Source organism: Rhinoraja longicauda, chromosome 1, assembly GCF_053455715.1.
Source record: "Rhinoraja longicauda isolate Sanriku21f chromosome 1, sRhiLon1.1, whole genome shotgun sequence".
NCBI lineage: Eukaryota > Metazoa > Chordata > Chondrichthyes > Rajiformes > Arhynchobatidae > Rhinoraja > Rhinoraja longicauda.
The window spans coordinates 54719914-54864092 of NC_135953.1; the positions used below are offsets into that span (position 1 = coordinate 54719914).

Genomic DNA, 144179 nt, shown 5'->3' on the forward strand with positions numbered 1-144179 from the left:
AGTTGGAAATGTTTGCAATTTTTTTTGCTGTTTGAAGTCACAAGCAAAAATTCTGTTAGTCATGCCAACAGCATTGATGCTTTTACCCTGTCACAGCGGCAATGCCCATTCCACTGCACTCAGAGAATCATTTTGTAGATTGGTCACTTATAGAGCCAAGCTACTGGTATCCTGAAGCAATGATGCAGCTCTGTGAACTGCTAGAGAAGAGACCTACAGTACAGCCCAGAGCAAGAGTCATAGACTATTATCTTTGGATGCACATGCTGCAATCTTATTGCACAAAGGAGAGCTGTGTTGGAGATTAATGAGGGGTGAAAGTGAGCATTGGTATAGAATGGTGTGGTGGTGCAGTGGGAGAGTTGCTGCCTTACACAGCAGAGACCCGTGTTCAGTCCTGACTGCAGGTGCTTGTCTGTATGGAGTTTTCCTCCGAGATCTTCGGTTTCCTCCCACACTCCAAAGGCGTACATGTAGGTTATGTAGGTTAATTGGTTTGGTATAAGTGTAAAAATTGTCCCTAGTGTAATTAGGTAGGGACGAAACTAATTGTAGTGTTAGTCTTGTCTAGTGTAGGATAGTTTTAATGTGCGGGGATCGCTGGTCACTGCACTGTATCTCTAAATTAAACTAAACCAAATGGCAATGAGCAGCTGCATGATGAAAAGGAAGAGACCAGCTCAGCAGGGTGATTAGGTGGCAGATCGTGTTGGGTGCAAATGAGAGAGAAGGTTGTTGTCCTGATCCTGGAGCATTGCAATCCGAATTTCCACATGAACCATGCAGGAATCCATGGGTGCTAGATTGTTTTGTGCACTACAAGCTGATGGAAGCTGATGAGATCATGAGAAGCAGCTGGGAAGAGGTTAAGCTCTGAAGCTCTTTGCCTTCAATGCTGCGGACAATGCAGTTCTTGCTATGAATGGTTTCCAATTCTCACTACAGCAGGCGGCATGGATAATTGACAATGCAATGGCCACTTGAAATCCAATGACCTTTCTCACCATTTGCCTTGAATGTTCAATGATTCAATGATTCCATTCAATCATACTTTGTCATGCATACCTAGGTGCAGTGAAATGCATTATTTTGCACACAACCCGGTAAAATCATCTACCAGACTCGCCTGGGCAGTACACAAGTGTCACCACGTTTCTGGAGACTCTTTTAAATAATCTTGTTCCCTTATCAAATGGTTCCCTCGTGGCAAAAGCTCAGCTGGTGAAATGTTTTTCAACTTCTATAGAGGACTGATTCAAATGTTCAATTTTATGTTTCATTTTCATCCAGTATTACTTGAAATCTAGAAAAGCTTGAAATCTTGTAACGAATCTAAGACCAACGGGAAGAACATTACAATATTGCCTCACATTACTTTTAGCCCATTTCTCTTAACACCCAATAAAAAGGCACAGCCATTAAAAGCTTTGCACTTTCCTGAACTTCACATGTGCAAGTAAGTCAGTATTAGTCATGCAATATTTAAAGCATTCCGGGTGATATTTTTAAGATGCACAATATGTACAAGACAAGGCGTAAAGAATGCTCAGTCATGAAAGGTCAGAGCCGTCACATTACATACAACATAAGCCTGGTGAAGACATCAGAAAATTATTAGTATTGGCTCATGTGTCCACGTATTTCCTACTGGGGTCCAGCAACAATCAAATGGGAAAGGATGTAGAAAATGGGATTAAAATCAATAACCATTAAAAGACTCAGCAACAGAAATGGAATGTAGTAGAAAAATACAACTTTGTTGCAGTTTTATGAAGAGTAACTTTTTGGATGAAAACCTAAATGCTGTTGAACCCAACATGAAGCAAAACAATGATCAACTGGCCTGAATATTCTGTATGGAACTGCTGGCATTTATCAGCATAAATGCCAACAGGTTTTGAGATACTGGTGCAAATGCAAAATCACAAACTCCAAACTATCAATCTCCAATTTTCCAGTTGCACTCTGTGGTTGGATTATGGAATAAGTCCCTGGGTGAACAGGAATTCCTTAGCACATAGACTAAAGAATCTGCTTTTAGATCCTGCAGTAGGTTAGATATTAAAGGCATTGATTTAAGTGGGAATTGCAGGCTGCAGAGAAATATAAATAATTAAATAAAAGATAACCTATATTTTTAATTTGGTTTCATACTTCTAATAATTTAGAATTTTAAAGCGCTTTAGTTCATATTGGATTTCATAACTTTTGGAAAATTGAATTATTTAATGAGGTTTTGAAACGTTTCTGATTGTGAAAGATCGAGAAACATTGAAATCACTTAACAATTTGGGCAGCCGTCAAAGTTTAGGGTGGATATTTACCAAAGACTTTTATCAGCTATTGTGGACAAGGCTAGGCATTGCCCATCCATTTAAGCTGAACACATCACATCATAGGGGATATGCTGCTAATCAATATTATGTTAATTCAGCTCAAAGACCATCTCCATCTGCAAGAACAGCCTTACTGAACCGGAGAAGGTGAATTTAGAGGGATGACAAACTACAAGTTGCAGGTTCGCTCTCGTTCATGACTGCAAACTATAGGGTTATTTTTTAATTACATGAGTTTTGTTCAGTTTAGATATGCAGTATGGAAAAAAAGCCCTTTGGCCCCCCTGGGTCCACACCAACCATCGATCGGCAGGTTATATTAGTTCTACATTATCCTACTTTCTCATCAACTCCCTAATACTAGGGGCAATTTACAGAGGCCAATGAACCTACAAACCTGCCGTCTTTGGTATGTGGGAGGAAATTGAAGCACCCAAAGGAATCCCATACGGTCACAGAGTGAACGTGTAAATGGACAGCTCTGGTGGTCAGGATTGAACTCGTCTTTCTGCCGCTGTGAGGCAGTAGTTTTACCAGCTGCACCTCTGAGCTGCTTTGAGCTGTCCACTGTGAGCTGGTAGTTTGGCAGTTTTAACGCTGACCCATTTCCAACCTGGAAGTCAGCCAGGACAGCTGTCAATTTAATCAGCCACTGCCTTTCTATGAGGGATTGCCTTCAGAGAACTAAATGTGAGAAATCTATTTCTCACACTAAATCAAACATTACTGTCGTAGGTGTCAGAGATGTGAAAATAAATTACTATTACCTGCTCACATTTGTAATATGTGGATTTGTTCCCTATTGATACATCAGTTCTCTTCGGATTTTTGTTATCCATCTGTTCCTATTTTTTCTTTCAGTCTCACATGCTTTATGTGAAAGTGACAGAAGGGATGCTGGATCTTCTGGAATTAGAAATTCTGAGCTTGAATTTCTATCAGGAATATATATCAGAGCTTAAAGTAAAAATCCCCGCCAGGTCAATTAGCTAAACAATGCAGAATCACGGCACTAAACAAATATTTTCTTCAAAATGTTTTCCTGTTGTGCTGTGCTTATGTGCATAAAACAAGGAACATAGAACAGTATAGAACAAGAACAGGCCCTTCAGCCCACAATGTCTGTGCTGAACATGATGCCAAGAGCAACTCTTATATCTTTATATCCTTTATATACTTTATATCTTTCTACTTCAACCACAAACCCTAGCAATGCATACCAGGCACTCACCACCCTTTGCATAAAACATTTGCTCCTTTAAAATTTGCCACTCTCACCTTGAGAAATAAATTCTGTGCCTATCCACTCCAGTACCTGATTTTTCCACCCTGGGAGAAAAATTCTGACTGTCTACCCCATCTATGCCTCTCATAATTTTATATACTTTAATCAAGTGTCCCTGTAATATCCAATTTTCCGGAGAAAGAAATTCCAGTCTGTCCAACCTCTCCCTGTAGTTAATGCCCCTTAATCCAGACATCATTCTAGTAAACCTCCCTTGCACCCTTTCGAAATCCTTCCCAATGTGGGGTGACCAGAACTGCACAGAATACTCCAAATGTCACCTAAACAAAGTCCTATAAAGCTGTATCATGATCTCTTGACTTTGCTACTTAATGCCCTGACCTATGAAGGCAAGCATACCATGTGCCTTTTTACCACTCTATTTACTTGTGTTGCCACATTCAGGGAGTTATGGACTTGGACCCCAAAATCTCTCTGTACATCGATGCTGTTAAGAGTAATTCTATTAATTGTACACTTTCCTCTTATATTTGACCTTCCAAAGTGCAACACCTCACACTAGCTCGGATTAAACTCCATCGGCCATTTCTCTGTCCATTTTTGTAGGTGATCTATTTGCCGATGGCTGTGTACTTTAACAGCCTTCCTTACAGTCTGCAACCCCAGAAAAATTGGTGGCATCTGCAATCTTACTACGAACCCATTTGCAGTACATTTACAGCCAAGTTATTTATATATATACAGCAGTCCCAGCACAGGTCCTTGTGGAATTCCACTAGTCACAGACCTCCAGCCTGAATATTATCCTTCCACCACAAATCTCTGCCTTCTATTAGTAAACCATAGACCGTCACTATTAATCCCCTACATTTTAATCATCTGGATGAGCCTACATGTAGATAACATCCACCAACCCACCTTCATCAATCACCTTCCTCACCTCCTCAAAAAAACTCAATCAAGTTAGTAAAACACAACCTGCTGTGTACAAAGCCATGCTATCTGTTCTAAATTAAGGCATTCTCTGCCAAATGGGGATAAATAATATTACAAAGAACCCTCTCCAACAGTTTTCCTACCACCGGCATGAGGCTCACTGGCCTATAATTCCCTCAATTCTTTCTACTTCCCTAGCGTCTCCAGTCCTTCAGGACCTCGCCTGTGGTTATAGAAGATACAAACATCTTTGTCAAGGCCCCGCAATCTTCTCTCTTGCCTCTCTCAATAACCAGGAATAAATCTCATCAGGTCCTGGGGATTTATCCACCTTAATGTTCTTCAAGAATTCCAACACCTTTTCCTTCTTAACCTCAAACTACCCTTGCATATTAGCATTCTTACTTTGATCTCACTGTCCTCCATTTCCCTGTCCTTGGTGAAAACAGATGCAAAGTTTCTAGAAATTTCATCTTTATAAGTTGGGACCTGAGATGACTTCCAGTTTATCTTCCTGCAATAGTTGACTGAGGCTGCCCATTTGCCAGCACATTAATATAATTCAAAGAGAGCATCTGGTGTACTCTGAGGAACAGCAGCATCCATTTTGTCTGATGCCACCCAGGTGATTCGCATGGAATCAGATTTCTGTATAGGCGCAATGTACGGCCTCGGATTTCTTGACCTTCAATACTCCAGCATGTGGAAATCAGGCGTGGAAGTCATTTGAAAATAAAAATGATAAGTCTTCATGCAATCAAAATAATTGGTTCCACTATTATTGCAAATATCTATAGTTACTAAGCATCCCCTGATTTTCTGGCATTAAAGTAAGTGTTTGTGTACACTGGGAACAGGCCCTTTGCCCCACTGAATCCATGCTGACCATTGATCACCCGTTCAAGATTCAAGATTCAAGATATCTTTATTTGTCATCCAAAAAACAAGTTTTGTGGACGAAATTCAGTCACCCACAGTCCAACAATAAAAGCATTAAAATAGGCAAATTACACAATAAAAGCATTAAAATAGGCAAATTACACAACCCCAAAACACACAAAAAAAGAAACATCCATCACAGTGAGTCTCCTCCAGTCCTCTCCTCACTGTGATGGAAGGCCACAATGTCTTTTCCCTTCCCCTGCCGTCTTCTCCCGCGTTCAGGTTGTTGTGGTTGCAGGCCGCGCCGGACGGTCCGCAGCGGGCCGACACAAGCCCCGCGATCCGGGGCGGGCGAACACGCTGCCGCTGTTGCTGCACGTCGGGGCGGTCGTGGCTCCCGACATTGAAGCCCCCGCCCAGCAGAGAAAAATCCCTGGGGAAGATGCTGGAGTCAATTATAAAAGATGAAATAGCGGCACATTTGGATCGCAGTAACAGGATCGGTCCGAGTCAGCATGGATTTACGAAGGGGAAATCATGCTTGACCAATCTTCTGGAATATTTTGAGGATGTAACTAGGAAAATGGACAAGGGAGAGCCAGTGGATGTAGTGTACCTGGACTTTCAGAAAGCCTTTAATAAGGTCCCACATAGGAGATTAGTGGGCAAAATCAGACCACATGGTATTGGGGGTAAGGAGCTGACATGGATAGAAAATCGGTTGGCAGACAGGAAACAAAGAGTTGGGATTAATGGGTCCCTTTCAGAATGGCAGGCAGTGACTAGTGGGGTACTGCAAGGCTTGGTGCTGGGACCGCAGCTATTTACAATATACATTAATGATTTAGATGAAGGGATTAAAAGTAACATTAGCAAATTTTCAGATGACACAAAGCTGGGTGGCAGTGTGAACTGTGAGGAGGATGCATTGAGTATGCAGGGTGACTTGGACAGGTTGGGTGAGTGGGCAGATGCGTGGCAGATGCACTTTAATGTGGGTAAATGTGAGGTTATCCACTTTGGTGGCAAGAACAGGAAGGCAGATTATTATCTGAATGGTGCTAAGTTAGGAAAAGGGGTCTGGCTGTCCTTGTACATCAGTCACTGAAAGTAAGCATGCAAGTCCAGCAGGCAGTGAAGAAAGCTAATGGTATGTTGGCCTTCATAACAAGAGGAGTTGAGTATAGGAGCAATGAGGTCCTTCTGCAGTTGTACAGGGCCCTGGTGAGACCACACTTGGATTATTGTGTGCAGTTTTGGTCTCCAACTTTGAGGAAGGTCATTCTTGCTATTGCGGGAGTGTAACGTAGGTTCATGAGGTTAAACCCCGGGATGGGTGGACTGTCATATGTTGAAAGAATGGAGCGACTGGGCTTGCATACTCTGGAATTTAGGATGAGAGGGGATCTTATTGAAACATATCTTTATTAACGGATTGAACACGCTAGAGGCAGGAAACGTTCCCGATGTTGGGGGAGTGCAGAACGAGGAGCCACTGTTGAAGAATAAGGGGAGGGCCATTTAGAACGGAGATGAGGAAAAACTTTTTCACCCAGAGAGATGTGAACCTGTGGAATTCTCTGCCTCAGACGGCAGTGGAGGCCGATTCTCTGGATGCTTTCAAGAGAGAGTTAGATAGAGCTCTTAATGATAGCGGAGTAATGAATCAGCCATGATCACAGTGAATGGCGGTGCTGGCTCGAAGGGCTGAATGGCCTACTCCTACACCTACCCCTATTGTCAGTTGCCTATTGTCTATTATTGTTTATACCAGTTCTATGTTATCCCACTTTCTCGTCCACTCCCAACACACTAAGGGCAATTTACAGAGGCCAATTACCTACAAACCTGCTGAATTGTTGGAGTGAGAAATGACGTCCTTGTCGGTATTACAGAGCTCTCTTGCACTCACTCATATGTGAATGAATAAAATGTTCATATACAAATAGCAGCTTGCCTTGCCATGCCAGCTTCTGCAAAGCTGGCTCTGCAAAGATAAGAGGGCATGACCTGAGCCTTTAGACAGTAAATCTAGCTCCAATTTTGATTCCAGTTTTCTGAAACTTACAGTCTAAATCTCCCATTATAAATATATACATGCTGCTGGTTGACGTGAATAACAAATGGAGGCATTGAAGGAATGTGAGCTAACATGAATCAGCATGGACACAAATCAAAAGTGAGCAGGACTAGTATGGGTTATGGTTTTTTTAGTGTCACATGTACAGGAGATACAGCGGAAAACTGTATGCTATCCAGTCAAAACATATGCATAAGTACAATCAAACCATACGCAAGTACGACAGAGAGTGCAAAGAGAAAAAATAATCAAAGTGCAGAATTTACAGTAGTTTTACAGCATTTTGGTGTTACAACTACAGAGAAAGTACAAATTAAAAAAAGTATGAAGGTCACAATGAGGTTTGGGAGATTGGGACCACACCCTCAACCTATGAGAGCTCCGTTCTGCAGTCTGATGTCAGTATGGAAGAACTTCTTCCTGAACGTACTAGTATGTGCTTTCAAGCTTTTGTATCTTCTGCCCACAAGGAGAGAGGAGAAGAGCGTTAGGCCAGCTTTGAAATAGAGTTATGCAGCATGGAAACAGGCCCTTCAGCACAACTTGTCCATGCTGACCAAGATGCCCCATCTACACTAGTCTGATCTGCTTGCCTTTGGCCCATGTCCCTCTGAACCTTTCCTATCCATGTACCTGTCCAAATAGCCTCTGGGAAATCATTCTGTATACCCACCACCCTTTGTGTGAAAAAGTTCCTGCTCAGATTTGTGCGATGGACTGGGCTACATTCACAACTCTGCTATTTCTTGCAGTCTTGGGCAGAGCATTTGCCAACCAAGTTGTGAAGCATTACCGATAAGATGCTTTCCATAGTGCACCTGTAGAAATGGGTATCAGAGTCCAGAATATTTACAGATTGTGTAGCAAGGGAGGCTGATCAGGAGAGGATTGTAAGCCATGAAAGTGGAGGTGACAACAGTGAAGCGCAGGGACTCGCTTTTCAGGTTTCATACAAATGTTGGTGTAGATGCAATACTTGAATACTGACCTCAAGTATTAGAAAAGTATAAGAAAATAACAGCAGATGCTGGTACAAATCGAAGGTATTTATTCACAAATTGCTAGAGTAACTCAGCAGGTCAGGCAGCATCTCAGGAGAGAAGGAATGGGCGACGTTTCGGGTCGAGACCCTTCTCCAAGTATTAGATCTCATTTAGCGAGCCTGTTGTAATTCAGAAATGACGATGAACATCAATGAAATTAAGATTTGAAGGGAGAGTTTATTGAAAATATTTGGAGGGATTGGGATGTACAACTGGAGCTGGCCCATATGTGCATTTCAACACATGACAACTCTATTCTCGTGCTTTCAGCATGCACCCAGCACTGGCTGACTGCATGGCAAAGCTCAGTAAGGTTACATGTCAACTTTACTTAAAACTAGTCTGCAGCTCTTAAAAGGGAGACGGATTGTGGCTACAGAAGATACTGATATCATTTCATTGAGCAACAAAGAACAATGGGAACAATGCTGCTCCAAAGACTTCCATCATCATATTGAGGGCGTGGTGCAGATAATGGTAAAAAAAAAAGAGGGATGGCCTGATTAGAAATAGTTTTGTAACATTTGAATGACATTGAAACAGTATCTCAAAGGCTAAGAAAACTTTGAGATCCTCATTGACAGTGTTCCAGAATAAAGTTGTTGGGCTTCTCTATGTTACTTTGCATTGTACCAGCTTCCATATAATACTAACATTTGAATCAATTGCAGTTCTTGCACTTGCCACGATAAATGTTGGCAACCAATTCTTAAAGGAACCAATCAGAAACCAAGAAGTAGTCTTTCAGTCTCTGAATAAATGAGAGCTATCGTTTTCAGGCAGGTGAAGTGGAAGATCTCAATACATTTGAATCGTGTGTGTTTCACTATTGTTGACATTATTTGGGGTGATTTTATACCAGAACAAAGGTAATAAGGCAAAAAAAAAAACTACGGCAAAACTTGGGGTCATTTATCCTGATGGTATTAACACACCTAAAAATGGATGCAATATTGTTCTACTCCACGTTAACTTTGCTTTCAACTACATGCCGCCATTCTTCTTAAAGTTGAGGAGATAAATTTAGGGAGGATGAATGTCCTCTCAAGTCTGTTCCCTCATGTTTCTTTTGACTGTGGTTTGCATTGCGGGTAAGCAATGGTTAGCATTGTGGGTGGCACTGTGGCGCAGCGATAGAGTTGCTGCCTTACAGCGCAAGAGACGACAGGTGCTTCTGAACGGGATTTGCACGTTCTCCCCGTGGGTTTTCTTCGGGTGCTCCAGTTTCCTCCCACATCCCAAAAACTTGCAGGTTTATAAGTAAATTTGCTTCTGTAAATTCTCCCTAGTGTGTAGGATAGAACTGGTGCACAGGCGATCGATAGGTGGTCAAAGTGCTTGTTTCCACGTTGTATCTGTGAAACTAAAAAACTAAGCTGCAGGAACTACAAACCAAGGTGATGAACTGCATCCCATCATCCAATAGCTAATCTTTAGTTTGCTGTGGTGGTTGAGTTATAGGCAACCAAGCAGATTGCAGTGGACTGAAGCCAAAATGGCCAACGTTAATACATACCAGGCTCTCTGCTGGACCAGTTATTAACTTTCATGCTAGACCTTTCTTATCTTTTTGATATCATGATTGGATTCTCTTAAATTCACTTTTCCTCCAGGACCCAGAATTTGTTCCATTCTTCTTCCTAACAATCTTAATATTGCCAGTTTTACTTAACCTACAATTTCATTTACCTTTGCAAGAACTAGCATGATCACTGGTCTAATGACCTGAACTAGATCCATTTCTTCACTTTTTTATTCACGGATGGTGCCTCAGTTTGCTGGACAGATCAAAAAACTAATCAATCTTCCTACCAATGGGTCGATATGTCCAAAAGGTACAAACATAAATTGGTTGTTAGGAAGAGAATGAGAGATAACTATTCATTAGACATTGAGCTCTTGTAATGTAATATTTGAAAGCATCATGGAAATGAATTTAATTGTAACTTTCAAATAAGAATTGAAGATAAATTGTTACAGAGCTCTGACCAAGGGAGTACGGTAAACAGAGTTACAGACCAGGGAGTAGGGTAAATTGGATAATACTACACAAGTGCTGGCATAGTCAGGCTTAATGACCTGTCATTCATAACTCTATGATTCTATGAAATGCTTAATTTGTCCAGCTAAAATTGCTGTTATTGTGGGGCAAATTATGTAAAGAGTTCAGTGCTTTTGGGTCCAGAATAGATCAGTCGTCACTCTTCATTAAAATAAAGACATTATTGTAAGAGCAATGGTGTTGACTGTTTGATTGCTTGAGGCATGAGGTGTCAACAAGATTGCTCCTGCATTTCGCAGTGTTTCTTAAAATCTCAACACCAGCAATTTGTTCAATGACATGGAAATTGTACTCTCTTTTAAAAAGAAACATTTGGATTGCTGTTCTCTTTTGTGTTCTGATCCCGAGGATCTTGCTTCCTCGGTAAAATAATCATTAAGAACTATTTAGTTTTTGGTCTTTGCATGAGGCCCAAAAAATCGATGCTTTCTCCTTGAAGTTTTCTGGCAATATTATTTGTACATTGGTATGGAATTTCATGATACTGAACTGGTGGTGATGAAGGTACATGTTGAATAACGGGTGAATTGGAAATAACAGCATTTCAAAGACATTTCTGTTCTTGAATTTGGCACTGGAGATCACAGGGAAGGAATGTTCATAGAAATAACTAAAGGGCCTGTTCCACAGGCAATTTTAAGGCGACTGCCGGTGACTAGGCTGTCGCCGACAGTTTGCCGGGGTGTCGCAGGCATGATCGTGAGCAGTCTTCAAGGAATTGTAGGGGATCTCGGCGCGTTGCTGAGAAATCAACCGGTATGAAATTTCTCGGCGACAGCTGGCTTGTCGCCAGGTATCGTTGCTTATTGCGGGCGCTGTCGCATGCTGTCCCCAGGTTTGCTAGGTGCTCTTAGATGCATTTAGAAGCACATAATATTAAATTAAGTAAAATCATTTGAAGATACCATAAAATACTTGTGTTTATCCAATTTATTTATCGTCAGGACATTTGACAGGTAGATTGGAGGCGACAGTTTGACGGTCAGGTAAGCGTGGGAATTTTTGCGATGTTTATGGCCATCAGCAATTACATTTAAAGTAGGCTCCCAACCGAGATATGCACCCCAGAAACCAAATATGCATCTCCCGTACATTTTCAAAGATTGCCCACGCTCCGCACAAAAATCCATTTAACCACTTTTTAAATTAAATTTCTTAATACTGCTATTAGTAAACTGGAAATCAATTCAGTTTATGCCTTGCTACCGTGAAGCTTGGTTTTCAAGTAATCCAGGCAAGATGTTATATTTCAAAACTCTCAAGTACTTACCGACTTGCCAGTAATTTCAGCGAAAATTAGTAAGCCGGAGAAACATTGACAGCGTGGGAATTTTGCGATGTTTCCGAAGACAGTGTAACCTCGACCTGACTTGGCATTGTCTTGGTCATTGTCGTAGGGTAAAAGAAAATTTTGGCGATCTGCTACGACTTTGACAGTCACCGGCAGTCGCCTAAAAAATCGCCTAAGTGGGACAGCCCTTTAGTGTGTTTCTGCAGCCACAAACATTGTGGGATCGACATTGAGTCCCATAGTTCAGGAGGGTTGGACACATTGGGGAGGGGAGTGGATGGAGAAAGGCAATTTCTATAGAGTTAAGCAATTGTATCTCACATGGGCAGACACTTTGGCCTTCTATAACTCTCCTAAACTGACCTTTCTAGGATGCCTGTGTATCACCACCCACAGACATATGGAATTACCAATGAGACCAATCTTCAACATATACATAATAATCAACAATGCATCAGGTATCTGGTAAATTCTGTCTGTTTTCGACCATGAAAATATATGATCCTCAACCCCAATGTATTACTCTCAACCTTTGAGAGTTTTGACCTGTATGTAGGACGCATGCGCAGCCTCACTGAAAGATGACTTTGGACTCAATGCTGATAGCGTGGAGTCTTATGACACAGAAACAGGATATTCAGCCCAACTTATCTAAATCCAACAAAGCTCAATGTGCTGGATGAGCCCAATGCATGAAGCAGCATCTGTGATGCAAATGGGCAGGCGATGTTTCAGATCAGACTGATTGTAGAAGGGGGAAAGCTGAAAAGCTGGGGGCAGGACAAGAGCTGGGAAGAGATACAAGGGGACAGGAATGTCTAGAATTGGGGTGGCACAGCAATTCTTTTGCTGCCTTCCAGCACCAGACTGGGTTCGACCCTGACTATGAATGCTATCTGTATGGAATGTGTATGTTCTCCTTGTGGCCATGTGGGTTTTCTCCGAGTCCTCTGGTTTCCTCACACTCCAAAGATGTGCAGGGATGTATGTAAATTTGTTTCTGTAAATTATAAATTATCCCGTGTGTAGGATAGTGCTAATGTATGGGGTAATCGCCTATCGGCGCAGACTTGGTGGGCCACAGGGCCTGTTTCCACGCTGTATCTCTAAAGTCAAGTCCAATTGGAGTTGGGTCTAGAAGATCAAAACAGGCCCAGCCAGGTTTCTGGGTCTCTTGCCCAAGGCTCAGTCTGGTCCATGGCCCTTGCTTTTGGCACACATTGGGTAGGGTCCTTGGGCTTCTGCTTTGAGACTCAGACAGAGGGTGCAGGAGTAGAGTCCTGCCTTGAAAACATTGACACAGTTTCCACTAATGCTCCCCCACTCACTAGGTGCTTCCATTTTCACAATAATATCATCCTTTTAAGGAGTTGGAGAATTCAATGTTCAGCCTAAAACTCCCTCCCCTGTGCCCCACATGAATTCCCACCTATTTCTCCCCTCCACAACTTGATGGACGGACATGTGAAGTGGAGAATCTGGCAAACTTTCTCACTCAGGTTGCAGTGCAGAGAGTTTAGCAGCTTTTATAAAGAAGTGTAAAATCAAAGTGTCAGTTTAAAAAAAAAGGTAACTATTTTCAATGTTTGTGAGCTCTTTCAGATTCCACTCGTGGGCGTTGCTTATGGATATTACAACTCGTGCTGTTAATTCCAGTGATGAGTGTGGCAAATTCTGAGTATGTTAAAGCTGGTATTAACAGATTAATATGTACGTCAGCTTCATTTGTGGGGGGGTTTTCTTTAACATGACAAGAAAGAGCCCATGTTTTGATAAACTTCGTCTGAGCGAGTTGCCAAATATACAAAGAGAGAGAAGAGGATTTAACTTTCCTCATATATTTTGCAAACCTCTAGACCTGGTCTCGACCGCTAGCTGTTAAAGATGTTACATAAATGGAGATTCTTGTAGCAGCGGGAATTATTGGATCAAATCGAGCTTAAGGAATGCCAGAGTAACCCAAAGACACATCCCCAATCATGGAAAGTTAGCCTGTCTTAAAATCTCAATCTTCCCTAATCATATGTTCATAAGTTCATAAGATATAGGAGCAGACTTAGGTCATAAGGCCCAACACATCTTCTCCACCATTCAATCATGTCTGATCTATCTTTCCCTCTCAACCCCATTCTCCTGATTTCTCCCCATAACCCCCGATACTCTTACTAATCAATGTGGTAGGATGGCATTAGTGCAGTGCAATAACAATCATTTTTTGTTGTTGTCCTAGCATAAAAAAATTAATCTGTGACTGTCGTATCCATTGGTTATTTAGTATTGGCACTTATATAGAATATAGAATAATACAGAACAAGGCTCTTCAGCCCACAATGTATGTGCTGAACATGATGCTAAGACCATCACTTATCTACCTGCACATAACCCATATTCCCTGTATATCGAGATGCTTCTCTAAAAGTCTGTCAAATGCTACTAACGTATCCGCTTAAGCCAGGCATACACCACCCTCTGTGTTCCAGGCATACACCACCCTCTGCGTAAAACAATTGCTCTTTTAAACTTTGCCCCTCTCGCCTTAAAGCTACTTAACTGGGCAAATGACAGAAGTTGGCAGTGGTGCAGCAGTAGAGTTGCTGCCTTACAGTGCTTGTAACGCCAGAGACCTGGGTTTGATCCTGACTACGCGTGCTGTCTGTATGGAGATTGTACGTTCTCCCCGTGACCACGTGGATTTTCTCAGAGATCTTCGGTTTCCTTCCACACTCCAAAGACATACAGGTATGTAGGTTAATTGGCTTGGTGCAGGAGTAAAATTGTCCCTAGTGTGTGCAGGATAGTGTTAATGTGTGGGGATCGCTGGTTGGTGCGGACTCGGTGGGCCGAAGGGCCTGTTTCTGTGCTGTATCTCTAAACTAAACTAAGTGGAACAAGCAAATGAATATCCTTTATTGAAGGCAGTCCACTCCCAACTTAAATTTGACGTCCATACAACAATATACCAACAATTATATTACAAAGTATATTTGGATATTGAAGACACACTAACCCTTTAAATCATTTTTGCAACCTGGGCATCATTGGCAAGGCCATCACATTGCCCATCCCTAATAACCCTGGAGAGGTGATGATGTGCCACCATCTTGTACTCTACAGTCCTTCTGAGCAATGTGTGCCAGCAGTGTTGTTGCGGTTGGAGACCACAGTGATATTTCCAGGTCAGGTTGGTGTGTGACTTGAAATTGCTTGAAATTGGAGAATTCAATGTCCATGGCCATCGAGTTGTAGGCTGCCCAAGTGGAATATGAGGTGTTGTTCTACCATGACTACATTCCTGACACCACAATCCTTTTAACTATCCAGTCCCTTCAGTATCTACATACATGTCATGAGCCATAACATCAGGAGGCAAGCAGATGCATCTGCATCTGTCTCCACTGATAGCCCAATAGTTAATATCTCCCATAACTCAAAGAGATCCTCCTGCATAGTTACCCAACATCAGTTTGCTTTACCTCACCGGAAAATGGATCAGGTATTTCCAATGTACGGCCGAGCCTATGACAGAATGGACTTGATTCAATACAAATGCCAATGCTTATCCTTACCTTTTCAATTGACAAGTTCATTTTAAATGTAGTACAGTATATTTGTCATCACTTTTGGTTGTACAGTAACTGTCATTCAACACTTCTTTCCTCATCTCCTCATTCTCTGATTCTAAGTTGTGTATTAGACATCAGCTAATCTGGTTCATACCGGTTCAGTTCAGAGCTACTTTGTATTCAAAACAAATAGAGACGACCACTTTTCCAACAGTTATTTTCTTTAAGTTCACATCCTCATGGAAAATGCCGCCCAGCGGCATTTACAGCATTGAACTACCTGAAATGGGCATTCGGAGGATGTGGGGCTCCCATACTATTCATGGTAAGGCGCCTGAATTTTGGATTAAAGTAACTTCAGCCTATCCAACTTCAACATTCAAGTGATTTAATTATTTCCCAATGAAGCCATTTGTAGCATTCACAAGGTTGCATGAAGTAAGGAATAGTGGGGTACTTTCCAGACTGGAGGCCTGTAAGGAAGGGTGTACCATTGGAATGGGTGCTGTTAGAACAATATGTTGGATGGGAATGTAGGTTTCAAAGGTTTCAAAGGTACAGTGATATGCCATACATGCCCTTCCTTACACCATACAAAAAAAAAGCAACAAGACACACAACTACATAAAAGTTTACATAAACATCCACCACAGCAGATTCCCCACATTTCTCACTGTGATGGAAGGCCAAAAGGTCCAATCTATTTCCTCTTTATTCTGCTGCGGTCGGGGCAGTCGAACATCTATCGAGGCGATTGAAGCCTTCACTTCGGAACGATCGAAACTCCCGCGTCGGGGCAGTCGAAGCTCTTGCGGCTTGGAGTTCCCGAAGTCGGCCTCTGACCAAAGGCCGTGAGCTCCATGATGTTAAGTCTGCAGGCACGCACGGTTGGAGCTCCGCGGTCGATCCCTGGCAAAGGGATCGCAAGCTCCGTGATGTTAAAGTTCTGTAGGCTTCCCGTGGTGTTCTCAAAAGTCAGTCTCCAGCAAAGGCCGCCAACTCCTCGATGTTAGTACCGCACTGCGAACGGAGATACAATATTTTTTTAAATCGCATCTCCGTCGAGGTAAGAGATTAGAAAAAGTTTCTCCCACCCCCCCCCCCCCTACATAAAACAAGCTAAAGAACACTAAAAACATACATATAACACATATTATTAAAACACAAAGAGGGAAGGGGTAAGCAGACTGATGGAGAGACAGCCATTGCTGGCGCCACCAGGTGTTTTTTTTTAGGCAAATGTAAGTTTGCGGATGACACTAAAATTGATGGTGTAGTGGACAGTGAAGATAGTTGTCTCCAGTTACAACAGGGACATGATCTATTGGTCCAATGTACCGAGGAGTACCAGCATGTCTACCTTGCTGCCTTCATCAGCTTTCTTAGCTAACTCCTCAAAAGACAGACATGTGAGGCAGAAACCCATGTGGACTCCTCCCCTAATCAGTGCCCCCCTAGTCAAGAACAGGGATGTCATGCTAGAACTGCATCAAAGATTAATTAAGCCGCAGCTAGAGCACTGAAAGTTGATGTGAAACTGAAAATGCTTCAGAGATTTAACATAGAAACATAGAAAATAAGTGCAGCAGGAAGCTATTCGGCCCTTCAAGCCAGCACCACCATTCATGTGATCATAGCTGATCATCCACAACCAGTAACCTGTGCCCAACGTCTCCTCATATCCCTTGATTCCACTAGCCCCCAGAGTTCTATCTAACTCTCTCTTAAATTGATCCAGTGATTTGGCCTCCACTGCCATCTGTGGCAGAGAATTTCACAAATTCACAACTCTCTGGGTGAAAAAGTTCCTTCTCACCTCAGTTTTAAATGGTCTCCCCTTTATTCTTACTGTAAAGGTGTCTCTCCCGAACGGAGACCCGACCTTTGTTTCTCCGTTCCCGCTGCGGCCTACCGTCGGCCATGCACCTGGAGCTGGCGACCTCCGGCTGGGACCACCTGGGCTCTGGTTCGCAGAGCCCGCGGCCCGGACTCACCATCTGCGGCGCTGGCTGCCTTCGGATGCTGCGGGAGCGGCTGCGACTCGTCTCCGGAGGCTTCGGCGTGGGCCGCCTGGACGTCGGAAGCCCGCAGGCCCCTGGATGGGGGCCGACATCGAGAACTCCGGCAGCGGCAGCGACAACGTCTTCGCCCGCCCCAAATCGCGGGGCTTGGGTCGGCCCGCTGCGGACCTTTCACCGTCCGGTGCGGCGTTTCAATGTCGGGAGCCTGACCGTGGGAGAAGACGGCAGGGGAAGAGAAAAATACATTCTGGCCTTCCATCACAGTGAGGAGGTGACTGGAGGAGACTCACTGTGATGGATGTTTCTTTTGTTTGGTGTTGGTTTATGATTGTATGTGTTATTGCATATTTTTATTGCTTATTTTTATTTGTCTTATTGTTGAACTGTGGGTAATTTTTAATTTCACTGCAGATTTATGTGTATGTGAATTGGGGTGGCACAGCAATTCTTTTGCTGCCTTCCAGCACCAGACTGGGTTCGACCCTGACTATGAATGCTATCTGTATGGAGTGTGTATGTTCTCCTTGTGGCCATGTGGGTTTTCTCCGAGTCCTCTGGTTTCCTCACACTCCAAAGATGTGCAGGGATGTATGTAAATTTGTTTCTGTAAATTATAAATTATCCCGTGTGTAGGATAATGCTAATGTATGGGGTAATCGCCTATCGGCGCAGACTTGGTGGGCCACAGGGCCTGTTTCCACGCTGTATCTCTAAAGTCAAGTCCAATTGGAGTTGGGTCTAGAAGATCAAAACAGGCCCAGCCAGGTTTCTGGGTCTCTTGCCCAAGGCTCTGTCTGGTCCATGGCCCTTGCTTTTGGCACACATTGGGTAGGGTCCTTGGGCTTCTGCTTTGAGACTCAGACAAATAAATTGACTATGGACTATTGACCCATTTACTCCTGCTCTTTGCTTCCTGTCTGCCAACCAATTCTCTATCCATGTCAACACCCTACCCCCAATACCATGTGCTCTAATTTTGCTCACCAGTATCCTGTGTGGGACCTTATCAAATACTTTCTGAAAGTCCAGATACACTACATCCACTGGCTCCCCATCATCCATTTTACTTGTCACATCCTCAAAATTTCTAGAAGATTAGTCAAGCATGATTTCCCTTTCATAAATCCATGCTGACTTGGACTTATCCTTTTACTGCTATCCAAATGCACCGTTATTACCTCTTTAATAATTGACTCCAGCATCATCCCCACCATCGATGTCAGGCTGACTGGTCTGTAATTCCCCGTTTTCTCTCTCGATCCTTTCTTGAAAAGTGAGATAACATTAGCTATCCTCCAATCCACAGGAACTGATCCTGAATCTATTGAACATTGGAAAATGATCACCAATGCGTCCACTATTTCTAGAGCCACCTCCCTGAGTACCCTGGGATGCAGACCATCAGGCCCTGAGGATTTATCAACCTTCACTCCCATCAGTCTACCCAATACTATTTCTCACCTAATGCAAATTTCTTTCAGTTCCTCTACCCCCCTAGATCCTCTGTCCTCTAGTACATTTGGGAGATTGTTTGTGTCTTCCTTAGTGAAGACAGATCCGAAGTACCTGTTCAACTCTTCCGCCATTTCCTAGTTACCCATAATAATTTCACCCGTTTCTGCCTTCAAGGGACCCACGTTTATCTTTGCTAATTTTTTTCTTTTAACATATCTAAAGAAGCTTTTACTGGTCTTTATATTTTTGGCCAGTTTCCCCTCATACTTCATCTTTTCAGACCATATTGCCCGTTTTGTTACCTTCTGTTGTCCTTTGAAAGTTTCCCAATCCTCTGGCTTCCTGCTACCCTTTGCTGTGTTATACATCTTTTCTTTTAGTATTATTCCATCCCTAACTTTCCTTGTCAGCCACGGTTGCCTCCTGCTCCCCTTAGAATCTTTCTTCCTTTTTGCAATGAAATGATCCTGCATTTTCCAGATTATGCCCAGAAATTCCTGCCATTGCTGTTCCACTGTCATTCCTGCTAGGATCCCTTTCCAGTCGACCTTGGCCAGCTCCTCTCTCATGCCTTCATAGTCCCCTTTGTTCAACTGCAACACTGACACTTCCGATTTAACCTTCTCCTTCTCAAATTGCAGATTAAAACTATCATATTATGATCACTACCTCCAAGCAGTTCCTTTACCTCGAGTTCTCTTATCAAATCTGGTTCATTAGACAACACTAAATCCAGAATTGGCCTTTCTCTGGTAGGCTCCATTACAAGCTGCTCTAAGAATCCATCTCGGAGGCACTCTACAAACTCTCTTTCTTGGGGTCCAGAACCAACATGATTTTCCCAGTCTACCTGCATATTGAAATCCCCCATCACCACAGTGGCATTACCTTTGTTACATGCCAGCTTCAACTCCTGCTGCAACTTACACCCTACATCCGGGCTACTATTTGGGGGTATGTAGACAACTCCAATTAGTGTCTTCTTACCTTTATAATTCCTCAATTTTACAATGATTGTGAGAGAGCTGAAGATTTGTGAGACTTATGAGGCTTAGTTCAGAGCAGGTGAGGAGAGAATCTCACCGTGCTTGTAAAATTATGAAAGATTTGGCATGTTGAATAGGAAGGATTCATTTACCTTGGCAGGAAGGTCAATTCCTTGGGAAAACAGAATTAAATTATTGCATGGAAACATTAGAGGTAATTTGAGTGTCTGTTGTAGCCAAAGAACGTCAGGAGTTCATTGTTTGAAAGGAGGTTAGCTGCTGAATCCATTATATCTCAAAAGTACCTGGGTAGCCAATTAATGTGTAGGAAGGAACTGCTGGTTTACACTGAAGATAGACACACAAATCTGGAGTAACTCAGTGGGTTAGGCAGCATCCCAGGAGAAAAGGAATAGTTGACATTTCGGGTCGAGACCCTTCTTCAGACCGAGAGTCAGGGGAAAGGGAAATGAGAGATATAGCAGGTAAATAGAACAAATGAATGAAAGATATGGCAAAAAACAATGAAGATCAAGGAAAAGTGGAGCCTATAATGCTTCATTCTAGGCTGTGGGATAGGTGATAACAAGTTATATATGTGTTTTATTATATAGGGTTACAGATAAAGGAAGGGATATGGGGTTAACTTGTATTGCCCATTTCTAGTAGATATGTGCATAATGGCCAAAATGACCTCCTTATTTCTCATTCTCTGATTCCATTCACAATTCACTCTGGTTAAACAATTGCAGTAGTTAACACATTGTGACTCACTCCAAAACTCCACCCTCACCCCTTCATTCTGATGGTTAGTAACAAAAATCTTTTGCAGATTAACAAGAGGAGGAGTGGGAGGAATGCAAAACACTTTGCCAGAAACGGAGATCTGAAACTGGAGCAAGCAGGAACCAGAAAGTTAAAGCAGAATCAGTACATTTACATTTCTGTTATACTCTATAATCAATTGGGCTTCCTTAATGGAATTGACTTGTTGACTTTCAAGATGACTTCAACTGCCAGAGCAGCACGGTGGCACATTGTTAGAGTTGCTGCCTTACAGCGCCAGAAACCCGGGTTCAATTCTGACTACAGGTGCCATCTGTATGAAGTTTGTACGTTCTCCCCGTGAGCGTGTGGGTTTTTCTTGGGTCCTCCCATTTTCTCCCACATTCCATAGACCTACAGGTTTGTTGTTAATTGGCTTCGGTAAAAAATTGTAAATTGTCCCTAGTGTGTCGGATAGTGTATGGGGAACGTTGGTTGATGTGGACTCGGTGGGCCGAAGGGCCTGTTTCCGTACTGTATCTCTAAACTAAACTAAACTAAACTAAAATGACATGGTGGTTCATGCAGGCAAAGTACTCTGGGTAATTTGTGAGCCAGATATTTTTTTTTACCTGTTTGCATTGACATTGCTGTGTGGAGAAACATCTATTGACCATTCAGATTATCGACCTGGGATCTTAGCTCAATTTTCTCTCCAGTGTTGTTAACTGACCTGCAGATTGTTTCCAGTATATCCTACATTTATATCAAGGGACCTCTGCAATTTACCAGATATCTTGTAATTTTCTTTGGAAGCAAACATTTAAATATCTTTTGTGATGTTGTGCTTCTATGAATTTGTAATATCCTGAACATTTTGATTGATAAAAGATAGAAGAACAGGTGGATGGAAGACATAATTTAAAAAATATAAAAAATAAAAAATGTAAAAAATGTAATGCATTATTATTATTATTATTATTATAATTTGAATCATAAAATGCAAAGAGAAGTACTTGCAATGTTGAATCATTTTTCTATGTGTGAGTAGAATTAATGTAAATTACCCTAATAAATTTAAAATATTGTGACTTGTGTATTAAATGTATTAACATTTTATTGTAATGTTACCAATACATTCAAAAAGTGACATGTTTTTAACCTGATATGTACATTATTTACAGATTTTGAGATTAATTCCCAAGCATCCTATAACTAGACAATTTGTTCCATAGGTTCTATTTGTAGTACACAGTGGATCTTTTGACAATATCAGACTGACAGATAGGTCTCATTGCTGAAAAAGCTTTTCCTCAATTAAATAACATCAAATATATCTTACAGTAAAACTGTGCAGCCATTGCGAAAGAGATAGCTAATATTCTCTGGGGGTTGGTGATTTTAATGATTAAGAAAAACTAAGTTTAATCCTTGCTTTAAACAAACTATATTCACCATAGGAAGAAATCAAGAAAAATAGATCAATCCTACTTTCCTGTTACTCTGCTTTATTTTCACAGTCAAACAAGTGCAAGCATATATTCTTGAAAATGTATAATACATTCAGTTAAAACTTTATTTCTTCAAAAAAACAATCAACAGCATGAGGTTGAACAGGTCATAAAGTAAATAATAGCAGAACGGGCATAAAATATTACTCAGGACCTTTGATTGCTGACAATCTTTCATTAATTTGAAATATTAACTGCTGCTAATCTTGAAAATTTCTAACGCATTTTATTTATTTCAACATTTCCAGCATCCTTAGTGCATTTCAATGAGCCATTGATTCCCCACCAGCTCTTTTAAGATATAATCAAAACTGAATTTTACTCCCACAGATATCTGCTTTTAGCTACTAAATTGTATGGTTGTTCACATGTTAACTTGAGGAGCTAAGACTCTGCAGGGAAGAAAACATTATGTGTTGACATTATATATTTGATTATGAAGTGAAATATTTAACATTCTGATCAATGTTTGCCCTGAAAGCCCGTCATCCACATTTCAGCATGGAAAACAGCTTCAGGACCCCACAATGATGAAGAACAAATTTGAACTTCAAAAATTGAAAGCTTCCCTATTGAAACTCATGTCACCTGCTCTGCTTCATATTCCATTCTCCCGGGTTTAAAGTTGTTTTACAATGTGAAGCTTATCTGGGTTATGAGGCAAATAAAAGCAAATCAATTGAAATTTATTGACGGTAGAGCCAAGAACATTCTTTTTGTAAGCTAAGATAAATTCTTGTTTCAAAATACTATATGACTTGAATTTATCAGTCCCATTCCGCCGAACTGTATAAATAATATTGTTTTTATGAAGACTTGATATTTTATGCCACGACAATGTTTTGGAATAAGCCACTTTAGACTAGAACTGTTCATTTTAAACAAATTCTGGAGTACGTATTGGTTTCGGGGCAAGATGTGCTTCTTTACCATCCTGACATTTAAGCGCTGCAAGACTTTAACATCTGGTGCCTCTGCATAGTGCCACGGCACCAATGTAAGCCTGCCAGAGGGAATGAAGACAACACATTGAGACTTTTGCAAAAACGTCTTTATGGGACATGATTTGTAACAAAATGGCCACAAGCATTCTTCTTTGAGAAATGCCACCAATCCAGGTGTTCCAGAGATGCTGTCTGACCCGCCAAGTTACTCCAGCAGCTTGTGTTTTCAAGATTCCAGCATCTGCAGTTCCTTGTATCAACATTGAGGTTTATGTTGAACTTTCCTGAAAATGACTGGTCCCACCTACTGCAACATTATCATCTAAGTGGATTGAAATGGTCTGGCTACAACAACCCGTGCAATCGTCTCCTGAAGAAGGGTCTCGGCCTGAACCCCTACCTATCCATGTTCTCCAGAGATGTTGCCTGATGTTGAGGGAGTATTGTGTTGGTGTGTGGCGACAAATTATAAATACTCAAAATAGTATGGAATGGCATGCCCTCAGGCCTGTATTAGAAACATAGAAACATAGATAATAGGTGCAGGAATAGGCCATTCGGCCCTTCAAGCCAGCACCGCCATTCAATGTGATCATGGCTGATCATCTAAAATCAGTACCCTGTTCTGGCTATTTCCCCATATCCCTTGATTCCTTTAGTCTTAAGAGCTAAATCGAACTCTCTTGAAAACATCCAGTGAATTGGCCTCCACTGCCATCTGTGGCAGAGAATTCCACAGATTCACAACCCTCTGGGTGAAAAAGTGTTTCCTCAACTCAGTCCTAAATGGCCTGCCCCTTATTCTTAAACTGTGACCCCTTGGTTCTGGATTCCCCAATATTGGGAACATTTTTCCTGCATCTAGCCAGTCCAATCCTATAAGAATTTTATATGTTTCTATAAAATCCCCTCTCATCCATCTAAATTCCAGTGAATACAAGCCCAGTGGTCCCATTATTTCATCATATGTTAGTCCCACCATCCCGGGAATTATCCTGGTGAACCTACGCTGCACTCCCTCAGTAGCAATAATGTCCTTTTCAAATCAGGAGACCAAAATTGCACACAATACTCCAGGTGCAGTCTCACCAGGGCCCTGAACAACTGCAGTAGGACCTCTGCTCTGAAACTCAAATCCTCTTGCAATGAAGGCCAACATGCCATTCACTGTCTTCACTGCCTGTTTTACCTCCCCTTGTCCTAATCTGACACCATTCAGATAATAATCTGCCTTCCTGTTCTTGCCACCAAAGTGGATAACCTCACATTTATCCACATTATACTGCATCTGCCATGCATCTGCCCACTCACCCAACCTACACAAGTCACCTGCAGCCTCATATCCTCCATCTCGCAGCTCACAGTGCCACTCAACTTTGTGTCATCCGCAAACTTGGAAATGTTGCATTTGTTTCCTTCATCTAAATCGTTAATATATATTGTAAATAACTGGGGTCCCAGCACCGAGCCTTGCGGCACCCCACTAGTCACTGCCTGCCATTCTGAAAAGGACCCGTTAATTCCTACTCTTTGCTTCCTGTCTGCCAACCAGTTCTTTATCCATGTCAGCACCCTATCCCCAATACCATGTGCTCTAATTTTGCACACTATCTCTTGTGTGGGAACTTGTCAAAGGCTTTTTGAAAGTCCAGATACACCACATCCACTGGCTCTCCCTTATCCATTCTACTTGTTACAGCCTCAAAAAATTCCAAATTAGTCAAGCATGATTTCCCCTTCATAAATCCATGCTGACTTTGACAGATCCTCTCACTGCTTTCCAAATGCGCCGCTAGAACATCTTTAATAATCGACTCCAGCATCTTCCACACTACGGATGTAAGGCTAACTGGTCTATAATTCCCCGTTTCCTCTCTCCCTTCTTTCTTAAAAAGTGGAGTTAAGATTGGCTACCCTCCAGTTCACAGGAACTGATCCAGAGTCGAGAGAAGATTGGAAATGACCAATGCATCTGCGATTTCTAGGGCCACCTCCTTGAGTACTCTGGGATGCAGACCATCAGGCCCTGGGGATTTATCTGCCATTATTATTGATGTTGCTTCAGATTACCGCCAATGTCTGGCAAGGGAAGCTGAGAGCCACAGTGGTTGAGTTGCAAGGACTGGAAATCATCCGGAGAGGGTGGGTCAGATGTGAGGACATGATAACTATGCGAGGGTCAACAGATAAAAGGAAAGGTCCAATGTGCTTGAAGGCCAAAGAATCATTATGTGAGGCAGACCATGACATGATGGCAAGATAATGAAAGCTATTTTTAAAAAAATAATTGGATAATTGTTATTATTGTGTTTGCAAGGCTTGGAAATGCTTTCCAAAAACAATCTATAATTATAACTGTAGGTAGATTGGTCTATGTTAACTTTGGGGGTTACACTTGGACCATCTCCTACATCTCCCTACCATCTCTAGGTCTCACCGTCTCCATCACAGGAAACAGACTATTTACCGACATCTGCTACAAATCTACTGACTCCCATAACTATCTTGACTACATTTCTTCCCACCCAGCTTCTTGTAAAGACTCTATCTCCTACTCCCAATTCCTCCGTCTACATCAAATCTGCGCCCAGGATGAGGTGTTCCATACCAGGGCATCAGAGATGTCCTCATTCTTTAGGAAATGGGGATTCCCCTCTTCCATTAAAGATAAGGCTCTCACTAGGGTCTCCTCGATACCCCACAGCTCCGTTCTTGCTCACCCTCTCCCCATTCATAACAAGGACAGACTCCTCCTTGTGCTCACCTTCCACCCTATCAGCCTCCGCATACAGCATATAATCCTCCAACATTTTCGCCACCTCCAACGGGATCCCACTACTGGCCACATCTTCCCATCTCCACCCCTTTCTGCTTTCTGCAGAGACTGTTCCCTCCGAAGCTCCGTAGTCAACTCATCCCTTCCCACCCAAACCACCCCCTCCCCAGGTACTTTCCCCAGCAACCGCAGGAGATGCAACTCCTGTCCCTTTACCTCCTGCCTCGACTCCATCCAAGGACCCAAACAGTCTTTCCAGGTGAGGCAGAGGTTCACTTTCACCTCCTCCAACTTCATCTACTGTATCCGCTGTTCCAGGTGTCAAATTCTCTACATCGGCGAGACCAAGTGCAGGCTCAGCGATCGTTTCGCTGAACACCTCCGCTCAGTCCATCTTAACCTATCTGATCGCTTGGTGGCTCAGCACTTCAACTCCCCTTCCCATTTTCCAATCTGACCTTTCTATCCATTGTCAGAGTGGTGCCCAGCGCAAATTGGAGGAACAGCCCCTCATATTTTGCTTGGGTAGTTTACACCCCAACGGAATGAACATTGACCTCTAACTTCAGATAGCCCCTGCTTTCCCCCTCTATCCCCTCCCCTTCCCAGTGCTCCCACTAGTCTTACTATCTCCGACTACATTCTAACTTTGTCCCAGCCCCTCCCCTGACATCAGTCTTGAGACAGGTCTTGACCCGAAACGTCACCCATTCATTCTCTCCGGAGATGCTGCCTGACCCGCTGAGTTGCTCCAGCATTTTATGTCTACCTGGGGGTTACAATTGATATTTGGACAAGTACTTATTGTTATATTATATTTCTCGTTATGTTTAGTCAAGATAATATTTTGTACAGGAGGTCAAATTTGATGCCAATTAGAAAGGTCATCCATTTGGGTAAACAACATCAGTAGTTTGGTTTGCTTTGCAGTGGTGTGGTTGAGAGGATTGGAAAATGAATAGGTATGTTGAATTAAAATAAGCGATATTGAGAGTGAAGCATATAAAATTAGCAAATAATTATATTTATAGTGTCACAGAGTAGTACAGTGCGGTAACAGGCCATTTGATCCAATGTGCCCATTTCAACCAAGACTCCCCATCTACGCTTGTCCATATGTTTGGTCCATATCCCCCTAAACCTTTCTTATCCACGTAATTGTCCAAATATCTTTTAAATATTGTTATTGTACATGCCTCAACTACTTCTTCTGGCAGTTTGTTCCATATACCCCACCATTCCAAAGTTTTCTCCCAGATGGCAAGGAGTCCGGCCCTGTTGCTCAGAAGGGTAGGGAAAGGAAGAGGAGAGCGATAGTAATAGGGGACTCTATAGTGAGGGGGCCAGATAGGCGTTTCTGTGGACGCAGTCGGGAGACCCGGATGGTGGTTTGCCTCCCTGGTGCCGGTGTCCGGGATGTGTCTGAGGGTGTCCAGGATATCCTGAAAGGGGAGGGAGAGGAGCCAGAGGTCGTGGTACATATAGGTACCAACAATATAGGTAGGATAAGGGAAGAGGTCCTGAAAGGAGAATTTAGGGGGCTAGGAAGAGAGTTAAAAAAAAGGACTTCCAAAGCAATAATCTCAGGCTTACTGCCTGTGCCACGTGATAGTGTGAATAGGAATGGAGTGAGGTGGAGGATAAATACGTGGCTGAGGAACTGGTGCAGGGAGCAGGGTTTCAAGTTTCTGGATCATTGGGACCTCTTCTGGGGGAAGTATGACCTGTACAAAAAGGATGGGTTGCATCTGAACCTGAGGGGAACCAATATCCTGGCGGGGAGATTTGCTAAAATAATTGCGGACACTTTAAACTAGTACGGTTGGGGGGAGGGACTCAAACACAGATAGCTAACAGGCAGTGTGTGAGGCAGGAGGCAGAAAAGGGAAACACTCAGACCCAATATGTAGGAGAGAAAGAAGGGAAAAGAAATAAACTGAGAATAAGAAATGATGGGTCCCTTAAATGTGTATATTTTAATGCTAGGAGCATTGTAAGAAAGGTGGATGAGCTTAGAGCCTGGATTGACATCTGGAAGTATGATGTTGTGGCGATCAGTGAAACATGGTTGCAGGAGGGTTGCGATTGGCAATTAAATATTCCAGGATTTCATTGTTTCAGATGTGATAGAATCGGAGGGGCAAGAGGTGGGGGTGTTGCATTGCTTGTCAGGGAGGATATCACAGCAGTGCTTTGGCAGGACAGACTAGAAGGCTCAATTAGGGAGGCTGTTTGGGTGGAACTCAGAAATGAGAAAGGTTTAGCAACACTTATAGGGGTGTATTATAGACCGCCAAATAGGGAACGAGAATTGGAAGAGCAAATATGTAAGGAGATAGCAGATATTAGTAGTAAGCACAGAGTAGTGATTGTGGGTGATTTCAATTTTCCGTATATAGACTGGGAATCACATTCTGTTAAAGGGCTGGATGGTTTGGAGTTTGTAAAATGTGTGCAGGATAGTTTTTTGCAGCAATACGTTGAGGTGCCTACCAGAGAAGGGGCAGTGTTGGACCTCCTGTTAGGAAATGAGATGGGTCAGGTGACGAGGAGCACTTTGGGTCTAGTGATCACAATGCCATTAGTTTCAATATCATTATGGAGAAGGTCAAATCTGGACCAAGGGTTGAGATTTTGGATTGGAGAAAGGCTAATTTTGAGGAGATGAGAAAGGATTTAAAAGGAGTGAAATGGAAATTTTTGTTTTATGAAAAGGATATAATAGAGAAATGGAGGATATTTAAAGGTGAAATTTTGAGAGTACAGAGTCTTTATGTCCCTGTTCGGTGGAAAGGAAAGAATAATAATTTGAAAGAGCCGTGGTTTTCCAGGGAAATTGGACACTTGGTTCGGAAAAAGAGGGAGATATACAATAAATATAAGCGGCAGGGAGTAAATGAGGTTCTTGAGGAATATAAAGAATGTAAAAGGAATCTTAAGAAGGAAATTAGAAAAGCGAAAAAAAGATATGAGGCTGCTTTGGCAAGTAATGTAAAAGTAAACCCCAAGGGGTTCTACAGATATGTCAATAGCAAAAGGATAGTGAGGGATAAAATTGGTCCATTAGAGAGTCAGAGTGGACAGCTATGTGCTGAGCCGGAAGAAATGGGGGAGATATTAAACAATTTCTTTTCTTCGGTATTTACCGAGGAGAAGGATATTGAATTATGTGAGGTAAGCGAAACAAGTAGAGTAGTGATGGAAATTAGGAGGATTAAAGAAGAGGAGGTACGGACACTTTTGAAAAATATAAAAGTGGATAAGTCTCCAGTCCTGATAGGATATTCCCTAGGACATTGAGGGAAGTTAGTGCAGAAATAGCAGGGGCTATGACGGAAATATTTCAAACGTCATTAGAAACGGGGATGGTGCCGGAAGATTGGCGCATTGTGCATGTTGTGCCTTTGTTTAAAAAAGGTTCTAAAAGTAAACCTAGCAATTATAGACCTATTAGTTTGACGTCTGTGGTGGGAAAATTAATGGAAAAGATACTTAGGGACAATATATATAATTATTTGGATAATCAAGGCCTGATTAGAAACAGTCAACATGGATTTGTGCCTGGACTAATGTTTGACTAATCTTCTTGAATTTTTTGAAGAGGTTACCAGGGAAATTGATAAGGGCAAGGCTGTGGATGTTGTCTATATGGACTTCAGTAAGGCATTTGACAAGGTTCCACATGGAAGGTTGATTAAGAAGGTTAAATCGTTGGGTATTAATAGTGAGGTTGCAAGATGGATTCAACAATGGCTGAATGGGAGATACCAGAGGGTAACGGTTGACAATTGTATGTCAGGTTGGAGGCCAGTGTCTAGTGGAGTACCCCAAGGATCTGTGTTGGGTCCACTGTTGTTTGTCATTTACATTAATGATCTGGATGATGGTGTGGCATTTTTCCAATAGATGGATGACCAAAAGTGGACACAATACTTCAAGTGCATCCATTCCAACGACTTGGACAACTTTAACTTAATGTTCCAACTTCTATACTGAGTTCCCTGACTGATGAAGACCAAAATGTTAAAAGTTTTCTTCACCCCCCTATCTATCTGCAACACCACTTTCGGGGAACTATGTACTTCTATTCCTATTTATTCACAAAATGCTGGAGTAACTCAGCAGGTCAGGCAGCATCTCGGGAGAGAAGGAATGGGTGACGTTTCGGGTCAAAACCCTTCTTCAGACTTCTATTCCGAGATCCCTCTGTTCTACAGCACTACCTTGAGGCCCTACTGTTCACAGTGAAGGCCTTGCCCTGGTTTGATTTCCCAAAATGGAAATGCTTGCACATCTGAATTAAACTCCATCAGCCATTCTTCAGCCCACTTGCCCAGTTGATCAAAATTCTACTTTCTATAAGGCTTTGTTGAAGTCCATACAGATCATGTTGTTAACCTTCTGAGTTACTTCTTCAAAAGACAATCAATTTTGTGAGGCTGAGTTACTCCAGCTTTCTGTGCCTACCTTCAGGTTTAAACCAGCATCTGCAGTTCCTTCCTACAGATTAAGAATAAGGGGTAGACCATTTAGAACGGAGATGAGGAAAAACTTTTTCACCCAGAGAGTTGTGAATCTGTGGAATTCTCTGCATCAGAAGGTGGTGGAGGCCGATTCTCTGGATGCTTTCAAGAGTTAGATACTCTTGAAGATAGCGGAGTCAAGGGATATAGGGAGAAGGCAGGGACGGGATACTGACTGTGGATGATCAGCCATGATCACAGTGATGGCTCGAAGGGCCGAATGGCCTCCTCCTGCACCTATTGTCTATTGTCTATGGTTTATTGTCTACACATTATTCTATTAAAGCTCTGCACATCTTTATGATCATGGTTGATTTTTATATTGTATATGGTTAACTAATAGCATTTTTATTTCTGTATTTAAACATTTTAATGTATTTATAATGCACAGTAATGCTTTCTGAACAAGTATAGGACACATTTTTTTTAAACAATATTCTCAACATTTGTCAAACAAACCCATCATCAGATAGACACGAAATGCTGGAGTAACTCAGCGAGACAAGCAACATCTCTGGAGAGAAGGGATGGGTGACGTCTCGACCCGAAACGTCACCCAATCCTTCTCTCCGGAGATGCTGCCTGTCCCGCTGAGTTACTCCAGCATTTTTTTGCTATCTTCGGTGTAAACCAGCAGTAAACCAGAACAAGGGGCCACAGTTTAAGAATAAGGGGTAGGCCATTTAGAACGGAGATGAGGAAGAACTTTTTCAGTCAGAGAGTGGTGAAGGTGTGGAATTCTCTGCCTCAGAAGGCAGTGGAGGCCAGTTCGTTGGATGCTTTCAAGAGAGAGCTGGATAGAGCTCTTAAGGATAGCGGAGTGAGGGGGTATGGGGAGAAGGCAGGAACGGGGTACTGATTGAGAGTGATCAGCCATGATCGCATTGAATGGCGGTGCTGGCTCGAAGGGCTGAATGGCCTACTCCTGCACCTATTGTCTATTGTCTATTGTCTATCTGCAGTTCCTTCCTTCACATAGGTTGGGCCTAATGGCATCACTTGTCATCTACCAGCCTCCATTGTTGCTGCTCGATCGGCTGAGTTCTTGCAGCATGCTATTTGTTGGCCTAACGGTATTAGTGTTTTTATTTTGTTATTGGTAGGAAGTCCATGCATCTATTCATCATAGAGGATCAGGCTTGAGTCCATATATTGAGTGAGTGTTCACCTGTAAGGGGTACTACCTTGAATAAATTTGATTAAAAAAATGACACAAAGTGCTGGAATAACTCAGTGGATCAGGCAGCATCTCTGGAGTAGGTGGATTGGTGACAATTTGGGTCGGGACTCATTGTTTGTTTTATCAGCTCTGCTGTTATTCGAGTATATTTCACCTTCAATGAAGCACTTTGCATTGGAATCACTATTCTTGGTACTCGTATTTCCCTACAGTGAAGTAGCAGTGGAAATGGATGCCACACTTCCTCTGTCTTCTTTCAGGTGAATGAAGAAGATGGTTGACATGATTTGGGTGTGGATTGAATGGGATGGTGGAGTGCTCTTGGGCATTGCTGCCAACCTCAGGGTGAACCAAAGTCACATCAGCAATGAGGAGCAGGTGGTGGCCACATTCTGCCAGTGGATTAACATCTTCTCACATGAGGGTAGAGGGCACTCCACCGAAATGGTTTAGGGTGTGATTCACAGCACATGTGTGTGCATACCCACCAGGCATTCTCTTCATTTCCAAATGGCTGCTTTAGTTTTAGTTTAAGAGATTTAGCATGAAAACAGACCCTTCGCTTCCAGAGTACTGAAGGAGGTGACCCTAGAAATCGTGGATGCATTGGTGATCATTTTCCAATGTTCTATGGACTCTGGATCAGTTCCTGTGGACTGGAGGGAAGCTAATGTAACCCCACTTTTTAAGAAAGGAGGGAGAGAAAACAGAATTATAGACCAATTAGCCTGACATCGGTCATGGGGAAGATGCTTGAGTCGATTATTAATAATATAATAGCACATTTGGAAAGCAGTGACAGGAGCGGTCAAAGTCAGCATGGATAAATGAAGGGGAAATCATGCTTGACTATTCTTCTGGGATTTTTTGACAATGTAACAAGTAGAATGGATAAGGGAAAGCCAGTGGATGTGGTGTATCTGGACTTTCAAAAAGCCTTTGACAAAGTCCCACACACGAGATTAGTGTGCAAAATTAGAGCATATGGTATTGGGGCTAATGTATTGACATGGATAGAGAACTGGTTGGCAGACAGGAAGCAAAGAATAAGAATTAACGTCCTTTTCAGAATGACAAGCAGTGACTAGTGGGGTGCCGCAAGGCTCGGTGCTGGAACCCCAGTTATTTGTTGAATACATTTTATTAGCCAAGTATGTATACATAATATATATTAACGATTTAGATGAGGGAATTGAATAACATCTCCAAATTTGCAGATGACACAAAGCTGGGTGGCAGTGTGAGCTACGAGGAGGATGCTATGAGGCTGCAGGGTGACTTGGATAGTTTGCATGAGTGGGCAGATGCATGATAGATGCAGTACAATGTGGATAAATGTGAGGTTATCCACATTGGTGGAAAGAACATGAAGGCAGATTATTATCTGAATGGTGTCAGATTAGGTAAAGGGGAGGTGCAATGAGACCTGGGTGTCCTTGTACATCAGTCACTGAAAGTAAGCATGCAGGTACAGCAGGCAGTGAATTGAATTGAATTGAATTGAATTGAATTGAATTGAATTGAATTGAATTGAATTGAATTGAATTGAATTGAATTGAATTGAATTGAATTGAATTGAATTGAACTGAACTAAATAATAGAATTGAATTGAATAAATTTTATTGGCTAAGTTTGTATACATACAAGAAATTTGCCTTGGTGCTTTGCTCGCAAGTAACAACACGATATAAAGTAAACAATTAAGAATAAAACATAAAACAATAAAACATTAAGAATAAAACATTATAGTTGAAACATGTGAAGAATGAAATAAAATACCAGAGCAAAAGGAGGCTCCAGACTTTTGATTGTTGAGTAGAACTACTGCTCGCGGAAAAAAGCTGTTTTTATGTCTGGCTATGGCGGCCTTGACAGTCCGGAGTTGCCTTCCAGAGGGAAGTGCTTCAAAGAGTTTGTGGCCAGGATGAGAGGGTCAGAGTTGATCTTACCCACTCGCTTCCTGGCCCGTGCAGTGTACAGTTCATCAATGGGGGGAAGGTTGCAGCCAACAACCTTTTCGGCTGATCGAACGATGCGCTGCAGCCTCCGGATGTCATGCTTGGTGGCTGAGCCAAACTAGACCATAATGGAGAAGATGAGGACTGACTCTATGATGGCAGTATAATACTGGACCTTCAATGCCTGTGGCAGATTGTGTTTCCTCAGCTGCCGCAGGAAGTACATCCTCTGTTGGGCCTTTTTGGCTGTGGAGTCGATGTTGGCCTCCCATTTAAGGTCCCTGGAGATGATGGTTCCAAGAAACTTAAATGACTCCACAGATGTCACTGTGGTGTTGTTGATGGTGAGTGGGGGGAGGGCAGATGTAGGCAGATTCCTCCCCATCCTGGAGCAGTCCAATCAGTGAAGAAAGCAAATGGCATGTTGGCCTTCATAGCGAGAGGGCTTGAGTATAGGAGCAAGGAGGTCCTACTGCAGATATGCAGGCCCCTGTTGAGACTGCACCTAGAGTATTGTGCGCAGTTTTGGTATCCTAATTTGAGGAAGGACATTTTTGCTATTGAGGGAGTGCATCGTAGGTTAATTCCTGGGGTGCCAGGACTGACATATGATGAAAGAATCGATCGACTGGGCTTGTATTTACTGGAATTCAGAAGGATGAGATGGGATCTTAGAGAAACAAATAAAATGCTATGCCAGGATTCTGTTTGTGGACTTTAGCTCTGCTTTTAACACCATTGTGCCAGAGCTACTACACACCAAATGCTCCCAGTTGACTGCGCCTGAACCCCACGGTCAATGGATCATCAACTTCCTGACGGACAGGAAGCAGCATGTGAGGCTGGGAAAGCACATCTCGGCCCCGCAGAGCCTCAGCATAGGAGCTCCGCAAGGCTGCGTACTCTCCCCTCTCCTTTACTCTCTCTACACCAACGACTGCACCTCCACAGACTCCTCTGTCAAGCTCCTCAAGTTTGCGGACGACACTACCCTGATTGGACTGATCCAGGATGGGGAGAAATCTGCCTACGGAGGGGAAGTGACACGGCTGGCATCCTGGTGCCATCGCAACAACCTGGAGCTCAATGCTCTTAAGACAGTGGAACTAATTGTAGACTTTCAAAGAGATCCTCCTCCCCTCCCCCCACTCACCATCAACAACACCATAGTCACATCTGAGGAGTCATTTAAGTTCCTTGGAACCATCATCTCCAGGGACCTTAAATGGGGGCCACCATCGACTCCACCGTCAAAAAGGCCCAACAGAGGATGTACTTCCTGCGGCAACTGAAGAAACACAATCTGCCACAGGCACTGATGGTCCAATTCTATACTGCTATCATTGAGTCCGTCCTCACCTTCTTCATCATGGTCTGGTTTAGCTCAGCCACCAAGCACAACATCCGGAGGCTGCAACGGATCGTTCGCACAGCTGAGAATGTTGTTGGCTGCAACCCTCTCCCCATTGACGAACTGTACACTGCAAGGGCCAGGAAGAGAGCGGGCAAGATCATCTCTGACCCCTCTCACCCTGGCCACAAACTCTTCGAAGCACTTCCCTCTGGAAGGCGATTCCGGACTGTCAAAGCAGCCACAGCCAGACATAAAAACAGCTTTTTTCCCATTAGTGATAGTTCTACTCAATAACCAAAGTCTGTAGTCTCTTTTTTTGTTCTGGTTTATTTTTACCCACATGTTTAAACCGTAATGTTGTATCCTTATTGTTTTGATGCGATTTTACTTAATTGTTAACTGTATGTTTGTGCTGTCATTTGTGAGCGGAGCACCAAGGCACATTCCTTGTACATGCATACTTGGCCAATAAACTTATTCATTCATTCATTCATTCAAAATTCTTAAGGGATTAGACAGGTTAGATGCAGGAAAAAATGTTCCCGATGTTGGGGGAGACTAGAACCAGGGGTCACATAAGGGGTGGCCATTTGGGACTGAGATGAGGAAAATCTTTTTCACCCAGACAGTTGTGAATCTGTAGAATTCTCTGCCACAGAAGGCAGTGGAGGCCAATTCACTGGATGTTTTCAAGAGAGAGTTAGATATAGCTCGTAGGGCTAACGGAATCAAGGGTTATGGGGAGAAAGCAGGAATGGAGTACTGATTTTGGATGATCAGCCATGATCATATTGAATGGTGGTGCTGGCTCGAAGGGGCGAATGGCCTACTCCTGCACCTATTTTCTATGTATCTATGAGCCCATACCAACCATCAATCACCCATTCATGCTAGTTCTATGATATCCCATTTTCACATCCAGTCCCTACACATTAAAGGTATTTTAATTTACAGAGGCCAATTAACTTACAAACCCGTGCATCTTTGAGATGTGGGAGGAAACCAGAGCACCCAGAGGGTCAGAGGGAGAATGTGCAAGCTCCACACAGGCAGGCAGGCAGGCACCTGAGGTCAGGATCAAACCCTGGTCTCTGGCACCGTGAGGCAGCAGCTCTACCAGCTGCACCTCTGTGCCGCCCCAAATAATGGCTGAACAATAGGCGTCTCCAATATTGAGCCATCATTTTTAGGTTCTTAATTAAGAGAATGCTTTACAAAAAGAACATCTTGTACAATATCATTTTTCTTATAAAGAATAATAACTAAAGCAACATTTCTTCGACCGTATAATTAAAAGCCAGGATCCATTCAAGGACTCAGCAACCTGTTTCTTTAAGGAAATAAAACACAATTCTATTTTCATGGCCATTCTCAAATTCAATTCTTTATTCATAGAATAAACTCATTTGTGAAGTGTTCTGAAGCGCGTGCCATAATGCTGTAAAGAGGTCAAGTTAGTGTGTATACCTGGAGGACAGCATCAGCATTCCTTCATCAGCATTCTCTTCATGTGGCATCAGCTCCAAGGATGCACTGTTCACAAACACCAAAGGTACTTCCATCTGTTTTCAGACTCATTTTGCACCAATGTGTTGCCATTTCAATAGACAATAGACAATAGACAATAGGTGCAGGAGTAGGCCATTCAGCCCTTCGAGCCAGCACCGCCATTCAATGCGATCATGGCTGATCACTCTCAATCAGTACCCCGTTCCTGCCTTCTCCCCATACCCCCTCACTCCGCTATCCTTAAGAGCTCTATCCAGCTCTCTCTTGAAAGCATCCAACGAACTGGCCTCCACTGCCTTCTGAGGCAGAGAATTCCACACCTTCACCACTCTCTGACTGAAAAAGTTCTTCCTCATCTCCGTTCTAAATGGCCTACCCCTTATTCTTAAACTGTGGCCCCTTGTTCTGGACTCCCCCAACATTGGGAACATGTTTCCTGCCTCTAATGTGTCCAATCCCCTAATTATCTTATATGTTTCAATAAGATCCCCCCTCATCCTTCTATATTCCAGTGTATACAAGCCTAATTGCTCCAGCCTTTCAACATACGACAGTCCCGCCATTCCGGGAATTAACCTAGTGAACCTAGGCTGCACGCCCTCAATAGCAAGAATATCCTTCCTCAAATTTGGAGATCAAAACTGCACACAGTACTCCAGGTGCGGTCTCACCAGGGCCCGGTACAACTGTAGAAGGACCTCTTTGCTCCTATACTCAACTCCTCTTGTTATGAAGGCCAACATTCCATTGGCTTTCTTCACTTCATTGGGACAACAAACTAAAAATGGTCCTTCAGGATTGAAAAGCATATAAATTCAAATCTATATCAAAAAAGATTATGTACAAAGACTCCCTAAACATATGTAATGGAGGTCTTACTACAAGGGCAATGCACTTTTTCTGAGTGTTTAAGGATAGGAAGACCCAACAGCATCAGGGGCTGGTGTCGAGTCAGTGAGAAAGTAATTGAAGGGGTGAGTGATTTCTGAATGGGAAATGAGAGAAGGGCCTATCGCACATTATAGCCAAGCAGATTATAAACAGAGAACAAATTAAAAAATGCAGATGTATGAAATCTGAGGCAAAATCAAACAAAAATGTTGGAAATATGCCACAGATCAGTCAGCAGCTGCAGAGAGAAAAACAAAGGTACCATTTCATCTGATGAAAAATGGCACACAGTGCTAGAGTAACTCAGCGGGTCAGGCGGCATCCCTAAAGAACATGGATAAACATGGATAGGTGGCATTTTAGGTCAGGTCCCTTCTTCAGACTGATTGCGGGTGGAGGGGGGATGGGGGGGAGTAAGAAAGCTGGCAAGAAGAGGGGCAGGACAAAGTGTGGCAGGTAATAACCTCATTATTATCTGCCACACTTTGTTTTGCCTCAGTTTTCTACCCTCTCCTCCCCCACAATCAACCCAAAGAAGGGAATCAACCCGAAATTCACTTATCCATGGTCTCCAATGATGTTGCCTGACCTGCTGAGCTATTCCAGCATTCTGTGCTCTTTTTGTAAACCAGCATCTGCAGTTTCTTGTTTCTACATTTCACCTGATGACCTGTCAGTAGAGCTTTCATCAGTGTGGACTCGGTGGACTGAAGGGCCTGTTTCCATGCTGTGTCTCTAAAACTAAAACAAGTAGGCAGTACAAATACACCATTTTCCTCATGGCAGGTCAGATTGTAAGTAATTGAACCTTACAAGGATTCATGTTTAGGCCTTCGCTATTTACAGTCAATATGCTGGCTTCGTTGAGGGAGAGGCATGCAATATATATTCATGTTTGATCATGATACGAAGCTGACAGGAAAAATAAACTGTCAATTGAATGCAAAGAAGCTGCAAAGGAATTGAGACTGGTTAAATGGTCAATAATGAAGGTGGCAGATGGGATACAAGGTAAAAAATATGGAATTATCCACTTTAGTACAAGGAGGCATAAAGCAGGATCTTTTGGAAAGATGAAGGTTTAGTTATTGTTAGTACTTAAAGGATTTGTATATTTTACAAATAACAGAATATGTACATATTATTGCTGAAAGCAATTAGAAGTTAAACAAGATGCTAGTCGTTTACTGCAAGGAAGTTGAAGTAAAAAAATACTGCGATTATCTGGTGACCTCACACCTGGAGTAGTGTATCATTTTGGTCTTAGCTAATAAAGCATATACTCAAAGAAGGTGCAGCAAAGGATCATCAGATTAATTCCTGGTCTGAAAGGAAATCTTGAGAGAACGTGGTCTATATGCTCAGGGGACCAGAAGAACAAGGAGTGTTGTTATCACAACAATTACAATTCTTAAGAGGACAATATGGATACATGATAAGACACATTCCCTGACTGGAGCATCTAAAAGGAGGGGACATAATCTCAAGATAATGCTCTGACAGCACACATGAAATTGGGAGGAAATTCATCATTTAGAAATATGTGAATCATTGATATTTCTTATCTGCTCACTGAGTTTATTTAATATTGGGAGTGATACATTTTTAGGTACTAATGGAACTAAGGAATGTCGGGTGGGTCAGAGAATGGAACCCACCCATGACCCGACAGAATGGCAGAAAAGGCTGGAGGGATGGTTTGGCCTACACCTGCTTCTGTTTCACATGTATTGCCTTATGTACAGGCTGATTAGAATGGCAGTGCCAGTGGCTAAAGAGATTATTCCTCCTAACTAGATAAAGCCAAATGCCAAGATGTTGCAGGAACAGCTTTGGAATTTAACAGATGGGGATTAAAAAAAAAACAACTTTTAAACATCAAGGTTGTATTTATAAACATTGCAACAGAAAGGACACTGAAATTGAAATAGATTTTGGGGCTGATATTCCTTGAGGCATTTATACATTTCGGCACACCATGCATAGAATATGTTAGACATTCATGTTCATGAACTTGACTTTCAGAATAAATTGCACTATGCAAATAATGCAGAACTTTGCTTATCATTGTATAAAAGCCAAACCCATCATGTCAAACATTGGATCATTTAGATTAAATACATCTTTGTATAAAAAGAAAGCAAGCAACCTATACGTGTCGAATTCACATTTTTTACATTTGTGCATTTTAATTTTCAATGTTTCTTTAAATATGATAATTTAATTCTAACACAGTTTCAACATCCATTTATCAAACTAAAGGAAATTAAGGCAAATAACAAAGATTGGAGTAAATGGAGTCAAGGGCTGAAACCTCTTGAGATATACTTTCATTTCTCTGGGCATTTAATAAAGATGAAAGACATGTCACTTCCCTTGCTGAGAGCAAATACCTATTGAACTCAGACTTGCAGTGATCTAACACCTTGTTGTTCATTTTGATTATTATCCACATGGCTCTTGACCTGAAGTAAGGTTATGGCATTCAACTCATTAGAAGCATCAGGGGCATACTGATCTCATTCCCATGCCAGCACCTTTCAGTGACAAGTGGAAAAAGTACGTGGACACGTTCTGAGTGTTTGAAAATGGAGTTCATTTGTGAAATAATCAACAAATACTCAAAACAAAGAAAAAAGATTGGCTGATCACTTAGTTTATTATGGCTTTAATTCAACCTAACTTCATATTCCGTGATCAAAATAAATGATCATATCTCCCTTATCATAAATGCATGGATAAAAAGGCACAACCCCGTGTACTGAGCCTCTTATTATAGAAATGCAGATGTATTTTCTACATACTAAATATAAATCTAATGGTGTCACTGGCTATTTGTCAAACCACTGGAAGTTAAAGCAGGCGACCTGTACAATGGGTACACACAATACCAAAGGGAGCATCTGCAATGTTAGCCACAGTACACTTGGATGAAAATCCCAATTCAAGATCATCTGCCCTGCAGTGAAGGACTATCTTTTCCCCAGAGAAGGGAATTGGTCAGTGCTGCCTATCCTATGGTGGATGATGAGAAGGACTTAAACAAAAAAAGCCAGCATTAAGGCAATGGAGTACTACATATAGAGATAAAGTACAGGGGACAGGATAACTCTTTTAAATTTGAACCACTAAATTATTTTATCCTCAGACACATGCTTATCACAATTTAAAGCATCATTATTTGATGCTTTAAGTTGACTATAGTATATGCCTGAGATTCCTTCTATATTTCAAGAATATTCCTACTATATTTCAAGATATATTCCTACTACATATCTGATTGTAAAATGGACCATGCATATTATGCATTAGTTCCTCAGCACACAGATATTCCAATATTCAGTTCCACCAGTTTCAGAGGATTGCGTGAGATTTTTATAAGCAAAGAAAAGCATTTCATGAGTACCAGGAGTACATTGCGGTCAAGGTCTAACTTCAGCACCGAATCTTTGTTTGAATTAATTCCTTATAAAATACTGTGAACATATTACTGATATAAATACTATTATCCATTTTCAATGGGTAATCAATTTGAAAAAATGTGAATAATCTGTACAATTTTATCTCACTGGGGATGCTGGAATTTTGATATAAAATCACAAAAGACTGGTCACACCGAGGTGGATAATCTTTTCTGGTCAAAATCCTTTCATCTGATGAAATGACACTTCATTGACTTAAAGGCCGAAACTCTGCTTCTCTTTTCAAAGATGCTGCTTATTGTGTAGAGTATTTTCAGCTCCGATTTTATTACAATGCAATCTCATATTTTCTGTAACAGCAGAACAAGCATTATTTCTGTTGATCATTTGAAATAAAGAACATTGGTGTTGTAAAAATAAGACATAATTAATAACCCCTAATTCATTCTGTGGATGCATAATACTGATTGAAAAGTATGGGGCTTTCAGTCCTAAGCATGACTGAATCAATGTTTTAGCTCATAATTGCCATTTAAAAAACAGGCCGCTTGCAGATCTGAGTTTGACTGGGTGACGTAGGAGCACCAAAACTATTTGCAACCAGTTTGAAATTTTATTCTGCTCTTTGATTTTAATTTGGCCATTGACAAACACTAAAGGAAACTGCCTAGAAGACATGCTATTTCATAGTGGAATTTGCCCATTAGAAACCATTACTAGAGCTCTAGCCTAGGAAATGTCCCTGACCATGACAATGTGTTTCAAATCCAACAGGGAGTGGATTACTTTGCACTGCGAGAGCTTTAGTTCCCATTGGAGCTGAAGATCTACAAGTCATTGAATCTCTTCTGAACAGAAGATAATTTGGGACAGCTAACAATGCTAACTTACTCTTACGTGGTTACAGATATTTTTCTGTTGGAGAAACCTCAGATGTATCTTCAAGGACCTTGTTATCATTTCACACCCACTGACAAACTAACTCCTGCAATGTAGAATAGGTTGGACTGGCACTGTTCAAAGTGGTGCACTTCAGAGAGAGCTCCATTAAATTTTCCCCTGCATGTTTTCATTCAATGGAGAACATGGAATTTTCTAAAAGCAAATTGGTTTGGTAAATTATGTGAAATAACTATTTGCAAGACAGATACCATGACGATTGGTAAAATATTATTGTACAATGTTATATTGAAATGACATCTTCAGGATGCTTGGCAAAGTTCCAATCTGGCACAACATAGTTACTATCCTGCCAACCACAAAGTTATCTAAATAATTAAACTCTGAAATAAATGTTTTACCTCAATTACTATATATGTAGGATTAATTTCTCTGTCAACCATTCACATTCATAGACTCTTGATTGTCAAAAATCAATTGCACTGTGCAAACTGTAGGACTTCACGTCATTATACAGGAACCAGAAACTATCATACCAAACACTATAAAAGCACTGTTGGTAAAATTATATTCATCTTTGTATATAAGGAGAGCATGCATCCTATACGAGATAATGTATAGTTAACAATTTAACTTTGGAAAGGCTAAACAATTTACCTTTTCACATTTCTTTAAAGATAGGGAATATTTTGCCAATGAAATATTTTCCTTTTTCTCAGCTCAGGAGACGTTAAAATTTAAAGCATTTAAAATATTCTCTGCTGCCTCTTTGTGAATTAATTTCAAAATAAAGATCTAAATTTGACTGTTTTTGTGGTTGCACTTTAAGCTCTGTATCATTTACACCAATTTAAGTATTCGCGTTTTGAGCCTCTGCTGCAAATTTTAATTTTATAAAACTATCGAACACATAATAGCCAAAATCCAATTTTCTGCTCGCCATATTTGTTTTCAATTTCACAAACCCCGTAAGGCAAATTGGACTTACAGATGATTAAGGATTAAGTTAAGCATAGTTTGCTTAAAATATTAACATTTAACTATCAAATTTTCACTACAATTATATGTAAGTCAAAAGCTTTAAGAATCTATCAATTGTCAAAAATAAACTTTTCACCTTATATAATTCTGCATGAATATAATTATAATCACATGTTTTCTGTTCTTGAGTACTATTTATCAGTATAAATGAATGATGTTATTGTTATACTTTAAAGTAACATGTTTAATAAATGCAAACATAAGTTTAACAACTTTGAATATATATTTTGGATGTTCCATCGATTCTATATAATGTGCTTTTCTCTTTAGCTTCATTGACTGGCACATAGAGTGAATGCAAATAAACATTCAGACTGAATCTACCTTGACTTGATTATTGTTTGTCATTAAAGGAGAAGGTTTACTTTTCATTCTGTCAGGAGCATCATTAGAACTGTCAAGGAAGAAAATCCTTGCGGTGCACACCGAGATAATAATTCTCTTGTACTCTCTCCTGAAATTCTGGTTCAAAAGTCCATAGATGATAGCGTTAAGGCAGCTGTTGAAATATGCCATGAAGTAACTGGCTACAAATAGCCAATCTGGAATTCTCGGGCCAATTGTGTCTGGATTCACAGCGACGGCAAGACCAATAATATTAAGGGGTGCCCAACAGACAGCAAAGAGCACAAAGACCACAAACATTGTCACAAAGTTTCTCAAGTCATGAGGCTTCAGCTTGGGTCTCATGTCTGGCTTGACCCGCCTTCTAACCTGGATGACGAGGGCCCATATTCTCAGGTAGCAGAAGGTGACGATGGAGATGGGAAGAATGAAGTGAAAAAACACCACTGACACCGTGTAGGCAGAGCTCACGGATTGCACAAAGGTGCAGGAGTAGACCCTCGGGTCGTATTGTAATGATTCCACGAACAGGTTTGGAACGATTGCTATGAATGTCAGCGCCCAGATGAGGATAACAATGCACAGAGAATTCTTATCACTGTAGAACTTGTCATACTTCAGACTGTGACAGATGTAGCAGTATCGATTGATGGCAATGCCGGTGATGTTAAAAATCGATCCAATCACACTAAAACCCATCAGGAAACCACTGATTTGGCAATGCAGGTAGCCCAGGTTCCAGCCATTATGAAATATTGATGTCAAGACCAGAGGGTATGGATAGATTGCCACCACAAGATCTGCTATGGCCAGGCTGACAACAAATATATTCCCTGTTTAAACAAAGAGAGAGATTTATGTAAATGTATACATATTTATATGTTTAACAAACAATTATAAATATAGCTAGACTTCACAAATCAATCAATTAAATAAAATACAAAATTATTTTGGAAATTTGCAGCATGTCAGATAACATCTGTGGAGTGAGAGGTTTAGTTTAGTTTAGAGATACAGCACGAAATCAGGCCCTTCGGCCAACCGAGTCCGCTCCGACCAGCGATCCCCACACACTTGCCCTATCCTTCACACTAGGGACAGTTTACAATTCTTACCAAAACCAATTAACCTACACACCTGTACATCTTTGGAATGTGGGAGGAAACCGGAGCATGCAGGAACCGGAAACCCCATGCAGTCACAGGGAGAAAGTACAAACTCCTTACAGACATGAGGATCAAACCCATGCATCTGGCACTGTACGGCAGCAAATCTACTGCTGCACCTCTTAATGGGGCAGCTAATCAGTTAACCAGCTTTGTGGGAAGTCATCATTCTGAAACTTTGCCCCTCTCCACAGATGCTGAGAATTTTCACTGATCTGTGTGTTATTTCAGACTACTGGCATTCAATCTATTTTGCTTTGATATCAAATGAATGTTATCTTGATGAAAAAATCTTCTTATAAATATTCTTTGATTGATTTTACAACATAAAACCGAATGGGAAAATTATTTTTTTCATACATCCCGGTCACGTATCAGCCAGTGAAGTACATTTTTGAACTGTGAATGCAGTTGTATTCTTGAAAACACAGCAGGCAGTTTGCAAACATAAGGTGCCACAAATAGCACAGTGATAATGCCCAGTTAATCTGTTTTATTGATAGCAATTCAGGGTTAAATACTGACAGATGCCAGAGAGAATAAAATCTTTGAATCGAGTTCTGGTGGAGATTTTAAGCCAAACATCAATAATTTTTCTCTTTTAGTTGCTGATCAATATTCTGTGCATTTCAAATATTAAATTGTTAGAAATTACAATTGACAATAACAAGAGATGAAAGCTTAATGGGCTGAAATTCCAGTTAGTGCTTTTGTTTTATGTGCTAAACAATTGAAAACCTCTGTATTAGGGCATGCATCGTGTGAACCCAGTGAAACAGCAACCTTGGACAGTTTCCCAGAATCACACTGGCACTTACCTGTATAAAGTGTCTACAATTGGTATGAATTTCCATGGCAATGCTTCTTTTGCAACCTCCCAGAGGAAATTGCTGTAGCTACTCACAGGTCTTTAAATTGCGGTGGAATCTGAGCCATCCAAATTTGCCATCAAGCACTAAAAAAGGTATGAGTCATGCAGTGCCGAAACAAGCCCTTCAACCCAAGTCATCCATCCCACTTAGGCGATTTTAAGGCGACTGCCGGCGACTAGGCTGTCGCCGACTGTTCGCCGGGGTGTCGCAGGCATGATCGTGAGGAGTCTTCCAAAGATCGTAGTGATTCGTAGCGGATCAGCGCGTCGTCGAGAAATCAAACGGTTTGAAATCGCTCAGTGACAGCTGGCTTGTCGCCAGGTATCGTAGCTTATTGCGGTCGCTGTCGCATGCTGTTCCCAGGTTTGATAGATTCTCTTAAGATGCATTTAAAAGCACATAATATTAAAATAAGTAAAGTTATTTCAAAATACCATAAAATGCTTGTGTTTAACGAATTTATTTACCGTCAGGACATTTGACAGGTAGATTGGAGGCGACAGTTTGACGGTCAGGTAAGCATGGGAAATTTTGTGATGTTTTTGGCCTCAGCCATTACAATTAAAGTGGGCTCCAAACCCAGATATTCAACCCAGAAATCAGATATGCATCTCCCGTACATTTTCAAAGAATGCCCACACACTTTTCACAAAAATCCACTGAACCACTTTAAAAAAAAAATTTGTTTAATACAGCTATTAGTAAACTGGAAGTAAATCCAGTTTTTTTAAGTAACTCATACAAGGTGTTATAGTTCAAAACTCTCAAGTACTTGCCGACTTGTCAGTGATTTCAGCGAAAACTAGGACGCCGGAGAAGCATTGACAGCGTGGGAATTTTCGTGATGTTTCAGAAGACGGTGTAATCTCGACCTGACTCGGCATTGTCGTGGTCATTGTCGTCGGGTAAAAGAAAAGTTTGGCGATCTGCTACGACTTTGACAGTCGCCAGCAGTCACCAAAAAGATCACCTAAGTGGGACAGGCCCTTTACTGAGCTGGTCCCAGACACTTGCATTTTGGCCTATGTTCCTCCAATTCTTTCCTATCCATGGAAATGTCCAACTGCTTTTTTGAACATTGTAATTGTACCTACCTCTACCGCTTCCTCTGGCAGCTCATTCAATATACCATAGGAGAATAAGACATATGAGCAGAATTAGACCATTGAGGCTGATACAATAACCATTATATGCTCACGATCATACAATAACCATTATAAGCGTGGAGGAGTCACATTCAATCATGGCTGATCTATTTTTCCCTCTCAACCCCATTCTCCTGCCTTCTCCTCATAACCTTTGACACCCTTAATAATCAAGAACCTAGGAATCTCTGTTTTAAAAATACCCAATGACTTGGCCTCCACTGCCATCTGTGGCAATGAATTCCACAGATTCACCACCTTCTGGCTAAACAAATCCTCCTCATCTTCATTCTAAAGGTACGTACTTTTATTCTGAGGCTGTGCCCTCTGGTCCTAGACTATCCGACTACTGGAAATATTCTCTTCACATCAACTCTATCTAGGCCTTGCATTCTATCCACCCCCCTCTATATTAAAAAGCTGCTCCTTACGTTCCTTTCAAATTATGCCCCTCTCATCTTAAATCTATGCCCTTAAGTTGTAGACTCCCCTCCCCTGGGAAAAATACAATGACTAACTACCTTATCTATGGTCCTCATATTTTATATACCTCTATCAGGAAAATGTCCCAGCCTAGCCAGTGTCTTCTTATAACTCAAATCCTGAATCCTGGTAACATTCTGCTGATTCTTTTCCGCACACTTCTCAGTTTAACGACTGGTTTCCTACAGCTGGGATGTGCACAATACTCCAAGTGTGGTCTCACCAACGACTTGTACAGTTGCAACATGATGTCTTAACCTCCTCTAGGTCTCTCTGTCCTGCAACATTCTCTAGCCAACATACCTACAATACAGGAACCATTATTCTTGCAATGAGAAGTCATGTGCAGGTGACTGGATGCATGGGCACAGAAATACAGCATCAATGGATTTAGAACTGGTTATCAGATTGGGAGTAACCTTGATTTGCTAGCAGTACTTTGGCAGCTCCATTGGTAGTCCCACGACATGACAATAACAGGAGAGGGTCCCAAGGGATGCAGACTGGCCAGTGGATTCGGAAGAAAAGGGATGAAACTCTGAGGGCCTGATTCACCAAGAATATTACAATATCATATTCCTGCTTCCTGCTCTCCAAGGAGTAACATTTCCAAAGATTAATATTTGTGTCAGCTTCTCAATTACAAAGATTAATAACCCTCTGAGAGAAAATAATTTCACCTAATCTGATTTAAATGGGCCACTTTATCACAATCAAGTCACTTATCTAAATCTACAATCTCAGCACTTGTTCCATGTTTTTCCCTTTCAAATAATGTGAATTTCATCACATTATGGTTAGTATTGTATAAAGTTTCAAACACTGTTAGGTAGTTAACTGGATATGGATCATCTCTCATTACTAAGTACACTGTACATCTTTTTGTTGTGGAAACGAATGCTGAACATCCTCAAGTGTCATGAGATAGTCTTCTTAACCTGTCTACATGAGAGCGAAATCTTCTATTAAACCAGTTCTCTGCTAATTTACCTCTGAATGTTAGCACGAGATCCTGTGGTTGTATTAATGAACTGCAGAGGAGACAATCATGAAACATAGGCCAATGGTCAGTGCAACCCAGCCTATTAACCAATAAAATTGGTGCATTGTACTTTGGCCTTCAGTGTCAGTGTCAGGGTTTTCTCCGAGATCTTCGGTTTCCTCCCACACTCCAAAGACGTACAGGTATGTAGGTTAATTGGCTGGGTAAATGTAAAAAAAAAAAAATTGTCCCTAGTGGGTGTAGGATAGTGTTAATGTACGGGGATCGCTGGGCGGCACGGACTTGGAGGGCCGAAAAGGCCTGTTTCCGGCTGTATATATATGATATGATATGATATGATATGAACTGGTACGACTATAAAGCAGCAGTGCTTTCAATAGCAGATGAATTTCGAGGAAGACTTATCTTTGCTACATGTGTGTGTTTTTTTGCACCTCATAGCTGCTGCAAAAGCTCATATACAACTTCCGCCACTGTTTTAAATTGTTTTCTATTTCTTAACTTCAAATTTTAAAATATTATTGTCAGCTTGCGTTTGTTTGGTCTTCTCTCAGAATTACTGCCATTTTTATCATTAGGTCAATCATTTTCATTCCTTCCCTGTGGACAATGTAGGCTTGAGATATTTATCTGCTAATTCTCACATATTATCTCACTTTCGTATCCACTCCCTATACACTAGGGGCAATTTAGAGAGACCAATTAATCCACAAGCACACAACATCTTTGGGTTGTGGAAGGAAATTAGAGTGCCCAGTAGAAACCCACGTAGTCATCGGGAGAACTCCATGTTTGCACAGCTTCTGAGATCAGGATCAAACCCAGGTCTCTGACACAGTGAGCAGCAGTTCCACCAGCTGCGCCTCTGTGCCGCGTTTTGCACTCTGTGCGGCTCTTCCAATAATGTAATTACTTCCTCTTTAGAAACCCTCAATAATGTCTCCTCCAAAACTATCCAGAAATCCAGACATTTCCCATCTTCAAACCTTAGTTTAAATGACCCCCCCCCCCCCCCCCCCCCCCCCCCCCCCCCCACACACACAATATATAACTACCACCAATGGGGGATCGTGATCAATAGACAATAGACAATTGTCTATTGATCACGATCCCCCACTGGTGGTAACATCTCAAAATCTTATCATACACCTTTAGGAACTTAAAAGTTTCAGTAAAATTGCCCCTCGTTCAGCTAAATTGGGATGACACAGTGGCACAGCAGTAGAGTTGCTGCTTTACTGCACCAGAGACCCCGGTTTGATTTTGTCTGTACAGAGTTTGTACGTTCTCACTGTGACTGCGTGGATTTTCTCCGGGTGCTCCATTTTCCTCTCACATTCCCTAGACGGGCAGGTTTGTAGTTTAATTGGCTTCTGTAAATTGTCCCTAGTGTGCAGGACAAGGGATGATCGCTGGTCGGCGCAGACTTGGTGGGCCGAAAGACCTGTTTCCACGCTGTATCGCTAAACTAAACTCTAAAGAATACAGATCAATTTTTTTTAGCCACATATGATAGGGCAGGGCACACAATACATGGATAGCAGTAAATTATATTTGGACAGCTGCATTTAGGAATGCATCACTTTCTGCAGGATTCGCTACACACACTGCAATCTGGCTTTTGCATTTTTGTTTACCCACATGTTTCTTATTTCTCTCTGGCTTAATTACATGAGATTATATAATAGGATAGATGCCAGCCAATACTGGTGCTTATGCTTCATCCATGTCTCCTTTCACTTTTCCTCATCTGAAAATATTGGCATAGAACACTAATTTCTTCTCCTTCACATGCTTGTCAAGGATCTTCAACTAAATTGCACTCAGCTTTATATTTGCAAGAAAATTCTATCTTTTGATTTAGACTTTAGACTTTAAACTTTCGAGGTACAGCTTGGAAACTGGCCCTTCAGCCCATTGAGTCTGCACAGTCACTAACACTATCCTACACATTAGGGACGATTTACAATTTATCAAAGTCAATTAACCTTTAAACCTATACGTCTTTGGAGTGTGGAAGGAAACTGTGCGCCACTGTGTCACTCCGATGTTTTCCCAATGTGGATTTTATTTTAGTCCTTTATCTGTAGTGTCTAAAGCTTAAATTCTTAGTCCATTTCCTTTCATTTGTATTAGGTTGATTGTTAATGTAACCTTTTGTATACATGCCTTTCCAAGCAACAGTGTCCTAATGACCAGGAAAGTTTACTTTTTAATAATTCACTTTCATAGCTCTTGTATCACAGGCAAGGGCAAGATATTTTTTGCCACCTTTAATTGCCCTGAAAAAAGGTGATGGTGAATATCAACCTTGAACCTCTCCAACTGATGAAGATACCCTTACTGTTCCAGCTTTCGAGATCCAGTAATGGCGAAAGAGCACAGACATATTTCCAAGTCAAAATGGTCTGTAACTTGAAGAGGAAGTGTAAGTGGTGATGCTTCAATGTTCCCTGCTACCCTTGAGTGGGGTGGTTGATGGCCTTCTATCCTGGATAGTATTGTTAGTGACAAACCCATGCAAGCAAGCGGAGAGTATTCCATAATGCTATAGATACGTCCTGTAGATGGTAATAAGGCCAAAGAGAGCCAAGTGTGTCAATTGCCCCAGGATAACCTTCCTCTGTCCTGTTCTTGTAGCAATGGTATCTATGTGTAGGAAGGAGCTGCAGATAGTTTACACTGAAGATAAACATAAAATGCTGGAGTAACTCAGCGGGACAGTCAGCAACTCTTGAGAGAAGGAATTGATGACATTTTGGGTTGAGACCCTTCTTCAGACTCAAGTGTGAAGAAGGGCCTCGACCCGAAACGTCACCCATTCTCTCTTATGCTGCCTAATGGTATTTATATGGTCTGATTTGAGTTGGGTTTCTGGTCAATGATTATCAAATTCTCTATACATTTTTAGTTTAGAGATATAGTGCGGAAACAGGCCCTTCGACCCACTAAGTCCGCACCGACCAGCAATCCCCACACATTAACACTATCCTACACACACGAGGGTAACTGGGATTTAAAAAAAAAATGTTTACAACTCATCCAACTCTGTTTTGCGGCATTAGAAATACCTCTATTATTTAAGACCTTGAAGAGAGAGAGTTAGAAGAGAGTTAGGATAGCGAGGAGAATTTAAAAACTGCTGACAATAGAAAATTAACACCATGAATTGAGATATTTAATAGATCTTAATGGTGCAGCATAGACTACCTAAAATAATGCAGTCAAATCAAATGGGTGGGTCAACATCTCTACGTGACTGGATGTGTGGAGGTTCAACAATACTCAAGAAGCTAAACATCATCTCGAACAAAGCAATCAATTTAACTGGCACTCTATCGAACACCCTAAACATTCAAAATAGGCATATTCAGTATTCTTTGTGTTAGCTAATCGAGCCTCGTACATGGGTCAGACAGCATCTCTGGAGAAAAGGAATAGGTGACGATTTGGGTCGAGACCCTTCTTCAGACTCACCTATTTCTTTTCTCCAGAGATGCTGCCTGACCCACTGAGTTACTCCGGCATTTTGTGTCTATCTTTGGTTTACACCAGAATCTGCAGTTCCTATACCTTAAACATTCATTTCTCCCATCACCTGCATCTCTGAAGAAAGGTCTCAACCCGAAACATCACCCACTCCTTCTCTCCAAAGATGTTGCCTGTCCCGCTAAGTTACTCCAGCTTTTTTGTGTCTATCTGCGGTTTAAACCAGCATCTGCAGTTCCTTCTTACACATTATCTCTTTGTTATCCCACTTTCACATCTATTCCCTATACATTAGGGGCAATTTACAAATGAAAGTTAACCTACAAACCTGCATGACTTTGGGATGTGAGGGAAATCCAGGGCCACCTGAAGAAACCAACAAGGTCACAGGGAGTATGTGTAAACTCCAAACAGACATCACCCGAGGTCAGGACCGAACCTAAGTCTCTACCGCTGTGAGGCAGCAGGTCTACCAGCTGTGCTGCCAACATGGGCAATTGAGTTCCCATTACGCATCTGAATGTTTTCCCCTTTCCAGGTGACTTTTTAAAAAAACGACATTTAGCTGGTATCTAAATTGACATTGCCTATTGTACACCATGAATGAAGACATTTGAGAGGTCAAGACAAAGATACAGCCAGAGAAGAATCATTGACATTCACAGGATAGCAGGTATCCATTCAGTTTGTTTTATCCATGTCAGCTAGTCGAGCCTTGTACACTCCAGAAGGTAGTTTCACTTCTTCCAGTGCACATCCAAGTAGCTGACATGCCAAACAGCTCAGCCACTTTCACTTGAGCTGCCTACGCAGACTCCTTCACATCAGGTGGCGGGACAAAATTCCCGACAGAGGTCTTGGAGGGGACGGAATCCCCAGCGTCCACACCCTCCTACGGAAAGCCCAAGCAGGCCATGTCGTCAGAATGCCCGAGAGTCGACTGTCAAAACAGCTTCTGTATGGAGAACTATGTCAGGGCAAGCGCTCAGTAGGAGGACAGAAGAAACGGTTTAAGGACTGCCTCAAAGTGTCCCTCAAAGACTTGGACATCAACCTCAGCACTTGGGAGTCTCTTGCTCTGGACCGTTCAACCTGGCGTAGCAAGCTCACCACAGGAGCCCGTGCAGCAGAAAACAGACGCACTGCAGAGGCCCAGAGGAAACGCACCGCGCGCAAGGCCCGGGCTACCTCCATTTCCACTGCAACAGCCATCCACTTGTGTCCTATGTGTGGGTGTGCCTTCCGGGCCCGGATTGGCCTCACCAGTCACTTCTGGACCCACAGTCACAAATCCTCCAACTGAAAGTGAAGTCATGGTCACACGAACCGGAAGGACGAACAACAACAACATCCATTAATTACAGAGTGTTTCTAACTACTATTCTTTTCGGCAGTCAGGTTCACACATTGAATCAATCCTCTCAGCAAACTGTTTCTCTCAGGTGCTTGATAATTGATTTTCCAACAACCTTTAATCTGTGCCGCCCAGTTATTTGTCTTGCCTCAAAGGCTATTCTTTCGATCCAAAACCTCATACATTTATACTCCTTAATTAAACCTTACCCTAACCTTTATAGTTCCAAATAAAACATTCCTTGCTTTTGTTTTGCCAAGTTTCATCAAAGTTAAAATTGGCCTGTCCTGATAATATCTTTGTAAATCCTGTTTATGCTCTAATGAAATCATAATCTTCTTGTAAATGGCAGATTTAAACACTTAGCATTATCTCTGCAAAAAGACAGGGGGATAAGAAGAGGTTTCATTTAATAAGAAAATTTAAAAAAAACAGATTCTGGAAATCTGAGGTCATAGAGTCAGAGAGGACATCAGGGAAACAGGCCCTTCGGCGCAAGTTGCCCATGCCGACCAAGATGCCCATCTATACTACACCAACGTTCATGTTTGGCCCATATCTCTCTAAACCTAACCTCTCCATTTACTTGTCCAAATGTATTTTAAATTGTGTTATAGTACCTGCCTCAAGGGCGTGCAGCGTCGGTTTACTAGGTTAATTCCTGGAATGGAGGGACTGTCGTATGCTGAAAGACTGGAGCGACTAGGCTTGTATACACTGGAATTTAGAAGGATGAGAGGGGATCTTATCGAAACATATAAGATTATTAAGGGGTTGGACACGTTAGAGGCAGGAAACATGTTCCCAATGTTGGGGGAGTCCAGAACCAGGGGCCACAGTTTAAGAATAAGGGGTAGGCCATTTAGAACGGAGATGAGGAGAAACTTTTTCAGTCAGAGAGTTGTAAATCTGTGGAATTCATTGCCTCAGAAGGCAGTGGAGGCCAAGTCTCTGAATGCATTCAAGAGAGAGCTAGATGGAGCTCTTAAGGATAGCGGAGTCAGGGGGTATGGGGAGAAGGCAGGAACGGGGTACTGATTGAGAATGATGCCATGATCATATTGAATGGCAGTGCTGGCTCGAAGGGTCGAATGGCCTACTCCTGCACTTATTGTCTATTGTCTATTGTCTATTGTCAACTACTTCTTCTGGCAGCTAATTCCATATACCATACACCCTATATATATATATGAAAAAGTTTCCCCTCAAGTTCTATTAAATCCTTCCCCTCTCACCTTAATCTTATGCCCTCTGGTTCTTGATTCCACGACTCTGGTTAAAAGTGTTAATAACTACTATTCTTTTAAGCAGTCAGGTTTACACATTGAAACAATCCTCTCAGCAAACTGTTTCTCTCAGGTACTTGATAATTGATTTTCCAACAACCTTTAATCAGTGCCGCCCAGTTATTTGTCTTGCCGTCAAAGGCTATACTTTCGATCCAAAACCTCATACATTTATACTCCTTAACTAAACCTTTAGCAATCACCCTCTCCATTCCCCTCACGATTTTAAACACTTCTATAAGAACACCCCTCGTCCTTCTGCACTCTAAGGAATAAAGATCCAGCCTGTCCAACTTCTCCCTATAGTTCAGGCCCTCAAGTCTGGCAATGTCCAGAAAAATCTTCTCTGCATGCTATCCTACTTAATGACATAGAAACATAGAAAATAGGTGCACGAGTAGGCCATTTGGCCCTTCAAGCCAGCACCGCCATTCAATATGATCATGGCTGATCATCCAAAATCAGTACCCCATTCCTGCTTTTTCCACATATCCCTTGATTCCTTTAGCCCTAAGAGTTAAAACTAACTCTCTTGAAAACATCCAATGAATTGGCCTCCACTGCCTTCTGTGGCAGAGAATTCTACAGATTCACAACTCTCTGGGTGAAAAGGTTTTTCCTCATCTCAGTCCCAAATGGCCTACCCCTTATCCTTAAACTGTGACCCCTGGTTCTGGACTCCCCCAACATCGGGAACATTTTTCCTACATCTAGCCTGTCCAATCCTTTAAGAATTATATATGTTTCTATATCCTTCCAAGAGCAGGGTGACCAAAGCTCGACACAATACTCCAAATGCAGCTTCCTCAATGACTTATACAATTGCAACATAAAGACCAACTTCTATACTCAATACCCTGGCTGATGAAGGCTAATGTACCAAAAGCCTTCTGGACCACCCTATCCACAAGGCCCCGTCATTCACTGTGAAGGTCCAGCCCTAGATGGACTTCCTAAAATGCAATGCCTTGCACTTAACTGCATAAAACTCCATTAAACTTTTCTTAAACTACTTGTTGATCTGATCAAAATCTTGCTGTAAATTTTGATAACTATCTTCGCTATCTATGATTTCAACCACTTTAGTGACATCAGCAAACTTACTAATCATACCTTGCACATTCTCATCCAAATTGTTGATATAAACCGAAAACAAAAATGTGCCCAGCACTGATCTGTGAGGCACACCACTAGTCACAAGCCCCATCTAAAAATCACCCTTACACCATCACCCTCTGCTTCCAACCATCAAGCCAATTATCTATCCAGTTGGCTAGCTCTCCCTGTACCCCGTGCAATCTAACCTTCCAGAGCAGCCTATAAGCAGAACCTTATCAAATGCCTTTAAGAAAGTCCATTCAGATAACATCTATGTCTTTGCCACATCCATCTTTTCAGTTCCTTATTCAAAAAATTCAGATTTGTAAAATGCAATATGTCATGTACAAAACCATGCTGACTAAACCTGACTGGGCCCTTGTCTATCCAAATGCATATATATCCTGTCCATCAGTCCTATTCAGTAACATGCCTTCGGCTCAATGTCACCTCAAACAACTTCTGTAATTCTCCTCAATCAATATTGCAACTCCTCCTTCTCTTTTACCTCTACCTCTATCTCGCCTGTAGCATCTGTACCCCAAAACATTCAATTTCCAGTCCTGACCCTCTCTTCGCCAGGTTTCTGTAATGGTTACAATGTTCCAGTCCCTATCCACGCCCTGAGTTCATCTGCTTTACTCATCAGGCCTCTTGCATTAAAATAAATGCAATTCAATCCGGCAGTATTTCCTCACTCCCTGCTGTGCTCTTGCCTATCCTGTCCACTGAACTTTATTTCATTGCCTTCCATATCAACTTCCAGACTCTCAGTTGCCTCAGTCCTGCATTGGATTCCCTCCCCCCCCCCCCCCCCCCCCCTCCTTTGCAAATACAGTTTAAACCCACCCGAGTAGAACAAGCAAACCTTGCTGCCAGGATATTTGTTCCCCTCTAGTTCAGGTGTAATCCTACCCTCTTGTACAGGTCTCTCTGCCCCAGAAGAGATCTCAATGATCCAATAATCTGAAAACAGGTTCATGAATAGTATAGGTTTAGAGGGTTATGGGCCAAACACGGGCAGATGGACTAGTTAGATGGGGCATGTTGGTCGACGTGGGCAAGTTGTGCAGAAGGGCCTGTTTTCACGTCGTAAGACTCTGCCATAAGACTATGACTCTATGACTCCTCAGCCATACATTCATCTGTCCTACCTTTGTGCTGCCACCCTCACTAGCACGTGGTACTGGGACCCTGGAAGTCCTGCTTTTTAACCTTTTGCCTAACTCCCTGCTGTATCCGGACACAATTCCTACATGTGTTCCTGATGAGTAAAGCAGATGAGTAAAGCAGATGATACCAACAGTTTCCCTGACTTCCCCGACTTAATAGAATCATAGAGTGATAGAGCGTGGAAACAGGCCCTTTGGCCCAACTTGCCCAAACCGGCCACCGGCTAATGGTGAAACTGTTGGAAATTCTGCAGGTCAGGCAGCATCTGTCTGACATTTTGTCTCAAAAACCCATTGTCAAGTACATTAACAGTCACGAGGCCTAAATATGGGACCCCCCCCCCCCCCCCCCCCCCCCATGGAGTGATATTGTAGTCTTGTTCTTGTATTTAAAGATGTTTTTTTGGTCCTGATAGAACTGTTCTACCCTTGCACCATGACAGGGGTGGCACAGTGGAGCAAGGGGCAGCACAGTGGTGCAGTGGTAGGGTTGCTGCCTTATAGTGCCAGAGAGCCGGATTCGACCCTGACTCTGGGTGCTATCTGTAAGGAATTTGCATATTCTCCCTGTGACCACATGGGTTTTCTCTGGGTCCTCCAGTGTCCTCCCACACTCCAAAGACGTATAAGTTTGTAGGTTAATTGGCTTTGGTAAAATTGTAAATAGTTCCTAGAGTGTAGGATAGTGCTAGTGTACGGGGTGATCGCTGGTTGGCACGGACTCGGTGGGCCGAAGGGCCTACTTCCGCGCTGTATCTCTAAAGTCTAAAGACAGAACTGTTAAGGGTCTATTGCGAGTGCACTGTCTTTTTGCTGAATCAAATGCAGCTTTCATTGTTCCATTAGGGAAAGTGCTTTGGTCTACTGACAGCTGTTTTACAATTTGCTAAGATTTCTAAGTGCTTTAAAAATATGGATGACGTGGTCTATACTGGGAGGCTAACTTATTATGCTCTATTTAACAGATTTCTGCATTTAGCTGGGATCCACCAATTACAGGAACCAAAATGCCATTCAGCCCCTCAAGATAGTATTCAATCAGACTGTGGCTGACTTATATTTCAACACTTATGCATGGTAGCTCCATGGGGACACAAAGTGCTGGAGTAACTCAGCTGGTCAGGCAGCATCTCTGCAGAACATGGATAGGTGACGTTTCGGGTTGACACTCTTCCAAAGCCCAGATTTAACAATAATTTATCAATCTAAATCCTGAAAGTTTCTCTTTTCCCAGCAACCACATCGATTGAAGAAACAATTCTGGACATATGCTACCATTTAGATTGACAATCACGTTTTGTTTTCCAATGCCATTTTTTTCAATTACCTCATTTTTAATTCCTCCATCAGGGGAGAGACAGCAGGAAATTTCAAAAGGCAGCCTTGGGCAATGAGGCAAAGCCATAGACATTGACTGTACGGACTTCAACATGGCATTTGATAAGGTTCTGCACGAAAGGCTGATCTGGTGGATTATATCTCATGGGATTCGCGGAGTGTTGGCCGATTCAGACCGCATTTAGAGTATTGTGAGCAATTTTGGGCCCCATATGTGAGGAAGGATGTGCTGGCGCTGGAGAAGGTGCAGAGGAGGTTTATGAGATTGATCCCAGGAATGAGTGGGTTAACATATGATGAATGTTTGATGACACTGGGGCCCTACACGCTGGAGTTTAGAAGGATGAGGAGGGACCTCATTGAAACGTCCAAATAGTGTAAAGACCGGAGAGAGTGGATGTGGAGGGGATTTTTCCACTAGTGGGAGAGTCTAGGACCAGAGGCCATAGCCTCAGAATAAAAAGATGTTTCTATAGGAAGGAGATGAGGAGGAATTTCTTTAGTCAGAGGATTGTGAATCTGTGGAATTCAATGTCACAAAAGGCTCTGGAGGCCGTCAATGGATATTTTTAAGGCAGAGATAGATATATTCCTGATTTGTACGTGTGAAGAAGGTAGGAGAATGGGGTTGAGAGGGAAAGGTAGGTCAACCATGATTGAATGGTGGCGTAGACTTGATTTCCCGAATGGCCTAATTCTGCTCCTATCATAGAAACATAGAAAATAGGTACAGGAGGAGGCCATTTGGCCCTTCGAGCCAGCACCGCATTTATGAACTTTATGAATTTCATTTATGAACTTATGACCCTATGACCTACCTCCCATCTATCTACTTTAATGAATTTACATTCTATTGCAATGAAAAAATATTTTATTATTGTCACAGTATAAAGCTCTGCAATTTTGTTTTCATTTGCACTCATTTAACTTCTTTTTTTGACACTGCTGAGCAGCAATTATAGTTGGATCAGTGCTTTGTTGAAACACTGTTTGTCGAGTGCACGATTAATTAAAGGGTAAAATATTTGTGCACTTGTGCTGCCGAAATAGTTTCTAGGTTATGATCTAGAAAGAAGAACTCAAGCAGCATGTTCAATCATTTTGGAATGATTCAGGAATTTACGGTTGAAAGTCAATATACATAGAATATGGTGCAGTACAACACAAGAACAAGCCTTTCGGCCCACAATGTCTATGCCGAACATGATTCCACAACCAATTATTTTCTGCCTGCCCATATCCCTCCGTTCCCTGCATACCCGTATGCCCATCCAAAAGTCTCTTTCATGTCACTCGGGTATCAGCCTCAACCACCGCCCCCGGCAGCATGTTCAAGGCACTCAGCACCCTTTGTGTAAAAAAAACTCGCCCTACATATGTCCTTTAAACTTTGCCCCTCTCACCTTAAAGTTATACCCTCTGGTATTTGATTTTTCCATCCTGGGAAAAAGGTTCAGACGTCTACCCAATCTATGCCTCTCATAATTGTATGTACTTCTATCAGCTCTCCCTACAACCTCCGATGGTGCAGAGATAACAATCCATGACTGTCCAACCTCTCCCTGTAACTAATGCTCCCTGATCCAGGCATCATTCTGGTAAAAAAGAACACAAAGTGCTGGAGTAAATCAGTGGTCAGGCAGCATCTCTAGACAACATGGATAAAGAAGGAAGTCGACAGAGTCGCGCTTGCTCCATGTATATAAGCCTGGTGCTTGCACAGTATTGTGCACAGTACTCACAACATTTAGAAGCACGTAATACTATAATTTTAAAAAGGCATTTGAAGATACCAGAAGATAGTTTTGTTTAACCAATTTATTTACCGTCAGGACATTTGACAAGTAGATTGGAGGTGACAGTTTGACGGTCAGGTAAGCGTGCTTTAATTTTGCGATGTTTCCGAAGATGGTGTAAGCTCTCAGCCAGGTGCTAGTTTCACAAAAAAGGTAACTTGTATCGACCTGACTCTGCTTGCTTGAGCGTTTGATATAAATTTGATTGTCTGCTGAGTTATTTCCTGTAAAGAGTTGAGTCGTGCTTGTGACACCTCCACATAAGTGCAGGTTGTCATCGGTTGTCGTAGCTTGTCGTGGTCCCTGTCGTAGTGGACGTCCTAGGTCACCGGTTGTCGGCAGCTTGCCGTCCCTAGATGATAGGTTGTCATAGCTTTTCGTGGTCATTGTCGTAGGGTAAAAACATTTAACATTTTTTGGCGATCTACTACGACTTTGACAGTTGCCGGCAGTCGCCTTAAAAATCGCGTAACTGGGGCAGGCCCTTTAAGTGACCTTTCAGGATGGGACCTTTCTTCATACTCTATCGGGTTGGGAACCCTTCTTCATACCTATCCATGTTTCCCAAGCTGCCTGACCGGCTGAGTTACTCCAGGATTTTTTTTTGTATGAACCAAAATCTGCAGTTCCTTTTTTTCCATCATTCTGGTAAACTTCCTCTGCACCTTTTCCAAAGACTCCACATCCTTCCTGTATTCAGGCAACTAGAACTGCAGGCAATACTCTAAATGTGGCCTAACCAAAGTCCTATAAAGCTGCAGCAAGTCTTCCGTATTCCCTTGGATAGGGCAGCATGGTAGCGCAGCGGTAGAGTTGCTGCTTTACAGCGAATGCAGCGCCGGAGACTCAGGTTCGATCCTGACTACGGGTGCTGCACTGTAAGGAATTTGTACGTTCTTCCCGTGACCTGCGTGGGTTTTCTCCGTGATCTTCGGTTTCCTCCCACACTCCAAAGACGTACAGGTTTGTAGGTTAATTGGCGGGTAAATGTAAAAATTGTCCCTAGTGGGTGTAGGATAGTGTTAATGTACGGGGATCACTGGGCGGCACGGACTTGGAGGGCCGAAAAGGCCTGTTTCCAGCTGTATATATATATGATATGAGATGATACTAAGCTGGGGGGTAGTGTGAATTGTGAGGAAGATGCAATAAGGCTGCAGGGTGACTTGGACAGGTTGTGTGAGTGGGCGGATACATGGCAGATGCAGTTTAATGTAGATAAGTGTGAGGTTATTCACTTTGGAAGTAAGAATAAAAAGGCAGATTATTATCTGAATGGTGTCAAGTTAGGAGGAGGGGGAGTTCAACGAGATCTGGGTGTCCTAGTGCTTCAGTCAATGAAAGGAAGCATGCAGGTACAGCAGGCAGTGAAGAAAGTCAATGGAATGTTGGCCTTCGTAACAAGAGGAGTTGAGTATAGGAGCAAAGAGGTCCTTCTACAGTTGTACCGGGCCCTGGTGAGACCGCACCTGGAGTACTGTGTGCAGTTTTGGTCTCCAAATTTGAGGAAGGATATTCTTGCTATGGAGGGCGTGCAGCGTAGGTTCACTAGGTTAATTCCCGGAATGGCGGGACTGTCGTATGTTGAAAGGCTGGAGCGATTGGGCTTGTATACACTGGAATTTAGAAGGATGAGGGGGGATCTTATTGAAACATATAAGATAATTAGGGGATTGGACACATTAGAGGCAGGAAACATGTTCCCAATGTTGGGGGAGTCCAGAACAAGGGGCCACAGTTTAAGAATAAGGGGTAGGCCATTTAGAACGGAGATGAGGAAGAACTTTTTCAGTCAGAGAGTGGTGAAGGTGTGGAATTCTCTGCCTCAGAAGGCAGTGGAGGCCAGTTCGTTGGATGCTTTCAAGAGAGAGCTGGATAGAGCTCTTAAGGATAGCGGAGTGAGGGGGTATGGGGAGAAGGCAGGAACGGGGTACTGATTGAGAGTGATCAGCCATGATCACATTGAATGGCGGTGCTGGCTCGAAGGGCTGAATGGCCTACTCCTGCACCTATTGTCTATTGTCTATTGTCTATGATATGCCTTCCTTACCAGTCTATCTACTAATGTTGCTACTTTCAGGGAGTTATAAACTTGGACCCCAAGATCCTGCAGTAGTTCAATATAGTCAAGTGTCATGCCATTAATTGTATATTTTTCCCTTGCATTTGACTTTTTAAAGTGCACTACCTCACACTTCCTTGGATTAAACTCCATTTGCCATTTCTCCTCCCATTTCTGCAGCTGATCTATATACCACTGTACCTTTGAAATCCTTCCTCATTAGTTTATTTTAGTTTATTGTCACGTGTACTGAGGTACAGTGAAAAGCATTTGTTACATGCTGTCCAGTCAGCGGAAAGACAATATTTGATTACAATTAAGCCATTTACAGTATATAGATACATGATAAGGGAAAAATGTTTAGTGCAAGGTAAAGCCAGCAAAGTCTGATCAAGGATAGTCTGAGAGTCATCAATGAGGTTATTTAGTTGTTCAGCACTGCTCTCTGGTTGTGGTAGGATGATTCAGCTGTCTGATAACAGCTGGGAAGAAACTGCCCCTGAATCTGGAGGTGTGCGTTTTCACACTTCTATACCTCTTGCCTGATGGGAGAGGGGAGACGAGGGAGTGGCCGGGGTGCAACTTGTCCTTGATTATGCTGGTGGCCTTGCCGAGCATCAAGGCCAGTAATCTTGGTATCATCTGTAAATGTACTAACCAATCTGGCTTCTTTTACATCGAAGTCATTATGTATATCACAAACAGCAGAGGATCCCAGCTTAGCGGCACGGTAGCGCAGCGGTAGAGTTGCTGCTTTACAGCGAATGCAGCGCCGGAGACTCAGGTTCGATCCTGACTACGGGTGCTGCACTGTAAGGAGTTTGTACGTTCTCCCCGTGACCTGCGTGGGTTTTCTCCGAGATCTTCGGTTTCCTCCCACACTCCAAAGACGTACAGGTATGTACGTTAATTGGCTGGGTAAATGTAAAAATTGTCCCTAGTGGGTGTAGGATAGTGTTAATGTACGGGGATCGCTGGGCGGCACGGACTTGGTGGGCCGAAAAGGCCTGTTTCCGGCTGTATATATATGATATGATATGATGATATGATATGATAGACAGTTCATCTCTATGGGACAGTCTCCAAACTCTGTTTTCTATCAGTAAATCAGTTCTGAATCCGTACAATCAAATCACATACAGTTTATAACAACAAGATTTCAATTAACCTGTTAAAGGTTCATTTTCCGCTAAGAACCTATAGCATAGGAAGTGTTATTCTGATCATTATGAAATAAAAATTCTTCACTAAGAATACAACAATACTAATTACATGGTTGTAACCTGATAGATTGATGTGAGTGGGTGATTTTGGTGACAATACTCCATCACATTTCAGCTGGGAATGATTTAATTGGGAAAAGGAAGACAGAAGAATCAAGAGGAAAAGGTATAGTAAATAGTAATAATCATAATAATAAGTATAATAAATAATAATTTGGACTGTCAGATTGAACAGAGTACTTGCCAGATGGTGGAAAGCTGCTTGGAAATTATTAAAGAATGAATGGAATGTTGAAATGTTTGAATAAGTAACTGAAATAATGGAGAGAATAATATTTCACAAAGTTACTTATGAAACAAAGGGATGAAAGCCAGCTCATAGTCTGAAGAAGGGTCTCGACCCAAAACATCACCCATTCCTTCTCTCCGGAGATGCTGCCTGTCCCGCTGAGTTACTCCAGCATTTTGTTTCTTTCTTTGGTTTAAACCAGCATCCTCAGTTCCTTCCTACATTATAGTTTGAGGTTGTCCTTTAGTTGCTATAATATTAACCGAGGTAGAGCGGTTAGCCCAACAGAGAGAAACAAGGAATGATTGGAGCAGAGGGGCAGTGTCGAGAGATGCTGCTAACAAATGCATAATATACAGGGAACAATTTAACAGATAAGCAGGTGCAAAGTCAACGTGAACTCTAGGATGTTCTAGCTATGTCTGAGACCAACCCACATGTCAGCCAGGACTAAGAATTCTCTGCCTCAGAAAGCAGTGGAGGCCAATTCTCTGAATGCATTCAAGAGAGCTAGATAGAGCTCTTAAGGATAGCGGAGTCAGGGGGTATGGGGAGAAGGCAGGAACGGGGTACAGATTGAGAATGATCAGCCATGATCACATTGAATGGCGGTGCTGGCTCGAAGGGCCGAATGGCCTACTCCTGCACCTATTGTCTATTGTCTAAGACTCACCATAGCGGGAAATAAAATCCACAGGAAAAATAAAGAAAACGACAAAGAAGTGGCCCAGCATTGAAGGAGGAAATCACTTCAATGATCAAGAGGATGGAATGACAGAGAGCAATTGGTGGAGACCATGCATGGAATTAAGAAATATGAAAGGATTTTTTAAATAGGAGATATGCACAAGCTACCTTGTAGTAGATGCAAAGTAGTAGAAGGTGTGACTGTGGAGGTTAGTCTTCATATTCATTCTATTGATTGATTAATTGAAATGATTGTATCCAATGGCTTAATTGTTTTATTAAATATAGTCTTTCCTTTGGCTGCATAGCACACAAACAAAAGCTTTTCACTGTACCTCAGTACAAATGACCATAATAAAAATCTTAAACTAGACATTCGAGCAATAAAGGAGACCTTGCCTGGTCTCACCTTAAGCATAAGAAAATAACTGCAGATGCTGGTACAAATCGATTTATTCACAAAATGCTGGAGTAACTCAGCAGGTCAGGCAGCATCTCGGGAGAGAAGGAATGGGTGACGTTTCGGGTCGAGACCCTTCTTCAGACTGATGTCGGGGGTGGGACAAAGGAAGGATATAGGTGGAGACAGGAAGATAGAGGGAGATCTGGGAAGGAGGAGGGGAAGGGAGGGACAGAGGAGCTATCTGAAGTTGGAGAAGTCAACGTTCATACCACCGGGCCGCAAACTGCCCAGGCGAAATATGAGGTGCTGCTCCTCCAATTTCCGGCGGGCCTCACTATGGCACTGGATGAGGCCCATGACAGAGAGGTCAGACTGGGAATGGGAGGGGGAGTTGAAGTGCTGGGCCACCGGGAGATCAGTGGCGTTAATGCGGACCGAGCGCAGGTGTTCAGCGAAGCGATCGCCGAGCCTGCGCTTGGTTTCGCCGATATAGATGAGTTGACATCTAGAGCAGCGGATGCAATAGATGAGGTTGGAGGAGGTGCAGGTGAACCTCTGTCTCACCTGGAAAGAATGTTTGGGTCCTTTGATGGAGTTGAGGGGGGAGGTAAAGGGACAGGTGTTGCATCTCGTGCGGTTGCAAGGGAAAGTGCCCGGGGTTAGGGTGGTTTGGGTAGGAAGGGACGAGTGGACCAGGGAGTTGCGGAGGGAACGGTCTCTGCGGAATGCAGAGAGGGGAGGGGATGGGAAGATATGGCCAGTGGTGGGGTCCTGTTGTAGGTGACGGAAATGTTGGTGGATGATATGTTGGATCCGCTGGCTGGTGGGGTGGAAGGTGAGAACGAGGGGGATCCTGTCCTTGTTGCGAGTGGGGGGATGGGGAGCAAGAGCGGAGCTGCGGGATGTAGAAGAGACCCTAGTGAGAGCCTCATCTATAATGGAGGAGGGGAAGCCCCGTTTTCTGAAAAACGAGGACATCTCGGAAGCCCTAGTCTGAAACACCTCATCCCGGGCACAGATGCGGCGTAGACGGAGGAATTGGGAGTAGGGGATAGACTTTTTGCAGGGGACCGGGTGGGAAGAAGTGTAGTCCAGATAGCTGTGCGAGTCGGTGGGCTTGTAATAAATGTCCGTCACTAATTTTTCTCCTGTGATGGAGATGGTGAGGTCCAGAAACGGGAGGGAGATGTCAGAGATAGTCCAGGTATATTTAAGGGCAGGATGGAAATTGGAGGTGAAGTGTATAAAGTCAGTGAGTTCTGCATGGGTGCAAGAGGTAGCACCAATGCAGTCGTCGATGTAGCGGAGGTAGAGTTCGGGGATGGGGCCAGTGTACGTCTGGAACAGGGATTGTTCGACGTACCCGACAAAGAGGCAGGCGTAGCTAGGGCCCATGCGAGTGCCCATAGCTACGCCTCTGGTTTGGAGGAAGTGGGAGGAGTCAAAGGAGAAGTTGTTGAGGGTAAGAACCAGCTCTGCTAGGCGGAGGAGAGTGTTGGTCGATGGGGATTGGCTGGTTCTACGGTCGAGGAAGAAACGGAGGGCTTCGAGACCATCCTTGTGGGGGATGGAAGTGTAGAGTGACTGGACATCCATGGTGAAAATGAGGGAGTGGGGGCCTGGGAACCGGAAGTTATCCAGGAGATGGAGAGCGTGTGAGGTGTCTTGGACGTAGGTGGGGAGGGATTTGACCAGGGGGGATAGGATGGAGTCGAGGTAGGTAGAGATAAGTTCGGTGGGGCATGAGCAGGCAGAGACAATGGGTCTGCCGGGACAATTGTGTTTGTGGATTTTGGGTAGGAGGTAGAATCGGGCCGTGCGGGGCTGGGGAACTATGAGATTGGAGGCACTGAGGGGTAGTTCGCCGGAGTTGGTGAGGTCGGTGATGGTGCTGCTGATGAAGGTCTGGTGTTCATCGGTGGGGTCATGGTCCAGGGATAGGTAGGAAGAGGTGTCTGATAGTTGTCGTCTGGCCTCGGTGCGGTAGAGGTCAGCACGCCAGACTACCACAGCCCCTCCCTTGTCAGCGGGTTTAATTATTAAGTCCGGGTTGTTGCGGAGTGAGTTGAGGGCTGCACGTTCAGGAGGGGAGAGGTTAGAGTTAGTCAGGGGGGTGGAAAATTTGAGGCGGCCGATGTCACGCCGGCAGTTTGAAATAAAAAGTTCTAGTGGGGGTAGTAGGCCATACTGGGGGGTAAAAGTGGAGGGGGTCCGTTGGAGACGGGAGAAGGGGTCATCAGTGCGGGGTCGGGACTCCTTACCATGGTAAAAGGCTCGGAGGCGGAGGCGGCGGAAGAAGAGCTCCACGTCATGGCGGACGCGGAACTCGTTGATGTGGGGGCGGAGGGGAACAAAGGTAAGGCCTCTGCTGAGGACAGACCGTTCAGTGTCTGAAAGGGGGAGGTCAGGGGGGATGGTGAACACCCGGCAATGGTGGGGGTTGGGGTCGGATGGAGGCAGGGGGGCAGGTGGAGGGGATGTATGGTGGGGGGGTGGTGGGTTAGCTGGGCAGAGGGGGGCATGAGGACCGATGTGGGGAGTACTGGGGGTCGCCTGGCTGGAGGGGGAAGGGGGAGACCCAGTGGAACCCCTGCTGCAGTTACCTGTAGTAGGGGGTGGGCAGTAGGACCCAGCAGTGCTGAGGGGCTCTGCCTGGTGGGGGCTGTGGGCCCAGCGCGGTGTGTGTGGGCCGGGTGGAGCTGCAGCCTGTTGTTGGTCCCGGGGGCCGGGTACAGCGACGGCTGTGACCTGCTGCTGGGCGGTGGAGCGGCGCGGGTCAGCACGGTCGCTGGGGGAGGCCCGCGGGGACCTGGAGCACCTTAAGCATACCAGACGAGGTGAGGGTGACAAATTCCTGTCCTTGAAAGACATTGGTGAAGCAGATGAGTTTGTGCTGCAATCCTGTGTGGCTTCATGGTTGCTGTAAGTAATGTTTTTGTTCAATTCCAGGTTTATTTAATTACTTGAATTTAAATCCTCCAGCTGCCTTGGTGGGATTGGAACTCATGGCACTGGATCAAGGGAACAGAACTGTGCATGCTTGCTGCGTGGGTATACCACCCCACCATTAAATTTCAGGGAGAGAAATCACGGAATTGTCATTTGAATGAAGTTTTCAAGATATTGTGGGGAACATATAAATTATTTTCAATGGCCAGGGACTCTAGGGCTATGGAGGATAGTCTAGAAATCAGGACAGATCAATAGTCGTTTATTTGTCCCTTTGAGAGTGAAGTCAGTAAATGTTTTTAGACATAACGGCCCACCTCAGTGCCTTGCTGCCAGAAATGTGAGCCATCAGCTCATCACACAGCAATTCTAGTGACTTGCTCAGTCAACTCTTATATCAGTGAGGAACCTTGAATGTAAACTCATTAGTTATTATGGAATCCTCATTATAAATCAGACTGCTAAATCTGATTTTAAAAATGATCAATTTAAAACTAAATATATCAATTGACAATAATTGTTTTACAACAGGACTAAATGTACTGCTTTAATTTTTAACAAGGGTTACTGAATACCAGGCCTCTTTTATGCTCTTGTTGGTACTTTTTGCCTGGTAGAACCTCTGGGTGTTATCACCTTTTATTTTAGTTTACCTTACTTTGGAGATACAGCGTGGAAACTGGCCCTTCAGCCCACTGAGTCCGCATCAACCAGCGATCACCCCATACACTAGCACTATCCTACACACTAGGAACAATTTACAATTTTCACCCAAGCTAATTAACCTACAAACCTGTATGTCTTTGGAGTCTGGGAGGAAATCAAAGCCCACAGAGAAAACCCACAGGGTCACAGGAGGAACATACAAATTCCGCACAGACATCACCCATTGTCAGGATTGAACCCAGGTCTCTGGCGCTGTGAGGCAGCAACTCTACCGCTCCCGCTTCGCGCTGCCCCTGAAGGCCCAATTGCTGAGTACTGGCCCTCTGCTGCTATTTGAACCCTCAGTTGATGACTAAAATGGCTGAAGATTGGGAGAGTGAAAATGAACCAATAACTTGGCATTATAGTGCAGAACTGCAGCTCACACAGAGCTGGGAACTATTACATGCACTGATCTGTGAAAGATCAGAGTTCAAAGGATGGGTGGCTCCTGTGGAGTCCCTGATTATTTGGTCCAGTTATATAGCAGTCTGTCCAAGTTGGACATCTGTCCTTTGAAGTTGGAAATTAAAACATGAATACTAGCCATTTTAATTTGTTGTCAAGCCATCCAATATGTTACAACGTCATGTTATGCCATGTTATTCTTGGGTGATGCAAGCAGTTCTTTTCTCAAGGCTGGACCCTGAAGCTGTTATCCATATCTTCCTGGGGCAAGACCTTTGCTGACTCAGCACCGGTGGCTGTTTTGTTCATTCATTACCAGCTATACATGTGTGTACTCTACACATTCACCAGCTACGTAATAAAGATATGTCTGAACTGGTGCCTAGGAGGAACGGAGTTCCTCAGGGTGCATCCATTGGAATACAGCCCACCTCCAGAATATTTGCACTTTCCTGAATGTGTATTTCTAACGATGATCTAAGAATTTATTTACACAAAGGGTGGTAAGTGTATGGATCCAACTGCTGGAGGTGCATCTATGATGAATCCTTGTTGTTCTAGAAACCAGAGGCCATGTTTCTGAGAAGTGCTGTTGAAAATCTTTTGCATAACACACTGCAGCACAGGCGGATACTCACTGTATCCACAAAGTGTCGGTACTGGAGGGAGAGAAAATGGGATACTAATCAAATAGGCTTCATTGTCCAGGTTGAGGTTCATTTAGCCATAGAGTCATAGAGTGCAGAAACAGCCCCTTTGGCCCAAATTGCCCATGTCAACTAACATGCCCCATCTGCACTTGCCCCACCTGCCTGTATTTGGTCCATACCCCTCTAAACCTATCCTGTTCACATATCTGCCTAAATCTTAAACATCGTGATAGTACCTGCCTCAACTATCTCCTCCGGCAGCTGGTTCCATATACCCACCACCCTTTGTGTAAAATAATTCTTAAATATATGTTGGAGAAACACTTACTCAGGCAAATGCAAAGTATTCCAACACAACCCTCCAGTGGTTCTCTCTGATCCCTCATCATTTAACATGTTGCAAATCCCTATTAGTTTAAGCAGTGGATGCATCTAAAACATTTTTATTTTATGTCTGATGGTATTAAAGTTAAATAACTAAATTGAGGAAGGATCCAACTAACCCTATTAACAAGATGTTAAAAAAGCCAGACAACATTCCCCACAATCATCTTGCAACCTGGCATTAATCTACTTATTCAGAGCAAGTTGGTTTTTAATCTTCTTTGGAAAATCAGAGCTTATTAGCTTCAAACTTAGAAGCATCCAAGGCTAAATAAGTAGACCAGGTCAGCATAAAATTATTCATGACTTTGAAAGAAAACTGTTAAGTGTATTTAAACAGTGATCCCAGAGATGTGAGTACACTGAATTAATGCATAACATCAACCCTAACTCAAGTATGGTTTTAACTAAATATAAAAAATATAAAAATGCTCCGAACTCCGCTTAAACTGGCAATCTCAAAATTCAGAGAGTTATGACCCTGAATGTAAGATTTTAATATTGCTTTAATTTCTTTATTCATCCACATTAATTCTTTTGTATCTGCACTGTACTCCCCAGAGAGAACTGAACTGATTGCGTGAGCATTATTACTGAGATGGTTCAGTGGTGTCAGGTAGTATACTTATGCAAATGGGAAAAATGAAAGATTCCTTTTGCTTTTTGTCCCTTAATCATCCTATTGAGACTCATAAACCAAATCAATGCAATATGCCTGAGTGTCAGTTCGTAAGAACCGTGATTCCGTCACCTAATTGATGCCTGGCACTACTATTTCCATCTAATTACATTGTCGCATAAATATTGTCATATTGGTCTTAAAAACAGAAAATGCTGCAAAAGCTGACCCAGAAGATCAAGGTGCATGGGATTGACATTGACTGTCGTATTGATTCAAAACTGTCTGAGAGAAGACGGAGGGTTGTGGCGGAAGAACAATATTCAGGCCGGAGGTCTGTGATCAGTGGAATTCCGCAGGGATCTGTGCTGGGATCTCTGCTGTTTGTGATGTATATACAGTATATATATATATATATTATAAATTATATAGACATAATGTAGATGGGTTGGTTAGTAAGTTTGCAGCGGGCACCAAGATTGCCGGGGTTGCGAACTGTGAGGAAGGTTGTCAAAGTATACAGATTTGTACACTTTGCTGTACACAAAGCTGTCAATTCATTGGACATAGATCAGCTGCAGAAATGGGTGAAAGAATGACAGATGGAGTTCAATCCAAGCAAGTGTGAGGTGTTGCACTTTAGGAGGTTGGATGTCATGGGAAAATATGCAATCAATGGCAACTCCCTTAAAACCATTGATGTACAGAAGGGACTTGGGATCCAAGTCCATAAACCACTGAATGTGGCACACAAGTAGAAACAAGCTCTGAATCTATTTCCTCAGGAGATCCTCCCTCCTTAGCTTCAAAGTTTGGATTCCTTCAGCGTTGCACAGTACACTAGTCCCTCCTGTCCAAGATCCACAAGCCAGGAATGTCCAGTGAGATGCATTCTTTTAGCGTGCTTTTGCCCCACCAAACTTATTTCTTCCCACCTCGACTCCATTCTTCCACCCATGCTCTAGAGTCTTTCCATTTACATCCATGACACTTCTGTTGGCCCCTGTTACTTTGACAGTTTCCAGCTTCCTGGTCCCAACTGCTTCATCGTCCTCCACACTCAGCTACATTTCCATCGCACATCTAGGAGGACTGAGATCCCTCCACCTTCTCCTTGCACTGAAGCCCAATTGGTTCCCCTCACCAACCCACATGCCTGGTGGTACTTGTCCTCACATTAAATGACTAATTGTTTAAGGAACAGTTAGACATGTACGTGGATAGAAACATAGAAACATAGGTGCAGGAGTAGGCCATTAGGCCCTTCGAGCCAGCACAGTCATTCGATCTGATCATGGCTGATCATCCAAAATCAGTACCCCCTTCCGGATTTTTCCCCTTGATTCCCTAAGTCCTAAGAGCTAAATCTAACTCTCTCTTGAAAACATCCAGTGAATTGGTCTCCACTGCCTTCTGTGGCAGAGAATTCCACAGATTCACAACTCTCTGGGTGAAAAAGTTTTTCCTCATCTCAGTCCTAAATGGCCTACCCCTTATTCTTAAACTGAGACCCCTGGTTCTGGACTCCCCCAACATCGGGAACATTTTTCCTGCATCTGCCCAGTCCAATCGTCTAAGAATTTTATACGTTTCTATAAGATCCCCTCCCATCCTTCTAAATTCCAGCGAAGACAAGCCCAGTCGACGCATTCTTTTATCATACGTTAGTCCCACAATTAACCTGGTGAACCCATGCTGCAATCCCTCAATAGCAATAATGCCTTTCCTCATATTAGGAGACCAAAATTGCACACAATACTCCAGGAGCAGTCTCATCAGGTCCCTGTACATCTTCAGTAGGAGCTCCATGCTCTTAAACTCAAATCCTCTTGTAGTGAAGGCCAACATGCCATTGGCTTTCTTCATTGCCTGCTGTACCTGCATCCTTTCTTTCAGTGAATGATGTACAAGCACATCCAGGTCTCGTTGCACCTCCCCTTCTCCTAATCTGACACCATTCAGATAATAAACTGCCTTCCAGTTCTTGTCACCAAAGTGGATAACTTCACATTTATCCACATTATACTGCATCTGCCCTGCTTCTGCCCACTCACCCAACCTATCCAAGTCACCCCGCAGCCACATAGCATCCTCCTCGTAGCTCACACTGCCATCCAACTTTGTGTCATCCTCAAACTTAGAGATGTAACATTTAATGAATGAATGAATGAATGAATGAATGAATGAATGAATGAATGAATAAGTCTATTAGCCAAGTATGTGCATATACAAGGAATGTGCCTTGGTGCTCCGCTCACAAATCACAACACAAACATACAGTTAACAATTAAGAATAAAGCATAAAAACGACAAAACAATAAGGATACAACATTACGGTCTAAACATGTGGGTGAAAATAAACCAGAGCAAAAAAGAAACTACAGATTTTGGTTATTGAGTAGAACTACCACTCGTGGGAAAAAAAGCTATTTATGTCTGGTTGTGGCTGCTTTGACAGTCGGAATCGCCTTCCAGAGGGAAGTGCTTCAAAGAGTTTGTGGCCAGGGTGAGAGGGGTCAGAAATGATCTTGCCCGCTCGCTTCCTGGCCCTTGCAGTGTACAGTTCGTCAATGGGGGGAAGGTTGCAGACAACAACCTTCTCAGCTGTGCGAATGATCCATTGCAGCCTCCGGATGTCGTGCTTGGTGGCTGAGCCAAACCAGACCATGATGGAGAAGGTGAGGACAGACTCAATGATTGCAGTATAGAATTGGACCATCATTACCTGTGGCAGATTGTGTTTCCTCAGCTGCCGCAGGAAGTACATCCTCTGTTGGGCTTTTTTGACTGTGGAGTCGAGGGTGGCCCCCATTTAAGGTCCCTGGAGATGATGGTTCCAAGGAACTTAAATGACTCCACAGATGTGACTGTGGTGTTGTTGATGGTGAGCGGGGGGAGGGGAGGGGGAGCTCTCCTAAAGTCTACAATCAGTTCCACTCTCTAAAGAGCATTGAGCTCCAGGTTGTTGCGATGACACCAGGACGCCAGCTGTGTCACTTCCCATCTGTAGGCAGATTCCTCCCCATCCTGGATCAGTCCAATCAGGGTTGTGTCATCAACAAACTTGAGGAGCTTGACAGAGGAGTCTGTGGAGGTGTAGTCGTTGGTGTAGAGAGAGTAAAAGAGAGGGGAGAGTACGCAGCCTTGCGGAGCTCCTATGCTGAGGGTCTGCAGGTCCGAGATGTGCTTTCCCAGCCTCACATGCTGCTTCCTGTCTGTCAGGAAGTTGATGATCCACTGACAGAGGGGTTCAGGCACAGTCAGCTGGGAGAGTTTGGAGTGTAGTAGCTCTGGCACAATGGTGTTAAATGCAGAGCTAAAGTCCACAAACAGAATCCTGGCATAGGTCCCCTTGTGGTCTAGGTGCTGGTGGATGAAGTGCAGGCCTTGGTTGACTGCCTCATCCACCAATCTATTGGCCCTGTAGATAAACTGCAGGGGGTCCAGCAGGGGGTTTGTGATGTTTTTCAGCTGGGCCACCACGTCTTTCAAAGATCATCATGACTACAGATGTCAGTGCGACAGGCTTGCAGTCATTAAGACCAGTGATCCTTGTCTTTTTGGGTACAGAGATAATTCCCTCGTCTAAATCGTTAATATATATTGTAAACAACTGGGGTCCCAGCACCGAGCCTTGTGGCACCCCACTAGTCACTGCCTGCCATTCTGAACAGGACCCATTAATTCCTACTCTTTGCTTCCTGTCTGCCAACCAGTTCTCTATCCATGTCAATACCATGCCCCCAATACTATGTGCTCTAGTTTTGCACACGGATCTCATGTGTGGGACCTTGTCAAAGGCTTTTTGAAAGTTCAAATACACCACATCCACTGGCTCTCCCTTATCCATTCTACTTGTTACATCGTCACAAAAATTCCAAAAGATTAGTCAAGCATGATTTCCCCTTCATAAATCCATGCTGACTTTGAGCGATCCCGTCACTGCTTTCCAAATGCATGTTATAATATCTTTAATAATCGACTTAAGCATCTTCGCCACTAACGATGTAAGGCTGACTGGTCTATAATTCCCCGTTTTCTCTCTCCCTCCTTTCATAAAAAGTGGGGTTACATTGGCTACCCTCCAGTCAACAGGAACTGATCCAGAGTCAAGAGAACATTGGAAAATGATCACCTATGCATTCACGATTTTTAAGGCCACCTCCTTGAGTACTCTGGGATGCAGACCATTAGACCCTAGGGATTTATTTACCTTCAATCCCAACAGTTTACCTCACACCATTTTCTGACTAATGTGGATTCAGTTCATCCCTCGCACTAGATTCTTCCTCAAATTAGGAGACCTAAACTACACACAATACTCCAGATGTGGTCTCACCAGGGCCCAAACAACTGCAGAAGGACCTCCTTGCTCCTGTACTCAAACCCTCTCGTTATGAAGACAACATGCCATTAGCTTTCTTCACTGCCTGCTGTACCTGCACGCTTACTTTCATTTCTTGAGCCACCTCCTTGAGTACCCTGGGATGCAGACCATCAGGCCCTGGGGATTTATCAGCCTTCAGTCCCATCAGTCTACCCAATACTATTTCTTGCCTAATGCAAATTTCTTTCAGTTCCTCTGTCTCCCTAGATCCTCTGTCCTCTAGTACATCTGGGAGATTGTTTGTGTCTTCCTTAGTGAAGACAGATCCGAAGTATCTGTTCAACTCTTCCACCATTTCCTTGTTACCCATAATAATTTCACCCGTTTCTGCCTTCAAGCGACCCAGATTTGTCTTTACTAATCTTTTTCTCTTTACATACCTAAAGAAGCGTTTACTGTCCTTCTTTATATTCTTGGCCAGCTTCGCTTCATACCTCATCTTTTCAGCCTGTATTGCCCTTTTTGCTACCTTCTGTTGTCCTTTGAAAGTTGCCCACTCCTCTGGTTTCCTGCTGCTCTTTGCTATGTTATACATCTTTTATTTTAGTTTTATTCTATCTCTAACTTCCCTTGTCAGCCACGGTTGCCTCTTACTCCCCTTAGAATCTTTCTTCCTCTTTGGAATGAAATGATCCTGCATCTTCTGGATTATGTCTGGAAATACCTGTCATTGCTGTTCCACCATCATTCATGTTAGGATCCTTTTCCATCCGACCTTGGCCAGCTCCTCTCTCATAGTCTGCTTTGTTCAACTGCACACTGACATTCCTGGTTTAACCCTCTCCTTCTCAAATTGCAGATTAAAACTAATCATATTATAAGAAAATAACTGCAGATGCTGGTACAAATCGAAGGTATTTATTCACAAAATGCTGGAGTAACTCAGCAGGTCAGGCAGCATCTCAGGAGAGAAGGAATGGGTGACGTTTCAGGTCGAGACCATTCTTCAAACACCATATTATTATGGTCACTATCTCCAAGCGGTTCCTTTACCTTGAGTTCCCTTATTAAATCTGGTTCATTGGAAAACACTAAATCCAGAATTGCCTTCTCTCTGGTAGGCTCTAATATAACTGCTCTATGAATCCATCTCGGAGGCACTCTACAAACTCCCCTTCCTGGGGTCCAGAACCAACCTGATTTTCCCAGTCTACCCGCACATTGAAATCCCCCATAACTACAGTGGCATTTACCTTTATTACATGCCAATTTTAACTCCCGCTGCAACCTACACCCTATATCCAGGCTACTGTTCGCGGGTCTGTAGATATCTCCCATTAATGTTCTCTTTCCTTTACAATTCCTCAACTCTATCCACAGTGACTACATCGTCAGTCCCAATGTCACCCCTCGCAAGGGACTGAATTCCATCCCTAACCGTCGGAACTACCCCACCTCCTCTGCCCACCCGCCTGTCCTTTCTATAGGACGTATCCCCTGAATATTCAGTTCCCAGTCCTGATCCTTCTGCAGCCACGTCTCTGTAATCCCCACAATGTCATATCTACCAATCTTTAACTGAGCCTCAAGTTCATCCACTTTACTTCTTATACTTCACGCATTCATATATAGTACTTTTAATCCTTTGCACAACTCACCTTTCACATCGATTCCTATTAAACTTGGCCATTCTCTCCTATTTCTTCGTAAGCTTTCTATCCCATTAATTCTGGGGTCTTTCTTATGTTTCCCTATACTCTCTTTCCCTTTAACTCCATCCTTGACTATTCCATTTGAAACAGCCCCCCCCCCCACTATTTAGTTTAAAACCACCCGGGTGTTTGCCTGCCTGCCTGCCAGAATGCTGGTCCCCCTCCTGTTGATGTGCAAACCGTTCCTTTTGTACAATTCACCCTGACCCCAAAACAGATCCCAATGGCCTAAGAATCTAAATCCCTGCCTCCTGCCCCAGCTCCTCACCCACACATTCTGATCCCCTATCTCCCTGTTCCTGCCTTCACTAGCACGAGGAACTGGAAGCAACCCAGAGGTAACCACCCTGGAGGTCCTGCTTTCCAGCCTTCTTCCGAGCTCTCTAAAGTCACGCTACATAATATCTTTCCTCTTCTTCCTGACGTCATTTGTGCCGACATGCACTACCACTTCCGGCTGCTCACCATCATCCTTGAGGATGCTCCGCACTCGGTCCGTGATGTCCTGGATCCTTGCAACAGGGAGGCAACACACCATCCTTGTTGCTGCAGAAACCCCTGTCCGTACCTCTCACGATGGAGTCCCCTACCAGCCTGACGTCGGTCTCTTTGGCTTTGGCTCAGCGCCATGCTTTGCCTTGCAGACTTGTCCGCCACTCAGACTGAGTTGATGCCTGACTTGCAAAATATATCCAGCATTTTTTGTGTTTACTTCAGATTTCCTGCATGCATACTTTTTATTTTAATGTTCTGCTTGTTGCTCTTGCTGCTCAGTTCCAGTATTACTGAAAGATCACTCTTGGAAGTAACAGGTGCAAATTTTATGAAGGTACCTTGCAAATACTGCACGGCTTCCTGATTTGTTTAATGATACGTAATCATCCCATCCCACCTCAGGCCACTGTATTAGATGTGGTTTGATCTTTATAGTTCTAAATTTCTCCTTCCTTGTTCGACCCCACTGCCAGAAATGATGCAAAGTCAGTATCCCTCGAGGACACAAAGTGCTGCGGTCAAGCAGGTCAGGCAGCATCTCTGGTGAAAATGAATAGGTGACGTTTTGGGATGGAACCCTTCTTCCAACTCGGGTATTCTAGGAAAGAACTGCAGATGCTGGTTTAAATCGAAGGTAGACACAAAATGCTGGAGTGACTCAGCGGGTCAGGTAGCATTTCTGGTCCTTCTCTCAGAGATGCTGCCTGACCCGCTGAGTTACTCCAGCATTTTGTGTGTACCTTCAGGTATTCCTTTGGCTAGTTCACATGCCCCATTTTATTTTTGTTCCTGCTCCTTCCTGGTTTAAGCTGGATGTTGCTTCCAACACAAATCCATGAAACCAAACCATTAACATTACTGAGCAACCTTTCAGGAGGTTGCCTGGTCTATGAGCTCTTACAATGCAGTGCCTCAAGCTCAGAGCAAATGATCCTCGCAATTAGCTGAGACACAGACATCTATCTGCCAGATTCAATATTTAATCTTTGCAGGAACCAAACCATAGCTGGGACACTGTTAAAGTACCATCAATTCATTTCAAGTGTCCTGAGTTAAGAAGAGGAAAACTCACGACATTTCTGACCAACAGCTATCACTCTGTAAGCGTTTGCACGTGTGAGGTTAGATGTGAACAGGATCCGCTCTGATCCCCAGGCAGCACTTGTTAACCCACGCTGTTATGTGACTCATAATTAACAATCCACTGATTCAATGATTCAATTATACTTTATTGTCACAGGTACAGTAAAAATGCTTTGTTTTGCACACAACCCAGTAAAATCATATAGCAGACCTCATCTAGGTTCACACAAGTAAAGCCAAGTTTTGGCGCCGACAAAGTTACAAAAGTTGACCAAACGGACCTATCTTCTGCCTGTTACCGCATGTAGCAGCAGACCTCCCTTCCTCTCCCTTCCTTCCATCTCCTCCCCCCCCACCCCTCACCCCGCTGGGTTCTCCCAGTGTTCCATGCCCCCCCCCCCCCCCCCCCCCCCAGTCACTGGGCAGGTTACCAGAGGACATCTGATGCCCAGTAACAAAAAGAACCCCCTTCAGCAGCAGAAACAGCAGCATCCACAAGGAAATCCTCTGTACCCTTGAGAAATGAATAGCAAAAACCCGATGCACAATAAACTAAATGATAGGAGCTCTTAGCACTTACGTAAGGTGTCTTACGAATGCAAATTTTTGTTCTTTATAGTTAAATTCTTCTTTCCAAGCTCTTCACCATGGAAGCTATGGGGATACTAATATCTGGGGTGGCCCGGTGGCACAGTGATAGACTTGCTGCACTTGATCTCGACTACAGGTGCTGTCTGTACAGAGTTTGTAAGTTCTCCCTGTGACCGCTTGGGTTTTCCCTGTTTCCTCCCACGCTCCAAAGCCGCACAAGTCTGAAGTTTAATTGGCTTCAGTACAAGATTGTAAATTGTCCTACGTGTGTAGGATAGTGCTAGTGTGTACGGGGATCGCTGGTCGGCATAGGCTTGGTGGGCTGAAGGGCCAGTTTCTGCTCTGTATGTCTAAACTAAACTAAACTAAACTAAATCTACACCAGCACTTCGAAAGAGTTGCTCTTTTCCTTCAGTGAAATATCCCTGAGCCTCAGAGTGGAATGGCTCCACTGTGGATTCTGTCTGCTCCAGTTATTTCTCTTGTCTCATCTAACTGCATATGACCCCCACCACCAAGAATGACAAGAGCAGCAGGCATTGAGAAACCACTTTCAGCAGCTTACCTTCAAATCTACCATAATGGAATCAAAATATATTACTAATTTTCTTCATTGACATTATATAATGGAACTGCCTACACACCATTGCAGGTTCAAGAAGACAGCTCATCATTCCTTTCCTACAAGTAACTGGACATCAGCAGGTGACACAATAGCACAGCAGTAGAGTTGCTGCCTTCCAGCACCAGAGACCCAGGTTCGATCCTGACTACTGGGACTGTATGTACGGAGTTGGTACGTTCTCCTCGTAACCGTGTGGGGTTTTTTCCGGGTGCTCCGGTTTCCTCCCACATTCCAAAGACGTACATGTTTGTAGGTTAATTGGCTTCTGTAAATTGTAAATTGTCCCTAGTTTGTGTACGATAGTGCTAGTATATGGGGTGATTGCAGGTCGGCGCAGACTCAGTGGGCCGAAGGGCCTGTTTCCACGCTGTATCTCTAAAGTCTAGCAAGAAAATCAGCAAGAAATGCAAGCAATGCCTACACCTCATTGGTTTTTTTAAAATTAAAAAACATCAGTTTTCAGTGTCCTTATTTTTCTTGAAAGGGATTTACAGCTTTGCAATACACAGGGCCCTCAGTTGGGTCTCTCCCATTTCATATGCTTCCCCCTTCATACAGTGACACAAAGGCATATAGCACAGAAATAGGACCTTTGGCCCAACTCATCCATGCCAACAAAGATGTCCAATCTACACTAGTCCCTTTTTCCCATGCCTGTCCCATATCCCTTATCTATCCATGTACCTGCCCAAATGCCAACATCAAGGCTCCTTGGGGATGGACCACAGTTTAGGGTTCTTCCACTGCTTTACATTGAGGAGCGGTGTCTGGTGGGAATCCCCTCTAGTTCTTGATTCCCTAATCCTGGGAAATAGTTTATTCGCCCTGTCTATTCTCCTCGTGATGTTATACACCTCTACAATATTCATTCAGCCTCCTTTAATTCAAGGAATAAAGTCCTAGCATGCCCTGGTTAATAGTTTATTCGCCCTGTCTATTCTCCTTGTGATGTTATACACCTCTACAATATTCATTCAGCCTCCTTTAATTCAAGGAATAAAGTCCTAGCCTGCCTAATGTTTCGCTATTGCTCAGACATTCCGAGTCCTGGCAGCATCCTCGTAAACCTTCTCTGCAGTCTTTAGAGCTCAAAGGCATCTTCCCTTCAGCAGGGCAACCAAAACTAAGTGCAACACTCCAAGAGCAGCCGAGCAAATGTCTTGTACAACTTTAACATAATGTCCCGGGCTCAATCCCCTACTTGAAGGCTAACATGTCACAAGACTTCTTCACCACCATATTTATTTACAATGTAAACATTCAGGAAACTATGTACATGTATTCCTGGATTCCTTTGCTGTGCAATACTCCCTAGGGCCCTACCATTCACTATGAAGTTCCTGCACTGGTTTGACTTCCCAAAATTCAACACCTTAAACTTATCAGAATTAAATTTCATTAGCCACTCCTCCGCCCATTCACTCAGCTGATCAAGATCCCGCTGTAATTCTTGATAACCATTGTCACCGTACCATATATTTTAGTGTAATCTGCAAACTTGTACATTCTCATCCAAATTAATGGGGATAACAAAATGCAATGGGCCCAGCGTCGAACCCCTGAGGCAAATGACTAGTCACGGGCCTCCAATCCGATTTTACAACGTTCCAGCCACCATTCTCTGCTTCCTAACTACCTGTAACCAGGTAGTTAGTTATCTCTCCCTAGATCCCATGTGATCTACCCTTCCAGATCAGCCTACCATGCAAAACTTTGTCAAAGTCCCTGCAGATTATGTTTACAGCCCTATCCTCATCTAACTTCTTGGTTATTGCTTCAAAAAAAACAATAAAATTCGTCAGACAAGATCTCCCCATGTACAAAACCATGTTGACTATCCCTAATTAACCCTTGTCTTTCCAAATGTTTATAGCCAATAGACAATAGCTGCAGGAGTAGGTCATTCGGCCCTTCAAGCCAGCACCACCATTCAATGTGATCATGGCTGATCATCCACAATCAGTACCCCGTTCCTGCCCTCTCCCCATACCCTCTGACTCCGCTATCTTTAACTCTATCTAACTCTCTCTTGAAAGCATCCAGAGAATTGGTCTCCATTGCCTTCTGAAGCAGAAAATTCCACAGATTTACACTCTCTGAGTGAAAAAGTTTGTCCTCATCTCCATTCTAAATGGCTTACCCCTTATTCTTAAACTGTGGCCCCTGGTTCTGGACTCCCCCAACATTGGGAACATATTTCCTGCCTCTAGTGTGTCCAATCCCTTAATAATCATATGTTTCAATAAGATCTCCTCTCATCCTTCTAAATTCCAGTGTATACAAACCTCATCACTCAGAATCCTCTCCAGTAACTTTTCCACCCCAGAAGTTAGTCTCACCGGCCTATAGTTCCCAGGCTTTCCCTTGCAGACCTTCTTCAATAGAAGCACAATGTTTGCCACCCTCCAGTCATCTGGCACCTCACCCATGTCTAACACTGATTTACATATCATATATTATTTTACCATTTTTGTTTCCGTCTACCAAAACTATAATTTGAACATTTACACATGTGTTTAAACATGCATGCCTTGAACTCTCACCATCATTCTTTTAAAAGCATCCCACTTTCCGGATGCTCCTTTGCTCACAATCATCCTACTCCAATCACCTTTTGCAAGTTCCTATGGCTAATCCATCAAAGTTCGCTTTGCCCCAGTTAGGAACTTTAAATTGTGGACCAGCCCAATCTTTAGCCATAACTATTTTAAGCCTTTTAGAACTGTGGTTGCTGGTCCCAAAAGGCTCACCCACTTCAATCACCTCGCATTTCCCAATTTCCTATTACTAGGTCAAACTTTGCCCTCTCCCATGTAAAGGCCTCTCTCTACATATCGCCTGAGGAAACTTTCCTGAATACACTTGACATTATGGGTGTCAGGGGTTATGAAGAGAAGGCAGGAGAATGGGGCTAGGAAGGAGAGATAGATCAGCCACGATTGAATGGCAGAGTAGGCGATGGGCCGAATGGCCTAATTCTGCTCTTGTCACATGATCTTTATGACAATGACAATGCCATATAAGCCCTCAGAACTATGGCAGTCACTATCTATTGGGGAAGTGAAAATCCCCTATGACAACTCTATTAACTTTGCAGATATCTGCAATCTCCTGACACATGTTCTTTTCCACTCAGAATCTTCATATGATTTGTCCTCTCATTATCTTCCAAACCACCAGCCACCGAATAAAGTTTTAAGGTTTTCAGAGCATCCATAAGTTTTAAGACAATTTTCTCAACCCTCTCATCTTTTTCTAATGAGAGCACAAAAGGTGCAACTCTTGCATGGCCGCAAACACCCTTACCCTAATGTACAGCACAGTATCACAATTCTTTTAATGGGGAAGCCGAGTACAGATCATAGTTAGGATTTAGGTTTATTATTGTCACATGTACTAAGATACAGTGAAAAGATTTGTTTTGCATATTATTCAATGAAATCAGATAGTACTAGACATAGTTACAATCTAGCCAAATTCAAATACAATAGGTAGAGTGGAGGAAAAGATAAAGAGTGCAAATATAGTTCTCTGCATTGTAGCGCAATAGTTCCATGGACAAAGTCCAATGTCCGCTATGAGGTAGATGGAAATTGGACAATACTCTGGCCTGTGGAAGGGTTATTCATAAGTCTGATAACGGAGGGAAAGAAGCTGTTCCTGAGAGAGTGACCGTGTAGAGGAGCAGCTCTTTTCCTCCTGCAAAGATGTCACTGAGCTCCTGATCACTCTGGTTCTCTGGACCACTCCCAGCCTGCTCTGCAGTGTTCCGCCTTCACTGCCAATGACATGCAATTCAAGCTTCAGAAACAAACCCCCAACTCTCTACCTATCAACTATCGTGATGCCCTCTAATATTAAGAATGACAGATTGGCCTGAATCAGAGATTGGCTTTGAAACATGGAATGGGTGTGCTAACATTTCCAGGGATGGGCTGGGTTGGTGCTTGGGATGGGGAATTTGCATTGGAACACCTTGGTGAGATGTTGACCTGCTTGTTACACTCAAGCCCATGTTTTCCTCTTTGAGGTTCCTCCTCTCTTTGTCCAGTATTTATGCTTCCCTTTGACTTTAGAGATGCAGCATGGAAACAGGTTATTCGGCCTATCGAGTCCGTGCCGACCAACAATCACCCATATTCTGTATACTAGGGGCAATTTAGAAGTCAGCTAACCTACAAACCTGCACGTCTTTGGAATGTGGGAAAAAACCCAGAGTAAACCCACACGGTCACAGGAAGAATGTACAAACTCCACACAGACAGCACCTGCAGTCAGGATCGAACCCGGGTGTCTTGCGCCTGAAGGCAGCAACTCTACTGCTGTGCCACTGTGCCATGCCATTTTCCATTGGAGACTTACTTATTTCCAAATACTTAAACTGTTTAAGTATTCTGGTTCATGACTGTTGTCTTTATATCTTCTGCTGGCTTACAGTTACATCATGTTTGCTCTTTAATAATCTGTGCAAAAAGTTTACAAACATTCTGTTCTTCAACTGTCTTCATTTTGGGTTTTTTTCTCTCTTGTTCAACATTTAAGATGCTGGTTGTCTCTTAGTGTTATCTTTCATCCAGTTTTGAAGAAGGGCACTGACCGAAACACAGATGTTGCCTGAACTGACATTCATTTATGCGGCACAGTGGCACAACTGGCAGAGCCACTGCCTCACAAAGCCAGAGACCCGGGTTCCATTCCGACCTGTGGTGCAGTATGTGTGGAGTTTGCACGATTTCCCTGGAACTGTGTGGGTTTCCTCTAGGTGTTCCCGTTCCCTCCACATCCTAAAAGCATGCAGGTTTGTAAGTAAATTGGCCCCTGTAAAATTGCTCTTAATGTGTAGGGAGTGGATGGCAAAGTGGGATAATACGGGAGCAGAGCAAGGACGCCCGTTGGCTGAGCAGTAAAGAAAGTGCTAGTTTAAGTGAGAAGTCAGGTAAATTGGACAATCAGGCAATTTAATTGGTGATATAAGCAATACTTGCAAAAGGGTGCAGCCCTGTTCAGGTGCAGCCCAGTGAGAAAAGTGCGAGTCTTTGGCTGCGAGTCTTCGGCGAGGAGGCTGAGGTGAGGAGGATACGATTGTTTTAAGCCAGAGCTGGTTATAGGCACAAGGTGATGGCGGAAAAGTTGGTGCGGTGTGTTTCCTGCAGGATGTGGGAAGACAGGGACGTCGCTGGAGCTTCAGGGAGCTACACCTGCAAGAACTGTGTCCAGGTGCAGCTCCTGAAGGGACGTGTGGTGGAGTTGGAGAGGCAGTTGGATGACCTCAGGGCCATCCGAGAATGCGAGAGTTTCCTCGACAGGACCTATTGTGAGGCTGTCACGCCAAGGGTCCAGATCGAGCGAAGGTGGGAGACTGTTTCAGGGGGGAGTGGACGTGGACGTGGACTACAGGAGACCCCAGTGGCTGTGCCTATTGCAAATAGGTATACCCTCTTGGGAACTGTCGGGGCAGAAGACGTTTCCAGTCCGAGTGGCGGACCTGTTGGCAAGGATACTCGACAGGGGAGACCGAAGTCTGGAAGAGCCGTAGTGGTCGGTGACTCCATAGTCCGAGGGACGGACAGAAGATTCTGTGGCAGCAGGAGGGACTTGAGGATGGTCTGTTGCCTCCCTGGTGCCAGGGTTCAACACATCACAGACCGGCTTCAGAAAATCCTAGTGAGGGAAGGCGATCAACCTGAAGTCGTTGTGCACGTGGGCACGAATGACGTCGGGCGGAAGAGGAAGGAGGTGCTACAGCGGGAGTTTAGAGAGTTGGGAAAAGCACTGAGAAGTAGGACGTCGAAGGTAGTTATCTCTGGACTGCTACCGGTACCTCGTGCTGGTGAGGCCAGGAACAGAGAGATAGAGGGTATGAATTTATGGCTGAGGGGCTGGTGTAGAGAGCAGGGATTTAGATTTCTGGACCACTGGGATCTCTTCTGGGCTAGGGGTGACTTGTACAAAAGGGACGGGTTGCATCTTAACAGCAGGGGGACAAACATTCTGGCAGGCAGGTTTGCTAGTGTGACACCTGTGGCTTTAAACTAAGTAGTGGGGGGGAGGGGTTAACAAATTGTGAATATGAAGATGAGGTAAAAGGGAATACAGGAGATATTGCAAAAGACTCTCGGAAGAATGGGAACAGAAGTTCTAGAGCGGAAAAGAAATTAAGGGCAGGGCCAATTGTGAACGATGTGAGAGGGGAGGTAAATACAGAAGTTAAAGTGTTGTACTTAAATGCGCGTAGTATAAAAAATAAAGTGGATGAGCTTGAGGCTCAGTTAATCATGGGCAAGTATGATGTTGTAGGGATCACTGAGACATGGCTACAAGAGGACCAGGGCTGGGAACTGAATATTCAGGGGTACACAACGTATAGAAAAGACAGACAGGTGGGCAGAGGGGGTGGGGTTGCTCTGATGGTAAGGAATGATATTCATTCCCTTGCAAGGGGTGACATAGAATCAGGAGATGTTGAATCAGTATGGATAGAAATGAGAAATTGTAAGGGTAAAAAGACCCTAATGGGAGTTATCTATAGGCCCCCAAACAGTAGCCTCGACATGGGGTGCAAGTTGAATCAGGAGATAAAATTGGCGTGTCAAAAATGTAATGCTACGGTGGTTATGGGAGATTTCAACATGCAGGTAGACTGGGAAAATCAGGTTGGAAATGGACCCCAGGAAAGAGAGTTTGTAGAGTGCCTTCGAGATGGATTCTTAGAACAGCTTGTACTGGAGCCTACCAGGGAGAAGGCAATTCTGGATTTAGTGTTGTGTAATGATCCTGATCTGATAAGGGGACTAGAGGTAAAAGAGCCATTAGGAGGCAGTGATCACAACATGATAAGTTTTACTCTGCAAATGGAAAGGCAGAAGGGAAAATCGGAAGTGTCGGTATTACAGTATAGCAAAGGGGATTACAGAGGCATGAGGCGGGAGCTGGCCAAAATTGATTGGAAGGAGGCCCTAGCAGGGAAGACGGTAGAACAGCAATGGCAGGTATTCCTGGGAATAATGCAGAGGTTGCAGGATCAATTTATTCCAAAGAGGTGGAAAGACTCTAAGGGGAGTAAGAGACACCTGTGGCTGACAAGGGAAGTCAGGGACAGCATAAAAATTAAGGAGAGGAAGCATAACATAGCAAAGAAGAGTGGGAAGACAGAGGATTGGGACTCTTTTAAAGAGCAACAAAAGTTAACTAAAAAGGCAATACGGGGAGAAAAGATGAGGTACGAGGGTAAACTAGCCAATAATATAAAGGAGGATAGCAAAAGTTTTTTTAGGTACGTGAAGAGGAAAAAAATAGTCAAGGCAAATGTGGGTCCCTTGAAGACAGAAGCAGGGGAATTTATTATGGGGAACAAAGAAATGGCAGACGAGTTAAACCGTTACTTTGGATCTGTCTTCACTGAGGAAGATACACACAATCTCCCAAATGTTCTAGGGGCCGGAGAACCTAGGGTGATGGAGGAACTGAAGGAAATCCACATTAGGCAGGAAATGGTTTTGGGTAGACTGATGGGACTGAAGGCTGATAAATCCCCAGGGCCTGATGGTCTGCATCCCAGAGTACTTAAGGAGGTGGCTCTAGAAATAGTGGAAACATTGGAGATCATTTTTCAATGTTCTATAGATTCAGGATCAGTTCCTGTGGATTGGAGGATAGCAAATGTTATCCCACTTTTTAAGAAAGGAGGGAGAGAGAAAACGGGTAATTATAGACCAGTTAGTCTGACATCAGTGGTGGGGAAGATGCTGGAGTCAATTATAAAAGACAAAATTGCTGAGCATTTGGATAGCAGTAACGGGATCATTCCGAGTCAGCATGGATTTACGAAGGGGAAATCATGCTTGACAAATCTACTGGAATTTTTTGAGGATGTAACTAGGAAAATTGACAAGGGAGAGTCAGTGGATGTGGTGTACCTCGACTTTCAGAAAGCCTTCGACAAGGTCCCACATAGGAGATTAGTGGGCAAAATTAGGGCACATGGTATTGGGGGTAGGGTACTGACATGGATAGAAAATTGGTTGACAGACAGAAAGCAAAGAGTGGGGATAAATGGGTCCCTTTCGGAATGGCAGGCAGTGACCAGTGGGGTACCGCAAGGTTCGGTGCTGGGACCCCAGCTATTTACGATATACATTAATGACTTAGACGAAGGGATTAAAAGTACCATTAGCAAATTTGCAGATGATACTAAGTTGGGGGGTAGTGTGAATTGTGAGGAAGATGCAATAAGGCTGCAGGGTGACTTGGACAGGTTGTGTGAGTGGGCGGATACATGGCAGATGCAGTTTAATGTAGATAAGTGTGAGGTTATTCACTTTGGAAGTAAGAATAGAAAGGCAGATTATTATCTGAATGGTGTCAAGTTAGGAGGAGGGGGAGTTCAACGAGATCTGGGTGTCCTAGTGCATCAGTCAATGAAAGGAAGCATGCAGGTTCAGCAGGCAGTGAAGAAAGCCAATGGAATGTTGGCCTTCGTAACAAGAGGAGTTGAGTATAGGAGCAAAGAGGTCCTTCTACAGTTGTACCGGGCCCTGGTGAGACCGCACCTGGAGTACTGTGTGCAGTTTTGGTCTCCAAATTTGAGGAAGGATGTTCTTGCTATGGAGGGCGTGCAGCGTAGGTTCACTAGGTTAATTCCCGGAATGGCGGGACTGTCGTATGTTGAAAGGCTGGAGCGATTGGGCTTGTATACACTGGAATTTAGAAGGATGAGGGGGGATCTTATTGAAACATATAAGATAATTAGGGGATTGGACACATTAGAGGCAGATAACATGTTCCCAATGTTGGGGGAGTCCAGAACAAGGGGCCACAGTTTGAGAATAAGGGGTAGGCCATTTAGAACGGAGATGAGGAAGAACTTTTTCAGTCAGAGGGTGGTGAAGGTGTGGAATTCTCTGCCTCAGAAGGCAGTGGAGGCCAGTTCGTTGGATGCTTTCAAGAGAGAGCTGGATAGAGCTCTTAAGGATAGCGGAGTAAGGGGGTATGGGGAGAAGGCAGGAACGGGGTACTGATTGAGAGTGATCAGCCATGATCGCATTGAATGGCGGTGCTGGCTCGAAGGGCTGAATGGCCTACTCCTGCACCTATTGTCTATTGTCTATTGTCTATTGTCTAATACAGAACCAGTGTGAATGGGTGACTGATGTGGCAACTTCAACAGCCTGACCGTGGGAGAAGACGGCAGGGGAAGAGAAAAGACATTCTGGCCTTCCATCACAGTGAGGAGGTGACTGGAGGAGACTCACTGTGATGGATGTTTCTTTTTGTTTGGTGTTAGTTTATGATTGTATGTGTTATTGCATTTTTATTGATTATTCTTATTGGTCTTATTGTTCAACTGCGGGTAATGTTTCATTTCACTACACATTTATGTGTATGTGACAAATAAACGACTATTGACTATTGACTAGTCAGCATAAACTCAGTGGGCCAAAGAACCTGTCTATATGCTGTGTCATTAAGTTAAAATTTCCAGGATCATCTACGATTGTTTCCAGAACTGCAACAGGAGTGAGCTCAGGCCACATTGCATCACTTCAGGAGGCTGCTACGACCTCCAAACAAGCACAGAAACTCAGAGGTCGCTGCCTTGCACAAATACATTTTTTAATGCCTTCCCTGGGATATTTCCTCAAATAGTTCCCACAACAAGCAACTCTTTCAATATGCTTTTTTGTCCAATTATTGCCAATAAGCATCATGTTATTTACTGGAGCTTAATATTTCATGGTGTGGACATGTTTTGGAACTAAAATAACATTTCCTGGATTAATTTTGTGCATTTCTGCCATTGCAAGAAAATTAAATATTTTATCTAGTCCTTCCAGCCTGCATCTCTCCCGAGATCCAGAAGTGACAGGAAAATATTTAAACCAACTTTAACTTGTAAGCTTTCATTCCCCAAGTCATTTTCAGAATGCTTAGTTTAAGTAATCAGACATCATGGGTTATAATAGAACCAGGCAGTGACGCCTGGCCCATACATATAAAAGTAAATGTCGTAATAATTTGATCTCAAAAGTACCTTTGCTCACTCAGCTCCATGTTGAACAGAATATTACATTTTCTAAATTACGGATATGCTTTCTTCCAATCTTCTAATCTTGCACAGATTTAAGTGCTGTGAAATAACAGCTCTAACATCCACAGGAAATGTAATGTGTTGGGAATAAAAATTAGGTTTGGAACACAATAAGGAACACGACATGACTTTATTGCCTGAATACAGAGCTCATTTGAGGTGTAATTTTCCGGCCAAATAGAAGCCTGCTGGAAACATCAAAAAACAGGAGTAGTTAAATGTAGACATACGCCAGTGGCCAAGTTCCCACATGATGCTCACGTGATACATAGTAATGAATCCCAGGAATAAAAGAAGGCAGAATGGGATAGTAATCAAAAGGCTGAATGGGCCTAAAGTGGCAAAATTCAATCTGAATGTTTGTGGCATATTTTTACTACAAATAAAATAGATTTTAAAAAGAATGATATGGCATAAGAACTGAGGTTGTGACGTTCTGTTGCAGAAGAATGTCAGTTGGGTTCCTCCTGCATCTCCTCTGCAACTTCAGGATATGATGTTCAATAACCGGCCATTTACATTGTTGTTTGAACATTGCACCTTGCCCCCAAATTCACTTGGAATATTTCTGATGTGTCTCACCCCTTTCTCGATCTCTCTGTCTCCATCATAGTGGGACAGACAATGGACTGGCATCCACTAATACCCAACTGACTTCTACACTTAGGAAAATGTATCTTTCCTATTGGAAAGATATTGTCATGCTTGAAAGCGTTCAGAAAAGATTTACGAGGATGTTGCCAGGACTTGAGGATGTGAGCTATAGGGAGAGGTTAAGTAGGCCGGGTATCTATTCCATGGAGCGTAGGAGGATGAGGGGAGATCTTATAGAGGTATACAAAACCATGAGAGGAATAGATCGGGTAGATGCACAGAGTCTTTTACCCAGAGTAGGGGAATCGAGGACAAGAGGACATAGGGTCGTGAAGGGGAAAAGATTTAATAGGAATCTGAGGGGTAACTTTTTCACACAGACGGTGGTGGGTGTATGGAACGAGCTGCCAGTGGAGGTAGTTGAGGCTGGGACTATCCCATCGTTTAAGAAACAGTTGGACATGTACATGGATAGGACAGGTTTGGAGGATTATGGACCAAGCACAGGCAAATAGGACTAGGGTAGCTGGGACATTGTTGGCCGGTGTGGGCGAGTTGGGACGAAGGGCCTGTTTCCATACTGTATCAATCTATGACTCTATGACTCTATGACTTACCTAAATTACACCTCCCCCTACTCTGGCAAGGATGCCACTTCTTACTCTCAATTTCTCCATCTCTGCCACATCTGCTCTTTAGAAGAGGCTTTCCACTCTCGGACATCCGAGACATCCTCATTCTTTGCTAAATGTGGTTTCCCCCAGCTGTTGTAGATGGATCCCTCATCCACATCTTCACAGCGTCTTGCAGCTCTGCTTGTCGCTCCCTCTACCTGCAGAGGAACAAGGATAGAATCCCCCTGGTCCTCAAGTTTCAACTAGCTGCCACAGCATCCAGCACATCATTCTTCAACATTTCTGCCACCTTCAAAGTGTTCCCACCACCAGTCACATTTTCCAGTCTACGCTTGGTCTCGCTGGTGTAGAGGAGGCCACATCGGGAACATTGGATGCAGTAGATGGCATGTGCATTTTTGTCTCACCTGGAAGGGATGCTGAGGTCTTTGGTCAGAGGTGTAAGAGGAAATGTAGGGGCAGGGGTTACATCTGCTTCAGTTGCAGCAGAAAGTGCCTGGAGATGGGCAGATTGAGTGGGAAGGGATGCACACCAAAAGAGTTACGGAAAGACTGGTGTCAATGAGAAGTGGAAAGAAGTATGGTCTGTCCCACTATGATGGAGACAGAGAGATCGAGAAAGGGGTGAGACACATCAGAAACATTCCAAGTGAATTTGAGGGCAAGGTGCAATGTTCAAACAACAATGTAAATGGCCAGTTATTGAACAACATATCCTGAAGTTGGAAAGAAGTATGGTCTGTCCCACTATGATGGAGACAGAGAGATTGAGAAAGGGGTGAGACACACCAGAAACATTCCAAGTGAATTTGAGGGCAAGGTGCAATGTTCAAACAACAATGTAAATGGCCAGTTATTGAACAACATATCCTGAAGTTGCAGAGGAGATGCAGGTGCAACCCGACAGACATTCTTCTGCAATAGAACGTCACAACCTCAGTTCTTATGCCACATCATTCTTTTTAATATCTATTTTATTGGTAATAAAAATATACCAGCGAACATTCAGATTGATTTTTGTCATTTTAGGTCTATTCAGCCTTTTCATTACTATCCCATTCTACATTCTTTTAGTTCTGAGATTAATTACTGTGTATCACGTGAGCATCATGTGGGAAATTGGATATCATCAGCCACTGGTGTATATCTACAATTTAACTACTCTTGGTTTTTGATGTTTCCTGCAGGTTTCTATTTGCCCGGATAATTACACCTCACCTGAATGAGCTCTGTATTCAGGCAATAAAGTCATGTTGTGTTCCTTACTGTGTTCCAAATCTAATCACAGTTCCTAACACATTACATCTCCTGTGGATGTTTTTGTGCTGTTATTTCACAGCATTTAAATCTGTGCAATATCAGAAGATTGGAAGAAAACAGATCCGTAATTTAGAAAATGTAGTATTCTGTTCAAAATGGAGCTGAGCAAAGGTACTTTTGACATCAAATTATTATGAAATTTACTTTTACAAGTATGGGCCAGGTATAACTGCCTGATTCTATTATAACGCATGATGTCTGTTTACATAAAATAAGCATTCTGAACATGGCTCGGGGAATGAAAACTTACAACTTAAAGTAGGTTTAAATATTTCCCTGTCACTTCTGGATCTCGGGAGAGGTGCAGGCTGGAAGGACTAGATAAAATATTTTATTTTCTAGCAATGGCAGAAATGCACAAAATTAATCCAGGAAATATTATTTTAGTTCCAAAATATGTCCACAGCATGAAATATTAAGCTCCAGTAGATAAACTGACGCTTATTGGCAATAATTGGACAATACCACAAATTGAAAGGGTTGTTAGTTGTGGGAACTATTTGAGGAAATACCCCAGGGAAGGCATGAAAAAATGTATTTGTGCAAGGCAGCGACCTCTGAGTTTCTGTGCTTGTTTGGAGGTCGTAGCAGCCTCCTGGAGTGATGCAATGTGGCCTGAGCTCACTCCTGTTGCAGTTCTAGAAACAATCGTAGATGATCCTGGAAATTTTAACTTAATGTCACAGCATAAAAGTGTAGGAAAATAACTGCAGATGCAGGTACAAATCGGTATCACAAAATGCTGGAGTAACTCAGCAGGTCAGGCAGCATCTAGGAGAGAGGGAATGGGTGACGTTTTGGGTCGTGACCCTTCTTCAGACTGATGTCGGGGGGGGGGGGGGGGGGGGGCGGGGACAAAGAAAGGATCTTTCTTTCTTTGACCAGCACCCCCCGACATCAGTCTGAAGAAGGGTCTCGACCCGAAACGTCACCCATTCCTTCTCTCCAGAGATGCTGCCTGACCCGCTGAGGTACTCCAGCATTTTGCGAGACGTTCGATTTGTACCAGCAACTGCAGTTATTTTCCTACACAACCAGAATACTTAAACAGTTTAAGTATTTGGAAATAAGTAAGTCCCCCAAGAAAAATGGCATGGCACTGTGGCGCAGAGGTAGAGTTGCTGCCTTAATGCGCCAGAGAGCCAGGTTCGATCCTGACTACAGGTGCTGTCTGTATGGAGTTTGTACATTCTTCCTGTGACCACGTGGGTTTTCACCTTGTGCTCTGGTTTCCTCCCACATTCCAAAGACGTGCAGGTTTGTAAGTTAGCTGACTTCTGTAAATTACCCCTAATATGCAGAATACGGGTGATTGTTAGTCGGTGTGGACTCAATGGGCCGAATAACTTGTTTCCCTGCTACATTTAAAGTCAAAGGGAAGCTTAAATATTGGACAGAGAGAGGAGGAACCTCAAAGAGGAAAAATGGGCTTGAATGCAACAAGAAGGTCAACATCTCACCAAGGCATTCCAATGCAAGTTCCCCATTCCAAGCACCAACCCAGCACATCCCTGGAAATGTCAGCACACACATTCCACATTTCAAAGCGTACATCTGGGGAGAAATCTGTCATTCTTAATGTTAGAGGGCATCACTATGCCCAGTAGAAAGTTGGGGGTTTGTTTCTGAAGCTTGAATTGCATGTCATTGGATTAGCAGTGAAGGCTGAACACTGCACAGCTGACTGTGAGTGATGCAGAGAATCAGAGTGATAATAGACAATAGACAATAGACAATAGGTGCAGGAGTAGGCCATTCAGCCCTTCGAGCCAGCACCGCCATTCAATGCGATCATGGCTGATCACTATCAATCAGTACCCCGTTCCTGCCTTCTCCCCATACCCCCTCACTCCGCTATCCTTAAGAGCTCTATCCAGCTCTCTCTTGAAAGCATCCAACGAACTGGCCTCCACTGCCTTCTGAGGCAGAGAATTCCACACCTTCACCACCCTCTGACTGAAAAAGTTCTTCCTCATCTCCGTTCTAAATGGCCTACCCCGATCAGGAGCTCAGTGGCAGATTTGCAGGAGGAAAAGAGCTGCTCCTTTACACGGTCACACTCTCAGAAACAGCTTCTTTCCCTCTGCTAAGCAGGACGGTAGTGAAAGTAGTAGGACAACTAGGGTGGCTAAATTAAAGAAATCAAAATCATACCTTTGGTTGTAAGCTGCCCTAGCAAAATATGAGGTGCTATTCCTGTTCGTCAATTTGCATTGAAAATTGCATTATCACCACTGTGTGTTGCTCGCGGCAAAATACAGCAGAACTGGACCGCAGCTGGTCTTAGGGAAGAGCAACATGCCGACTCAGGAGCAGGGGGATGAGGAAGGCCACCAGGGGAACGCCCAGGTCAACATCCATCGGCTCAACTCCCTGCAGAGTGGAGGATGGAGGCAACACCCACAAGGACTATCAGGAGCTTCCTCAGACAGGCAGTTCTCATAAGGATCCTGTTATCACCAGCAACTGGCAGAGGTCCCAGAAAACAAACCTGAAATTCCTCTACATTTCTGTTGTGCAGTCCATCTGGACAGAATATAAGTACTCACAGTGGAGCAGCGGTAGAGTTGCTGCCTTACAGGGTGGGTTCCATCTCGACTACAGGTGCTGTTTGTATGGAATTTGTGTGAATTTTCAGGGACTGCGTGGGTTTTCGCCAGGTGCTCCAGTTTCCACCCACATTCCAAAGATGTGCAGGTTTGTAGGTTATTTAGCTTCCGTAAATTGTCCCTAGTGGATGAGAGGGGATCTTATCGAAACGTATAAGATTATTAAGGGGTTGGACACGTTAGAGGCAGGAAACTTGTTCCCAATGTTGGGGGAGTCCAGAACAAGGGGTCACAGTTTAAGAATAACGGGTAGGCCATTTAGAACTGAGATGAGGAAAAACTTTTTCAGTCAGAGAGTTGTGAATCTGTGGAATTCTCTGCCTCAGAAGGCAGTGGAGGCCAATTCTCTGAATGCATTCAAGAGAGAGCTAGATAGAACTCTTAAGGATAGCGGAGTCAGTGGGTGTCGGGAGAAGGCAGGAACGGGGTACTGATTGAGAATGATCAGCCATGATCACATTGAATGGCGGTGCTGGCTCGAAGGGCCGAATGGCCTACTCCTACACATATTGTCTATTGTGTATTGTGTATAGGATAGAACTAGTGTGCGGGTGATTACTGGTTGGCATGGACTCGGTTGGCCCGAAGTGCATGTTTCCATGCTGTATCTCTCTAAACTAAAAATAACACATCGATGAACGATTCCCTGATTTATTTTATTAAATGGATTGCTTCGGATCTGTCGTTCCTCATGCACAGCAACAGGAGGTAGTACTCTGAACACCATGGAGAATGAAACTTTCTCGCAACAGCTCCACTCGGTTAGAACACTTTGAGTGGCTTGGATCTGTGCTCTCTGGAAACAATATCTCTAGTCAGTGTTTCAGACCCAGTAACTGACAGAAATATACAGGAGAGACACACTGACTGCCTTGTAGTTACAGGTCCACCCCAGGTTACGACAGGGTTCCGCTCCTGAGAGCTGATCATAACCCGAACAGTTCATGAGTCGGAAAAGTGACTGCGGACCACATGCCCACTGGGCAGTAGATGCCTGCAGCCCCGCAGCAACCCGCAAATCCATCCCGCCCATCTCCCAAAGGTATGTACTCGTTGCCCATCTCCCAAACATTGTATGTACTCGTCGGACACAAGCCAAGCATTCCTAAGCTGGGACGAACCTGTAAAAGGACAACAAGATGCCTTGAGGGACTAACATTAAGGAAACGACGTTCATAATCGTTCAGCCATGTAAAATCCCTCATGAAACTCTTAGTGTGGTTAAGAGCCATTGCAGCAATTGACCATTTCCAGCTATTCAATGGGGCAGAAGTGATGAAGGCTCAAAGGTAGAAACATAGAAAATAGGTGCAGGAGGAGGCCATTTGGCCCTTCGAGCCTGCACCACCATTCATTGTGATCATGGCTGATCATCCACAATCAGTAACCTGTACCTGCCTTCTCCCCATAATCCCTTGATTCCACTAGCCCCTAAAGCTCTATCTAACTCTCTTTTAAATTCATCCAGTGAATTGCCACGATTCGACAAGATGTCAGCTGACGACCAATATATCTGGTCAATGCAATGTTACACTTTCTTTCCAAGCAATGACTATTCCTCAAGTCCTGTCACTTTCGGCCTCCTGTATAAATAGAGGCTCCAAGAGAAAAGGCATCATTGGGCAACAGTGGCGCAGTGGTAGAGTTGCTGCCGTACAGCGCCAGAGACCCGGGTTCGATCCTCACCATGTGTGCGGTCTGTATGAAGATTGCACGTTCGCGCACGTTTGTCCATACGGGACCACCCTTGACACGCATTAGGCCCGGGGGGCGCTGTAGGCCCTGACACTGTAAGCCTGGGGATCACTGTAGACCCGGACAGTGTAGGCTAACCGAGTGTGTTCACCTTGCGGAGGTTGCATAGCAACCCGCCGCCCGGGCGGCCGCCTTTGGTGGAGCGGGAGCATGTGGCCGCTGGCTGGGTGAGGTCACGTGGGGCGTGGGAGGTGACGTCACCTTGTCCCGTATTTGGGAGTTAGAAAGTTAGCAACCCTAGTGGTGATCACTGGTTGGCGTGGACTTGGAGGGTCGAAGGGCTTGTTTCCATGCTGTATTAAAGTCTAAAAGTCTGAAGAAGGGTCTCGACCCGAAACGTCACCCATTCCTTCTCTCCAGAGATGCTGCCTGTCCCACTGTTACTTCAGTATTTTGTGTCTACCTTCGATCTAAAAGTCTAAAATCTAATCATAGAGCAGATGTCTCATTTCATCCTGTAACCTCCCTCATGTTTCTTACCTCTCAAAAGTCAAGAGTGTTTTATTGTCATATGTCCCAGACAGAACAATTCTTACTTGCAGCAGCACAACAAAATATGTAAACATGTACTCTGAAAACAGTTTAATAAATGAGAACAAAAAAATCCATGTACAATATATACTCCATATACACACATACATATATATATAGATAGATTTTAGAGACAAAATGCTGGAGTAACTCAGTGGGTCTCGACCCGAAACGTTGTCCAATACTCTCCAGAAATGCTGCCTGTCCCACTGTTACTTCTGCATTTTGTGTCTATCTTTGGTTTAAACCAGCATCTGCAGTTCCTTCATACACATATAAATATGTAAATATATATATATATATATATATATCAGGGGAAGAATAATATAGCAGCTCCAGCAATAGTGGAATTAGTCCCGGGGAGCAGCAATGAAAGAGAAAAGCCAATGTAAGTTTTGTTCGGTCACACTGGCCTGGAGACATGACATTAGCAACGTTCCTAGGTGAGAAATGATAGGTTATGCAGCAGTTGGCAAACACCAGCACAATGATCTCAGCACCGTGACGGATATTATTTGCCCTATGTGAAGATGTATTTGAATAAAGCTAACATCAGAGAATTGCTTAAAACAAAGCAACTATCTATCTATATATTACTAAAACTCTCGGTTTGCTTGTGTGTATATGTTTATATGTTTATGTGTTTATGTGTTTATATGTGTACCATGCCCTCTGCACAGCCAAAACGGTACACGCCAGCACGACAATTTTAGGCCCACTCTCCTCACCATTTCCCAACAGTCTGAATAAACCCACTTTTGTTACTTTTAAAAAACAATTTGTCTAATAAACTTTAATAAATGCGCTCCTTGTTTCTACATTTTGACTGCTCCACTGCAAAATCTCCTTAAGATGTGCCGCTTCTTTGATATAGGTTCAATATACTCTCTCCTCCCCTCTCCAACATTAATTCTGTGACATCCTCCATCATTGCTCTTCCTCTGTGCTTTCTGCAGCACAGTCTGAAGAAAGGTCCCGACCCAAAATGTCACCTATCCGTGTTCTCCAGAGATGCTGCCTGACCTGCTGAGTTATGCCAGCCTAATGTACTTTGTGTCCTTTAACATCAAATATATATTAGTTGAAAATCATACCCCTAATATTTATATCCCAATGTATTTGATGTCTAGGCACTAGGTCTTAGAATTGGCAGTGTAGTTTCTGTCTGGCTGCTAGTAGGATGTTCATTTTCACTTTTAAGTCCAAAACAGACGTGTTTTGTTTCAGACGTGATGGATTCATGCTGCCACTCCTTGGCAGTGTCGAAGGCCCAATCCTGCAACACTCCTGGCAGGCTTTGACTGAAAGCAAAACTGGGGTCGACACTCTGCCTTCTTCCAAAGCTGTCATCGAGTTTAGCAGCATTTAAATATCTGATAAACATAGACAATAAAACCACAAAAAAAAATTCTCATGGGCTGCAACATAATCAGGGTTAAACATTAGAGAAATGAGAATAGTAATTTTGTACTGTCATAGACGAACACAACACTGGCACATAGCAGAGATCTTTTTTTTTAGATGTAACTAGGAAAATTGACAGGGGAGAGCCGGTGGATGTGGTGTACCTTGACTTTCAGAAAGCCTTCGACAAGCTCCCACATAGGAGATTAGTGGGCAAAATTAGAGCACATGTTATTGGGGGTAGGTACTGACATGAATAGAAAGTTGGTTGACAGACAGAAAGCAAAGAGTGGGGATAAATGGGTCCCTTTCAGAATGGTAGGCAGTGACTAGTGGGGTGCCGCAAGGCTCGGTGCTGGGACCGCAGCTATTTACAATATACATTAATGACTTGGATAAAGGGGTTAAAATTACCATTAGCAAATTTGCAGATGATACAAAGCTGGGTGGCAGTGTGAACTGTGAGGAAGATGCTATGAGGTTGCAGGGTGACTTGGACAGGTTGTGTGAGTGGGCGGATGCATGGCAAATGCAGTTTAATGTGGATAAGTGTGAGATTATCCACTTTGGTGGTAAGAATAGGAAGGCAGATTATTATCTGAATGGTATCGTTAGGAAAAGGGGACGTACAACGAGATCTGGGTGTCCTAGTGCATCAGTCACTGAAAGGAAGCATGCAGGTACAGCAGGCAGTGAAGAAAGCCAATGGAATGTTGGCCTTCATAACAAGAGGAGTTGAGTATAGGAGCAAAGATGTCCTTCTGCAGTTGTATAGGGCCCTAGTGAGACCGCACCTGGAATACTGTCTGCAGTTTTGGTCTCCAAATTTGAGGAAGGATATTCTTGCTATTGAGGGCATGCAGCATAGGTTTACTAGGTTAATTCCCGGAATGGCTGGACTGTCATATGTTGAAAGACTGGAGTGACTAGGCTTGTATACACTGGAATTTAGAAGGATGAGAGGGGATCTTATCGAAACATATAAGATTATTAAGGGATTGGACACATTAGAGGCAGGAAACATGTTCCCAATGTTGGGGGAGTCCAGAACAAGGGGCCACAGTTTAAGAATAAGGGGTAGGCCATTTAGAACGGAGATGAGGAAAAACTTTTTCAGTCAGAGAGTTGTAAATCTGTGGAATTCTCTGCCTCAGAAGGCAGTGAAGGCCAATTCTCTGAATGCATTTAAGAGAGAGCTAGATAGAGCTCTTAAGGATAGAGGAGTCAGGGGGTATGGGGAGAAGGCAGGAACAGGGTACTGATTGAGAATGATCAGCCATGATCACATTGAATGGTGGTGCTGGCTCGAAGGGCCGAATGGCCTCCTCCTGCACCTATTGTCTATTGTCTATTGTCTATATCCCTAGCACTTTCCAATTGGCAACATTCCTTAGAAAATACGGTGCACGCTGAAAATCTGAAATTAAAACAGAAAATGCAGTGAATACCCAGCAGGTCATAAGGTTATAAGTGATAGGAGTAGAATTAGGCCATTCGGCCCATCGTCTACACCATTCAATCATGGCTGATCTATCTCTCCCTCCTAACCCCATTCTCCTGCCTTCTCCTCATAACCTCTGACACCTGTACTAATCAAAAATCTATCTCTGCCTTAAAAATAATGTGGAATTCTGTGGCAAAGAATTCCACAGATCCACCACCCTCTGAGCAAAGAAATGTCTCCTCATCTCCTTCCTAAAAGAACGTCCTTTAATTCTAAGGCTATGACCTCTAGTCCTAGACTCTCACTGGTGGAAACATCCTCTCCACATCCACTCTATCCAAGCCTTTCACAAATCTGTATGTTTCATTGAGGTACCCCCTCATTCTTCTAAACTCCAGCGAGTACAGGCCCAATGCTGACAAACGCTCATCATAGGTTAACCTACTCATTCCTGGATGAGGTCAGGTAACCCCGGTGAAGAGAGTAAAAGTTAATGGTTCCGAGTCATTGACCTTTCATGCGAACTCTTTGCTACAGGAGCATCAATGCATTTGCCAAAATGAACCTGCAGAAACTATGCACAGAATTAGGGACTGTATAAAATTGGTTCTTGTTTCATATTAGATGGCATTTACTGCAACTGCAACAAAAGCTTTTCACTGTACTTCGGTACACATGACAATAAACTAAACTGAACTGAATCAACGTTTATGATTATTCTAAATGACGTGATGAAAGAAACACACAAAGAAAAAATGACTAACAAATTTCCATTAGATTCTGTGAACACAAAGGAATATATGTTATAAAGACTAATTGCCAAGGCAATGACAATCTAATAATGTGTAATATTAATTTTTTAATACGTTGAGACCATCTTCTTTTTTATATATATAACAGTCGGTCTCTTGTAAATATGCTTATTTTATGTCCTGCATTGAATTAAATACTCCAATATTTGGTGGATGTTCATCCTTGGTTGCAAGCGCAAAAAGCGTCATGTGTCATACAGAGAATATATACTCAAGTCAAAAGGAAATGAATTTTGGAAATAATGTTCAAAATATATACTTCACTATCCATTCAACAGATTTACCCAAGTATGAATGTCCATCCTGCTTCTATTATAATGGAATTTTAGATTCGACTGACTGGAAAAAAATGCTTTGCTATGCTCGAGCTTCCACAGACACGCATGCACACACACACCCGCACACACAGACACGCATGGACACACACGCACACATGCACAAACACACGTGCGTGCACACACATGCACGCGCACACGCACAAGCAAACGCACTCACCCACATGCACTCACAAACACGCACCCCATAAGAATGATGCATAGCAACTATGAATTATTGCTTGAAAGATTGTAGGCAATTGTAAGCACAATGAATAGTGGGTACCAAATTCTCGGTGCTCACTGTTAAATCATCAATGTGGAATGGTAGGAACATTTTTGTTATGTCTTGTTCACCAGACCTGATGCATTCAAAAATTGTGTTGATATTTTTTTGTACATAATGTTTATATAACTTGCTTTGTACATAATGTTTATATAACCAACGAGCGAAACACCTTTTCTTTGCCCGCTTCGAAACTGGCAACACCACCTTGAGTGGAAGAACCCCAGCCAAGGCAGAGGGACTGGTCTTGCAACTGAGCACACAGGAAGTACAACGCGCTCTGCAAAGGGTCAACCCACGCAAGGCTGCAGGCCTGGATGGAGTTCAAGGAAGGGTACTTAAGGACTGTGCTGAACAGATGGCTGAGGTATTCACCAGGATCTTTAACCTGTCATTATCTCCGGCTAAGGTCCCCAAGTGCCTGAAGTCGGCTACCATAGTGCCGCTGCCGAAAAAAGCATAGATCACCAACCTGAACGACTACCGTCCGGTTGCCCTAACTCCGATAGTCATGAAGTACTTTGAAAGGCTGGTCCTCTCACACATCAAATCCAGCATCCCTGACTCACTGGACCCACATCAATTTGCATACAAGGCAAATAGATCCACAGAGGACGCCATCTCTCTGGCTCTTCACACTGTCCTGACTCACCTGGAGAGACAGGGCACGTACGTGAGGATGCTATTCATTGACTATAGCTCTGCCTTCAACATGGTCATCCCTTGTTGGGTTGCTCCTGGGCCTGGCCAAGCTGGCCATCTGCGACTCACGGCGCCTGGCGGAAGAGGGCTCTGCCCGAGCCAGCTGCCTACCCCTTTTCCGGGGTTACATCCGTGCCCGGGTGGTGTTGGAGAGGGATTACGCGCTGTCCACGGGCACCCTGGAGGATTTCCGGGACCGCTGGGCACCACGGGGGATTGGATGTATCCTGGATGGGGATTGTAATATAATTGTATAATAGTTCCAATTGGTATATATGTTTGTATAATATTCCGGTGGTGGGTTCTGTTTTGGTTTTATTGTATTGTATATATTATTTTAATATTTGAATAAATATTTTTGATTAAAAAATTTAAAAAAAGCTCATCACCAAACTCCACCAGCTAGGCCTCAGCTCGTCGTTATGCGACTGGATCCTGGACTTCTTGCTGGAGCGACCGCAGGCAGTGAGAATGGGCCCGCACCTGTCCACCACTATCACCCTGAGTACCGGCACACTACAGGGCTGTGTTCTGAGCCCCATGCTCTACTCCCTCTTCACACACGTCTGTGTTCCTGCATTCATTGTCAAGTTTGCAGACGACACAACGGTGATCGGGCTGATCACCAACGGTGATGAAACAAAATACAGAGCGGAGGTGCAGAACCTGGCGGACTGGTGCTCTGATAACAACCTGTCCCTAAATACCACCAAGACCAAGGAGCTGATCATCAACTTCCGTAGGTCACACAACAGGGAATACTCCCCGATCTTTATCAACGGGGACAGTGTGGAGAGAGTGTCCAGCTTCAAGTTTCTGGGCACTCACATTTCGGAGGACCTAACATGGTCCAATAACACTGCTGCGCTGGTCAAGAAGGCACAGCAAAGACTGTTCTACCTAAGAACACTGAAAAAGTCTGGTCTACCCCAACAGCTGCTGACGACATTCTATCGCTGCACCATAGAGAGCATCCTAACACATGGCATCCCTGTGAGGTACCTCAGCTGCACGGAGGCAGAGAGGAAAGCTCTTCAGCGGGTAGTCCATAGAGCTCAGAGGACCATCAGAACACAGCTACCAGCCTTGGAGGGCATCTACAACACACGATGCCTCAGAAAAGCCACCAGCATCCACAAAGACTCTTCACACCCCTGCAACAGTCTGTTCGAACTTCTACCATCGGGCAGACGATACAAGGCCTTCTACGCCCGCACCTCCAGACTCAGGAACAGCTTCACACCCCTGCACTTCTACCATCGGGCAGACGATACAAGGCCTTCTAAAGAACACTAAAACATACATTTAACACGTACTATAAAACAACAAAGGAAAGGACAAGACAGACTGTTGGAGAGGCAGCCATTGCTGGCGTCATCCGGTTTGAACCAGCATCTGCAATTCCTCCCTACATAATAAGAAATCTCCTCAAGGTATGTCTACTTTGAAGTAGTTCTCCTCTCTCCGATGAGAGTTCAGCAGCATCCTCTCTCGCTGCTCCCCCTCTGTGATTCCTCCTGCTCTCTGACTCTTCTCCCACTTAACAATGATCTATTCTACATTTTCCTTGATCTTCATTCCCTTTGTCCTATTTTCAAACCCTACACTTCCTAATCTATGTACCTCCCTTGACATCAGTCCGAAGAAGGGTCTCAACCCGAAATATCACCCATTCCTTCTCTCCAGAGATGCTGCCTGTCCCGCTGAGTTACTCCAGCATTTTGTGTCTATAATAAGAAGCTGCCTGGCAGGAAGACCGACAGAGACATTTTATCCTTGATTATTTAAAATACCGGGCCCATCCTGTTGCCAGGAATAACAAAAACAATTACACCAATCATTGAACTTTAAACCCATTCATCAAAAGATGACAAAACAAAATTAAAAGTCTCGTTTACTGTGGACCACACATGTAAAATGGCAAATGTTAACCAGCTCAAAAGACATTGGAAAACAACGAGACAATGGGAATAAGTTTCACCGATCGATCTTAAAGAGGAAACACTTAGGTCTACAAATCTGAAATAACTATGAAGTATTATTATAATGTAAGATTATTTCGAAATAAATATTAGTAGGTAGCCTTCTGGAATAAGGTGCAAACAGCAGAGGTCCCAGCACAGATCCCTGCGGAACTCCACTGGTCACTGACCTCCAGTGAGAATATCTACCTTCCACCACAACACTCTGTCTTTTATGAAAAAGTTAGTTCAAGATCCATACGACCAAGTCATCATGAATCCCAAACATCTTAATCTTCTGGATCAGCCTACCTGAGAGACCTATCAAAGGCCTTTGTCATTAGAATCATAGAGTCATACATCATGGAAACAGGCCCTTCAGCACAACTTGCCCACACCGCCCAACATGCCCTATCTATGCTAGTCCCACCTGCCTGTATTAAACCTATCCTATCCATGTACCAATCTGAATGTTTCTTCGATGTTGTAATAGTACCTGCCACAACCACCTACTCTGGAAGCTAATTTAATATGTATTATTTGCAAGATTTTTGATTCCATATGTATTTGTATGCCATATTTCTGTCATTGTATTGCTTTAATATAAAGAGAACATCCAAGAAGCTGTCAAATGTTTAGACAGTTTAAAGTAGATGCATTAAAAAATACTGCATATGCCCCTGTTGTATCCTTGTAGGGTGCATGATTTTACATCTTCATTGAAGTGCCTGGGAATGTACTTCAGTTAATGCACAATTCTTTGCCTTGCCATGCTTTTATGATTTTTCTGTCTTTCCTTGTTTCTGTTGTCACGTTACTTTCAACATGTGCTATGAGAGGTGACTCGTGAAGCTTTCAAACTCCTGGGCTAAATATGAAAGTCAACAGCGTGCCATGTGCACTCTAGTCGAAATCATTAGGATATGTTAACCTGTGCACTTTAGGCCTGACCTGAGTATACTCGGGGGTGGCACTAAACAGATTAAGGGAAACAATGATCCTTGTAACTGGCTCTGGATATAATCCACTGTAAACTTCCCTTCAGGATGATAAGCAACATAGAGCCATAGAGCTATACAGTACAGAAATAGGCCTTTCCACCTAGTCGCCCAACAAAACTCCTCCCACTTATCTACACCTGGCCCTTATTCCTCCAAACCTTTCAAGCCCATGTACATATCCAAGTGGCTTTTAAATATTGCAAATCCTTTACAAAGGTGTTAAAACTTAAAACCTGTTGTTCAGTCTGAAGAAGGGTCTTGACCCGAAACGTCACCCATTCCTTCTCTCCAGAGATGCTGCTTGTCCCGCTGAGTTACTCCAGCATTTTGTGTCTACCTTCGATTTAAACCAGCATCTGCAGTTCCTTCCTACACCTGTTGTAAATGTTGTAAGTAACTGGCTCTACCACGTTCTCTGGCAGTTTGATCCATATATGCACTGCCCCTCTGTGTTTTTGTTCTCTGTTTCTTCCTTTTGTTGAATTTTTTTATCCGTGCCACATAAAAGGACTGGACAAGCTAGGTGCAGGAAAAATGTTCCCAATGTTGGGCGAGTCCAGAACCAGGGGTCACAGTCTTAGAATAAAGGGGGGGCCTTTTAAAACTGAGGTTTGAAAAAACTTTTTCTCCCAGAGAGTTGTGAATTTGTGGAATTCTCTGCCACAGAGGGCAGTGGAAGCCAAATCACTGGATGGATTTAAGAGAGAGTTAGATAGGGCTCTAGGGGCTAGTGGAATCAAGGGATATGGGGAGAAGGCAGGCACGGTTTATTGATTGGGGATGATCAGCCATGATCACAATGATTGGCGGTGCTGGGTCGAAAGGCCGAATGCCCTCCTCCTGCACCTATTTTCTATGTTTCTATATCTTTTTATTCCACAGCCTTAAATCTTAATGATAAGCCTATAATGTGGCGTCTTATCAAAAGCCTTTTGGGAAAATCCATATACACGACGTTTTCCTTATCAGTCTGAAGAAGGGTCTCAACCCGAAACGTCACCCATTCCTTCTCTCCTGAAATGCTGCCTGACCTGCTGAGTTACTTCAGCATTTTGTGAAATAAATTCCCTTATCAATGCTCTGTTGTTTCATTTAAAAATTCCAACAAGTTAGATGGTCATGGTTTACCTTTAACAATCCCCTTTGGCTATCTCCAATTAATCTATGCTTGTCCAAATGACAGCTACTCCTGTCGCTGGTTATTCTATCTGAAACATTCCCCACCACTGAGATTAAACTGACTGGGCTGCAGTTCTTGGGCTTACTACAAGATGCCTTTCAGAGCAAGAGTATTACGTTGGCATATTTCCCAGTTCTGAGGCACCCCTTGTGAATCTATAGATGTCTGGAAGATAAGGGGAAAGTGCCCGGGGATGGGGTGGTTTGGGTAGGAAGGGACGAGTGGACCAGGGAGTTACGGAGGGACCATTCAACATGGTCCGGCTTCGTCCATCTGTCACCGTCCCTCTCTATTCCACCCTCTACACACAGTGCTGCAACTGAATCATCCTATCATAACCAAATAGCAGTGCTGAACTATCTTCCCCATTAGTGACCCTCGGACTATCCCTGATCGGACTTTGCGGCTTTACCTTGCACTAAACGTTATACCCTTATCATGTAAATGGCTCAATTGTAATAATGTATTGTCTTTACGCTGACTGGTTAGCACACAACAATAGCTTTTCACTATGCCTCGGTACACATGACGAAAAACTAAACTGAACCTGAAACTGTTAAACATAAACATAGAACACATAATAGTACAGCACAGGCCTTTCGTGCTGAACTTGATATCAAGATTTCCCAGAATAAAGTCCAACAATTCTGGCCCTTTTAATAGACACAGAATACTGGAGTAACTCAGTAGGTCAGGCAGCATCTCTGGAGAGAAGGAATGAGTGACGTTTCGGGTCGAGACCCTTCTTCAGACTGATGTCAGGGGGGCGGGACAAAGGAAGGATATAGGTGGAGACAGGAAGATAGAGGGAGATCTGGGAAGGGGGAGGGGAAGGGAGGGACAGAGGAACTATCTAAAGTTGGAGAAGTCGACGTTCATACCTCTGGGCTACAAACTGCCCAGGCGAAATATGAGGTGCTGTTCCTCCAATTTCCGGTGGGCCTCACTATGGCACTGGAGGAGGCCCATGACAGAAAGGTCAGACTGGGAATGGGAGGGGGAGTTGAAATGCTCGGCCACCGGGAGATCAGTTTTGTTAATGCGGACCGAGCGCAGGTGTTCAGCGAAGCGATCGGCGATGTAAATGAGTTGACATCTAGAGCAGCGGATGCAATAGATGAGGTTGGAGGAGGTGCAGGTGAACCTTTGTCTCACCTGGAAAGACTGTTTGGGTCCTTGGATGGAGTTGAGGGGGGAGGTAAAGGGACAGGTGTTGCATCTCGTGTGGTTGCAGGGGAAAGTGCCCGGGATTGGGGTGGTTTGAGTAGGAAGGGACGAGTGGACCAGGGAGTTACGGAGGGAACGGTCTCTGCGGAACGCAGAGAGGGGAGGGGATGGGAAGATATGGCCAGTGGTGGGGTCCCGTTGTAGGTGACGGAAATGTTGGTGGATGATATGTTGGATCTGCTGGCTGGTGGAGTGGAAGGTGAGAACAAGGGGGATTCTGTCCTTGTTGCGAGTGGGGGGAGGGGGAGCAAGAGTGGAGCTGCGGGATGTAGAAGAGACCCTAGTGAGAGCCTCATCTATAATGGAGGAGGGGAAGCCCCGTTTCCTGAAGAACGAGGACATCTCGGAAGCCCTAGTGTGAAACACCTCTTCCCGGGCGCAGATGCGGCGTAGACGGAGGAATTGGGAGTAGGGGATAGACTTTTTGCAGGGGACCGGGTGGGAAGAAGTGTAGTCCAGATAGCTGTGCGAGTCAGTGGGTTTATAGTAAATGTCTGGAGAGAAGGAATGGGTGACGTTTCGGGTCGAGACCTCTCTTCAGACTGATGTCAGGAGAGAGGAGATACATAGATTAGGAAGTGCAAACTGTGAAAATAGGACAAAGGGAAAAGAGATCAAGGAAAATGTAAAAAAGATAATTGTTATCAGGAAGAAGATAACAACAACAACAACAAAGTAAACAGAGATAAAATGTAGTCGGAGACAGTAAGACTGTCCCTTTGTTCTCGGCCAGAAACATGACGATTAAGAAAATTTGCCAGAATACACTTCAGAACTCCTACCTCTCTTTGGCCCTTACATTATGACTATCCCAGATCTTTATCTTTACACTTTGAACTTTCGAGATACAGCATGAAAACAGGCCCTTCGGCCCGCAGAATCTGCGCTGACCGGCGTTCACCCCGTACACCAACACTATCCTACACACCACGGACAATTTACAATTTACAGGAGCCAATTAAACCTACAAAACCGCATGTCTTTGGGATGTGGAAGGAAACTGGAACACCCAGAGAAAATCCACGCGGCCACAGGGAGAATGTACAAACTCCGTACAGACAAACCTGTAGTCAAGATTGAATCCAGGTCTCTGGTGTTGTAAGGCAGCAACTCTACCACTCCACCACTATGCCACACCTGGATAATTAAAGTCCCTTCTACAATTAGCCTTTGAACTCTCTGATAATTTCACTGCAAACTTGCTCCTCATTATCCTCCCCACTAGTTGACGGCCTATAGAATAGTCCATTAGTGTAGTTACCATCTTTGAGTTCCTGGTTTTTAAATCATTTCCATGACTCCTTAAACCTGCTTGCAGGATCTCATTCATTTTTCCATTTTTATCATGAGTAACGATATGGACCATGACTTCTGGTGTATTCACCCTTCCACTTCCAAGACTTTCTGAAATCACTCAATGATATCCTTCACCCTGGCACCAGGGGAGGGAGGTACTATGCTGGAATCACTTGTGCAACCACAGAAACACCTATTTGTTCTTCTGGAGACACAAAAGATGCTGGAACATGGAGCAACAAGCAAACAAACACAGCAGCATATCAGTGGGTCAGGCTGCATCTGTGGAGGAAAATAGAAGTCAATGTTACAGGTCGAGATCTTTCTCTTGAAGAGCTTTTTTCACAAACTGGTGTTTTCCCTTCATCTGTCATACTGACAGTTCTTCTCTCTGTGAAACCCAAGAGACTGCAGATACTGGAATCTTTAGTAATATACAGACCGCTGGGGGAACTCAGCAGGTCAGGCAACATCTGTGGTGAAAAACAAACAAATGATGTTCTGAATGTCGTCTGTCCATTTCCCTCCACAAATTCAGCCTCACCTGCTGAATTCCCCCTGAGGAAGAGAGATATTAGGAAGAAGATATTCTTGAACCTGGTGGTCATGGTTTTAAGACTCCTAAACCCTTTTCCCAGTGGTAGGAGTGAAATGAGAGCGTGGCCAGGCTGGTGAATGTCTTTGATGATGCTGGCTGCCTTTTTGAGACAGAGCCTCCTGTAGATCCCTTCTATGGTGGGGTGGTCAGTATCCACGATGGACCGGGCAATGTTCACCAGTTTTTGTGATTTTTTTCATTCCTGGGCACTCAAGTTGCATGCATTCCCAGGTATGATGAGCTCTGCTGTGCCTCTGACTAGTAAGCTCAAGCAAGAGAATAAACAAAGCTGCTGTTACAAAGCGCTCCTTCTGGCATACGTTAGATGACCATGCCTTGTAAATGTTGCAGTGTGCATCCAAAACTGTCTTCATTCTTGGTACAATTAGTGTCCTCACTCAATGGATTTTTCTAATTTACTGATATATCTGTGTGTCAGTGTGCAATATTCCAGGATTAACCATCTATTCCCCTGACATTGTAAATTGTATTCAACATGCGCATGAGAATCTGCAAATTATACAATGAAAAGTAATTGCATGAAGGATGTCAGAAGGGGATAAAATAACTTCAAAGCTTGACCAAGATGAATCAATAGGCTCTTTTGGGGCATCTCCACATATACTGTATTGGCAGCTTTGTAATGCAGATATGCCGTACTTCTTTAATAATTATTGTTCTTCAGTAATTCAAATAATTTCACTGTGCTTCAGTACTTCAAATAATGTTACTGTTAGATTACTTGCTTTTTTACCTAGCCTGAAGGAACTTCTCAATTCCCTGAGTCTTTGATTAAACCAAACGTTTGTTCATGCTCCTTTCAAAATCATTGGTAGTGTTTTTGATACTTGGTTCTGGTTCTTGGTCTTCCAAAATATTCCAAATGGAATTCAAACTGGAGGTGGTGGAGTATGGACCCTCTGCTCTTTTTAAACTCATTGGCAATGTTCCCTCTGCTCCTTTTAAATTCACACAGCATCAAATATCAGCCTCCAATCTATGGATTGTTACTCTCTGCATTATCAAAACTGCAGAACTGCTTTTTTTCCATCTCCGCATGGGTAAACCCGATGAAATATGCATTCATTGCTCTTTGAAATATCTCTATTGGTTTCAATCAATTGCCATCACCATCACATTTCTGTAAAGGAAATCTGTAATTTTACAAAATATTGTTTTTTTTTCCTTTCATTATTCATTTATGACATTTAGACCACTTACAAAGCCTGCGTTTATTGCTCATTCATAACTTGCCTTGAAAAAGCAATGGTAAGCTACATTCTTGACCCATTGATATATCAGTAAATTAGTAAATCAGTAAATCAGTAAATTAGTAAATTAGTAAATCAGTAAATGATATATCCATTGATGTATCAGTAAATTAGAAAATCCATCAAGTTTGTGTTTTGCCTAGTAAATGCCAAAATATTAGATTTTAAATGTTTTTGGTCATTCTGGGGGCAATAAGTAATTTCCTGTCATATCTACTGAATGGGAAAGATTGTGAAATTGGTTTTTAATGATGCCAATACAGTATATGTGGAGATGCCCCCAAAAAGCATATTGATTCATCTTGGTCAAGCTTGGAAGAGTTATTTGTACCCCCTTTCTGACATCCTTCGTGCAATTACTCTTTATTGCATAATTTGCAGATTAAAAAAAAAAATCAAACGCATATTGAATAAAATTTGAAATGTCAAGGTTAATCCTGGAATATTGTATGGAATGATATCGTGTGAGGACACTGATTCTATCAATGATGAAGACATATTTGGATGCACACTGCAACATTTACAAGGCATGGCCATCCAGCGTATGCCAGAGGGAGCGCTTCTTAACAGCAGCTTTGTTTTTACCAATGAATTCTTCACAAACTTCACTTGAGATCAACATCACCACAGAGAAGAATTTTATTCAAGAAATATTTATAGCTGCACTGAAAAAGGAAAAATAATGCCATCAACATTCATTATCTATGAATAAAAACTGAACAGTTATATATGCAGATGACTACACACACTAAAAAGATTTGCAAGATTACAGAAAGGCATGGGAATTGCAAAATTGCGAACACGGTGTGTTGTTCCAGAGAGGAACGTGCCATTAAACTTTTCCTCCACGGTACACTGAAATGTGTGTAACGATTTTCTTTACATTTCCCACATCGTATCCTAATGAAAGTGATTACGTGAGAGTGGTAATTCCGTTGTACTTTTTAAAATAACTGGATCCAAAGCCGACTGCAATTGTGCTCTTTGAAAAAGCGCAGGAGATATGAGCATCAATGAAAGCCCATCCTTCCAAAGTCAGTCAGTGGGAAGAAGGGTCTCGCTCAGAAACGTTGTCTTTCCATTCTCTCCACAGATGCTGCCTGACCCGCTAAGTTACTCCAGCAGATAGGCAAAATAGGGTGTCGAGCCAAAACGTCACCTATTCCTTTTTCTCCAGAGATGTTGCCTGAGTTACTGTAGCTTGTTATGTCTATCCTTGCCTTAAATCACCATCTCCCTTCCTACACGAGTTACTTCTGCCTTTTGCGCTCTCGCTCTCTCTCTCTCTCTCTCTCTCTCTCTCTCTCTCTTTGCACTGTTCTGTAGTTAGCACCGTGAAAGGAGAGTTCTGCCTAAGTCATCATTTCACGGGCAATGTATTCTGTTTGGCTAAAGTTGTGAGTTACTGCACATTGACCGAGGTCCAACGTCTGTCTAAAGTTGTAACTCGGTCAAGGTCGGTGCAGGAACGTCGGGCTCAGGTGCAACCAACTTTAGAATCGATCTCATCGCCACTGCAAGGGGGAAAGTCGCTGGAGAGTAAAGTCACCAATAAAACGGCTTCAGATATATGGTTTAATGTCGAAGCGATCACTATCTCACCCATCCCTCTCTCACTCACACGCACACACAGACCCACTGGGTTCTCCTTGCGCCGCGTCAAGGTTCAGCAACCCCTCACACATGAGGTTTGGAATGAAATTAGATCATTAGAAATTAGGGGGAGATAGAGGGGAGATAGAGAGGGGGGGGAGAGGAGGGGGGAGAGAGAAGGGGAGAGAGAGAAGGGGGGAGAGGGGGAGAGAGAAGGGGGGAGAGAGAAGGGGGGAGAGGGGGAGAGAGAAGGGGGGAGAGAGAAGGGGAGAGAGAAGGGGAGAGAAGAGGGGAGATAGAGGGATAGAGGGGAGAAAGAGGGGGAAAGAGAAGGGGGAGAGAGGGGGGGAGAGAGAGAGAGAGAAAGTTCCCTTTAAAAAACGAAAATGTCTCGCCCCGAAAGATGGTGGGAACCGACTCGTTCGTGATTTTAAAAGAGGGCTGGGGTAAATAGACGGAGAATGGGCGAGGGGGTGGATGAGGAGGGAGTGGGGCACGATGGGCCGAGTGGGATCACCCTGTGCTGTATCACTGGACGCCTGCACTGAGTCCGTGGCAACATGACCCAGAGACCAGGCTGATTGATCATCGTCCACTCACCGCCGCGAATTTACATCTGGCGGCTGCACAGATGAGGAAGGGGGGTCGGGATGACCCGGTGATCTCTCGTTGCCTGTACAAACACAGCAGCCCTTCCCCTGACAGAGTCCTGGGAAACACAGCAAATCCACCAAACACCAGCCCCCTCTCATCCCCCGAACTGGCTGAAATATTGGCTGCATGGCTCTGATACAAATTAACGCTTCAAACACGAAACACAGTTACACATATAAGACGTGATGTTGCGACTCACCGGCGTTCCTCAGCTTTTTATTCCTGTAAACGGACAAAATGACGAGTAGATTGCCCAAGATATCGATCACGATGGTGAATATAAGCAGCCCAGCCAGTGAGTTCATTACCCATGTCGGACGATCGAAATTGTACGCCTCGGGTCCCAGGCTGGAATTATTTAGACGGCTTATGTTCCCGTTCATTATGGCTGGATCTCGCCTTGGCACGGCAAGTTTTAGATTGTAAGAGCAAAAAATAGTCAACCATTCAATCCCAGACTCGAAATTGGTCACCAGCAATGGAACTGACCAAGGTAACCTCCATCTGGTTCCATCATGATCAAACTTTTTTTTAAATGTAATATTTTGTTTTAAACTAGAGCGATCTAACTTTTTTTTAAAAAAATATTTATTTTAAAAATCCGTCAGACGCAAGACTTTTATATCATTCGGTCTCCCCATCCCCATCACATTGTTAGTTCGTGGCATTTTAGCGTTGGTCAGCTGATGCGTGTGTGAGCGACCGCCCCTTGCTGGCTGGCGGAGACCAGCAGCGGCGCCGGCTTCGCTTCCTTGTCACATTACACCATTCAAAGCTCACTGCCCACCCAGCACTGCCCCGGCCCGGAGTCGGAGTCTGCTTCATTCATCCACCCATTCATTCACTCGTCCAGTCCTTCATTTCATTCGGCTGTTCATTCATTCATTCATTCATTCATTCATTCATTCATTCATTCATTCATTCATCCATTCATTCATACATCCATACATACACACGTATGCAAGCATTCATACATGTGCATATGTCCCACCGCTTAATCTCGTCCATTGATCCAACGGGTCAATACATTTACTTGATTCATTCACATCTGCCTTTGTTTTGAGCAAGTTTCCATTTCATGCATTACTGATTTATTTTGATGGGTATCCCATTTGTTACAGGAGTCAGTGAATCATGAAATAGACACGCAAAATGACATGGTCTAGTTTCCACCCAGGGAACGAGGATAACAATTAAACGCTTCCTTCGCAGCTGAGCAGATTAATGGATGTACGGACACCCTTGGTCCAGTCAGTCATCCGTTCATTTTGTATAACTCGCCAAATGCTACAAATCAAACAGGTGATAAATGATTTATCTAGTGGCGACACGCGTTCAGCTCTCCCCAAGTTAACGAAATGGCGAGCAAAGCAATCGGAAGCTGGCGAATCTTCTCCCGAGGATGCAATAAATCAAAAACAAACTGCGGCAGTTTTGACAATTGGCGCTTACATTCACCCACAGTCTGAGGAAGGGTCCCGACCCGAAACCTCACCTATTCCTTTTCTCCACAGATGGTGCCTGGCTCCATCCAGCATGTTGTGTCTATCTTCGCTGTGGACCAGCGCATACAGTTCCTTCCTACACATTCATCATTTAGCCAGCGCTGTCCCATGGAACTCAAGAGAATTGTGTCTCCACTCTCAATAGCATGTTTATTGCACCAACTCCTTCCAATTGACTTAAACAAAAAACTCTGTTGGATGTTATTGGGTTTCACGGACTTATGCTTGAAGGACAGTCTCGGGAGATAGACACAAAGTGCAGGAGTAACTCAGCGGCTCAGGCAGCATCGCTGTAGGTAAAAGATGGGTGACGTTTCGGGTATGGACCTGCTTCAGAATACGTTCCCTATCTTCAATGCAGTGAACGAAGTCGCAAATTAACCTAAATTTAACGTAGCGAGGTGAACGTCCAGTAACCGAGGAGCGCTGCTTATGTGAATAATTCTAGATCTGGTGGACTGTCAGCAGAGGCGAGGAGTTGTGTGGAAAGGAATTGAAGTGCTGGTGTAATTCAGCGGGAAAGTCAAAGTGCTGGTGTAACTCAGCGGGACAGGCAGCATCTCCAGAGAAAAAGGATGGGCGTCGTTTCGGGTCGAGACCCTTCTTCAAGAGTTGCAGTTAGGAGGGGTTTGGTTTAAACTCCATGCCATGTACAGTGAGCTTTTAACTCCGTCAATCCACTCCGCGCCTGAATGAATCCGACGCCACTAGTCTAAGGCCATTGTTTCCAAACCATAGTTCTACTTTAGCTTTGGTGGAATTTTGTATTGCATTACATTCAAATTGCTAAATGCAAGACAAACCGTGACCCTCCACAGAGTTGAAACCTCCAGCTTCCCACCCCTTCCTTGCTCCTGCAGAATTCCATAGTCATATTTATACAGCGCTGTAGCAGGCGCTTCAGCCTAACTTGCCCAAGCCGACCAACATCAAGTCAAGTCAAGTTTATTTGTCACATACACATACACGATGTGCAGTGAAATGAAAGTGGCAATGCCTGCGGATTGTGCAAAAAAAGAATTACAGTTACAGCATATAAATTAAAGTTAATATAGAGAAGACAAAATTTAGTTCCTGGAGTTATAATAGTTAACAGTCCTAATGGCCTGTGGGAAGAAACTCCGTCTCATCCTCTCCGTTTTCACAGCGTGACAGCGGAGGCGTTTGCCTGATCGTAGCAGCTGGAACAGTCTGTTGCTGGGGTGGCAGGGGTCCCTCATAATCTTGCTTGCTCTCGATCTACTCCTCCTGATGTATAGGTCCTGCAGGGGGGCGAGTGTAGTTCCCATGGTGCGTTCTGCCCAACGCACTACTCTCTGCAGGGCCATCCTGTCCTGGGCAGAGCTGTTCCCAAACCAGACTGTGATGTTGCCGGACAGGATGCTCTCTACAGCCCCAGAGTAGAAGCATTGAAGGATCCTCCCGATATCCTTCTCAACCGACCCTACCCATGCACCTTTCCAACTGTTTCTTAAACGTTGTGCTGCTCGCCTTAAACACTTAAACATCCTCTTGTGCAGCGCTAACATTGTTCAAACGAATGCGTGGAACAGTGTGAGGCCCGTTTACACTCAGAAATGAGCCTAACAGTGGGACCTGTGGAGTTCCAAAGGGCACTAGACTCAAACGAACAGGCTGCCCACATTTTGCTGTGCAAACATCGACTGGTGTCCACTCTTAAAGGCAGTCTGCCTTCGCAGTCGGACAGCTGCAAGATATCTTGTGGCTGCCTTGGTGTAGGGAGAGCTCCACAATTTTCAGAAAGGGTCTGGAAAGACAGGATGCATGAAGTATACACTTCACGCTGCCTCAGCAAGGCAGCTAGCATTATCAAGGACCAGTCTCAGCCCAGTCACTTCCTCTTCTCCCCTCTCGCATCAGCCAAGAGGTACAGAAGTTTAAAACACACATTATCTCCAGATTCAGGGACAGTTTCGGCCCAGCTGTTATTAGGCAACTGAACCATCCTCTCCTCAGCTAGAGTGCGGTCCTGACCTCCCATCTACTTCATTGGAGACCTTCGAACTATCTTTAATTCGACTTTAAATGACTTTTTCCTTGCACTAAACGTTATTCCCTTTATCCTGTATCGGTACCTGGTGGATAGCTTGATTGTAATCACATTGGAGGCCATTGGGCTATCTTTAATCCAATTTTATCAGATTTCAATGTTATATCTTGCACTTAATGTACCCTTCATCCTTTATCTGTGCACTGTGGACAGTCAAGTCAAGTCAAGTTTATTTGTCACATACACATACACGATGTGCAGTGAAATGAAAGTGGCAATGCCTGCGGATTGTGCACAAAAAAGAATTACAGTTACAGCATTTAAATAAAGTGAATAAAGTTACTATAGTGTAGACAAAATTTAGTCTCTGGAGTTATAAAAGTTGACAGTCCTGATGGCCTGTGGGAAGAAACTCCGTCTCATCCTCTCCGTTTTCACAGCGTGACAGCGGAGGCGTTTACCTGATCGTAGCATCTGGAACAGTCCGTTACTGGGGTGGTAGGGGTCCCTCATAACCTTACTTGCTCTCGATCTACACCTCCTGATGTATAGGTCCTGCAGGGGGGCGAGTGTAGTTCCCATGGTGCGTTCTGCCGAACACACTATTCTCTGCAGGGCCATCCTGTCCTGGGTAGAGCTGTTCCCAAACCAGACTGTAATGTTGCCGGACAATATGCTCTCTACAGCCCCAGAGTAGAAGCAATGAAGGATCCTCAGAGACACTCAGAGACAGCTTGATTATATTCATATATATCTTTGACTGGACAGCATACAAACAAAAGCTCAACACTGTGCCTTGGACCATGTGACAATAATAAACTTAACTGAATTAATAAGCCAGGAGAAAGGACTTGCATCCAGCCAGGCAGGAGATCAACCGTAGACCTCACCAGAAGTGCTGGCAAGAGCCTGTAGTCTACAGGAGAGAGATCTCCACTGCCATGGAACAACAGCACAAACAGTTCATGACCTCACAAGGTATCTCAAGGTGACCTGCACATCACAAAATAAAACCACTGCAGCCTTAACATGAGCACACATATCCAGACACACTCACACAAACATTTCGACAGGTACATAGGTAGGATAGGTTTAGAGGGATAAGGGCCAAACACAGGCAGGTGGGACTAGTGTAGATGGGGCATATTGGTCGGCGTGGGCAATTTGGACCGAAGGGCATGCTTTCACACTGTATGACTCACACAATCCCTCACTCAGACCAATGGTTAATCATACAACCTATGACTGCATCCACAACCCCTCATGACCCATACATTACTTCACCACCACCGCCCCCAATCTCAGTTCTGTTCAGTTTATTGTCATGAGGTACAGTGAAAAGGTTTTGTTGCATGCTAACCAGCTAGTGGAAAGGTAATACATGATTACAATTGAGCCATTCACAGTATACAGGTACATGATAAGGGAATCTCAGTGTAGTAACTCTGTTCAAGCCCTCCTCTCCCACACTTAGGTCAAGCCCCCAAAGTCCAGCTCCTGTTCCTATTCTTTATGTTTAGTTTAGTTTACTTTAGTTTATTTTAGGGATACAGAATGGAAACAGGCCCTTCGGCCCACCAAGTCCATGCCGATCAGTGACTACCCGTATACTAACACAATATCCGACATAGTAGGCACAATTTTTTATACAATTTTACCACGCCGGTTGACCTACAAACCTGTACGTCTTTGGCTTGTGGGAGGAAACCAGAGCTCCCAGAGAAAACCCATGCATTCACGGGGAGAACGTACAAACTCCATACAGACAGCACCCGTAGTGAGGATGGAACCTGGGTTTCTGGTGCTGCAAGGCAGCAACTCTACTCCAGCTGCACCTCGCCGCCCTTGTGTTCTTATGTGATCAATATGTTGTAATGTGCAGTGCTCCTAGCAGCTGTAGCTACAGTGTTGCCTTGCCTCCTCTGGTGCTGAGCAACAGTGCAAAGCATACAAAATCTCAACTAGCTTTGACCTGTGCAGTGGAGCTCATCTGAGGAAAATGTATGTTGTACATAGGTCATAGTTGTTGGAGCAAAGCGGCACTCACCAAGAAATAAATAGATTTTGAGGCTAACCGTTTACATTCAGTGTGAGTGGACCTGCATTGTAGAGGTTTCCTTGCATCCACGGAGTGTTCACCAGTTGGCCACTACTGAGACCAAATATTTCCTTCCATTATGTGGCAGGATGCAGTCTTGATCAATTGACTGAAAGATACAGGCATGGAAACAGGCCTTTCAGCCTACTAAGACCATGCTGACCGTTCACATTATTCTACTATATGTTATCCCACTTTTGCATCTGCTTCTAACACATTTGTGGCAATTTACAGAGGCCAATTAAACTACAAATCTGCATGTCTTTAGGATGTGGGAGGAAACGGGGCACCCGGAGGAAACCAACACAGTGACAGGGCGAACGTGTAAACTTCACACAGACTGCAGCCGCGGTCAGGGTCAAATATGTGTCTCCGGCGCTGTGAGGCAGCAGCTTTACCAGCTGCGCCACTATGCAGCCCCACTGCTCATACTCTTCTGCTGGGAGTCCAGCTCTTAGCAGGGCAGTGAAGCAAGAGCTGTTGCAGAGCTATCAGACATCATTCGAGTGCTGCAGAGAGAGAGAGGGTGAGCATTGAGAGCAGTGAAGTGACCATCTTCCCACTCAGCTCATGACTGCAAACGCCGCTCTTTAAATCAGTTGTGAGTGCCATAGAATGTCACAGTCGGTCAGCACGTGCCAAAAACTCCAAATAATATCAATAAGTTTATTTAAAATTTTAAGATAGTTGAAAATACACATTTTACACACTCAAAACATTTCAACTACATAAATCAAATATAAATCTTGACTTGCTCTTCTCCTGGCAGCAAATCTCTCCAGCTGAGACAACTGAGATTTATTTTTCACACAAAGGATGTTGAGTGAATCGAATGAGCTGCCGGGGGAGGTATTTGAGGCAAGTACTATTGCAATGCTTGAGAAACATTTAGACAAGTACCTGGATAGGAAAGCATTAGAAGAAGGATATGGGTCAAATGCAGGCAGATGGGACTATTGTAAATAGACAATAGGCAATAGGTGCAGGAGTAGGCCATTCGGCACTTTGAGCCAGCACCGCCATTCACTGTGATCATGACTGATCATCCACAATCAGTACCCCGTTCCTGCCTTCTCCCCATATCCCTTGACTGTGCTACCTTTAAGAGCTCTATCTAACTCTCTCTTGAAAGCATCCAGAGAATTGGCCTCCACTGCCTTCTGAGGCAGAGAATTCCACAGATTTACAAGTCTCTGGGAGAAAAAGTTTTTCCTCATCTCCGTTCCAAATGACCTACCCCTTATTCTTAAACTGTGGCCCCTGGTTCTGGACTCCCCCAACACCGGGAAAATGTTTCCTGCATCTATTGTGTCCAATCCCTTAATAATCCAAAATGTTTCAATAAGATCCCCTATCATCCTAAATTCCAGTGTAAACAAGCCCAGTCGCTCCATTCTTTCAACATATAACAGTCCAGCCATCCCGGGAATTAACCTCGTGAACCTACGCTGCATTCCCTCAATAGTAAGAATGTCTTTCTTCAAGTTTGGAGACCAAAACTGCACACAATACTCCAAGTGTGGTCTCACTAGGGCCCTGTACAACTGCAGAAGGACCTCTTTGCTCCTATGCACAACTCCTCTTGTTGTTGCAAGGCTCGGTGCTGGGACTGCAGCTATTTACAATATACATTAATGACTTGGATGAAGGGATTAAAAGTACCATTGGCAAATTTGCAGATGATACAAAGCTGGGTGGCAGTGTGAACTGTGAGGATGATGCTATGAGGTTGCAGGGTGACTTGGACAGGTTGTGTGAGTGGGCGGATGCATGGCAGATGCAGTTTAATGTGGATAAGTGTGAGGTTATCCACTTTGGTGGTAAGAATAGGAAGGCAGATTATTATCTGAATGGTGTCAAGTTAGGAAAAGGGGACGTACAATGTGATCTGGGTGTCCTAGTGCATCAGTCACTGAAAGGAAGCATGCAGGTACAGCAGGCAGTGAAGAAAGCCAATGGAATGTTGGCCTTCATAACAAGAGGAGTTGAGTATAGGAGCAAAGAGGTCCTTCTGCAGTTGTACAGGGTCCTAGTGAGACCGCACCTGGAGTACTGTGTGTAGTTTTGGTCTCCAAATTTGAGGAAGGATATTCTTGCTATTGAGGGTGTAGGTTTACTAGGTTAATTCCCGGAATGGCGGGACTGTCATATGTTGAAAGACTGGAGCGACTAGGCTTGTATACACTGGAATTTAGAAGGATGAGAGGGGATCTTATCGAAACATATAAGATTATTAAGGGGTTGGACATGTTAGAGGCAGGAAACACGCTCCCAATATTGGGGGAGTCCAGAACAAGGGGCCACAGTTTAAGAATAAGGGGTAGGCCATTTAGAACGGAGATGAGGAAAAACGTTTTCAGTCAGAGAGTTGTAAATCTGTGGAATCCTCTGCCTCAGAAGGCAGTGGAGGCCAATTCTCGGAATGCATTCACGAGAGAGCTAGATAGAGCTCTTAAGGATAATGGAGTCAGGGGGTATGGGGAGAAGGCAGGAACGGGGAACTGATTGAGAATGATCAGCCATGATCACATTGAATGGTGGTGCTGGCTCAAAGGGCCGAATGGCCTACTCCTGCACCTATTGTCGATTGTCTATTGAAGGCTAACATGCCATTAGCTTCCTTCACTGCCCGCTGTACCTGCATGCTTACTTTCAGTGACTTATATACAAGGACACCCAGATCTCGTTGTACTTCCCCTTTTCCTAACAACACCATTCAGATAATAATCTGCCTTCTTGTCACCAACGTGGATAACCTCTCATTTAGCCACATTAAACTGCACCTGCCAGGCATCTGCCCACTCACCCAACCTGACTAAGTCACCCTGCATCATCCTCACAGTTCACACTGCCACCCAGCTTTGTGTCATCTGCAAATTTGCTAATGGTACTTTTAATCCCTTCATCTAAGTCATTAATATATATTGCAAATAGCTGCGGTCCCAGCACCGAGCCTTGCGGTACCCCACTAGTTACTGTCTGGTTCATGCACAACACTAAATCCAGAATTGCCTTCTCCCTGGTAGGCTCTAAGAATCTGCTCTGAATCCATCTCGAAGGCACTCCACAAACTCCCTTTCTTGGGATCCCATACCAACCTGATTTTCGCAATCTACCTGCATGTTGAAATCTCCCATAACTACCGTAGCATTACCTTTGCTACATGCCAATTTTAATTCTTGATTCAACTTGCACCCGATATCTAGGCTACTGTTTGGGGGCCTGTAGATAACTCCCATTTGGGTCTTCTTGCCCTTACAATTCCTCAGTTCTATCCATACTGACTCAACATCTCCTGATTCTATGTCACCCCTATCAGGGGATTGAATTTCATTCCTTACCAACAGAGCCACCCCAAACCCTCTGCCCACCTGTCTGTCTTTTCGATAGGTCGTATACCCCTGAATATTCAGCCCCCAGCCCTGGTCCTCTTGCAGCCATGCCTCTGTAATTCCCACAACATCATACTTGCCAATTTCTAATTGAGCCACATCCATTTTATTTCTTATATTTGCGCATTCATATACAACACTAACTTCAGTATACACCTCCCCTCTCACATTATTGCCCCTGACCTCACTCTCTTATCCCTTCTCAAACTTTCCTTCCTATTAGTTCAGGAGTCTTTAGCAACTTTTCCTGTACTCACTTCCCCTTTACCCCCATCTTTTTACTCCCAATTTGTCAACCCCTCCCCCCCTCTATTTAGTTTAAACCCACACATATAGCACTAGCAAACCTGCCTGCCAGAACGTTGGTCCCCCTCCAGTTAAGGTGTAACCCGTCCCTTTTGTACAGGATACCCCTACCCCAGATGAAATCCCAGTGGTCTATAAATTTAAATCCATGCTCCCTGCACCAGCCCCCCAGCTACACATTCAGATCCCCTATCTCCCTGTTCCTGCCCTCACCAGCACGAGGTACAGGAAGCAATCCAGAGATAACTACCCTAGAGGTTCTGCTTTTTAGTCTTCTTCCTAACTCTCTAAACTCAGGTTGCAGAACCTCCTTCCTCTTTTTCCCGATGTCGTTTGTGCCCACTTGCACAACTACTTCCGGCTGTTCACCTTCCCTCTCGGGGATGTTCTGAAGTCAGTCCGAGACATCTTGAAACCTGGCACCAGGGAGGCAACAGACCATCCTCGAGTCTCCCCTGCTGCCACAGAATCTCCTGTCTGCACCTCAGACAATGGAGTCACCCACCACTATGGCTCTGCCTGACGTTGGTCTCACCGGTCAAATCTCATCGCTTGGATTGGAGCCACCGACCTATCCGCCACTCGGACTGGAAGAGTCGTCTGCCCCGACAGCTCCCAAGAGGGTGTACCTGTTTTCATTATGTACAGCCACCGAGGTCACCTGCACTCCACGTTTACTCCCCTTTCTCACAGTCACCCACCTTCGCTCGTCCAGTATCCTTGGTGTGACAACCTCACTGTAGGTCCTGTCCAGGAAACTCTCGTTTTATCAGATGGCCCAGAGGTCATCCAGCTGCTGCTCCAGTTCCCCAGCACGTTCATTCAGGAGCTGCACCTGGACACAATTTCTGCAGGTGTAGTTGTCAGAAGCACCAGCGGTGTGCCTGACTTCCCACATCCTGCAGGAAACACACTGCACCAACTTGCCTGACATTTCTTCAGTGGACAAAAATCACAAATCACAAATCACAAATTTCAATCAAGTGCAGCCTCCTTGCCTCAGCCTCCTCGACGAAGATTCTCAAGCCAAAGTCTCACACTTTACTCACCAAGGCGCTTCACCTCATCAAGGCAGCTCCGCGACAGCTGCACTTCTTTATCTGTTACCTAATCAACTACTTTAGGGCTAATTTGAAAATTACTTGAACCTGGGCCTTTGGCGCTCTTTTAAAATCTTCTTTCCCTCTTCCTACTCACCTACTTCCAGCCAATACTCGCTCTCGCTGCTTCTGGAACATGTTGGGCCAAAGGGCCTGTTTCCGCGCTGTCTGACTCTATGATTCTAACGCAGGTCAGCTAGAATTCCCAGCTGGAAAGTGGGAACTCTGTGAAAATTACCATTGTTTGTTTTGGCAAGCTCTATAAATAGTGTGCCCAGTGATTATCACCTGCAGCAATGACGACTGTGGAGCAAGTGGATGGATGCAACTGCAACATATTGATCTCATGCAATCAGGCGTGTGTGTTTGTGAGAGGGCTATTCCCAGACTCCTCTCTTTGAATCAAAAGGATTGCTGCAAACCTGGAAACAATAAGGACTCAGAGCAGTAACCTTTTTTTTCCTCACACCCCAGTATTAAAAATGCTACAATGAATGATCCAACCTGACAGCACAGTTGTCCACGCTATGCCAATTAAAAGACCATCCTCCAACATCTGCCTAGGAATTGCCCAGGTATAGACACGCAGGTGGCAGGCCTCAGCAGATTGGTCCCGCGCTGATTGTGGATGCTCAATAAGTAATGAGGTTGCAGAGCAAGTGAATTAAGCTTGTGAAAAGAAAAGGTTTTTGTCAAGAAAGCTGGCAGTTCCAGCACTCTGCACCGAGCTCTCACGCTGCAAAGTGTGATCATGCATGTCCCATATTTTTATTTTAAAAGGAATCATTCTCCTTACAGACTTGAAACTGTTTCCAACACTGGAAATGCGTAAGGTACATACAATTCACCAGTTTGTAAATAAGTAGAGGCAACAGTGAATCCTCTTAGGCAGTATCTCTGTGTTCATGATAATTTGCTTCCACTCCACTTCGGTGGGTTTTAACAAAACAGGAAATTCTGGAAACAGTTAGCAGGTCAGGCAGCATCTACAGCAGGAAGATGGGTTATAAGGTGACCAAGGTGGTCAGTGAGGAGCCTGCAAACATTGGCACGGGTGGCTGGGAGCTACTTGATGTTTCAAGTGTTTCTTCCATTATTTATACAAGGTGCTCCTGTCACACGGGCCCAGGGGTGGCACAGTGGTAGAGTTGCTGCCTTACAGCGTCAGAGACCCAGGTTTGATTCTGACTACGGGTGACAGCGTGGGCTTTCTCCAGGTGCTCCGATTTCCTCCCACACACCAAAGATGTACAGGTTTGAGGCTTAATTGGCTTGTACATTGTCTCTGGTGTCTTTAAACTCTTCTTTACAAAGTGCATGCCCTAACATCTTCCCATATTAAACTCCATTTGGCTACTAGGATTGTGCTAGTGTACTGTCACTGATTGCCATGGACTTGGTGGGCTGAAGGGACTGTTTTCTCGCTGTATCTCTAGAGCCTAAAGTCTAACGTTCCCAATAGTTGTTCCCAAATGCCATCCCGAATAGTTGTTCACTACTCTGAGCCATTATTGGCCAGGAATTCTGGTGCGTCGGTAATTACGTTACACATTTTCAAGACTGCTTGGGGAATATCTGTGAATCTTTTCTCTGTGGATCTAGTAATCTCCTCTGGTAGAGCACTGAATATTGTGTCTGTTTCAGGAGTCCAGTGGCAACCATGTGAACATTATGACCAGTGCATCCTTTCTGAAATAAGGGGACCAAAATCTGCACATTACTGCAGGTAAACTGTACAAGGGCAACAATACTACCCTCTTGATACATTTCAGCCCTCTTGCAATAAAGGACAATAGTTTGGACAGGCTCATGGGTAGGAAGGGTCAACCACAGGCAAATAGGAATAGCATGGATGGGCTTCTTGGTTGGCATGAACAAAGTGGGCTGAAGGGCCTGCTTCCATGTTGTATGTTTCTATGACTTCATGCCAATCACTATCCTAACCACTTGTAACACATCTGCCAAAGTTACATAATTTATAGTTTGTTCATTTGCAAACTTTTTCTATGTAGATAATTATCTGCCTTTAAAGTCCTCTCTACAAGTGCATGACCTTACATCTTCAATATTAAACTCCATTTGCCAAATATTCGCCCACTCGCTTAAACTATCTGTCACACACAGAGAGACCAAGTATCCTCAAATGCACCATTGTCCTCCCATCTATATTCATATCATCAGCAAACTTGGAGATCTTTACACTCCGCACCCTCCCTCCAGATCATTGAACTAAATCATAGAAACAGAAACATATGGAAGGAGGAGGCCATTTGGCCCTTTGAGCCAGCACCGCCATTCATTGTGATCATGGCTGATCATCCACAATCAGTAACCTGTGCCTGCCTTCTCCCCATATTCCTTGATTCCGCTACCCCTAGAGCTCTATCTAACTCTCTTTTAAATTCATCCAGTGAATTGGCCTCCACTGCCTTCTGTGGCAGAGAATTCCACCAATTCACAACTCTTTGAGTGAAAACGTTTTTTCTCACCTCAGTTTTAAATGGCCTCCCTTTTATTTTTCAACTGTGGCCCCTGGTTCTGGACTCCCCCAATATTGGGAACATTTTTCCTGCATCAAGCTTGTCCAGTCCTTTCATAATTTTATACGTCCCTATAATTTTATACGTCTCTAAATTCCAGTGAATACAAACCCAGTCTTTCCAATCTTTCCTCATATGACAGTCCCACCATCCTGGGGATTAACGTCGCGAATTTACGCTGCACTGCCTCAATAGCAAGGACATCCTTCCTCAAATTAGGAGACCAAATCTGCACACAATACTCCAGATGTGGTCTCACTAGGGCCCTGTACAACTGCAGAAGGACCTCTTTGCTCCGATACTCAAATCCTCTCGTTATGAAGGCAAACATGCATTAGCTTTCTTCGTTGCCTGCTGTACCTGCACGCTTACTTTCAGTGACTGGTGTACAAGGACACCCAGGTCTCATTGCACTTCCCCTTTACCTAATGTGACACCATTGAGATAATAATCATAAATTCCAAATGTGATTGAAAACTGGTTATCACGAAGGAGGCAGTCAGAATATATGAGGCATTTTTAGGCCAGACAGAGGTAACTAGTGGAGTGCCCAAAGATTCAATCGTTTGCCCCAGTTACATTCTATCTATCTACATTAATGACTTGGAGGATGGCACGGAGTTTAAGGTATCTAGGCTTGTTGATGCTAGATGGGAAGGCATGTTGTGGTGAGGACAATTGGGCTCTCTAGCAGGTACAGGCAAGTTGCGTGAATGGGTGAAAACTTGGCAAATGAAGCTTAATGCAGAAAACTGCAAGGTCATGCACTTAAGTAGGTGGAATCAAAAGGAACAGCAAATGAATGGAGTTACAGAGCGATCTAGCTGGTCTTGTGCATGAAACACAAAATGCAGCTGCAATGCACAATTAAGTAGGCAAAATGTCTTGTTGGCTTTTATTGCGAGGGAGTTGGAATTTAAAAAAGGTAAGTGTGATAATTTGCAGGTTGTTAATGTGGTTGTATCTGGAGTACTGTGCAGTATCGATGTCCAGGAAGCGGCAGAGGGCTTGAGTCAAGGGGGAGTCCTCAGGGCAATGGGCTTTTACGGTCAAGTTAAGCCACTAACATGTTTAGAACATTTCGGGCTTGCGTACTGACTCAGTCCACTATCTTACAATCATTACTATAGTAATTTCATTACTATAAAAATGTATAACAAGATTGTCACTGAACTGTATGCAAAAAAATGTTTCACTGTACTTAGGTACACAGACAATAAAGTACCACTGAACCATTAAATCTTTTTTAAGAAAGAATATATAGGCTTTGGATTTGGTCCAGAAGAGATTCACTAGGTTAATTCATAAAACACAGTGAAGGTACAGCACTAGGTAATAACTTCTCCTTTGACTCCTCCCACTTCCTCCAAACCAGAGGCGTAGCTATCAAATCAAATCTAATCAATTTTATTTGTATAGCACATTTAAAAACAACCCACGTTGATCAAAGTGCTGTACATCTGATTAGGTACTAAGGGAAAAAAATGAAACATACAGTAGCACACAAACATATCAGCACATACAAAACAGTTCACAGCGCCTCCTCAATGGGCCTCAAACGCTAGGGAGTAGAAATAGGTTTTGAGCTTGGACTTAAAGGAGTCGATGGAGGGGGCAGTTCTGATGGGGAGAGGGATGCTGTTCCACAAAAGCGCGGTCACCCCTGAGCTTAAGCCTAGACCGCGGGATAGTGAGTAGCCCCAAGTCGGCCGACCTGAGGGACCTGGAGTTAGAGAGGTGGGTTAGAAGATTTTTGATGTGGGGGGGGAATGTCCATTTAGGGCTTTATATGTGAAAATGAGTAGCTTGAAGTTGATTCTGTACCGTACAGGGAGCCAGTGGAGAGAGGCCAGAATCGGCGTGATGTGGTCCCTTTTTCGGGTACCCGTCAGGAGTCTCGCTGCGGCGTTTTGGACCAGTTGCAGGCGGGACAGGGAAGATTGGCTGATCCCAGTGTATAGGGAGTTGCAGTAGTCTAGGCGGGAGGAAATGAAAGCGTGAATGATTTTTTCAGTGTCGCCGAATTGGAGGAAAGGTTTGATTTTAGCTATGGTACGAAGTTGGAAGAAGCTGGCTTTTACCACAGCGTTGACTTGCTTGTCAAACTTTAATGCAGAGTCAAATATCATGCCGAGGTTTTTGACATGCGGTTTGACTAGGCAGGATAGACTTCCAAGACTGCCTGTTATCGATTTGATGGAGTCGGGGGGGCCGAATAGGATGACCTCAGACTTGCTCTCGTTTAATTGGAGGAAGTTCTGTGCCATCCAACATTTTATGTCCTCAAGGCAGTGTAAGAGGCTGTTTAAATTTGACTGGTTGTTGGGTTTCAGGGGGTGGTAAAGCTGAGTGTCATCGGCATAGCAGTGGAAAGAAATGCCGTGCCTTTGAATGATTTGGCCAAGGGGGAGCATGTATAGAGAGAAGAGAATGGGGCCTAGGATGGAGCCTTGTGGAACTCCGCAGGAGAGGCTAGCTGGAGAAGAGGAATAACTGCCTATGTTGATGGCGAAACTCCTATCTTTGAGGTAGGAAACAAACCAGCTCAGGGCAGTGCCATCAATGCCAACCGCGTACTGGAGACAGTCAATAAGGATGGTGTGGTCCATTGTATCGAACGCTGCGCTGAGGTCGAGAAGGAGCAGGATTGCACAGTCGTCGGTGTCGATGGCGAGAAGCAAGTCGTTGTGTACCTTCAACAAGGCAGACTCTGTGCTGTGGTGGGCTCTGAAACCTGACTGGAAACTTTCCAGGATGGTGTTTTGGTGTAGGTGGGGCACTAATTGGTTTAGAATTACCTTTTCAAGGACTTTTGACAGGAATGGCAGTTTGGAAATGGGTTTGTAGTTGCTAGGCAAGGTGGGGTCTAGGTTAGGTTTTTTCAGTAGGGGCTGGACCACCGCGTGCTTGAAACAGGTTGGAACAGTGCCAGTGGCCAGAGAACTGTTGATAATAGAGAGGATACTGGGACCGGTGATTGCAAGGACATCCTTCAGAAGGGCAGTGGGGGCTGGATCAAGGGGGCAGGTTGCAGGTTTCATAGCGGAGACAAGCTTAGCAAGGGAGGATAGAGTGACGGGTTAGAAACAGTCCAATTTAGATGAACAGACTAGTGAGACAGCTAGGTCACAGGTGGGAGGGGAAATGTTCATTCTAATGTTCTCAACTTTGCTGGTGAAAAATTTAGCGAATTCTTCGCACTTAGCAGGGGACCCAACTAAGCTGGTACTGGGGGCGGGACATATGACAGAGGTAATAGTGCTAAATAGGACCTTGGAGTTATGAGAGTTTTTGGAGATAAGGTCGGAGAAGTATTGTGCTCTAGCAGACTTTACTGCTTCCTGGTATTTGAGAAGATTGTTTCTCAGAATTTCGAAGGAAATTTGAAGCTTGTCACATTTCCACCTCCTTTCTGATTTTCTGCACTCCCTTCTTAGGGCTCTGGTGGTGTCATTGAGCCAAGGCCGACCTTTGGGCTTAGGCTTTTTCATTTTAAGGGGAGCGATAGAATCCAGGATGGAAGAGCAAGTGATATTAAATAAAGAGGTGAGATCCTCAGTGCTGAGATGGGGGGGAGAGGCCTCAATAGTGCAGATGTTGGGGGCAGCTGTGAGAGCCTCGGAGAATTTACTGTCAGTCAATGAATTTATGTCGCGGGAGTAACGAACAGGGAGATGAGATTTTGTGGGAGTTAAAGGCAGGGATGCGTCAAAAATGATAGCGCTGTGGTCCGATAGACAGGCCTCAGTAGTTTCAATGTTGTAGATTGGGAATCCGGACGATAACACTAGGTCGAGAGTATGGCCTAACTTGTGAGTGGGTCCCGTGGTGTGAAGAGTCAGATTGAAGGACTCAACCAGGTGCATAAATTCACTCACAAGAGGCTTAGTGGGACAGCAAACATGAATGTTAAAGTCACCAAGAATCATGACAAGGTCAAATTTGGGCAAAATGTTAGAAATCAGATCAGCAAATTGGGTGATGAAGTCCTTATGCATTTTTGGTGGGCGATACACAAGAACAATTAAGAGGGGATAGGCTAGGCCTACTTTAATTAGTTGCACCTCGAAACTGGAGAAATGATCAGCGTTCAGGAGGCGGCAGTTGAAATGTTTCTTAAACACAGTGGCTAAGCCCCCACCGCGTCCGGAGAGCCTAGGCGAGCTGAAGAAGTTACAGTCATCAGGACAGAGTTCCACGAGTGGAGCAAGCTCACCAGGGTTAAGCCAGGTTTCTGTGAGCAGTAAGAAGACCAATCCACGGGTGGTGAAGAAGTCGTTGAGGATGAAGGTCTTGTTCTGTAGGGATCTTGCGTTGATCAGGGCCACTTTAGCTATGGGCACTCGCATGGGCCCTAGCTATGCCTGCCTCTTTGTTGGGTACGTCGAACAATCCCTGTTCTGGGCGTACACTGGCCCCATCCCCGAACTCTACCTCCGCTACATCGACGACTACATTGTACCCATGCATAACTCACTGACTTCATACACTTCACTTCCAATTTCCATCCTGCCCTTAAATATATCTGGACTATCTCTGACATCTCCCTCCCGTTTCTGGACCTCACCATCTCCATCACAGGAGACAGACTAGTGACGGACATCTACTATAAACCCACCGTCTGGACTACACTTCTTCCCACCCTGTCTCCTGCAAAAAGTCTATCCCCTACTCCCAATTCCTCTGTCTACGCCGCATCTGCGCCCGGGATCAGGTGTTCCACACTATGTCCTCATTCTTCAGGAAACGGGGATTCCCCTCTTCCATTATAGATGAGGCTCTCACTAGGACCTCCTCTATATCCTGCAGCTCCGCTCTTGCTCCCCCTCCCCCCATTCGTAACAAGGACAGAATCCCCCTCGTTCTCACCTTCCACCCCACCAGCTGGCGTATACATCAAATCATCCGCCAACATTTCCGTCACCTCCAACGGGACCCAACCACTGCCCACATCTTCCCATCTCCTCCCCTTTCTGCGTTCCGCAGAAACTGTTCCCTCCGTAACTCCCTGGTCCACTCGTCCCTTCCTACCCAAACTACCCCCACCCCAGGCACTTTCCCCTGCAACCGCAGGAGATGCAACACCTGTCCCTTTACCTCCCCCCTCAACTCCATCCAAGGACCCAAACAGTCTTTCCAGGTGAGACAGAGGTTCACCTGCACCTCCTCCAACCTTATCTATTGCATCCGCTACTCTAGATGTCAACTTCTCTACATCGGCGAAACCAAACGCAGGATCGGCGATCGCTTTGCTCAACACCTTCGCTCAGTCCGCCTTAACCAACCTGATCTCCCGGTGGCTGAGCACTTCAACTCCCCATCCCCCTCCCTCTCCCAGTCTGACCTTTCTGTTATGGGCCTCCTCCAGTGCCATAGTGAGGCCCACCGGAAATTGGAGGAACAGCACCTCATATTTCGCTTGGGCAGCTTGCAGCCCAATGGTATGAACATTGACTTCTCCAACTTTAGATAGTTCCTCTGTCCCTCTCTTCCCCTCCCCTTCCCAGATCTCCCTCTATCTTCCTGTCTCCACCTATATCCTTCCTTTGTCCCGCCCCCTTGACATCAGTCTGAAGAAGGGTCTCAACCCGAAATGTCACCCATTCCTTCTCTCCTGAGATGCTGCCTGACCTGCTGAGTTACTCCAGCATTTTGTGAATAAATACTAATGGGAGTCTTGAATAAAGGGACATAGTTTCAAGCTATGGAGGCAGTCATTGCAAAGTGAGGTGCAGAGGGTGGTGAATCATTGGAATTCTCTCCCCCAGAGCTTTGTGGAGGTAGGATCACTGGAAGAATTCAAAGAGGAGGGATATTTTCTTTTGAAGGGTCATTTGATTGTGATTGAGAAGCATGTGGAGCTAACACTGACAGGGTGTTGAGACCTGGGGCAGATCAGCCATGATCATGTTGAATGGAGAGTCAGGCCTGTGTGGCCAGGATAACTACTCTTCTCCACAATTTCCTTTGTGCTCCTGTTATATTCTTGTCAGGTTTAAGGAATTGCTCTTCTCCAACAATGATGATTACAACAATTTCAGAAAATGAGCATTTCTAGGATTTTCATTTCACATTTCCAGCTCACAGTTTTTTTCTTTGAAAAATTGGTAATTGCAAAAATTATTCTTCTTTTCCATTTATGCTCTTTCCAGACTAACTTGTTTTATCCTTACTTATGTCATTACCATCTCTTTGACTGTACCCTATTATCCTTTTTGCTATTAACCCCTCTTGAGACTTGTCAGACTTTATGTTTTGCTGCCATTCCCTCTCAACTATCCCCCCTCTCCCCATCTTTTTTCTGCATCTTAAGGTCAGATTCCCTCTATTTTTCCAATTTCTAATGAGACATTAAGTGATGGAGATAATAACAATTTCTCTCTTCACAGATTCTGATTTACAAACTACTCAGTTCCTTATTAATGATCATATGTGAAACAATAACAGATCATAGACTTCATACAGCCAAATACACTCAGATTGATAGTCATAGCGTTAAATGGTTGTAGCACAGATTTTGGCCCAGTTCGTCCATGCCGGCCAAGTTAGTTAACTGAGATAATCTCACAGACCTGTGCTTGTGGAATATTCCTCCAAACCTTTCCAACAATGCACCTGTCCAAGTGTATTTTTAATGTTGTAATTGTACCCACATCTTTCACTTCCTCTTGCAACTCATTTCATGTATGCATCAAACAAATAAAATGCCTCTATGGTTCCTTTTAAATCTTTTCCTTGCTTTAAACCTACCAACAAAGGGTAGGGAATATATAGAATTCTCTACCTTCCTTGTTTTCTGGAACAACAACCCGCTGTGCTTCAGTGAGTGACAGAGAGAGAGAGAGAGAGAGAGAGGGAGGGAGGAATTTCCTCTTGTGGTGGTTAGAGACATAGAGTCATCTAGCATGGAAGCAGCTTTTCAAATCAACTTGTCCATGCCTACCAAGATGCCCTATCTATGCTAGTCTTATTTGCCCATGTTTGGGCCATATCGCTGCATACCTCTCCTATCCATGTACAGGTCCAAGTGTAATTTAAATGTTGTTATAGTGCCTGCCACATCTACTTCCTCTAACGGCTCGTTCTATATACCCACCATCCTCTGTGTGAAAAAGTTGCCCCTCAGGTTCCTATGGAATCTTTTCTTTTTCACCTTAAAAACTGGGGAAAAAGGCAACGTGCATTCATCCTATTTATTTCCCTCAGGATTTTATACATCTCTATAAGACAGGGTTGGTGAATCTCTGGAATTCTCAACCCTCGGGGATTGTGGAGACTAGATATTTGGTGTTATTTAAAGAGAAAGTAGATACATAGGCTATAAGGAACTTGCAATAAAAAGAAATGATGCCTGGGGCAGAATCTGGTGATTTTGAATAGTGGTTCTGGCTTGAAGCATCAGGTTTAGTTTAGTTTAGTTTATTATTGTCACTTGTACGGAGGTACAGTGAAAAGCTTTTTGTTGTGTGCTATTCAGTCAAAGAAAACACTATACATGAGTATAATCAAGCCATCCATAGTGTCAAGATAAAGGATAAAGTACAACATTTAGTGCAAGATATAACATTAAAGTCCGATGTTTAGGTCTTGCTACCGTTGCTGATCCCCTCTAATCTCCTCTAGAGATTCACCAACCCTATCTTATAGTGATGCTGAGGGAAATAAATAGGGTGAATACATGTTACCTTTTCTCCCAGGGTTTTTAAGGTGAGAGGAAAAAGATTAATTACTTTTTTTGGTGAAGGAAGCCATACAATTGCATGCATTACAAGCAGGAGTAGGCAGGTCACTGTCCCAGAAGACTACTTCCCTCATTAAATAATCTTATCTGCTTGCAGCCTCAACTCCACAATCCTGTTTATCTATCGTGACTTTTTAAACCCACGTTTTATCAAATATCTTTCTACCTAAAAGATTCTGCCTCCACAGCCCCTTTAGGAAGAGAGTTCCAAAAACCCACTGAGACAGTAAAAGAACATTCTTCATTTTTTCCTTAAATGTGCTGCCCTTTTTTAAAAATAGAGAACTCTTAGTTCTGGATTCTCCCCAAAACGGGAACATCTTCTCCACATCTACTCTGTCAAGAACCCTTAGGATCATATATGTTTTTTCCCTTCACTTTTTAAAAAATCCAATAGATACAAGCCTCTTTTCTTCAATGTTTCCACATAAAACAACTTACACATTCCGAGTGTGAGTACAGTTAGCCTACTTTGAACTGTTTCCAACAGATTAGCATCCTTCCTGAAATAAACAAATACAGTACGTACTACTTCAGGTGTGCTCTCACAAAATCCTATACAACCAAAGCATAACGTCCATACTTTTGTATTCAGTTCCAGCAATAAACTATAACAACTGTTAGTTTTCCTAATTACTTATGTCATCTGCACACCAGCCTTTTGGGAACTGTGCACTCGAACTCCCACACACGACTGCATCTCAGAACTCTGCCATCGCTCACCATTAACATAATATGTAGTTTAGTTTAGTTTAATTTAGTATAGTTTAAAGATACGGCGAGGAAACAGGCTCTTCGGCCCACTGAGTTTGCGTTGGCCAGTGATCCACACACACTAGCACTATCCTACACTCTAGGACCTATTTACAATCTTTACTGAAGCCAATTAACCTACAAACCTGTACGTCTTTGGAGTGTGGGAGGAAACAAGAGCACCCGGGGACAACCCACACGGTCACGAAGAGAATGTACAAACTCCATACAGACAACACGTATAGTCAGGATCGAACCCTGGTCTTTGGCACTGTAAGGCAGCAACTCTACCGCTGTGCCACTGTGCCACCTGAATGTAGTAAAATGCAAAGTGCTGGTGTAACTCAAAAGAGGTTAAGCAGCATCTGTGGAGGATATGGTTAGGCAACATTTCGGGTAGCGATCCTGCTTCAGATTCTGAAGAAGCTCCATGAACCAAAACTTTGCCTATCCACATCCTCCAGAGATGCTGCCTAACTCATTGAGTTAATCCAACACATTGTGTTTTACTCAGGGTTCCAGCATCTGCAGTTGCTTGTGTCTCCATTAAGATAATATACTTCACTTTTAAAAATAAAATTCTTGTCAAAATAGGCAATTTCATATTTTTCTATATTATATATTCCATTCATCAGATTCTTGCCTACCCCCTTAACCTATCTATATTCCCCCGGAGCTTTCTTGTGAAATCTTCATAACTGTCCTACCTATCTCTGTATCAATAGCAAAGTTAGCAACCATTCCCTCCGTCCCTTCATCCAGGTACATAAGTTGTAAACAGTTGAGATTCCTTCTCATACCCATCCCTGTGGTACACTACATGTTACCTGTTGCGAACAAAACAAAAAATATTTATGCCTGTTCTTTGTTCCAGTTAGCCAGCCTCCCTCCAATACAAGTAAAACTTCCATTTTTATACATTTAAGAATCCATTATCTCCAATCTGGGGAGGGTGGGGGTGACTTTAATAGAACAAAAGATGAATGAAGCTGTAACATGATTATATTGATGATCTTGTCTTTCACATAATTTTCCTATAGGCTACTTGTCAGTGATAGGAATATACTTCTGCCTGCAGTTAACCATTCATCTATGAAAAAAATAATTCCTCCAGCACTTAAGTTGAAACACCATCAAGTTTGCAATATTTTTCAGTTTAATGCTCAGTAAATTTTCCGTAACCTAAATAATTGATTTTCAGTCAACTTGCTACAGTTTTGTAAATTATACGACCTGCTTATTGGATTCCGTTGCAGCCCAAGCATTAGTCAGGCTTTATATTTTTGCATACTGTATTCCTCTTCACATCATAAATACACCGATCAGCCAAAACATTATGACCACTGACAGGTGAAGTGAATAACATTGGTTATCTTGTTACAATGGCACCTGTCTAGGGGTGGGATATATTAGGCAGTGTGAACAGTCAGTTCTTGAAGTTGATGTGTTGGATGCAGGAGAAATGGGCAGGAGTAAAGATCTGAGCGACTTTGACAACGGCCAGATGAATGGGTCAGAGCATCTCTGAAATGACAAGGCTTGTGGGGTGCTCCCGGTCAGCAGTGGTGAGTACCTACCGACAGTGGTCAGAGGAGGGACGAACCACAAACTGGCGACAGGGTGTTGGGCGCCCAAAGCTCATCGATGCGTGAGGGCAACAAAGGCTATCCCGTCTGGTCCGAGCTGACTGTGGGAAGACGACAAGCTGGTGGAGGGAGTGTGATGCTCTGGGCAATGTTCTGCTGGGAAACCCTGGGTCCGACCATTCATGTGGACGTCAATTTGATATGTGTCACCTACCTAAACATCGTTGCAGACCAGGTACACCCCTTCACGGCAATGTTATTCCCTGATGGCAGTGGCCTCTTTCAGCAGGATAATGTGCCCTACCACACTCCACACATTGTTCGGGAATGGTTTGCGGAACATGATGAAGTGTTCACGGTGTTGCCCTGGCCTCCAAGTTCTCCAGATCTCAATCCGATTGAGCATCTGTGGGATGTGCTGGATTGACAAGTCCGATCCACGGCGGCTCCACCTCACAACAGACTTGACAGATCTGCTGCTAATGTTTTAGTGCCAGATACCACAGGACACCTTCAGGGGTCTTGTAGAGTCCATGCCTCGGCGGGTCGGCGCTGTTTTGGCGGCACACGGAGGACCAACAGCATATTAGGCAGGCGGTCATAATGTTTTGGCTGATCGGTGTATAGTCGATGCATAAAATATCCTTAAAAATAACTTCAGCTATGTCACAATGTGGCAAAAAAAGAAAACAATAATGTCACTTAAATGAAGTAACAGACCATTGGAAAGATTTATTTTTTGATTTTTATTTCATTTTCGGGAGGTGAACATTACTGGCAAAGCCAATAGTTATCCATCATCCTGTGTGGTCCTTCAATGGCTGTGGAAACAAACTGGGATGGATCGCTGGGCATAGCAGATTAAAGAAGCAGAAAAGGAAAAGTACAGCAACGTTCTACCAAGGGAGATGAAATTCTTACTTGCATTAGCACGATAGGCCTGAAACACCATACAACACACTCCCTGACTTATGTAAGAGTTACGATCCATGAACTCTTAACTAAGTCAGATTTTGCCTACGTTGGAATCATCAACTCTCACTGTTGGTGCATTTTCAGTGGCGTGTGGCTTTCCGGATAAGCACCACCTCCATTGCCGGCTTGTTTCCGATGTAAACTTGAGTGATTATACAGTGTTGTAGAAATTACAAACTGCCTTGAATGCACAAGGGACTAGTCATAGAGTCATAGAGTGATACAGTGTGGAAACAGGCCCTTTGGCCAACTTGCCCACACCGGCCAGCATGTCCCAGCTACACTAGTCTCACCTGCCTGCGTTTGGTCTATATCCCTCCAAACCTATTCCATCCATGTACCTGTCTGTTTCTTAAAACAGACTTGACAGATCTGTGGCGACACGGTGGCGCAGCGGTAGAGTTGCTGCCTTGCAGCGAATGCAGCGCCGGAGACTCAGGTTCGATCCTGACTACGGGCGCCGTCTGTACGGAGTTTGTACGTTCTCCTCGTCACCTGTGTGGGTTTTCTCCGAGATCTTCGGTTTCCTCCCACACTCCAAAGACGTACAGGTATGTAGGTTAATTGACTGGGTAAATGTAAAAATTGTCCCTAGTGTGTGTAGGATAGTGTTAATGTGCGGGGATCGCTGGGCGGCGCGGACTCGGTGGGCCGAAGGGCCTGTTTCCGCGCTGTATCTCTAAATCTAAAAATAAAATAAAAATCTAAATGTTGGGATAGTCCCAGCCTCAACAATCTCCTCTGGCAGCATGTTCCATACACCCACCACCCTTTGTGTGAAAAAGTTACCCCTCAGATTCCTATTAAATCTTTTCCCCTTCACCTTGAACCTATGTCCTCTGTTCCTCGATTCCACTTCCCTGGGTAAGCGATTCTGTGCATCTACCCGATCTATTCCTCTCATGATCTTATGCACCGCTATAAGATCACCCCTCATTCTCCTGCGCTCCAAGGAAATGTGACCCAGCCTACTCAACCTCTCCCTAGAGCTCAGACCCTCTAGTCCTGGCAACATCCTCGTAAATCTTCTCTGAACCCTTTCAAGCTTAACAATATCTTTCCTATATGGGTTTGCCCCAGAGGACATAGTGCCAGGACTGTGTCCAGAACTGATCACAATATTCTAAATGCGGTCTCACCAACGTCTTATACAACTGCAACATGACCTCCCAACTTCTCTACTCAATACTCTGACTGATGAAGGCCAATGTGCCAAAAGCCTTTTTGACCACCTTATCTACCTAAGACTCGACCTTCAAGGAACCTTGCACCTGCACTTCTAGAGCCCTCTGTTCTACAACACTCTTCGGAGACCTACTCTGTGTAGGTCCTGACCTTGTTAAACATCCCAAAATGCAACACCTCACATTTCACTGCATTAAATTCCATCAACCATTCCACATCCCAAAATGCAACACCTCACATTTCACTGCATTAAATTCCATCAACCATTCCACAGCCCACCTGCCCAATCGATCAAGATCCTGCTGCAATCTTTCACAACCATCTTCACTATCTGCAAAACCACCTACTTTTGTATCATCAGCAAACTTGCTAATTTTGCCCTGTATGTTCTCATCCAAATCATCGATGTAGATGACAAACAGTAACGGGCCCAGCACCAAACCCTGAGGCACACCACTAGTCACAGGCCTCCAGTCCGAGAAGCAACCTTCCACCATCACCCTCTGCTTCCTTCCATTAAGCCAATTTGCTATCCATTTAGCTATCTCTCCTTGGATCCCATGCGATCTAACCTTCCAGAGCAGCCTACCATGCGATACTAAGTACAGAATTGTTTATGTAAATGCAAGTTTCCACTTGCCATCTATTGCATAAGTCGGAGAGTGTCTGTACACATAGACGATATATAATAGATAAATGAACAACACCAATGCTCGCATCCATTACCATGTGAGAACAGATCAATGTTTGATGCAAATATACAGCTTGTTGGCCAATTTCAGCGATCTCTCAAAACTGGAAGCAGAATTATGCATAAAAAGAATGAACAAACGATTAATAAGGAAGGTAAAACAATACATAATAAAGCTAGCCAGAAATACAGATTTCCTTTCAACAAAGTGAAGTTTTGGTCCCACCAAAAGTATGTCTAGGGAATTAATAATAGAAAACAAGGAGAAGACAAATAAATTTCAAAGGTATTTTGCATTGGTCTTCATCTTCAAAGAGGTAATTACATGCCAGAAATTGCTGTGAATTAGGAGGAACTCAGGAAATGACTAACAACAGTGAAGTGACACTGAGTAAATTGTTGGAGCTGCAGGCTAATAATTCCCTGGGTCCAAGGGCCGACATCCTGGGTCCAGGGTTTTTTTTCAAGTAGTGGCTGCTACGATAGTTGTGATTTTCCAAAATTCTTTAGAAGAGATGAAAGTTCCATCAGATTAGAAAAATGGCATGCAATTAAGCAAAGCAGTGAATCAGAATGCAAGAAACTACAGGACACCTGGCATTGCATCTGTTGTGGAGAAAACGTTAGAAACCATTATTAACCAGAACACTTTGAAAAATTCAAGGTATTTATGCAAGGTGAACATGGGTTTGTAAAAAGACAGTCAAATTTGATCACTTTATTAGCATTCTTTGAAGGAACAACATGTGCTGTAGAAAAAGCTAAAAGCCTGTGGATGAACTATACTTAGATTTCTAGAAGGCATTTGATCCAAAGTGCCACATCAAAAGTTATTGCAGAACGTAAAAGGGCTGGAAATGAACACCATTGCCTGAAGATGTAACATTATGCACTGGATTTAAGTGACTGAAAATCAAAGGCTGGGATTATGGAAGATGCACTGAATGATAAACTTTGAGAAATATTACAAGGTTCACAAAAGTAAAATAAAACAGTAGATAATCTGTATAATCAGTCTTTAGGATGTTGAAATATCTATTAACATTGGATCTTTAGATTAGAGAAAATAGATTCTCAGAAGTTTAGTTTAGTTTAGTTTAGTTTAGAGATACAGTGTGGATGCAGGTCCTTCGGCCCATCGAGTCTGCGCCGACCAGCGATCCCTATACACTAGTTCTAACCTACACCCTAGGGACAATTTTATAGAAGGCAATTAACCTACAAACCTATACATCTTCGGAGTGCAGAAGGAAACCGGAACACCTAGAGAAAACCTATGCGGTCACAGGGAGAACGTACAAACCCCATACAGACAGCACCCGTAGTCAGGATCGGACGTGGGTGTGTGGCGCTGGCTGTGAGGATTTGATTATTTTCGAAGGATTTGTTTGGGGAGGACAAACGAAAGCAGTCAGAATTTGCTTTTTGGACTTCTGTCGGAAAGCAGAGACTCTCTTTGTTGAAAGAGTCCTCTAATTGGGGAGGATTTGTTCGTGTTTTCTGAAAGTCGTAGGAGCGGCAGTGGCTGGCGGAAGGCCAAGTTGCACTTGAACTGGTGGGAGCTGAGTCTGGAGCGGTGTTTGTGGTCTGTAGCATCGGAAAGCTCCCTCCCACACCGACTTTGCCCGGTCCAGGTGTGCCGGGTAAGTACGGCAACAGTGCATTGGATTTTCGTTGAAGCCGGGAGGGCGACCGAGACCTGGGGAAGAAGCCTCCGGAAGCTCCATTTTCTACGACGGGAGGATTGGCACGGACTTTTCCCTATCTTATCAGGAGGAGACTGCTTTCTGTTGCTTTGCCAGGAAAGCCTTCACGACTTTAAACTGCTGCAAATGCGTGGAGGTGCAGCAATAGCAGAAAGACTGCTTTGACTTATAAAAAACGGAGACGTTTTGTTTTGCTCCACGCCCTAAAGATGGCGGCCCCCAAGAATTATGCAGCTGCCGTACAGTCGGCAGTCTCCGTGACTAAGGGCCATGAGTTGTTGGGGCGTATACACGGGGTGAAAGTGACCTTGCAGGGCAACATTACCTTCAAGGCTGTGCTAACCGCGCTGGGGGAGACTGTTGGCAAGAAGGCCATAATGGCAGGCGCGGTGGTCAGTGGGAAGGCTGTTGTCATCCTAAAGACTGAGCAGTCGGTGGCTACCGCATTGGAAAGGGGGATCACGGTGGCTGGGATTTACATGGCGGTGGACCCATGGGGACGGCCCGTGCTGCCGGTCATGCTGTCCAACGTTCCCCCTTATGTTCCGGACGCGCTCCTGCTCCCACATGTAACTAAGCTGGGGGAGGTGCGGTCTGGGCCCACCAAACTGTTGCATAGGTTGGATGATCCCGAAATGCAGCATGTATTAACGTTCAATCGCCGTGTGTACATACAGCTGGCACAGGGGATTGATATGGAGGGGAGTTTTGAGGTTGAATGGGAAGGATTCTGCTATCGCGTGTTTTGGAACACGGGCCAAGCACGCTGCCATGCATGCAAAGAGGTGGGGCATTTCCGCAGGAATTGTCCCAAGCACCGGGCTGCCAGCTCTACCAAGGTGGCCCAGGAAGGCAGTGCTGGCCCATCTGGGGCTGCTGGTTCTACCACGGTGGCCCGTGATGACTTTGTTCCCTTGCTCCCATCCTCCATTCCCCCACCACCCCCATGTCCCGTACCTGTGGCAGGGGATGCCGGTGCAGGGTGGGGGGTGGATGAGGGGCACTGGGAGAGACAGAACAGTAAGAAAGCTAAAAGGAAGAAGAAGAACGTTCAAGCGGGACGCCAGGCAGAAGGTCACCTTAATGAGGGTCCCCCGGCAGTAGATATTATCGAGCTCGCCTCTGAGCCTGAGGGTCTGAGGGCTGGAGAGGATGAGCAGGTAGATGGCGGGGCGGAGGAACAGGCTTCAGCAATGGAGCTGACTGTACCACCGCACGCTAGTGGTTATAAGAGGAGGAGGCACGGGTCCTCTGACACGGAGAACGGCCCTGAAGGTCAGGGGCGACCTGAAGGGAGGTGTTTCTCCCCTGTTGAGGCAGAGTACCCAGTACACGCTTCCTCTGGGCAGGAGGATGCCTCTGTAGTGCAGGGACCACCTGAGAGTGGTGACACACTACCCGAGGGGGCTGTTCCCCCAGGGATTGCGTCCGCTGGCTTAGAGGGTGACCAGGGGAAGATTGATGGGGGGGACTTGAGTGTGGGGGTGGGTCCCCAGCCCATGCTCCCCACTGATGCTACGAGTCCTATTGAGGGATGTGCTGCCCCATCGGCTGAGGGAGCAGGGGAGACTCCGGGAACATCGCCCCCTGAGGGCCAGAGCGAGGTGGTTCCCCTGGTGGTGGGGGACGGGGACTCTCTGGGTGACGGTGCTGGGCCGGGTGCCCTGGGTGCGAGGGAGGACATGGTCGTTTCGGATCGTGTCCTTCGGTCGGACTCCAGACGTACCCTCTCACTGCCCGCCCCGGAGACTTCCTCCAACATCACTGCCCCCAATCCGGTTACAGAGGGCGGTGGGGGTGCGCAGGAGCCTGGCCATTTACCAGGCAGCTTGCCACAGTTAGAGGTACCGGTACCTGCCCCCGTCACTGATCCTGGGGGTGGGATGGTGACGGAGGAGGGACCGGGTGATGTGGCCGACCCGCCCACCTCACAGGGAGGGGTGAGCGAGGCGGCTGGGAGTCAGAACTATCCAGACTCGGGCTCAGACATTGAGTGGGAGGAGGAGGGGGACGTGGAGTCCAGCGACAGTGAGTTGATGGACTGTCCCACCCGCAGCCCCGTGTCTCGGCTTGTTGATATCTGGGAACTCCGGAAGTTTCTGAAGGACAGCAGAGGGAAGAGGAATAAGGCAGATCTGGCTGTCGACCTCTGGTCAGACCTGACGGTACCCTTGCAGTCCATTTATGCCATCCTTCAGGAGGAGGGGAACTTGGCAGGTGTATTGAAAAATGAGCGGCGCCAGCTCCAAGAGCTTTTTAAGTCCCTAAAGAAAGGGCAGAGGGCTCGGGGAGGCTCCATTCCGTCAAGGGGGGCTGGTAAAAGTTACGCGGTGAGCTTCCTGCAGGAAACACACACTGTGGCTAGTGACGAGCCCACCTGGCTCCTGGAGTGGGAAGGGGGGGTCTACATGAGCCATCTCACCTCCATTTCGAGTGGAGTGGCCTTCCTGTTGGCCCCATCTTTCCAGCCGGAGATTGGCAAGGTGCAGGACATTGTACCAGGCCGGTTGTTGTATCTGGCCGTGCGCCTGGATGGCGTGCCATTACATTTTATTAATGTGTACGCCCCCAAGAGCGGTGCTATGCAGACGCGGTTAACACAAGAAGTGACCGCGCTGTTGAACACCATCGATCGGGGGGAGTGTGTTTTCCTGGGGGGTGATTTTAATTGTACCCTTGAGGCGAGAGATCGCTCTGGCATTCAGCGCGATCCGGCAGCGGTCAAGACATTAAGGGAGTTGGTGGATTCTTTTGAGCTAGTAGATGCTTGGAGGAATTTCCATCCCAACTCCGGCGCCTTCTCATACAGGTTTAAGGGGGGTGGTTCCCGTATTGACCGTGTATATGTGTCTAAGGCTTATGTGTCCTGTGTCTCGGCAGCCTCCATGCGGTTGGAGCCGTGCTCGGACCACTGCCTGGTGCGAGTGGACTTTATCCCGACGCGCACACGGGCAGGGTCCGCGTACTGGCACTTCAACAACTGGCTACTGGAGGAGCGCCGGTTCCGGGACTCATTCAAGCAGTTCTGGGCGGAGTGGAGGGAAAGGCAGGGGCGTTTCCCTTCCCTAAGGCAGTGGTGGGATGTAGGGAAGGCTTACGTCCGTCTGTTTTGCCAGGACTACACGAGGGGGTCGACCAAGGGGCGGGACTCCGAGATCGGACGGCTTGAGAGAGAGTTGCTCGACTCGGAGTCTCGCCTGGGTCAGACGGAGGGGGAATCGTGTGAGTGGGAGGAGTACCAGGAGAAGAAAGGGGCACTGAGGGACTTGCAGCTGAGGAGGTCCCGGGGCGCGTATGTGAGGTCGCGAGTCCAGATGTTGCACGATCTGGACCGCGCCTCCCCCTTTTTCTTCTCCCTGGAAAAGTGCCGAGGTGCCCGCAAGCAGTTTGTCGAGTTGCTTGTGGACGATGGCTCCTCCATCACGGATCCGGAGAGGATCGGTGCCTCAGTTTGGTCGTTCTATGACACTCTGTTCTCCGAGGAAACATCTAGTGGGGAGGCACAAGGGGTGCTGTGGGAGGGCTTACCCGTAGTGTGCAGGGAGGTGGCTGAGCGCCTCGATGATCCCCTAACTCTGGAGGAGTTGACTGGTGCCCTGCACCAGCTCAGTAGGGGCAAGTCTCCGGGGCTGGATGGGCTGACTGTGGAGTTTCTTCGAGCCTTCTGGGGTGTCCTGGGGGGCGACTATGTGAAGGTGTTGGGGGAGAGCCTGGCGACCGGGGAGATGCCCTTCTCATGGCGCAGGGCAGTCGTCGTCCTGCTGCCCAAGAAGGGCGATCTCCGCCTCTTGAAGAACTGGCGCCCGGTCTCTCTTCTCAGTACGGGTTACAAAGTCTTTGCACGGGCATTGGCCAATCGCCTGGGGCCCGTGCTGTCCCATGTGATCCACCCTGACCAGTCCTACACAGTCCCGGGCCGGTCCATCCAGGACAATATCCATCTGGTCCGGGACCTGATCCATCTGTGCCAGAGGGCTGGTCAGTCCGTTGCCTTTCTCTCCCTTGACCAGGAGAAGGCGTTTGACCGGGTGGGACACGACTACCTTCTCGGGACTCTGCGGGCGTTTGGATTCGGACCCCATTTTGTGGCCCGGGTCCGGCTCCTATACGCTGCTGCAGAGTGCCTGGTCAAGGTCAATGGCTCTTTGTTGGCTCCCATTCACTTTGGGAGGGGGGTTCGTCAGGGATGCCCCATGTCCGGCCAGCTTTATTCCCTCTGTGTGGAGCCATTCCTGTGTCTCCTACGGAGGAGGCTGGCAGGTTTGGATTTGCCGGGGCCGGGGGTGGAGGTGGTTCTCTCGGCCTACGCCGACGATGTGTTACTAATGTTCACCGACCCGGTTGACCTGCGGAGGATGCGTGAGTGCCAGCGGGTGTTCTCAGCCGCATCCTCCGCCAGGATCAACTGGGGGAAGTGTGCTGGGCTCTTGGTGGGTCAGTGGCAGGTAGACTCCCTGCCGGAGGAGATGGCAGTTTTTGCGTGGAGCACCACGCACCTCCTCTATCTGGGGATCTACCTGAGTCCCACTGAGGGGGCTTGGCAGGCGAATTGGCAGGAGTTGGAGGCGAAGGTGGTCGCCCGTGTGGGGCGCTGGTCAGGCCTCCTTGGTGTGTTATCATATCGGGGTAGGGCTTTGGTAATAAACCAGCTGGTGGCCTCTCTGCTGTGGTACCGGCTGGCCACTCTGGTCCCGTCCTCTCGTTTCATCGCCATGATACAGAGGAGGTTAGTTAACTTCTTCTGGGGTGAGAGGAACCACTGGGTCTCTGCTGGGGTTCTGAGTCTCCCGTTGGAGGAGGGCGGTCAGGCGCTGGTCTGCGTCCGCACTCAGGTGGCAGCCCTCCGACTCAGGACCTTGCGGAGGTACGTGTACTCCGAGTG

At 44.2% G+C, this 144179-nt stretch overlaps 1 protein-coding gene across 1 annotated transcript; it reads right to left on the reverse strand.

Annotated features, from left to right (window-relative positions):
- Positions 1–42906: 42906 nt before the first annotated feature.
- On the reverse strand, positions 42907–112359 carry LOC144599433 (melatonin receptor type 1A-like). The gene is made up of 2 exons (XM_078410329.1): positions 111908–112359; positions 42907–43853 (listed from the first exon to the last, which is right to left on the reverse strand). Exons 1-2 carry the CDS (start codon positions 112089–112091, stop codon positions 42985–42987), a joined length of 1053 nt encoding a protein of 350 aa, XP_078266455.1. The 5' UTR covers positions 112092–112359; the 3' UTR covers positions 42907–42984.
- Positions 112360–144179: the final 31820 nt, after the last annotated feature.

Coding starts and splice junctions, on each gene's coding strand:
- LOC144599433 (XM_078410329.1), bottom strand. CDS start 112,091: ATGAACGGGAACATAAGCCGTCTAAATAATTCCAGCCTGGGACCCGAG. Junction 43,854..111,907: donor TAAAAAGCTGAGGAACGCCG/GTGAGTCGCAAC, acceptor TTGTTTAAACAG/GGAATATATTTGTTGTCAGC.